A 144179-nucleotide genomic window follows, 5' to 3' on the forward strand; every position below is an offset into this window, starting at 1 on the left:
TACAGCAGGAGTTGCCAAAAATATGGAGAAGTTTTGGTGATATGTAATGCTGTGTAAGAACCATGTAAAGGTAGTTGAAGAAAGGTAAAAGAGTCGAGTCAGGAAATGAACTGATGGAATCAGGTCAATAATGGAACCATGAGAGTGTTTTATATAAGCTATTAAAAACAAGCATAAGTAAATGACGTTTCCCCTTGAGAAGCTAAGGGATTTGACCAAGGTCATCCAGGTAGTAAGCAGCAGAGGTCGTGTTGAATCCAATTTCTCTAGCATCAGAGCAAGAGTTCTTTCACCATATCATGCTAAACCTAATTGCTTCCCAGACACCATTATGGTTTTCTCTCATGCAATAGGTTGGTGGTTCACTTTTTGGCTCCCACCCAGGAAGGAAAATTAGGATGTGAATTAAATTACTCATGCATATTCCACAATGGCTATTACTGTTACACTTGCTAATCTTCTGCCAGTCTTTAATTTTGTATAGAAAGAATAAAGTCTGCAATGATAAGATTATCAGCATGATAACAGAAGAATGATAGAACCCTCATGATTTTCACCAGAGAAAACTTTGTGGTCGTATTTTTAGAGTTGAAGATTCTTGGGACATGTTTGCCAAGTTCAGCTTTCCTGGGAAAACTCTGAGGGTGCCTTTTATCACTCCACCAGCAAATGTGCACTAAGAATCTTCAATGTACCCAGAAACATAATAGACTCTGCAATAGCAATGAATAATGTTATCAATAGTTCTTGTTATTGAGGAGATTAAAATTTAGTTGTGATTGAGTGTAGTATATACCTGAGAAGTGAGGAAACTATACAGACTGGGGTGAAGATAGAGACAGAAAACAGATAACATTGGGTAAGAAGGCTAGGGTCAGACTATGAAGTAGAAATTAAAATCATGAATTTAGAAATGAACCAGGCAAAAGAACAACGGGTAAATTATTCTATGACATCAGAAAAAATTGAAAACCATTTCTTCCAAAGACTTTTACATAAGAAGACTCTTGGCAGCATTATACAGTGAAAGAGCCTTAGTTTGGATGCCAGAGGATCTGAGTTCAATCCTGCCTTTGTGCTTACTCTATTCATGACCTTACCTTTTCAAGGTCTCTGAGTCCTCATCTTTAAAATGAGGGGGCTGGAAGAGATGGCCTTTGACCCAATGAGTCTACTCTGTCCACAGGAGAAATCGCCACAAGAAAAATTCCCAAGACAGGTATCAAGTTCTAGGTTTAAAGATGTGGTTGAGAAATTCAAGATCACCAATTGCTGATCCTGTAATTTTAAAAAAAGAGTCAAAGGAGATTTTCTAGATATCATCTAATCTAATACCTCATTTTACAGCCAATAAGATTGTGGTACTTCTCTCTTAATCTGTGTCATCTTAATTAAATTAGGAAACTAAAGGAATCTGTGATTTCAGGGATTTGATTGTCCCCTCCACTACCACTGATCATAACCAATCCATACCTGCTCATCCTGCAGCATTCTTGTTCATGTCCTCCTATCCCTTTGATAGAGAGGTTCTACCCAATGTGCTATAGGCCTTCTTTATTTTCTCCTGAAAACAAAATTTTGTAAGAAATTTCTCAGATTCATTTTATTTAAAACCTTGATTTCCCAAAACTGAGGACCATCAGTTTTAGTTTTCAGTGCAATGAAAATTAGACCTTTTTATTGCTTCTGATAGCCCACCAGGATAATGCTAGCAACTTTCCTGTCTATGGTGCGAGCTCCAATCCTGGAGTCTAATTTGAGTACTATTACTCTGAACATATTTACTTAGCTTTGCATAACTAGTCAGCTTAGTGTGATAAGAGATAGATCGGTATCATGAAAAGACCTAGAGTTAGAAGACATGTATTTGTTTCCTGACTCTGCCACTTACTAACTGTGTAACCATGAATTAATCACTTAGTCTCACTGAGCACATATTTTATAATCTGTAAAATGGGGATAATGCTTGCCTTTAATGCAGCATTATTATGAAGAAAGCTTTTTGTATGTCATAAAGCTCTATATAAAGGGGAATTATTATGGGACACTTTATGGAGTACTGGAAAGAGCACCGGATCTTTTTTTTTTTATAATTCTAACCTTGACTTAGAAGAAAACTAAAAGAAGAAGGAGACACAAATAAATAGAACTTTTATTATTTTGTTAAATTGTGTATAATATATATAATATATTGATATCTATGACATAATGAATAGAGAATTAAAAGTCCAAAAGATGTGGGTTCAAGTCCTACCTCTGCTATATATTGGCTGTATGATCCTGGGTAAGTCACTGAATTTCTCAGTGCTCTAGGCAATTTTCTAATACTATGAGCTACAGAAAATGTGCCAGCCTGAGTTTGTAGAAGAAATTTCTTTATCTTATCAAAAGATTTCTTAAAACAATACAAAGACAGGTTTAGTACCCATCATATATGTTATATATGTATATATATACATGCACATACATAATGCATATACACAAATGTATATATGTTTATGAATATACACATATACTATATATATATTAATTTCTGACGTTGCATATATACTATATGCCATTTTTGTTAGAAATTCATAGTTTCTTAAAAACTCTTATTTTTCTTTGTATATTGAAGTATTTGTTTGTGTCCTCACCTGTCTGTGCCCCATTTTCTTAAAACCTTCTGTAAATTAGGGGTCACAGTACTTTAACCAATTCACAGGCTAAGATGAGGAAATCACTTTGCAAACCAGGAAATTCTCTAGAAACATGAGTGACCATGGATGTTATTGTTTCATCTATGGAGAGGACAGTTCATCAGAATTTTGCAGACTGAAGAGTCCAAGATGAATTAAGTTTGGGTTTGCTTTCACTAGTTAAATTGTCTTCTCAAAGGCAATATAACCATGGTAGTAGCAATATCCTAACTCCTCTCACCATGTAAGTTACATTAGTTTTTCCATAAAAGGAAACCATGCTCCAACCTTGGTTGGCTCAAGAGGCAAAATGCTCAGCCTATTGATATCACGCCTTCCTCACCTTAGTACAAAGCAAAGCAAATACCTGAAGCCAAGCAAGTAAATGACGGTTGTTTTTCAGAGTGGTTAGTTTAGGTGGCTACTTTTAATCCAAAGAGGGTACCGGGGCACACCACATTTTGGAATTCAGCTAAAATGTCTTCAGAGTCAGATTATGAACCATACAAGGGTGTATGAAGTGTCCAGGAAGACTAGCACCTCTGGTGTGGGCTTGCCAAACCCTTTTCAGGGCTGCTCATTCACCTTTGGTGTCCACCTGTCACTCAACTCTCACCTGTGGCTCCAAGAAGCTGTAGCACATGCAACAGCCACACCTCAGTAAAACTGTCTCAGCAGACAGGATAAACCAGGTTGAGGGTAACTGACAGGCCTCAAACCTATCAGTGAGTGAGGGGGATGTCTACTCCAAGCATGTGAAGACTTCCCCCTACAGAATAGGTGGATGAGAACAATTCGTTCCAATGGCCATGAAGGTGGTTGTGGAGTGCTTAGAGCTTGGTCAGATATTGGAGATGCATCCTGGGCCATCGTCAGTCATCTTGACTTTTGTCTTGCCACTGGACTTTAATGACTCTGGAAGAGAGAGTGAGGCTGACAACTTTGTACAACTCTGCCTCAGTTAAATCCAACTCATGCTTAAGTCAAGACATCACCCTATGATGTCATTGGTCCTCTTCAAAAATGAAGGTCCAACAAGAAAGCAGCCATGAAGAGTTCCAGGCCTGCTCTCTGATCCTTGGTTAGTGAATTAGAATGATCAAGGGAGCTATATTCAACTAAATTTTTTTAAAAAAAGCCTTAATGCCTCTCTTTGTTGAATATCTAACTGCTATGGCTAAGTAAATATCTCTCTCTCTCTCTCTCTCTCTCTCTCTCTCTCTCTCTCTCTCTCTCTCATAACTGTTGGATGACCTAAAAATGTCTCATTTTGTCCCAGTATTGAACCTAACATAACAGGGAACTGGCCTTAGACCCAGCTCAAAAAAGTAATTATCACATTTTTTTTTTGTCTGGAATCCACAACTCATTCCATTGGTTGTTGAATCTCCTCACTGTCCAGACACTTTCAGCTAACTGAAATGTCACGGGCTGGTCTGGGGTACTGTACGTAACTAGTAGATTGGCAGGTTGTAATATGATGATGAATTCTTTGCTCCCTTTCCTGCACATGGAACACATCATCCATCTTCTCCATCCCTCATTCGGAAGGCAAGAGTGCCTGTGCCTCCAGACTGGGGGAAGTCTAATCCTTTAATAACTTTACCAGTACTAAGGAGCAGTGTCAGTTTTTTCTTGTTAACTCTGCCTGTGAATAGCAAAAACAGACAAAATCTCCAGTAAAATATATGTGCATAGTAAAAATTATGACAAGAATCCTCTCCAAGATAAACAATCTGTAGTTCCATTACCTTGGAGAATTCAGCAATTTGGGGTCCTATGTAGGTAGCTCTGACTCACGACTTTGAGTGATTCATGAACTAATAGTTTAAACTGTAACTATTTTAACAAACAAAATGGCAAATTTCCACTAAAATAATTCAGTTTATTCTCTTAAATTATAAATGAAATAACAAGGATAGAGTTAAGAGTATGAAATGTCCCACTTCCCCATAAGATATTTTTTTTCTTTTTACCAAGTGAGTATTCAGACAACTTGATTACTTTTAAGACCTATCATTGTTTATTTGAATTTAGGTAGATGAGCAAGTTTGTGTTGTAAGTTTCAGGCTAATAATAACAGGGAAAGAAGAAATAATGTAGAACAAGACAAACCAGAAAATGTAATGAATAAAACTCATTGCAATTTGTCTTTTTGAGAGATTGAAGGGTAATTGCTAAAAATAGACAAATATTATTTCCAATTTCAGCCTCCTATTTTCCTTTTAACTTCAGGTATCTGCTCAAGTTTCTTGTATATTCCAAAATAAATACACAGAATGTCCTTCATATAACAATAGTGGATGTCTTAAGAAAGACCAAAAAGTTACTTTAGTAAACATAAACTCCATTTGGTCAATCAAGGGAATGCCCTAATACACTTATTAAGTATTATTTCGTATAATAGAATAGTTATTTATATACGGCGATTTTCTCTACCTAGCAGGTAGAGAACAAGTATTGCATCTTATTCATCTCTATTCCAGCACTAACTTTGTACACAGTCAGAACTTGCAGTTTGCACTGTTTCAGTGTGTGTGTGTGTGTGGGGGGGGTCTATCAGAGTCCCTTACACATACCAGGATCTTAACAGATGTGTGTTGAATTGAATTTAATGTCTTTTCTGTGCTCCAGTAAAATATACTTTTTGAGGGGAAGAAAAAGTTTGTGTTTTTTTTCATTTCATCCCTACCATCTGACATAATGTCCTGGACATATAGTCGCCTAAAATGTTTGATAAAAGAATTCAATTGAACCTCTAATCCACCAGAAGAGTTTGTCAGAATGATCTATGTGTAGACTGGTTAAATGAATGTATTAAAACTGATGCAAAGTGAAGTAAGCAGAGTTAATAAAATAATATACACAATGATTGTAGTAATATAAATGGAAAGAACAACCACAAAATAATCAAAATCAAAATCAAATGTTGCAGAAGTATAAAGAACAAGCTTGTCCACAAAGAAGAGATATTGGAAGATATCTTCCTCCATCTTCTTTGCAGAGCTGGGGTTCCATGAATGTGGAACATTGCAAATAAAGTCAGTTATGTATGTATGTGTGTATACACAGACAGCATATGTGTGTGTGTGTGTGTGTGTGTGTGTGTGTGTGTGTGTGTATACACGATGGAGAAAGAGAGAGAGAGAGAGAGAGAGAGAGAGAGAGAGAGAGAGAGAGAGAGAGAGAGAGAGAGAGAGAGAGAAACAGAGACATAAATACTGGGTTTTGTTTATTTTTTCTCTTCTTCCTTTTAAAAAATTCATGATTTTAAGAGATAGCTATCTAGGAGGAAGGAGGGAAAAATTACAAGGGAAAATCTAGGATATGCAAGAATGGAATCAATCTGTGAATTTTTGATATTTAACGAAAGAAAAATACAGGTATAATCTTCCCCTTCAAAAATGTTTTTAGGTGCAGTTGAAAATGATGATTTAAGAAGGAAAATAAGAACAGCATGAGTATTGTTTTTCTCCCTTAAATGGGAAAAAGTCTGTTTCTGAAGGAGTATATGGGAAGACCTGGGTAAGGGAGGGGGCAACACGTTTTCAAACATTCTAATAAAAAAAAAAGAGAGAATATGCTGTTACTGGAATTTATAACAGAGAGGAAAAACGGCCATCTGAAATTTTCATCAGTAGATCTACCCAGGCTATGTGGCTTTGGACTAATATGGGTGTAGTCTGCCCTGGTTACTGTTAAGAGGGCAGGCAGTTCTGGGAAAGTCCTCTGGTGTTTGGTCATGTTTGTACATTATTAGGTCTCAAGGTATGGTTCTGTGAGAGATTCATTTTTACCCATATTGGGAGAACTAAACTGCCAACTAGAATTTGATCCAGCCACCAACAGCAAAGTTTGTGAATGCCCCACAGGTCAATATGACTAAAAGTAATGGCACTAAAAGTGATACACATCTTATTTTCACCGAAAGACCATTCTTTTTTTTTATGACTAAGTGATAATCACCATACTTTTGGGTTGACTCCCGACAGCAGGCAGTACAAAAATCATACTAATGATATAAACAGTTTATCCTGGAAAATATTATGCTAACCTGACCCAAAACACCTAAGTGTTTTTATAATCTTTGTTACGTTATTATAATATTATATTTTAGTTATAAGTCTTACAATCTTAATTATATTATTATATTTTCATTTACAATATTTTTGTTGTTTTATTTATTGTTGCTATGTACTATTACTGCTAATAAAAATATAATTTAGACAACAATTTCTTGCCTCCTGAATTTCTAAAATGACTGCTGTAGTCCTTTCACAATATTCAATCTTAAACCTAGTTTATTACTGTGTTTTTGTCACTTAGTTACTTTTTCAATTAACTATTTCCTACCTGTAATGAAAGAAACGGAGTTAACTTTTGTTAAAGTTGAAGTTTTTGTTAAGTTAAAGTTTTGTTCATCCAGTTCACTTTTCATTCAACATCCTTACAAGGTAGGCACTATAGCTATTACTCTATCAGCCAATCAATTAACTGATAAACAAGTACTTAATGAGTACCAACTATATGCCAGGCAGTTTGCTTGGCACTGAGGATGTGGAGACAAAACCAAAAATAGTTCTTTCTCTCAAGGAGGTGACTTTCTATTTGGGGAAAACAAGATGTACATCTATAAGCACAAAATACATACGTTTACAAATTTAAAACTATGGACTTCAACTTAGGTAATGCTCTATCATTGATCAATTATTGCTATCCTCATTTTACCAATAAGGAAACTGAGATTCAAAGAGCTTAAGTGATTTTTTTCATGTCTAACCAACTAGCATTCAAGTTTGGATATGAACCCAGATCTCTCCTGAATCTCAATCTAATGTTCTTTCTTCCATACCACTTGTATTTCAAATACCTTTTAAGTATTGCTGTTATTACTAATATACCTTACATACACATACTTTAAAACTATATTACAAGGTGTTTTACATATGTTATCTCATTTGATCCTCACAAAATTCTAATGAGAGAGACAAGGCAAATATTTTATCTTTACAGAGGAAAAAAACTGAAGCTCTGAGACATTCCTTACATTCTATATCTCCAAAGCTATCAACAATCTCCTTACTGTCAAATCCAATGGCCTTTTCTCAATCCTCATTCTTCCTCACCTCTCTGTAGACTTTGACACTGTTGAGTCCCTTCTCCTTGATATTCTCTTCTCTCTGGGTTTTCAGGACACTACTTTCTCTTCCTTCTCCTCCTGTCTATCTGTCCACTTTTGTTAGTTTCCTTTGCTGGATTCTCATCTAGATCATGTCCACTAACTATAAGTGTCCCACAGAACTCTGTCTTGGATCCTATTCTCTTTTCTCTTTATATTACTTCACTTGGTGATCCATTAGATCCCATGGATTTAATTCTTTTTCCTGATGTTCTTAAATCTACTTCTCTAGCATGAACCTCTCTGTTGATTTCCAGTCTTGCATCTCCAATTATGTTCAGACATCTCAAACTGAGTGTCCAGTAGACATTTTAAACTCAGCATGTCTAAAACCGAACTTATTAACTTTCTTTCCAAACCACTCCCTTCTCCAAACTTCCCTATTACTGTCAAAGGCGCCACCATCTTCTGAGTTCCCCACGCTCACAACTTAAGCATCGTTCTTGACTTATGTCTCACTCCCCCATATCCAACCTGTTACCAAGGCCTGTCAATTCCACCTTCACAACATCTCCCAAATATGTCCTTTTCTGTCCTCTGATATTGCCACAGCTCTAATACAGGTGCTTATCACTGGACTATTGAATAGTCCCTGGGGGATATGATTGCCATAAATATCTCTCCACTCCAATCATCCTCCATTCAGCTGTTAAAAGTCTTCTTCCTAAAATGCAGGTCTGATCACGTCTCACACACATACACACACATCAATGAACTCTAATGGTTCCCTGGCTCATCTCCAGGATTAAATACAAAGTTCTCTGTCTGATGTTCAGAGTCCTTCATTATCGGGGACCCTTCTACCATTCCAATCCATACCTTACAGGCTCCCCACTCCATGTATTCTTTGATCCAGGCACTGGCCTCCTTACTGTCCCATGAAGAAGACACTCCATGTCTCTGCTCTGGGCATTTTCTCTGGTTGCTCCCCACACCTGAAATGCTCTTTTTCTTCATTTCTACCTACTGACTTTGCTGGCTTCCTTTAAGTCCCAGTTAAAATTCCATCTTTTATCAGAAGGCTGTCCCAACCCCTCTTAATTCTAGTGCCTTCTCACCATACATTACTTCCTCTTTATCCTGTATATAGACTGTACATATTTGCTTGTTTGTTTTCTCCCCCATCAGATTGTGCACTCCTTGAGGATGGGGACTTTTTGCTTCTCTTTGGAAAATGTCTACATGAAACATAAATTCATTTTGGTGCAGTAGATAGAGCATTGGGCCTGGAGTTAGAAAGAGCTGAATTCAAATCCAGCCTCAGCATTTACTAGCCGTGAGACACTGGGCAGATCATTTATCCTCCATTAGTTTCAGTTTCCTCAACTTTAAGATGGATTAATGACAGCACCTACCCCCCTACCTCCCCAGTAGCTCTGAGGCTCAAATAAGCTAACAAGTAAAATGCTTTATAAACATTAAAACACTATATGAATGCTAATTAACAGAAGTGGTAGTAGTTAGTAGTAGTGATAGTAGTAGTAGTAGTAGTAGTAGTAGTAGTAGTAGTAATAAAATGTGAAACGACAAGCTTTAAACAAATTAATAATTTGGGATAGAAGAGGGAAAGGCAACTAGGTATGCAGAGTGTTCCTTTGATAATAAAACTTAAAACTGCAGTGAGATTTTACAAAAGTATCCCTAACTTTAATCTTTGAAAGACAAGCTTTTTTCTTTGTATCCCTAGTGCTTAGCGTGCTGTCTGGCACATAATAAAAGCTTGTGGATTGATAAGTGATGTGTGTTTAATTACGACAGTGCTGCAGTTATCTCCATGATGTCCCTCATGTTGTGATTGTTCAGATGTTTTACTCATGTCTAACTCTTCATGATCCCATTTGGGGTTTTCTTGGCAAAGACACTGGAGTGGCTTGCCATTTCCTTCTCCAGCTCATTTTACAGATGGGGAAACTGAGGCAAACAGTTAAGTGACTTACTGAGGATCACACAGCTAGTAAGTGTCTGAGGCTGGATTTGAACTCAGGTCTGCCTGACTCAAGACCCAGGCTCTCAACACTGTGCCACCTAGCCATCTGATGTTCTTAATGGACTACCACAATAGGATTCTCTTACCTTGGTTTGTTGCTTTGTCACTAAAATACAATGAGCTGGTAGTGTCTGTCTTTATATTCAGTACGAAGTAGAGATGATAAGTACAGATCTGGGAGAAGGCTTGAATATTAAGTCTTCTAGGATTATGGTTCCAGGGTCATTTCCCTGTGAATTAAGCAAGCCAGAAGTGAGTGGCTGCAAATGTGCTCCTTGTTCTAGCCAAGGTGGAAAGCTGCCTCATAGTTCTCATTTTTCAGACCTCTCTTCTTCTTCCTAACCTGGTTCTGGCATTCCCTCTAGCCCACAATGTTCTTTTCCTTCCGTTTCTTACTATGATGTAGATATTATTTTTATCACTCATCGTGCCATGTAACTGTGTGGCAACAACTTTTCTGGAATGTCAGGAACAGAAAAATTATGATCCAGCACCTGAGGGTCTTGCATCCTTCAGAAAACCCAAGGCTCTATTAAAATGCTTCCTTGCTGGTCCTGGAGTCAGGATTTCTCCTACCGCAGCAACTTAAAAATAATTTGGATATCAGTTTTTTTGCTTACTGTTGTGTTGTGATTCTTTTCTCTGTTGTCACAAGTATGAATATCAGGTAATGGGCACCATTCATTTTTGTAGTTAGTCGTTTTCCCGGGGTGCAAGTGACAAGGAGAAATGTATGCATTAAAACAAGCGTGATGAAAAGTAGCTCTCTTTATAATTTCAGCCCAGCTGCTGTATTGATGGATACAATCTCTACCACATGCTCCAGGTGGCTTCTAATGCCCGACTCCCTGCAGAAACCTCTATTTGCACATCTTAAACCACTTATTGGATTTGAATGGGATTTTCCAGCCTGAGTGCAGTAACAGTGTTCACTCGTGTAATATTTGTAAATCCTGGCTTTACATTTCACTCACCCAACTATCTTCAGGAGGTGTGCAACAGGGCCTTTTATGCCTCCAATTCCTGTCTTCTGGGCAGTTCATGTCAACTTTGGGCAGCTACAAAGCACATCGACAAATTTATTTTCCATCCTTGTCGGTGTGTCGATGAAGAAAAACTCAATTTATCAGTCCCTCTTGCGTGGTGCTCTTCTTCTATCCTCCCTGAATTCAAATAAAATTAATTTGCATGCTTTGTAGTCCAAGTTCACAAAGGTAATCCTTTTTTTTTTATAAGGATAGTCATCTCAAAGAACTCTCATCAACATGTCTGCTCTTGTTTAATACTTCACTGACTACTGTACCAGTTGCTTTGAATTATTATGCTGGAGACCTTTGTTCAGTGCCAACAAGACCTCTGTTTGACATACTGGAGGCTGCATAATGCAGGGCTTTTATAATTACGGATGAACATTGGAGAAGACAAAAACAAACACATTTGCTTGTGTTTAAAATGAAATGCAACTCAGCAGCACCCAGTCAGACATTTCCCTCTGCCTTTGGAGAGAAATAATGAAAATTTCAGGAGTTATAAGACACCAAGAGCACTATTCACCACCAATACAGATCTCCCAACACTTAAGGGACTCAGTAACAGGTTGGTGTACTAATTAGTGCACAACAACAAGCTCTCATGATTTATTGCAAAAGCCTCATACATGATTATGCTGCTGGACCACAAGTCAATGGTTTTTGCAGTGAGCCAAGACTAATTAATTGCACATCAAATAAATTGGTAGAGCTGTACTCCACTATTTATTCTCTTTAAGGAAACACCAGTTTGAAAAGGTAGACTTTCCAATGGTTGCAGGTGTCTTTTGCTGAGGGATGCCAATGGTATGTAGGAGAACTGCATAACAGCTGGGATAAACTTCTGTTCCCATGTCTTTCTGTGAAGGATGCAAGCCCATTCTTTCTTGGAGTGCTGCCTACAAGTCAGTATTCCCAAAGCATTGGTTAAATTCATGACCTGAATTCAATAAATGCCTTCAGAAGAAGGATGGATATATTTGATTATTTTGGTGTAGGCTAGAGGAATAGGAATTCCGACCAAAAGATTGAGATTAGGTTCTGAATCAATCTCCTGCTTACACTAGTAATTCCACTGAACTTCCTTAAGAGTTAGAAGCAGAATGACTACACATGTACAACCTGTATCACGTTGCTTGCCTTTTCAATAAGGGTGGGTGGGGAGGGAGGAAAGGAGAAAATTTGGAACCCAAAGTTTTAAAAACACATGTTAAAAAAATTGTTTTCACATGCAACTGGGAAATAAGAAATACAGGAAATGGGATATAGAAATCTACCCTGCCCTACAGGAAAATAGAAGGGGAAGGGGATAGGAGAAGGGGGGGGAGAGATAGTAGGGAGGGAAGATTAGGGGAAGGGGTATACAGAATGTATGCCTTCTTAGGGTGGGTGGAGGGATGAGATGGGGAGAAAATTTGGAACTCAAAGTCTTGTGGAAGTGAATGTTGAAAACTAAAAACAAACAAACAAACAAATAAATAAATAAATCAATTAATTAATTAATTAATAAACTAATGAATTAATAGATAGATAAATAAATAAATTGAATGAATGAATGAATAATAATAATAATAAAGAAACACAAGGAGAAAGCCTAAGTGTGTGTGTGTGATGGTTGAAGTGACATAATAGAGCTGAGGAATCATTCTGGTCTTCTGTATCAATCTTGCTATCAAGTAGGATTTATGTGTCAGACCACAGCTATTCCTTCTGAACTATTATTATGCTAGAGTAAAAAACCTACTTTTTGAAAAGTATCAAAATAAAATCTATTCAATAAACAGTATATGTTCTCACAATTAGCATCTACTGCAAAATTCACATTAAGCTCCTAAAACCCAGATGTTCCAAAACAGCTTTTAGTGTTTGTTCGGGGAGTAATGTATGGACCAGATATAAGTTTACAAACACAACCACAGTACTTTTTCAGAAGCCTTGTTAAAATTCCTCCTAACTTTATCATCAATCAAATAAATGTGTACTTACCTAAGAGGTCAATCTTTAGGAAGTACTACAAAATTCACAGCCTATGATTGCTTATACATTGGCAGCTATTAAAAACTGAAAAGAAAAAAAAAAGAAAAACATAGGGTTCATAATTTTCTATATTATGTTAAATATAGTTTGGCTAAGAGCTCAGGTATTGTAACCACTGTTTCTTTTGAGCCTCTGGGTGACATACTATGTCAGTATGAAGGCATGAGGATTCCATGATAAAGAATGCCCATAACTCAACTAGCCTAGCCTGCGAGAACTACCTCATATACCATCTCAAGGGCCCCCAAATTGAATCAAAGTTACCACAGTAGATACCAAACCATTTTCTTTGGGAAAACTAAAGTGGGGCTCTGAAAATAAAAATTCCCTGATGAATACATTGCATTTCCTTGCGAGGACTCCAAATTTGGATGTTTTCTGAGCTCACTCAGATTAAAGATACATTTTACTCTCAGAAGAAAACCTGCCTCCCTGGTTGCTTCCAAACAACAAAGCCGAGAGATACTGACTTCTTGGCCAGATGTTCCTTGCCATTTAAAAAGATATGAGAATATTTTTGTGCTGAAATAATGTCCATGAGATGAGGCTATAGTTATCTATCAATCAGGCTATAACTATGAGGAGGCTACACTTGGGTCACATTCTCTCCTCCTATGACAGTCACTGCAAGAGTCTGCCAATCCTGCCATGTACATATTTTCAGTTTCACTTCATAGAGATTCTTCTTGTTCCAGTTTCTCCACAGTCTCATGATGGTAATCATTAAAACATATCGAGCTTCTAGCCTGCATAGGTCAGAGTGTCTTTCTAAGAAGAACACACTTATCACCTCATTATCATTCAGTGTCATTCATGAGGAGTTGGGGGCAGGGGTTCTCATTTATAGTAATCCTAGAGACAAATGAATGTTAAGATTTCTCGAAACTACATTGAGAGCAGCGGTACAGGAGAAGCCAGTCATTAGTTTAATGTCATAGATGAAAGATAAACACTAAGAGATAGTTTGGTATCACAGTGAAAGAGACAAACTATATTACTATGTATAGGAGTGTAGGTGGGGGTAGATAACAACATATCTAGCAATATAATAGAATAGATGGTATACAAATGCTATCTGTCCAATGCTTCCCCCTCTCTCTCCCTTTCAAAAGGAGCATCGTGTAATTGATAGGAAATTGGCTTGGACTCAGAAAAACCTGAGTTCAAATCCTACCTGACACTTACTAGCTATAAGACCTTAGACAAATCAGTCAATCTCTGGGCCTCAGTTTCCTCATCTATACAATAAAAAGATAGAACTTGATTATCTCTAAGGACTCTTCCCCTGCTAAATCTATGATAACTTTGATCCTAATATCTGGGCTTGAATCCTGACTCATTGATTAGTTTGACCTTGGTAAGTCCCTTAACCTCTCTTTCTCAGTTTCCTAGTTTCTTTGTCCTTAAAATGGGGAAGGGATTTGGACCCAATGACTTCTGAAGCCCTTTCCAATTCTACATCTATGTTCATATTTTATTTGTTTATTGAAAGATTGGGGGGGGTGAAAGAGAATGAAGGAGGGGGAGAGAGAGAGAGTGGGGGGAGGGAGAGAGAGAGAGAGAGAGAGAGAGAGAGAGAGAGAGAGAGAGAGAGAGAGAGAGAGAAAGAGAGACAGAGTTAATCTGTGAAATTCAGTGTCACTGGTTTAACTCAGTTCAAAATCTGCCAGGAAAACCAGGACAGGACAAACAACTCTAGGTCACCAGAGCCCCAGATTCTAAGTCTCAGCCACCAACAGCATATCTTATCTAGTCCTCCTAAGACAGCATATTGCTTCACTTTGCTATGAACTTTGCTGTGCTCATAAAACAACTAATCAACCACAAAGATCTGTTTCTGCTCATCATGCACAGGCAGGGCCATGCTGATGAAAAGTGTGCTTGGAAGCCAGAATATGGGACCGTAAACAGCAATCTGTTGTGGGAATGGCTCCCCAGGTTGCCATTTTAGCAAGGGCTGTGCTTTCACATCATGGGGCCTGGACCGTTGGTTTTCTAGAGTTATGGGAAACGGTGTAACATGAGCTCTTCCTGGAGGTCCATTACTTGCTTTTATGAAATATTTCTCTCTTATTGTTGCCCTGAAGAAGTTGCCTTCCCAGTACAGCCTGAGCTTTCCACCTGTTTTGTGTGCTTATTCACAAAGGAGAAGAGAGATCCTAATGGGAATGGGTTATGCATGCAGAGTTTGAGGACATACCAGTGGTGCAGCAGTGGGATCATTCAGCAAAGGAAGGACAGGAGAATTTGGAGTCATCCCAAATGATGACAGACACACACACGAGTAATCCCATAAAAACAGACTAACATGAATAATTGTATAAATCCAGAGTAAACAATAATCAAAAGCATTTGAACATACACATATGAAAAAGCCCTTTATCAGGCCGAGACGAACCAGTGCTCAAGTTCACGTTACATAAGCCTGCAGAAAAACAGAGACATTTAAGGTTTCCATGAGAATGAGAGGCAGGACTGTGCATTGGATCAAATATTGGGCTTAGATTTTGTTCAATTCCTGCCTCTCACTTTTACTAGCTGAATGACCAGGGCAAGTCATTTAACTGCTTTGAGCCTCAGGAAACTATCTAAGATGACTAAGTTATAAACAGCTTCTCATATGCCCAGATGGAAGACTATCCTTGTTGATGAATGCATAGATCCTCTACATACCAACTACACAAACTTGGAAAATTCAAAACTTAATTCAAACCAAGAAAGTGAAAAGCTGAGTCAGTTTCATGTAAGATAATATAAGAAGGAGGGTGGTGTCTCAGAAATGTGCTCTCTTGTATTCTCCTCAAACATCTGCATTTAGGATACTCAGATTAACATTCTAATAATTCAATTACGTTTGAGAGACAAATTTCTACTTCGGGGCAGTTTTCACACAACTAGCGTTAACTTGCTTTTCCATGTTCTACCTTCCTTTTTGTTTTCTGCTGTCTCTCTAGGGACCGACAAAGGCAAAGATGTCTTGATGAAATCACACTGTCCCCACATTTGTACAATATTTTCCAATTAGAATATGCTTTCATGTACTCAATCTTATTCGTATTCCTAATTGTTTTGTTATGGAAGTAGAGCAGTGTGCTTAAACACTTTAATGGGTCTGAGAGTTCATTGATTTCCAGTCTAGCCAGTGATGCAGATTATGGCCCATCCATGCATGCATACCCATCCTGTATGGCTCTTGTCTGTGTTCTCCCATAAGTATGCCAGAGAGGGTCCACACAAAATTCTGGAGGCCTTCCTCACCTTCTGCCCATTTTTCCTTATGAAATAATAAAAATGTAATTTCTTGAATATGTTTTAAAAAATTTTATTATGAACTTAACAATCAATAAACACAAACATGTTCCAAGGAAAAAAAGACAGAGACTTACATGTGAAATGGTGAACTTGTTATATACATTTTGTATTTTTAAGCTGACCCATATAGACACCAAATTTAATAAAGTAGTAATGAAATCACTCTTTTGTGTCTCCTTCTGCACTTCTGTTTTTATTTTCTTCTGTGAATTAAATAAAAATGTTTAACTGATGACAGGAAGCCCCAGGGAGCATGTGAGTTGACTAACCATTTGATTCTCAGCCTTACCTTCCATACAGGATTGTTCTAAATATGTTTAGGACTCTATTCACGAAAGCAAGTTGTATCAAGTGAAACACCATGCATATGCAATATGTCTTGTAATTTCAGTCAAGCATCTTGCCTTTGTAGCTCCCTAGTATGCCAAAGACAAGGAAGAGTATGGTGAAGACAGAAATGGAAGACATGGAAGGGCAAATCAATAAAATAAAGAAAATGAATTGCAGCTATTTGATTGTCAGAATATTATAAATACATATCTAACAACCCATCCTTCTTTTTTTGATCCTAAACGTCTTTGGTGACCTTTATTCTGGCTCACTTTTATAGCTCCTTATTAGCAATGTGGTGCAAACTCATTGTTAATCCTTTGGAGACTGTGGTGTTCCATTACTCTCAATCATACAACACCAGAAGTCATCTACCATTATTGTCATATGACTGTGGGACAGAAAATACTACAGTTTCTGAAGAATTTAAAAGGAGCATCACTCATAGGGCAATGGTGAACAGGGTAGGGTAGGCATTACTGTCCTTTTTTTTGGTAGAGATTAGGAAACTGAGGCTCGAGGAGATTAAATGACGAACTCATGGTACCACCTAGAAATTGACCAAAATGATGTTTTGGGTTGATTGTATGGTTGCCACTTGCAGTCTCTTCCCCAAAGAGAAGGTTTGAAAATTAGTCTAATTTAATTTAGTGATAAAATGAATTCTCAGAAGAATGATTGTTCATATATGTCATATAATTTGGAGGCAGGAGAGCATCCACTGTTTTGGAAATATGTCACTAGGCTTGGAATTTGAATGAGATCCACCTGTCACTCTACTCTACAAACCATGTATGGCGGGATCAATAGCTTAACCCCTGCCCCTTTGCAGATCAGGCTAGCTCTTTTTCCTTAAAAGTTGATGACGTCTTTGAGACTTGATTGGCTCAAGGAGCTAAAGGCTTAACTTAGCCTGTTTATAGTACTTCTTGGTTATATGAGTACAAAACAGCCACAAAGAACCCTGGGCACTCTCTGACACTTGGCTGGCAAACAATGATGAGTAACTCAGGCTAGGAAGCTTCACTCAGGTGATTCAATTTAGGGTGTCCTCATTGAAAATTTGTCTCCTCATATGGCTTACTAAACCTCCTTTTGTTAACTGTTGAGTGATCTCACATTTCCTTCCAATATTCAACAAAAACTATAAGGGGACTGGCCTGAGTCAAGCCCAGCCCAGAACACTGTCTTCCAAACAGCTGCCAAAATAATTTTCCTAATGCCTGGGTCTGACCATGTCATCCCCTAATTCAGAAGTCTCTTTTGCTTTGCAAACATTAAAATGCTATATAAATGCTAACTATTATAAGTCTAGGATCAAACACAAATACTCTAGGTTAGTACTTGAAGCTATCCAGAATGGGTAGCCAACCCATCACTCCAGACCTATTTCATATTACTGTTCAGTTAAATTCAATAAACATTATTAAGCACCTTCTACATACAAAATAATGAGCTAGGGACTCCCTTTCACGTACTCTATTTTCAAACTAAACTGGAATGTATGTTTCTTCCTTTCTTTTTTTTTTAATCTTTTTAAAAAAGTAATTTATTTTTAGTTTTCAACAATCACTTCCATAAGCTTTTGAGTTTTAAATTTTCTCCCCCTCCCTACCCACTTCCCTCCCCAAGATGGTGCGCAATCTGATATAGGCTCTACATATACATTCCTATTAAACATATTTTCATATTAGTCATGTTGTAAAGAAGACTTAGAACCAATAGGAGGAACCACAAGAAAGAAGAAACAAGGCAAAGCAAAACAAGAAAACCTTCATTCAAACTCCATAGCTCTTTCTCTGGATGTGAATAGCATTTTCCATCATGAGACTTTAGGAGACATCTTAGATCCTTGTATTGCTGAGAAGAGCTAAGTCCATTGAAGTCAGTCATTGCTCAGCATGGCTGTTACTGTGTACAACCTTCTCTTGGTTCTGCTCACTTTACTCAGCATCAGTCCACATTTTCTAGGTTTTTCTGAAGTCTGCCTGCTCATCATTTCTTATAGCACAATAGTATTCCATTACATTCATATACCACAACTTGTTCCCTAATTGATGGACATCCCCTTAATTTCCAATTCTTTGCTACCACAGAAAGAGCTGCTATAAATATTTTTGTACAGGTGGGTCTTTTTCCCATTTTTATGATCTGTTTGGGATGCAGGCCTAGAAGAGCTACTGCTGGGTCAAAGTGTATGCACATTTTTATAGCTCTTTGGGCATAGTTCCAAATTGCTCTCCAAAATGGTCAGATCATTTGACAACTCCACCAACAATGCATTAGTGTTCCAATTTTCCCACATCTTCTCCAACATACGTCATTTTCCTGTTTTGTCATGTTAGCCAATCTGATAGGTATGATGTGATAGCTCAGAGTTGTTTTGATTTGCATTTCTCTAATCAATAGTGATTTAGAGCATTTTTTTTCATATGAACATAGGTAGCTTTAATTTCTTCACCTGAAAACTGCCCGTTCATATCCTTTGACAATTTATCAATTAGGGAATAACTTGTATTCTTATAAATTTGACTTAGTTCTCTATATATTTTAGAAATGAAGCTATTGTCAGAGACATTGATTGTAAAAATTCTTTCCCAGTTTTCTGCTTCCCTCCTTCTTGGTTGCATTGGCTTTGTTTGTGCAAAATTTTTTCAATTTAATCTAGTCAAAATTTTCCATTTTGCATTTAATAATGTTCTCTATCTCTTGTTTGGTCATAAATTCTTCTGTTCTCCATAAATCTGACAGGTTATACACTACTTTCAAATCTTATTTTATTCTCTTTCAGCTCTTGACATTCATTCTGGTTTATCTCTCTCCCTCTTCCCCTCCCCCCATGTCATAAATGGCCTCTATCTTTGTCTCTGCCTGTTGAAATCCTTGTCTTCTTTCTAGGCCTAGCTGAGTTCTCTACAATCCCATCAGCTATGAAGAATCACAGGCTTAGAGGTTTAGAGCAGGATTGAATCTAAGAGGCCATACATTCCAACTCCCTCACTTTATTGCTGTTGCTTAGTCGTGTTCAAATCTTCATGACCCCTTTTGGGGTTTTCTTGGCAAAGATACTAGAGTGGTTCGTCATTCCTTCTCCAACTCATTTTACAGATGAGTAAACTGAGGCAAACAGGATTCAGTGACTTGCCCAAGGTCACACGGTTAGTAAGTGTCTGAGCCCAGAACTGAACTCAAGATGAGCCTTTCTGAATCCAGGCCTCGTACTTTATCCACTATGCCACCTAGCTGCTCCATTTTACATTTGAGAAAATTGAGGACCTGAGTAGTGAAGTGGTTTGCCCAAAGTCACACATGTAAGCTGGAATTTCTGTCCAGTTCCCCTGATTCTAAAGCTAACTTCCTTTTTTTTCCCACCTTAATTTTTCCTACAGTACTTTTAGTTCTAAGCCCCTCTAAAGCTCCATCAAATTCTACCAGATATTCTACTGATTTGGCTATATGTTCAATTTCCACTCTCAGGTTAGAATGATAATAGCTAGCATTTATATGGTACTTTAAAATTTACAAAGCACTTTAAAAATAGTATCCCATTTTATTTTCACAACAACCCTGGAAGGTAGATGTATTATTATCCTCATTTTACAGATGACGAAACTGAGGCAAATAGAGGCTGACTAGGGTTACATAGCTAGTAAGTGTCTGAGGTCAAATTTGAACTTGGGTCTTCTTGACTGCAGATCTTGTGCTCTATCCTCTGCCTCACCTGGATAATTATAAACTTGAGGACAGATACCATGTTTCACCTTCTCTTCCTAGTACTAAGGAGACTGAAAGAAAGGAAATAAGCATGTATTAAGCGCCTACTATACACTAGGCACTGTTCTAAGTTTACAAATATTGTCTCATTTGAACCTCACAACAGCCCTGGGATGTAGGTGCTGTGATTTTCCTCATTTTACAGTTGAGGATACTGAGACAAACAGGTTAAATGATTTGCCCAGGTTACATAACTAGTAGATGTCAAAGGTAAGATTTGAATTCAGGGCTTCCTGACTCCAGGCCCTAGAGCTCTATCCACTGTGCTGCCAGCTTCTTCTAACTGCTGCCACTAAGTAAATACTTTGTATCCAGTAGGTGATCAATAAATATTTATTGAATCAGATTACTTTCAGTTCAATTAATATTTCATATTGTTTTTATTAATGCAAATCCTAGACTAATATATGTATAAATCAGATGACAATGGATTGTCCATTAAGAGATTACCTCAGATTGCAGCAGGTGAGAATAGAGATAATAAATTAAACTATGCAATACCCTGAAGAACAGTCAAGCTCTCTTGCTCAATGGCAATTACCAATAAGTGTGACATTTCATTTGCAAGGGAATGAGTGATATATGATTTTATATTTGGTATCATCTGACTATTCTTACCCCAACTCCCAAGGTTGTCCTGAAATATGATTATTGTACTAGCTATGCTAATCTGAATTCTTATCCTATTTTATTCTGCTCCTTCCTTTGGCCATGATGACAGAACATAACCCACATCTACTTTGAAGCTATTTATTATTACTCCACTTCTTCAAAAGGGGGAAGGGTTTTATTTTGTTTTGTTTTCTGAGTAGAGTTCCTAGGGGCCAGATCCAGCATGGGAACATTTCAGTTGGCATTTTGTTTGCATAACTGCAAAGTAGAGTCCCATTTTTTACTTAAGTAATATAAGAAAATAATTTCAATATTTTCTGGAAAGTGACATTAAGATACCAAGATAATGAATGCTATAAACACTGTTAATAAATAAAATATTAGAACAATCAATGTTCTAGGTTTTAAAATTATTCATATGTGTTGACAGGCCAATAGTTATGACTATATTTGTCATTTAGTTGGAAAGCCCAAACATAATATCAGTGGTGCCTGAACTCCCTTCTCCTCCTCTCCTCTGAAAACCCCATTGACATACTCCCTCCTGTGCTTCCTTGTTCCCTCCAGTCTGATAATGACATGGCCCTTCTCCTTGCCATAATCCCTGAATGGGTGCCTTCAATTCTATCCCCTTCTGCCTTTGCTAGGATATCACTCTATCACTTTAATTTTTAGTAGCTCCCTATATACTGGCTCCCTCTCAGCTATTTCCAAAGATGACTAAGTCTTCAAATATAAAAAAACCCATAAAAATAAAAAACACCTCACTTCACTATGACCCAATATTTCCTTAAACTTTGATACTGTATATTTGCTCCATTTCTCAGACAAACTCCTAGAAAATGATGCATAAACTCATTTGCTACTTTTCTCTCCCCTTGTTCATTTCTTAACTTTTTGAAATTTGGCTTTTGACCTTATAACCAAACTGAACTGCTCCTTCCAAACTTAACAGTGATATAATCATTGCCAAATCTCATGGTCTTTTCTCAGTTATCATTTATCTTGACCTCTGCTACATCTGACAGGTGAGGACCTTCCCTTTTCAAATCCTCTACTCTCTGATGCAAATGACTCACAGATTTCTATATCTAGTACCAGTCTCTCTCCTGAGCTCACTTCCCACATCACCAATTATATCTGAGACATTTCAAAGTGGATGTCCTGGAGAAGTCTCAAAGGCAACATGTTCAAAACAAAAATCATTATCTTTCCCCACAAACCTAACCAAAATTCTCCATTTCTGGTAATAACATACCACTTTCTTCTAGTCTCCAAATTCAATTCAATTCAATAAATAGCTATTAAATATCCAATATGTGCCAGACATTGGCTAAGTGCTGGGAACAACAACAACAACAAAAAAAGATTCAAAAGATGGTTCTTGCCCTCAAGGAACTTACAGTCTAACTGAGGAGACAACAAGCAAACAAATATTTACAAACAAGCTACATAGAGGATAAATTGGAAAAAAATTAACAGAGGAAGACACTAGAATTAAGAAGGATTGTGAAAGGTTTCTGTAAAAGATGGGATTTTAACTGGGACTTAAAGGAAGAGAGCAAAGTCAGTAGGTAGAAATGAGGAGAAAGAGCATTCCAGGTATGAGAGACAACCAGAGAAAATAGATGTGGTGGAAGAGAGAAAATACTGCAGATGAGCTAAGTGCTAGGGATATGGGGATACAAAAAAGGCAAAAGACAGTCCCTGCCTTCAAGTAGCTTACTGTGTAATTGGAGAGAGAATATGCAAGTAAATATATACAAAGCAAGTTATATAAAGGACAAACAGGAAATAATTAACAGAGAGAAAGCACTGGAATTAGGAGGGGTTTCCTGTAGAAAGTGAGATTTTAGTTGGTGCTTAAAGGAAGAGAGGGAGGTCAATAGTCCAGCGGAGGAGGGGGAGCATTCCAGGCATTGGGAACAAGCAGAGAAAATTCCCAGAGCAAAGAGATGGAGTGTGTTGTTCACTGAACAGCAAACAGGCCAGTGTTGCTGGATTGAAATAAGGTATATGATGAGTGGAAAGGTTGAAGAAGGCTAAGTTATAAAGGGCTTTGAATGCAAAACAGAATATTTGTATTTACTCCTAGAGGCAATAGGAAGCAATTGACACTGATTGAGTAGGGAAGGGACATGATTGGAACTGTGTTTTAGGAAAATCACTTTAGGGGCTAAATGAAGAATGGATTGGAATGGGAAGATGTGGGGCAGGCAGACCCACCATCAGAGTATTATAATAATGTAGGCAGGAAGTGATGAGAGCCTGCACTAGAGTGATGGTCCTCTCAGAGGAGAGAAGGGAGTGTATTTAAGACATGCTGCAAAGGTGGAATCGACAGGTTTTGTCAACAGTTTGGTTATGGAGGGTGAGACATAGTGAGGAATCTAAGGTGACTACTATACCAAGGTGAGCCTGAGGGATTGAGAAGATGGTGCTGCCCTCTAGAGGAAAAGGAAAAGTAGGAGGGGGGAGGGTTTGGGGAAAAGATACTGAGTTCTGTTTGAGACATATTGAGTTTAAGACATCTATTGGATATCCAGTTTGACATATCTAAAAGGCAGTTGGAGATGGGAGATTGCAGACCAGCAGAGAGATTGGGGCAGGACAGGTAGATTTGAGAATCACTGGCATTGAGATGGCAACTAAATCTATGGGAGCTGATCAGATTACCAGGAAGGAAAAGAAGGAGGAGAGAAGAGGAGCCAGGCTAGGACTCTGAGGGACACCTACAATTAGAGGGAGTGGTCTGGAGGAGGACTCAGCAAAGGAGACAAAGGAGGAGTCAGATAGGTAGGAGGAAAATCAGAAGAGAATAGTGTCCTGAAAACCTAGAGAGCAAAGAGTATCAAGGAGAGCCTGGCTAACAGGGAAAGGCTACAGAGAGGTCGAGGGGAACAAGCACTGAGATAAGGGTCATTGGATTTAGCAACGAAGAGATCATTAGTCACCTTGGAGAGAGCGGTGTCAGTGGAATGAGAAGATTGGAAGCCAGACTGTAAGGGGTTATGAAGAGAGTGAGAGGAAAGAAAGTGGAGGTAAAGTGACTTGCCCAGGGTCACACAGCTAGTAAATATCTGAGGCCGGATTTGAACTGAAGTCCTCCTGACTCCAAGATCACTCGATACTGCACAACCTAATTGCCCCCCTCAAATTTTTTTTCTGTGCAAGTGAGGCAAGGTTCTCAGCTGAGAGTGGGAGAAGGGGAAGACATGGGAGGTTTGAGGAAGGATGAAAAGAGTTGGAAGAACTGCTACTGAGAGTGGGATAGTGAGTTGAAAAGGGAGGTGTAGCATAATTGCCTGCAGCAGTGAGTGCCCCATTGATGTTGCGTAAATTACAACCTTGGTGTAATCCTTGACTCCTCATTCTTTCTCACCCCAAATATAGAATATTGTCAAATCTTTCTGTGTTCATTTCCACCACACCTAACATCTCTACTCAACACTTTAGGTAAACTCCTCATCACCTCTAAGCTGAAATCTTACAATAACCTCCAAATTAGTCACCTTGACTCATGTCTCTCTCCACTCCAATCTATCCTGCACATAGCTTCCAAAGTGACTTTTCTTAAAGACCAATCTTACCATGTCATTACCCTACTCAACAAAATAAACTCCAATGGACCTTATGGTCTCTAGGAAAAAAATATAAAAGCTTTGTTTGAATTTTATAGACAGACCTTAAGAACTTTATCCAAGCCTATGTTTCTAGTCTAATTATATATAACTCTTATTCCTATTCTCTATGGTCCAGGCAAACCTATTTTTTCTCCGTCCCTCATATATTTCTCATGTCTCACTACCTTGGCACTGGCCATACACCATGATTCAAATGCATTCATTCCTTACCTTTGCTTATATAATCCCGCATTTTTTTTTAGAAGATACACTCAAACACCATCCTTTCCATGAAGCCTTTCCTGATTCCAACCACTAATGCCCTTCCTCCCTCCTTATCTCTCTTCTATCTCTCAACCTTGTATTTGTTTTGCTTTGGTTTTGGTTTCTTATTGGATCTCAGATTTTCCAGTGAGGATCACTCACTGCCAATGCAAATAGGAACCAGATCAACAACTTATTGAAACAGAGGATTGTCAGAAGTATTGAAAGATTAAGTGACTTGCCCAGGATCACACTGTCAGTACATGGCAGAGATGGGATTTGAATACAGTTCTTCTTGACAATGAGGCCAGCTCTGTGTTCTCTCTGCCATGTTGTCTCTCCATCTTATATTTATTCATATATGAGAGAGAGAGAGAGAGAGAGAGAGAAACAGAGAGACAGACAGATAGGTAGATGTGTATAGATGTATCTGTATGTATACACACAGTGTATATACACATATACATACACATGCACATGCACATACACATACACACATATATGTGACCTCCACTAAAAAATAAATTCTTTGAGAGTAGGGAACGATATCCCCATCACCTAATCCTTGAGCTTGGCACAGTATAGAAGCTTGATAAATATTTGATTATTACTCAGAGAATAATTATTCATATTTAATATGGTAATTTATGCTTTCATGCACGTGGGGAGCTCCAGACGATGAACCCCTTTCAGGAATACAGCTTATGAGTCATCTATAAATTGATAAAGACATCCCAGGAAGTTGCCTAAAACCCAGAGAAGTTAGACAACTTGCCCAGAGACACACTGATGAGAAGTCACCAGGGACAGGATTTAAACAAGATTCATTCTTGTGCCAAGCACAAGGACTGTTTCTATCTTTGGAATAATGTAGGTGTTAAAAATTAAAAGCCCACAAATATGTATCATATCATTTTTTCAAATGCCATATATGATTTTGATGCACTTTGACATGAAGATTCAGATTGAAAATGGACATTCTATTATAATAGGAATCTGGGCAAGGCACAAAGTGGGTTCACATCTGTACAGATAGAGTGATCCATTACTCTATCCACGTATGATTTTCTCAGGCTCTCGAATATGAGGTATATTTTCTTTAGAGAAAAGACGGATTGATAATTTATCTTTCTAGCCTGTCACTTTCACTTTTCTTCCAGAGTCAGAGAGAAATCTACAGCAGAGCTAATGTGAACTCCAGTACTTTCATCCCTCTGTGTGCTCTCTGCAACTGAAGCAGTAAAACTTTCAAAAACAAATGACCTCTTTTTATGTCTCCTTTTATTTGTCTAGTATTCCAATTGAAAAGAAAGTCTATAAAAGAGTTGCACTCTGTAACTGGGGATATTAAATTCAACCCATCAAAGGAGTGACAGAATACCTTTTGTTTAAAAATAGCTATGACCCTCATTAGAGAAGGTAAATGTGCTTCAATATTGGGACAAACTGTGATAATAAATAAAATTTGTTATCTGGAGTTATTTTCTGAGCAATAAAAAATAAAATGTAGCACATGCCATTTTGTACTGAATGGAAATTCAGGATGCTAGCAAATTAAAGTTTTTTTTTCTTTCGTGAACACAGTAAGTGAATCATCTGACAACATTTTTTCCCAAATTCTCCAACATTAAAGTTTAATTTAAAGTTTATTTTAAGTGTATGCATTTTTCTTATATTTCTGTAGCTCTAAGGTATAAATCAAAGGGCTAAAATAAATGTTGTCCATGTTTTCTTTCTGGTTGTTTTGGGTTTTGAGTAGACAATCTGTTGCTGCAAGAGCAGAAGATTATGAAGACTGAGCACACATGAGCAGAGCTGGATATGACAATCAAACACAATTTACCCATGTTAATCTGATACATTTAATAACATGCATGTGCATGTGCGTGTGCACAATTGTTATTGTGCTGCATGGTAATTAGGTATCCTTGGAAAATGGTCCATACGAATAAGGGCAAATTCTCGTGTTTTCTACAGCAAAACCAAGTGTCTATTTTTTTCTCTTTTCACTTTGTTCTTCACTATTTAGAATCAGTATAAATTTCAACAGTTTCCCCTAATACTCTCTCAAATTTAATCCTCAGTCTTTGTCTCTCTTTGTTTCTTTCTTTCCTTTCTTCCTCTTTCTTTCTCTCTCAGTCTCTCTGTCACTGTCTCTCTCATACACACATATACCTGCACACATATGCAAACACACATGCACACAAGCATTAAAAGGCAGAGATTTCCAGAATTCTTTATTATCAGGGATCTTAACCTGCTATAGCGGGTTTGCAGATAGTTTTGAGGGGATCTGTGAATTTGGACAGGAAAAAAATTATAGCATTTCTTTCAATTGTTTAAGAATATTATTCTGGAACTTCCAGCATCAAGATGGCAGAGTGAGGAAGGAACTCTCTGACACCATCCAAAATTCTCCTCCAAACAACTAGAAAACTGCCTCAGAGTTGATCTAGGAGCAGGGAAGCAGTTTATAGTCTGGCAGGAAAGGTGTGTCACTTCAGGAACCCCACTCTCAGAATAACCAGAATAAACCACCAGCCAGGCGTTGACCCCATTGCTACCAGTAGTGGAGCCCCCACCCCTGGCCTACCAGCAGAGAGACCCTGCTTCCAAAGCAACCAAGTAGCAGGGCCCCACCGCTGTAGAAGGCCAGCAGCTAAACCCCAGAGGAGGCCAACAGGGAGGACCCATCCCCAGTACAAGCCAGAAGGGAAGCCTACCCTCCAGAAAAAGCATGCAGCTAAGCCCTGAAGCCCACTGAAAGCTACTGGTAAGACCCAGAGCCCCAGCACAAAAAGCTTGGGACAGTACAGGACAAGAGCCCAACTCTCTCATAAATGACAGCAAGTCACAAAAAAAAAGGCAGAAAAAATGAGCTAAAAAACAAAAAAAGAGCTTGACTATAGAAAATTACTATGGTGATAGGAAGGATGAAGGCATAAACTTAGAAGAGGACAACATTGTCAAAATAGCTATATGTGAAGCCTCAAAGAAAACTGTAATTTGGTCTCAGACCCAAAAAGAGTTCATGGAAGAGCTTAAAAATAATTTTAAAAAGCAAATTAGAGAAGTAGAAAAATCTTGGGAAAAGAATGCAAGAGAATCATGAAAAAAAAGAGTCAATAACATCAGAAGAGATGTACAAAAACTTACCAAGCAAAATAACTCCCTAAAAAATAGAATTGTCCAAATGGAAAATGAAGTACAAAAGCTCACTAAAGAAAATAATTCCTTAAAAATTAGAATTGAACAAGAGGAAACTAATGACTCTTGGAGACATCAAGATATGATAAAACAAAATCAGAAAAGTAAAAAAAAACAGAAGAAAATGTAAAATTTTTCATTGGATAAATAACTGACCTAGAAAATAGATTCAGGGGAGACAATATAAGGATTATTGGACTATGTGAAAGCCATAATAATAATAAAGCCTGGACAATATCTTTCAAGAAATTATCAAAGAAAATGCCCAGAAATATGTGTGTGTGTGTACATACGTATATATACACACACACACACACACACATATGTATACACTCACATATGTGTATGTGTGTGTGCATGTGTATTGAACCAGAAGTCAAAATAGAAATTGAAAGAATCTACTTATCACCACCTGAAAGAGAACCCAAAATGAAAACTCCCAGGAACATCATAGCAAAATTCTAAGGCTCACAGATCAAGAAGAAAGCATTACAAGGAGTCAAAAAAGAAACAATTTGAATATCATGGAGCTACAGTCAGGATTACACAGAATTTTGCAGCTTCCACATTAAAGAAGTGGAGGGCTTATACTGGAAGCCAAAAGACTTAGTATTACAAACAAGAATCACCTATCCAGTAAAATTGAATATAATCTTTTTGAGGAAAAATGGACATTTACAAAATAGTGAACTTTCAAGCATTTCTAATTAAAAGACCAAACTTGAATAAAACAAATTGACCTCAAGAAACAGGAAAGAGAAAACATAAGAAATTCAATAAGGTCTAACTGTTTATATTTCTACATGGCAAGATAATATTTGTACCTCTCAACAACTTTATTACTATAAGAGCAATTAGAGGAGTATATGTAGACAGAGGATGTGGATATAAGGTGACTGTGATGGGATGATACCTTAAAAAAACAAAGTAAAGGAGTGAGAAAGAAAATTGCACAGGAAGAAGGATGGGGGATATGGAATGGGGTAAATTATTGCATGTAAAAAAGGCATGAAAACGCTGTTATAATGGAGGGGAAGATGGGGGTTGGGATGGCAAGCAAAGCTTAAACCTTATTCTCATCAAAATTGGCTCAAAAAGGGAATAACATATACACTCAGCTGGATATAAAAATCTATCATCTATCTATCTATCTGTCTGTCTGTTTGTCTGTCTAACAATACTAGCAAAGAGATTAAGCAATGTATCATAAGGATCACACACTATGATGAGGTGGGATTTATACCAGGAATGTCAGACTGGTTCAATACTAGGAACTACTAGCATAATTGACAATATCAATAACAAAACCGACAGAAATCATATGAATATCTCAACAGATGCAGAAAAAGCCTTTGACAAAATATAGCACTCATTCCTATTAAAAACCCTAGAGAGCATAGGAATGGATGGAACTCACCTTAAAATAATAAGTAATATTTATCTAAAACCATCAGCAAGCATTATCTAAAACAGGGAGAAGTTACAGGTCTTCCCAATACAATCAGGGGTGAAGGAAGGTTGCCCATTATCATCTGTATTATTTAATATTGTCCTAGAAATGGTAACCATAGCAACAAGAGAAGAAAAAGCATTGGAAGTAATTAGAATAGGCAATGAGGAAATAAAACTATCACTCTTTGCAGATGATATGATCTTAAACTTAGAAAATCCTAGAGAATCAACTAAAAAGCTACTTGAAATTAACAATTTTAGCAAAGTTGGAAGATACAAAAGAAACTCACACAAATCATCAGCATTTCTATATATTACCAACAAAGTCCACCAGCAAGAGATAGAATATAAAATACTTGGGGAGTCTACCTAGCAAGACAAACCCTGGAACTATATGAACACAACTATAATACACTTTTCACATAAGTGAAGTCAGGTCTAAACAATTGGAAACATATTCATTGCTTATGGCTGAGCTAATACAATAAAAATGACAATTCTACCTAAATTAATCTATTTTGTCAGTGCCATATCAATCAAACTGTCAAAAATTATTTTATAAAGCCAGAAAAAATAATGATTCATGTAGAAAAAAATAAAAGCTCAAGGATTTCAAGGGAATCAATATAAAAAAATGCAAAAGAAGGTGGTCTGGCCCTAGCAGATCTCAAACTGTATTATAAAGTGGTAATTATCAAAACAATCTGGTACTGGCTAAGAAATAGATTGATGGATCAGTGGTATTAATTAGGTACAAACTACATTATAGTAAATGACCATTGTAATCTGGTATGATAAACCCAAAGATCCAAGATTTTGGAACAAAAACTGCTGGGAAAACTGGAAAACAGTATGGCAGAAACTAGGTATAGACCAACATCTTACACTGTATACCAAGATAAGGTCAAAATGGGGACATGATTCACACGTAAAAAAGGTGATACCATAAACAAATTAAGAGAGCATGGAATGGTTTTATCTGCCAGATTTATGGATGAGGGAAGAATTTAGGACTAAAGGAGATACAGAGAGCATTACAAAATGTAAAACAGATAATTTTGATTATATAAAATTAGAAAGTTTTTGCACAAACAAAATCAATGCAATTAAAATTATAAGGAAAGCAGAAAACTAGGAAATTTTTTTGCAATAAATATCTCTGATAAAGGCCTCATTTCTTAAGTACATAGAGAACTGAGTCAAATTTAGAAGAATACAAGTCATTCCCCAAATGATAAATGGTCAAAGGATATGAAGAAGCAGTTTTCAGACAAAGAAATCAAAGCTATCTATAGTCATATGAAAAATGCTCTAAATCACCACTGATCCAAGAAATGCAAATTACAACTCTGAAGTACCACCTCATACCAATCAGATTGGCTAATATGACAAAAAAAGTAAAATGATAAATGTTGGAGAAGGTGTGGGAAAATTGGAACTCTAATGCTTTGTTGGTGAGGTTGTGAACTGATTCCACCATTCTGGAAAGCAATTTGGAACTATGCCCAAAGGGCCATAAAACTATCCTTACCCTTTGATCCAGCAACACCACTTCTAAGTCTATATCCCAAAGACATCCAAAAAAATGGAAAAAGACCTATTTGTACAAAAATATTTATAGTAGCTCTTTTTTGTGGTGGCTAAGAATTAGAAATCAAAGGGATGCCCATCAATTGGGGAATGGCTAAACAAGCTGTAGTATATGATTATAATGGAATATTATTGTGCTGTAAGAAATGACAAGCAGGATCATTTCAGAAAAACCTAAAAAGACTTGTATGAACTTGTCCAAGTGAAGTGAGCAGAAGTAGGAGAACACTATACACAGTAACAGCAATATTGTAAGGATGTTCAAACTGTGAAAGACTTAGTTACTCTGATTAGACAATGATCCAAGACAATTCCAGGGTCCTCTGATGAAAGATGCTATTCACCTCCTGAGAGAGATCTGATGAACTCTGAGTTCAGAGTGAAGCATACTTTTTTTAAACTTTAAAATTTTTTTTTATTATTTTGTTTGTCTTCCTTCATAATACAACTAATATTGAATACGTTTTGCATGATTTCAAATGTATAATCAATATTAAATTGCTCGTCTTCTTACAAAGAGAGGAGGGGCAGGAGGGGAAAATAGAATTTGGTACTCAAATTTTTAAAAAATTTAAGTGTAATTGGGAAATATTTAATGAATAAAAATAACTAAAAATATCATCAATTTGTGGATAGATATCTCTCAAAGTTTTTCTGCAGGTGGGGGGATTGATATATAATTTATATATTTTCATTTATTAGCTATATTTCTATTTTATATGTACTTTTTTACCCCCCTTTAGAATGTAAGTTCCTTAGGAGTTGTGATTCTTTCATTCTTTGTTTCTCTGACCACAATTCCTAGCACATTGCCTAGAACATAATTGGTGCTTAATAAATACTAGTTGATTGATTTGTTATCGATTTTCTCTTTGTCACAATGTTGTAAAATTAAGAAGTCCATTTTTTTTTTCTCCTACACCTTGGAAATCTTACTTTCCTTTCCCCTCAGGTGCCTCAATGATGTCACAATTGTATCACTTCTAGCACAAGTCTCCTCTAGGTACACTTAGTAGAATAAAGCTGCTTTACTTATTCTTGTTCTTTGAAATAATATTTCTACATTATTTATAAGCATATACAGGATTATAGTGTTAAGGACCAAATGTGATGGTTCCACTATCCTTGTTCTTTATGGGGGAAAATTATGTAGTGATTTTTTACAAATCCTTGCTATTTTCTTCTATTTGTAGTCCTTCTATTTTCATATCTCAACATCATTGAGAAGGCTTTTCTTGGTTGGGTACCTTACCAAGCTTACTTTAAATTGGTTTATAGTCCACTACTTCACATTGATTTATGAGATACTGCTATTCATAATTATGCCTCATCCATCTTCTTTAGATTTAAAAAATGATTTTTATATTCTAATCCAGCATTGCCTTTGGCAACCACCTCTCTCTCTCTCTCTCTCTCTCTCTCTCTCTCTCTCTCTCTCTCTCTCTCTCTCTCTCTCTCTTTTTCTCTCTTTTTCAAATTATATTATTTTCAAGCAGTAAAATTTGTCTTTTCTTACCTCACAATCACTGTACTCTAATTGAGAAAGAAAAATAAAGCTCTAGTTACAAATAATTAAGCAAAAGTAAATTTCCACACTGGAGTTCATATCTTTTCCCAATCTTTTGACTTTCTTGTTTTCACATGGTGTCATTGCTTTCTATTTGGTTCATTCTCATTTTCAGGGAGTTTGTTGCTTGAGCAAGATTTTATATCTCTTCTGTCAAGCTGTTAATTCTTTTTTCAATTCTTTCTTCCTCAGCATTCATTTCATTTTCAAGAATTTTCCTCTCTGCTATTCTCATTTTATTTATTAAAAAAATTTCTAGGGGCAGCTAGGTGGTATAGAGGATAGAGCACGAGCCCTCAGGAGGACCTGAGTTCAAATCCAGCCTCAGACACATATTATTTACTAGCTGTGGGACCCTAGCAAGTCACTTAACTCCAACTGCCTCACCAAAAAAAAAAAGAATTCTAAGTTTTTAAAAACACTAATAAATGGGTTTATCTGCTATTTTTTTTTAAAATGGCTTCTTCCTAAAATCTTCCTCTCCCTTCAGGGACCTAAAGGGTATAGAACTACTTACTTTTTAAAATTAATTTTATTTTTAATTTATGAACTAAAACAACCTTTTCCATGACATAGTACAATAAAAAGATGATTACACATGAAACTGCAGTGGAAGCTGCTAAATGTAGTGTAATCCTGACTGCATCTCCATGATAGCTGAATTGTTCCTTTTTGAATCCTTGCAATACTTTCTCCTTGATCTGTGAGCTCTGGAATTTGGCTGTGATATTCCTGGGAGTTTTCATTTTGGGATCTCTTTAAGGTGGTAATCAGTGAATTCTTTCAATTTCTATTTTGCCCCCAGGGTCAAGTATATTAAGGCAGTTTCCCTTGATAATTTCTTGGAAATGTTGTCCAGGTTTTCAGGTTGTCAAAAAATTCTTAAATTATCCTTCCTGGTTCTATTTTCTAGATAAGTTATTTTTCCAATGAGAAATTTCACATTTCTTCTATTTTTAAATTTTTTAAATTTTGTTTTTATTGTAGCTTGATGTCTCATGGAGTTATCAGCTTCCATTTTCCAATTCTAATTTTTAAGTATTAATTTTCTTCAATGATTTTTTTGTACTTCCTTTTCCATTTGGCCAATTTTATTTTTTTAAGGAGTAATTTTCTTTGGTCAATTTTTGTATATCTTTTCCCATGTTGTGACTCATTTTCATGATTTTCTTGTACTATTCTCATTTCTTTCTCCAATTTTTCTAATACTTCTCAAGTTTGCTGTTAAAAATCATTTTATAGCTCTTCCCAGAGTTGTTTTGGGGCCTGAAACCAAGTTACATTTTTCTTTGTAGCTTTTTGATGTTGTTTTTGATACTGTTGTGCATACTGTTATCAAAAACAATATCAAAAATGATACCATTTTGACACAACAGTATCAAAAACAGAATGATACTATTTTGATATTGTTATCCTCTTCTAAGTTCATGCCTTGATTCTCCTTGTCACTGTAGTAGAACCATTTGTTTTCTCTCTTGAAAGTGGAAGCCAGAAGATCAAGATCTTTCTTCTTTACCAAGCTCTCTCCAACTCATGACAATGTGGAGCACTGTTTAATCAATTTCAACAAATAAAGAGGGTACCATACAAAAAACTTTAAAGCATGTGCTATATCATATCTTTCATTAAATTTCTACATCACTTCATCCTTAGCAACTGACATTTGCACATAAGCTGAAATGATTTTCATGGTAGTCTTTTTGCAAATACTTAGCATTAATATTACAATATTCAATGACCAAATATCCTGTGAAATAATATTTCTTGTTGCCTTTGAGTGTACAACAAAACAAATTCCACCATTGCCTTTGTTTTCTATGAACAATCCTATTTCTCGACAATTTTATTGTCCTGGTTTAATTTATGCCAAGGATATCAAGACTGATGTGATCCAGCTGCTTTTGCAACTATGTCCAATCATTGATCACTGGGCAAGTATTTTACATGTGGAGGACCAATAGTCAAATTAAAGTTTATTGACAGTCTAAAAATTGTTTGATTCTTAACACTCTTTGTCTGCTTTCCCACCATTCTGCCATCATCACTACAGAAGGAAAAGGAAACCACATAAAATTGAGTCTTTCAAAAACTTTTATTTTATGGGTTGTCTTGTCTCAATAAAAGCAACAATCATAACAGTGTCATAACAATAAGTAACCAACCTACTGGTTATGTGCCTCTTTGCAGTTAGCTAGGTTACTAAGGAATAAAATAGACAGTCTAATAGCGGGATTGTACTTAAAGCCTTTCTAGTATAATCTACTAGAATTTCTGATCCACTGGAATACCCTTGAGAACCTAAGATTCTCGCCATGCCATGAAGGGGTTTAGTAGTAAGAATTTGTGAAGTTTTATCATTTCAAAAAAAATCAATGGAAAAAGGACATAATTTTCATAATTATAGCTCAGGGAAAAAATCCTTAGCCAAATAAGAGATAAAAGACTTCATAAAAGATAAATCAGACAATTTCACCAACATAAAATTTAAAAAAAAACTTTGAATGAATAAAATCAACAGAGCTAAAACAAAAACAGGAATTTCAGAGTGGGGGAAAAACTTTATATCAAATATCTCTGATAAAAGACTTATTTTCAAGATATATAGAAAATTGACAAACAAATAAGACCAAAAATCCTTAGCCCACTAGATAAGTGGTCACATGATTTTCAGGGGGAAAAAATTACAAACTCTCAACATCTTCATGAAAAATATGCTCCATATAATAAGAGAAATACAGATTAAATCATTCTAAATTTTTACATCCATCAAATTGACAAAGATGACCCAAAAAAAAAATAGAACTAGCCAGTGCTGAAGATATTGAGGAAGATGAACACACTAATATCCTATCGGTGGAGCTGTGAATTGGTTCAGTTATTCTGGCAAACAATTTAAAATGACATGAAGATCTGATACTAAGTGAATTAAGCAGAATAGATGATGAAAGCATAAATAGATGGTGAAAGATCCTTCTCTCTTCTAGGTAAAGAGGTGTGGGGCTGCAGATGAAGAACATTGCAAATGTTGTCAGACATAGGCTAAATGTCAGCTGGTTTTGTTTAACTACTTTCCCCCCCTGTGTTATAAGGGAAGGTTGGCTGCTATGGAGAAGGGTGGCAAATTGGGAAAGTAATGTAATATAAAAACGGGAGGCATCAATAAGACTTTTTTTAAGCCCTCAGGCAGGTCACAGAAAAATCTCCCCATCTGTTTACTGATGCCTCATGTTGTTGTTATAGGTTACAAGGTCTCCCTTTCTGAAATTAGAAGGACAAACTCAAAATGCAAAGCTTCAGGTTGTGACTCATTAGCATAGATGCATCCAGGGACAATGTAAAGAGTTCTGGGAGCCCCATGACCTCCATTCAAATCCTTGCTCTGCCACTAAATATCCCCTGTGATCTTAAACAAGTCACTTAATCTCTCTTGGCCTCAGTTTTGTCACCTGTAAAACCAGTAGGCTGGACCTCTAAGATCCTTTAGGCTCTAAAGTTATGACCCTATCCCTGAAATTTATTCACACTAAACTGAAATCAGCCCAACAACAAGTAAGGAGAGAAATCTGATTGATAGCAGTTTCTTCCCAGTTTTAATGTGACAGAAGTAGGGAGAGTTAGAGAGTAGGTAAGCACCTTATGAGGGAGAGAGATTGACTTTAAAAAAGGAGAAAAGATTATAGAGGACATCCAAGAAAAAACTCCCATGACTTTACGCAGACCTTCTCTAATGTGACATAGGGAAAATCACACTCAACTTGGAGTCAGAAAACCTGGATTCAAATCCCACGTATGTGATTTACTCACTGTGTCACCATAAAGAAGTCACTTCATCTCTGTAAGCTTCAGTCACCTTTTCTATAAAAGAAGTTGTTGGAATAGATGATCTCTAAGGTAACATCCACCTTTAAAACCTTTTGACACTTTACTATTTACTTTTTACCTTCAAATGCATTTGTAGGTAAAGAAAAGAGAGGTACAGCTTGATAGAATCTTCATCATCACATTTCAATAGAATTTTACTTCCCAGTATTTCACTACTACAATGTTTCCATTTAAGCTAAAAAACAAAAAAAACCACAAACAAACAAAAAAAACCCAGCAAGTTGGAACTATTGGTTTAAGGTCACGTGGCATACACAGTGAAGAATTAGATGTTACAACATCTGGTACTGTTACTCAAGCAAGTGTCAACCTCTATAGACCCCTGTTTCCTTATTGATAAAATGAGAGATTACATAAAATGACCTTTAAGATCTCCTCCAGGTCTGAAATCCTGTATCTTTTTGTCACTAGTTCTATCTGAGCCGGTACAATGTCTTTCCTTGTATATAGTATTCTACTGCGCAATGGTAACTTATTGTAGAAACCAAATAAACATTATTGGATGATGATACTAAGTGCAGAGGAAGAGAAGGATGTTCTTTCATTGGCTGAACTTAATCCACAAGTACATCAATGTCATCCTTGTCAGTCAAAAGTCCATGCAAATTAAGACTTTGGGGATTAAGCCTTGACACTTGAAAAAAGAATTATTGATTTTTCTAGATGTATACTTAAAAGCACCCATAGGAACCTTTGGGCATAAACACACAAAATCAATACAAACTATTAATAACTAAAATGGATTACCATCTCTATCAGAAGAGAAAGCCAAACTGAAAAACAATGGGAATAGTCATTTAAGGTCTTCTCTAATCTATTTTCAGTTATTATTGCAATCTAAGTTTATTTTATTTCATGGCACAAATTCTACATTTCTGCTAAACCAGATTAGTCTCCTTTCTCAATCCTGAATATTCCATATTATCTCTGTATATTTTCAGAAAGCATTCCTCAAGCCTGGCATGTAAATCCTCTTTTATCTCTACTTCACAAAATCATTATATTCCTTCAAGGCTCAATTGAAGGACTACTCTAGGAACAGACTTCTTCCCTTAACTCTCCCAGATCTGAGTTCAAATCATGAACTTCCAGTCAAAGCTTTGCCACTTACTCCCTCTATCACCTTAGGTAAGTCACTTAACCTCTCTGAGTCTCAATTTCCTTATGAGTAAAACAAGAATGTTGAACTATATGTCCCTTCAGGTCCCTCTCAGGTCTCAGTCTATGATCTGATGTTGTAACTCCCCAGTAGAATATACTGTAAGTTTCATAGAGAGCAGAGACTATTTCAATTTTGACTTTGTATCCCCAGAACCTAGCACAGAATAGGTGCTTAAAAATATTGGTTGAATTGGTTTTTTGTTGAAAGCCAGTAAAGTAATAGTGGCCTAACTGTCAGATCTCTTAAGCTTTGGAGCTCTAAGCTGTAGTGGGCTGTGTCGATGGGTGTTCTGACTAAGTTTGCCATGAATATGGTGAGCCCTCAGGAAAGTGGGGAAAAAGGATACACCAGGTTGTATAAAGACAGATGAACCAATACTGGCCCAGGTCTGGAAACAGAGCAGCTTAAATGTCAATCAGAATGGGACTGGCCTTGAGTAGCTCCTGCATTTGCAGCCTGGAAGAAATAGAAAGACTCAGCTGTAGGTGGGGAAAAAAAATAGTGAGTTAAATAAGACCTACTTCTGAAAAAACGTTTACCTGAACAGATTGTCTAGACTAGGAGATTCTCTAGGGGAGGCCCTATATTTACAGAGAAAAGTCCTGACCAGCCTTTCATGGGCTTGAATAACTTTATGGATTTCATAGATCTCACTCTCAAGGAAAATTAGAGCCACATTTGGTCCAGTATCAGTGTCAACATGCTAAAAAGTATACCCTCGTCTTCAAACATAATCACGTAGCTTATAGAGATCTTAGCTGGGATCAACATTTGTGTTCTGTGCTATAGTTCAGTATCCAGCTTTATTCTTTTATAAATAACTGTTAAAAGCACTTTAGAATTGAGGTAGAACAATCAGAGCTCATATAGCAGTTTAGCAGTGGCTAAGTTCTCATAGTTTCATATTCTTGCATTCAGAGACCTTGCCCATCTTTTACCCATATTTCTGCTCAATCTGTCAACATAAATTTATTCATCAATATATTGGAAAGGGAGTGCATCACATTATGTTCTGCATAGTATATAATGTCACGTTGCCACTCAAATAGTAAATCTTGCTACTTTCTCATGTTCCCAAAATCAATTTGAAATTTCTATCTACTTATCTGTTCTTAGCCCAACTGTGGTATAGTAGAAATAGCATGGCTATTTATTCCGAGGACATAAAGCACAATCCTACCTCTCACATTTACTATCTGTGTGTCCTTGGGCAAGTAACTATACCTTTTTAGTCCTCTGCTTCCTCATCGATAACAAGAGGGTGTTGGACTGGATGGATTTTGAGGTCCCTTCCAGCTATGATCTTTGATCTATGAACCTTGTCTTCTACTGCCTTTTCCAAAAAAGTCAGTTTTCAGGTATGTGATTTCCTCACCCAACCAACCCTGTAGAAAAGACAATTTCCTTCTCTGCCTTGGGGCATTTTTGTATATCTAGTTCACCAAGGAAAATGGATTGTTTTGAAACCAAGCTCCACCACCACAATGAAAGCCAAGGTAGCAATTTAATACCAGGTTGAGGACAAGAATTATTTATGAAAAACCTGAATAATATATAACCTTTGACTCTGACAACACTAAGATGTCTTTGGATAATAATAATAAAGGAATAATGTTTTAGAGAACACCTTAGAAGCTATTGAAAGGAATTCTAGGTGAATAGACTTATGAAAGAGTATCAAATATAAATGAGTGAGTTATCTGAAAAGGAGAACACTAAATAATTGTGGTATTAGTGAAGATCATTGGTGTGGATATGATTAGGCATTCCTTTATTTCATTATGAAAATGCATGATGATACACACTACATGGATTTAAATTAGATCAAGGCAATGCAGAGGTTGATTTTTTTTCTTAACAATTAAGATGAATTTAAGGAACTTGATATCAACACATGGGTCTGTACCAGTTTAGCTCTTAGAAGAAATATACATTAAAACGCTATTGTTTTTTCCCCCTTCCCCCCCCTTCCTCTTTCTCTTTCCCTTTTTCTCTCTCTAAGCTTTCTTTGGGGCCTGAGGTAGAGAGTATTAGCATGATTTTTCTTTGGGGGAGAGGGGAAATATGATGGTAATTGATGTGAACATCATGATGAGAGCCCAGTTAATATTTTAGTAATAAGAATAACAATAATTGAAGAGGACTAGAAATAGAGCGCTGACTTCAGAACTAGGAGCACCTGGCCTAATGTCTGACCTCTGACATAGCCATACTGCCCCCAGTCCTTAACCTTAGGCAACTTGAGGACAATAAGCTACAGAGAAAGTGTCAACTTGTATTGGTAAAGAAAGTTACTTACCTGTTGTTCCCTATGGTGCTGAAGACGAAGAAAAGACATTTTTTCTAATATGACAATAAAGGACTTTTAATGCATTGTTGGTCATTACAATATGCAGTAAAAAGCTAAAAGAGAATAGATAGTAGTTATGTTTGTGATAGATTGGACACTGTTTCTTCACTAAATATTGATTGCTCTTACTTTACATGATTAATTCCTGTGCTTTGGCCATGAGGGCCAGAGAGGGTGCTAACTAGGTGATGCTGTTTGTCCTTGAGCTATTCCTAAGTTCAGAAAAGAGTGCATTCTGGATTTCCCAGATTTTATTTATTTCTGGAGCTAGAAACATTCCACTATCCCTTGACTCCTTAAGTCTCTCCATAGAGAGGAAGGAGTGGGGTAGGTTAGGATAGAATCACAGATTTAGAGCTGGGAGAGATCTTAGTGGGCACTTAATCCAATCCCCTCATTTAATAAATGAACAAAGTGAGACCAGTTGACATCCAGGGTCACACAGTTAGTTGATGGGAGTCATAAACCCAAATCATCTGAATATACATTCAGCTCACTTTCCACTGCACTAAACTGCCTCTGCAATACCTCTTCTAAAAGGCCTGAACGGTCTTCTTAAACAACCACATCTCTTCTGGTTGTTCAGCCAGATAGAAAGGAGCCTTTCCTATTCCTACTCCTTCTCTCTCCTACCTGTCTCTATACCTCTTTCAACTAACTCCTATTTACTTTCTTAAACTACCTACTCTTGCCTTACTTTCTTAGACTCTTTCTAAAAAGAGGGAACTCCATATCCTGTCACAATGAGTCTTCTGCTGGGAGTACTTGATAATTATAGTTTCTGAAAATTGAAAGAATAAAATTAAAAGCTTAAGAAAAAAAATCAATTTCACAATTCCAAAATATAAAGGATATTAAGTTTTGTAGCATCTGAGTGCCAGTCTTATATATATTTTAGATATTTGATTAATCTACCTTCACTGATCTCTTGTTAACTAATACATTTACAACTACCTGGTGTGCTTTTTTAATTATAGAAATAAATATATTTAGAGTGAAGTTAAAATCAATATATTGTTGATGACTTCGAGCTAGGCCTTACCAACTTTGAATCAGAGGCATGGCTTAGTTAGGGAGCTAGTCATCTCTGGAGTGTAATTCAGCTAAATGCTTTCATTTCACACCAAGGGAAGAGGGACTCGAATCCCAAATGGAAGACGCATGTAAACAGGTTTCTGTCATCTGCACACACTGCTACCATGGGGCTGGATATGATGTTTATTTGTGTATACTGTTTGGAAATGTGTACAGAGGAAGTGAGGCCCAGATCTGGAGTAAAAAAGTACTATACATGCAATCCTGCAAGGGAAAACCTCACAAGGCCAGATTTGAACTGAGAAAAACTGTTTAGAGAGGGTACCTTGAGTGTGCAGTGAGTGCTGCAACAGTTTTTAATAATTACTGTGTAAAAAGCCATTAGGGTAAATACAAACAAGTTGCTTTTCTTCCTTCAATACTAATGACACCACCCAGGACAGAGCTGATAATAGCTTTCTTTCACTGCGGATATTTACAAATTCTTCACAATCTTTTTCTTTTTCCTTTCTGGTCTTTTCAGAAGTCCACTCCCTCCATTAAGTGTTATTATAATTGGGGATCCTACTCCATGTACTACTCTATAATCCCCGGCCCCTGAAGTTGCAGCAGAATCATTAATCAAAAACATTAACATGGTTGGCCTGGGGTTCTTTTTTGTTGGAATTTTTAAAGCCACTGACTTGTAACCAGCTTTTAAAATGACAGGATTTTTTTCCCCCTTGCTGCATTCAGTTCAGTCCAAAAATAAAAAAAAATAAAAATAAAAAGATGCCAGATGTCATGAGGCCAATAAGCAGGTGGGCCGAAGCTTCTGTACCAATTCAAACTGGCACTGCATCAAACCTGGTGGGTATAACCTTTAATTCACTGCTTCCCTGGCACCAGATCTGGTGCCATCTGCTCCACTTTGCTAAGCTGTGCTTGTTTCTGTGCAGGGACGATGCCAACAATGCAAACTGTCTCCTACATGTGCAGGGAATCATCAGTGCAACTAGTTTTTCCAGACCCATATGGTGGCATCTGCAAATACACACTGTCAGCATCGCTGCTTGTACCTCCCTGCGAGTTTTAAGAATGGAAGGATGGAACACTAGTTCCTAATTCACAATGGAAAGGCTGGTGGAAAAGTTTGTCTTTCCTTTGGGGCTCTTCTTGTTAAAGTCCTTTAGTCAGTGCTCATGGCTTATTAAGATACTTGACTCCAGTTGTGAAGAAAAGCAATTGAAGAATGACTCTGAGATGGGCACCAAGAGGGAATTCACCCCACATGTGTCCTAGCTCAATGGAGATCAAAGTCTTATTCTTATTTTATGGCTGGTGTTCAAGAGGATGGCATTTTCCTTTTCCTACATTTCCACTGGTACTCTAAGTAAAATACTGAAGAGGCATGGTAGCAATAGCATGAAAAACCTCTGTTCTCTCATTATCAAGGAAAGCATTAGAAGTATTGATGATAAAGGAAAAAGACATGTACTGCTCTCCCTCAGGTTGAGCAGGGCCTAAGGAATAGAGCCCAAGCATGTTCGTCATTTCTGAACTCCTAAACTCTTTGAGAAAGAAATCCTCTTATACTTAGATGGATGGGACATCTCTATGGAAACTCTTGCATAATGTGCCATTTGTTTCTCTCTGAAATTCAGAGACTGAATTTTAATGCTTTGCCAATGAACCTGTTCTGGATGTTACGAGTCATATGATTAAATTAAGGAAGCTTGTACCTCCTTCCCTTCTCATTTTCTACATGATAAATTTGCTTAAGAGTTGAATTTCCTGTTGACTTCAAAAGTTGCTTGCTTTGATCCCTATTGTGGAAAAAAAGTAGCACTGACCTCCTTGACTTTATCTGTACAAAAAGCCAAAACCAAAAACAAAACCAAAAACGAAAAAAAAAACACACCTCTCCTCTGCTTTTGTACAGTCAAAAATCTAAAGAAGCTTATCTTGGTACCAATCTGGCTGATATACTTTAGTTTCTCCCCTTACCCCCACACTAGAATCTAAGTTCCTTGAAGGCAGTGGCTGTATTATTTTTGCCTGTGTGACCCCAAAGCTTAGCATGATGTATTATTACACATGGCAATTATTTTAAAAAATATTTGCTGAATTTTCTTATCTACTCTGAACTAGTTAACCATTTCTAAATGGCTGGTCAACTTAGACAAATAATGTCAACAATTCAGGGAGAGAGGGGCCAGTTCAATGTAGACCAAACTATTACTGAAGTGGCTGAGTTTTTAAGTTTTTCAGCCAACTGCTTTGGTGTCATTTAGATGCAACTTTTATGTCAGCCTTTCATCCTTTGAATACAATTAGGGTGTTTGGGCAGATGTGTGGTGGCATTTGTTTAAAGGAAAGATGAATTCTGTGCTATCAGAAGTGTTCTACACTAAACATCCTAAAAATCTCAAGTATAAAAGGTACTATTTGCACTCCGTTAACACCATACTCTGCCTGTGATATTTCTACATACATGGGAGCTCCTGATTGCTGGATTCGTGATCCCCATACCATCTGGCAAGATATAGATCTGGAACTATGAGGCAGAATCATTTGGGGAAGAGATCTGGATAATTGCTGTGCAATATTTATCACACACACATTTCAACATGCTAATTCACCTGAGAAATGTTAACAACTTAAACTAGGAAAAGAATTAATTCTAAAACCTTAAACTTACTAGGAGATAAAAATAGTGAACTGTAAGAATTAGAGGAATAAGGTAGCATGCTATAGCTTCATCACAATTCAAAACACACAGCCCTCCAGAAGAAATCTATCCATGAAATGGAAATCACAATGATTGAACATATATCCAGCCTTTATAGAATAACTACTTAACATTCAAAGGATTTGGATACCATTCAAACGCCTTTGGAACCCTACTTGTAATCTCTTCTTCACTCAGCAACAGAAATTGCTCCAAATCCAGCCCTATTTTTTCCCTGGCAACAAAAAAAGAAAGGAAACTTAATACTGTAACACCTGCTATGGCGAACCTTTCCAGCAAAAACTCCAGCCAAGAGTCCAGGCTCAGATGCCGGACTAACAAGTACATTTTTTTTTCAGTCAAAAATTTTTACCAAAGGTGAGAACTATTAGACCCAAGGAGAGAAAGGGTCAGAGAACAGAGAAAAGAGAAAATCAAAAGGGGAGTAAGAAATAGGACACTTTTAATGCCAGACACACTCACAGTAAAAATGCCAGAATTGAAGGTGTAGAAGATAGATCGAACCTAATGCAACTCAGTGCCAGAAGACAAACATTATGACCATTCACCATGTTCAAGTGTTAAGAAGCTGACTATTTTCTGCCCACATTTATAATGACAATTCATGTGCATATAGCACTTAAAGGTTTATAAATAACTTTCATCACAAAGATATTGTAAAAGATGAGGAGAGCAACTAAGCTTTCCCCCGTTTTAAAGATGAGGAAACTGAGGCTGAGAAGACTTGTCCATAGTCGTATATGGTCAGAACTGAGACTCAAACCCAGGGTTCCGGATTCTAGTTCGGGGTGGGGAACATGTGGGCTCAGGGCCACATGTGGTTCCCCACCCCTGTTTTAGGCGTATTTTTTTTTTCCACAACACCACTTTAATCCTTGTCAGATATCTTTAAAGAAAGTTCATCTCTTACTTTTAGCCATGAAAAGTCTTCTGGCATTTAAAGCCCTTCACAACCTAGCTCTAGTCTATTTTTTCAGAATATTGTACACCCCATTCCCTAAAACACACACACACACATACACATCCCCTCATGTACACCATGGTATACAATGATACCGACAGACCTTTTCAAGATTCTTCATTAACTGTTATCCATGCATGTATAACAGTCCATCCTCTGCCTCCATGCCTATAATTATACTGGCTGTCTCACATACCTAGAATCCACCCTCTCACTACCCATAGATCTCTGAGAATTCCTAGTTTCCTTTAAGACTCAGTTCAAATGCCTCCATTTGTGCCTTTCTCCAAAAATCACCTTGTATCTTTTTTTATGTGCTTATATATGTATGTGCTTCTCACTCCAGCTTGATTATAAGCTACTTAGGAACAAAGACTATTTAGCTTTTGATACTTTATCCCAGCATCCAGCACAGTGTTTGGCACATAGTAATAATAATGATAATGATAATAATAATTATTATTATATGTTTACTGAGTAATTGATTTATTGATTCATAGTCAACCCAACCTCTGACAATACCTCAAAGAAAGAAAATGGAATATAAAACCTCAGCTTTTAGGGGGAAAAAATAAGACCTGACTCGAGGTGAAAGCTGCTTAGAAAAGGCCCATCCTTGCACATTTAAGTTCTACCTGATCTCACACCAGAGCTGCCAGGTTGTCCTGACTTGGGTTTCATGAGGCTAAATCAGCAAATTTTGTTCTCCATGACTATGGCTCTCAAATGCACTCAAGTTAGTCATGCAGTTTGGGGCTTTAGAATATTTAAAGAACTATTATTTTTACAAAATATTTACAAAAGACAAAGCAAAGCGATCTTTTGAGGACCTGAAGAAGGAGCCAAGGATCCCTCCCTCATTTCTTCATCCCAAAGGCAGTTTTCTAAACTGGAAAGTCAATAGATGTTTTTGTCCTTCTTTTTGAAGAGGACCAGTGACATCACAGGGTGATGTCTTAACTTGCCTGTGAATTGGATTTAAGTGAGGCAGAGTTGCACACAAAGTCATAGGCCTCATTCTCTCTTCCACAGTCATCAAAGTCCAGTGGCAAGACAAAAGTCCGGATGATTGGCAATGGTCCAGGATGCAGTGGGTGACCTTGGCATCTTCAATGTCTAACCAAGTTATAAGTTCTCCATGGCACCTGCTTTAGTTGCTTTCACAGCTGTTGAAACAAGTTGTTTTCACTTGCCCATTCCAATGCGGGGGAAGGGGAGGAATTTTCACATGCTTAGGGTAGACATGCTCCTAAATTGCCAATGGGTTTGAGGCCTGCTGGTTACTCTTAACCTGGTTTATCCTGTCTACTGAGAACATTTACCATGTGTGACTACTGAGCATGCTACAGCTAAAAAGTCAATAGCTGGATGCAAAATTGGTAGATACAGGTATTATGAAGGAGAAATATGCAATCTAGACAGAAGCATGCTAAGTCTTCTTCAGGGTCAATGAAAGCTCTATCTCCCTAATTTTAATCTTTCCTTTAGCCGTAGTTTCACTAGTAATGTTAACTAGGCTATGAGTTGATGTAACATATTAAGACTGGGAATTTAGAAAGATTAATCTAGCCACAGAGTATGAAGTGAACTAGAGGGAAGAAATATTGGATCCATAGAGACCATTTTCAGTAGAAGAAGATTGACATAACCCAGGTATTAAGTAACAAGAGTCAAAACAAGAGTGGTGACAGTGAGAATGGAAATAAAGAGAGAAATGTCACCAAACATGAAGTTCAAAACAACTACATATTTTTTTAAAATCCAGAAGACTAGATCTCCCTAAGGATCCTATTGAATGATCACTGGTTTTCTATTTGATTATTTATTATAGTCACAACAAGGATGCAGCAAAGGACTGTATACTCAAAATTCGTACAATGAAACACTGTACCAGGATTAAATTAATTTATATTTTTTTGTGATTATAAGAGCATGCAGGCATGTGTAAGTTTGTAATAAATACACGTGTGTATATATGCATATACACATACCAGATTTCATGAGCCCCACAAGAAGGTGGGCCAAAGATGTGTGTACATATATATATATGTGTGTGTGTGTGTGTGTGTGTGTACACATACAGATAGATACATACATATATACATATCTATACGTAGACCACATACATATATATTCACATATATACATATATATGTACATCTATGTATAGATCAATCAATACACAATATTAAGCACCTGCTATGGCCCAGGTACTGTACTAAGCACTGGATCTATACACGCAAACCTATATGTTACCACTAGAAATCAGTGTCATAGTTTCTTTTAACCAATTAATAACAATTAGCTTTTGCAGAGGGATATTTACTAAGAAAGCAAGCAAGAATAGTTTCTTATCTTTCATCTCAGAACCTAAGAAGAATGAGCTTATAAACACTTGCTACCAAATATCTGCTCCACCAAGTTCACTTCTAAATGCCATCTAGCCAATGGCTAGGTGAATCTACAGATCTGCTACCACTGGGCTAGGCCAAGCCAGTCACTCTTCTGAATCTGAGCTCATTCTTCTTCCCATCCCAGTACTAACTCCTGGTCCTGGACTTCTGGTATTTGCTATACCAACCTTTCAAAGATCAGAAGGTCATAACTATCTCTACTAATCTACCATAAAGGAGATTAGACACAACAGAGAGAGGAGTGCCAGGGCCATATGCTTGTGAGCCACCTGACATGGTCCGAGGGAGAGATGAAGGCTGAGCCTTTCTCCTCACACTGGATTTAACCCTTGCTTCCTCATTTGAACAAGCCAGGAAGGAAAAGGCCCCAGGCAAAAGGCTGGATGACTAGCCACTTTTGAATTCATACCATTTCTGGCTTAGCAGTCCAAAATCAATCCATCCGTTCACCATCCAGGCAGAGGATTTGACTTAGTTAAAGAATGTCTGTGTATGATTAATAAGGGGGAAGATCCATGCTTTTGCATATTAATATGCCTTTCTGAAAGCAGGAACATTGGCCTCTTACATATGGACTGGCAGCAGGCAGAGGATTCTGGGCCCATTCTGGGCATAGGGCTCCTTTGGCTATAGTGTTTCACATTGTCCACACACATCAGCTTCTAGAGGAGGACTTTGACATACTTGAGGATCTCTTTCATTTGGATAGGCACAGAACATCCTCTGAGACACTGGCTGACAATGAACCTTGGCACATTACAAGGCCTCTTCAATGAGATTTGTAGACACTTAAAAGAAATTGGCCAAGCCATCCACGAAGGACACAGTTGATATCAAAAAGATACATGATCAGCATTAGTAGCCCTAGGCACACTATTAGTAATGACTTACGATCTTGTTAATTGTATCAAAGCCTCCTACCTAGTTAAAGGATCATAAATTTAGAACTAGAAGTGACTTTGAAGGTCATTAATTTCCACCTTCTCATTTTATTGATGAGAAAACTGAGGTCCAGCAAAGCTGAATACTTGCCCAGGGTCACCAACTAGAAAGTATCTGAGGTAGAAAATAAATAAGGTAAATAATAAAATAAGTAAATAAAGATATGCAGAACATTTTCTCCCATGATATCTAAAATTCTGTCCAGAAATATATAATTCTGGAGGAATATCTGGAGGTTACGATACCTTCTCATTTTACCTGAGTCAGATGACTGAGAATGAGCAATCTGATAGGAGGTGAATAAGGGTTAGTATCAAGGACATGGACCCACAAGAGAGTGGAGAGTATCCAAAAAGTGAGGGTGGTTAATAGTTCAGCGAGGTCAAGAAGAATGAAGAAGCTGGAAGAAAAGGAGGAGAGAGTGGGAGAGGACGCTGAAGTGTTTTGAGATGAAGAGAAGGAGAAAAAAGAGAGCTCATGTCACATGGCCTCAATTTTTTCAGTAAAGTAAGAGGAGAGAGAGGGTGTGGGGAGTAATGTGGAGGGAATGAGGAGGAAAGGGAAGGTTTGGAATAGAATAAGATAGGCGGTCAAGTGGGGAGGACTGCCTAAGAGCCTTAAGGGTGTTACTTGATCACCCCTTTGTCCAAAATATTATTTTAATTAATGTATAAAGCATTAGTACAAAACCTCTGTGGTTAAAAGCCACACACAATCTGGTGTCACTCTACTGGCAGAGCCTTATCTCATATTAGTTGTTTTCATGTAGTCTTCTAGACAACAGGTCTAAGCTGTTTTCTCTTCCCACGATACAGCCCTATCTTTGTCCTCCAGCCTCTGCATCCTTTATTACACAGCTTCCAGTGCCTATGTGACTCTTTGCTTCTTGAATTCTTGTTCATCTTTAAAGTGAAACTCAAATTCATCCTCCTCAATACAATCTGGTATGCCCTGCCAGTTAGAATCAACCTTCCAAGACCCCCTCATAACACTGCATTCTACATATTTTTATGGAAATCCCCATGTAGTATTTGGTGTTATACTTATCGATGTTTATGTATTATTATCCTGACTGGCTATAACCTCTGTGAAGGTAGAGATTATATTTTATCTAAATTTGTTGTCTCCACAAGTACTCTACACACAGTAGGCACTTAACCAATGTTTGTTGAATCTAGTTCAACAATATCAAAAAACATTTATTAAACACCTATTATGTATGATCAAAGTACTGTGTTAGATATTGGGGATATAAGGACAAAAAGGAAAACATTCCCTGCCCTCAAAGTGGTTACATTCTACTGAATCAATGCATGAATAAAAGACATGAGGCCCCATATCCTAGATATAGTATCAATTATGAACTAAAGGTTTTACAATAAGCAGTTTTCAAGAGTCATTCTGGTTTTTGGGGGGGGAGTGGGAAGTCAGTATTCAAAAACTTCTACAGCTTCTTTATATACATCCTGCTTCTTGAAAATTGAATCAATTTTCAATCATTATAAACCAAAATATGCTTATACGTGGTATGAAAGTTTAGTAACATGAAGACTAATGGAATGAAAACTGAGGTTGAAATTAGCAAAAAATGAAATAAAATAAACAAAAACACCAAGGTCCTATACATCTACTTTAACTTGCTTTGTGACGTTGCGCAAGTTAGACCTTCACCTGGGCCACGGAGACTCCATCTGCCCTATCTATCCCTTACATAATTTATGTGATTATAAAATAACAGATATAAAAATATTTTAGAAATGAAGACATTACATACATGAAGACATTTCTTCTTGATTATCTCATTTATAAAGGGTTTGAGGAAAGGAAATAAAATAAACTTCAAAAATATTTAAGGGTTTTTTTAAGCAAATCAAATTCATACAATCCTTTTAATTCATGTAAAATCACAAAATGCAATTAAATGAGTTCCTTGGTATTTTCCATATGTGCTTATAATGTATTTGGGCATTGGAAGGAGTAAAACTATGATTTTACCAGTCTAGGGAACTCCTAGAGAGGAATTCCCTCCACCAACTACCCAGTGCAGTGCTTTCTCTGCACTGTATAGTCCTGCAGAGTTCCATGGGGTATGGAGAAGTTAAGTAGCTTGCCTAGGGTCACACAACCAGTCTGTGTCAGAAGCAGGCCATAAAGCCAGGTCTTAACTTAGAGGCCATCTCTCTATCCTCTACAATACACTGCTGTTACAATTACTTGTATGGTTTTCATTTCTCAGCTAATTAAATGCAAGACGGTTGGACAAACTTTTATCAAGAAGCAAATATAACTGACATGCCCATATTACTCCAAAGGTTGCACAGTACTTTTTGCACATAATCTTATTTACGTCTCACAATATTACCGCAAGTTCATTTCAGGGTGGAGCCAAGATGGTGAAGTGAAAGCAGCAACTTGCTTGAGCTCTCCCCCAAAACCTTCCAAATACCTATAATAATGGCTCTAAACAAATTCTAAGGCAGCTTAACCCACAAAAAGACAGAGTTAAACAAATTTCCAGCCCAAGACAACCTGGATGGTTGATCAGAAATGTATATCCTGCCAGGCTGGGAGCGGAACGCAGCGAGGCGTAGGCGTGCAGGCCGCAGCAAACCTGGAGCAGGCCTCAGAGGACTGAAACGTGGGCAGCTGTGGCAGTTTCCAGACTCCTCAATCTACCATTGCCAAAGACAACTTAGAAGGTCAGTGGGAAGAGTCTGTTTCTGTGGTGCTGAGAGAGGAAGGCGGGGTCTCAGCTCCATTCCCCAAGAGCGTGGCCCTGGGGTGGGTAACTGCTTCCCGAGCTTCTGGCCCACAGACTGAGGGGGAATCGAGTGGCTGATCAGAGGGGGATTGCAAGAATCTCTCTGCCGGTGGTGAGGCAGGAATCTCTTGCTTTGCCCGTGGTTAGATCTGGGTCACAGTTCTGGACAGGGGTCCTGAGGTGAGGAGGAGTGCTAGCAACGTGGAGCTTGTAGTGGCTGTGGACAGGAAACCTTCATCATGGTTCCAAGGCAGAAAGGATTGCTTGTGGTCACTAATAGACCACAACACAGGCCAGGAAAGGAATAAACACCTCACCCCTTATCACACCACCTTGCAAGAACTGAAAATTTACGGGTCACTACAAGTATCTCTGAAAACAGTTATATAAACCCCCGAACCTTGGGACAGTACATTCTCCACATTGGAAGCAGACTCTCACCTTAACAAAGAGTTTAAAACTCAAGTAATTGGCTGGGATCATGAGTAAGCAGCACAAAAAGAGTCAGACTATGTTGTCTTACTTTGGTGAAAAAGAAGATCAAAATATACAACCAGAAGAAGACAACAAAGTCAAAGCTCCTACATCCAAAGCCTCCAAGAAAAATATGAATCAGTCCCAGGCCTTGGAAGAGCTCAAAAGGGATTTTGAGAAGCAAGTAAGAGAAGTAGAGGAAAAACTGGGAAGAGAAATGAGAGTGATGCAAGAAAATCATGAAAAACAAGTCAACAGCTTGCTAAAGGAGACCCAAAAAAAACTGAAGAAAATAACACCTTAAAAAATAGCCTAACCCAAATGGCAAAAGAGGTCCAAAAAGCCAATGAGGAGAAGAATGCCCTAAAAAGAAAAATTGGCCAAATGGAAAAGGAAGTCCAAAAGATTACTGAAGAAAATACTTCCTTAAAAATTAGAATAGAGCAATTGGAAGGCTAGTGACTTTATGAGAAATCAAGACACTGTAAAACAAATCCAAAAGAATGAAAAATTAGAAAACAATGTGAAATATCTCATTGGAAAAACAACTGACCTGGAAAATAGATCCAGGAGAGAGAATTTAAAAATTATTGGACTATCTGAAAGCCATGATCAAAAAAGAGCCTAGACATCATCTTTCAAGAAATTATCAAGGAAAACTGCCCTGATATAGTAGAACCAGAGGGCAAAATAGAAATTGAAAGAATCCACAGATCTCCTCCTGAAAGAGATCCCCAAAGGAAAACTCCTAGGAATATTGTAGCCAAATTCCAGAGTTCCCAGGTCAAGGAGAAAATATTACAAGCTGCCAGAAGGAAACAATTCAAGTACTACAGAAACACAATCAGGATAACACATTAAAGGACCACAGGGCATGGAATATAATATTCTGGAGGGCAAAGGAGATAGGATTACAACCAAGAATCACCTACCCAGCAAAACTGAGTATAATCCTTCTGGGGAAAAAAATGGTCATTCAGTGAAATAGAGGACTTTGAAGCATTCTTGATGAAAAGACCAGAGCTGAATAGAAAATTTGACTTTCAAATACAGACTCAAGTGGAACATGAAGAGGTAAACAGGAAAGAGAAATCATAAGAGACTTATTAAGATTGAACTGTTTACATTCCTGCATGGAAAGATGATATTTGTAACTCATGAGACCTTTGTCAGTATTAGGGTAGTTGGAGGAAAAAAATTATGTGTATGTATAGGTAGATAGATAGATAGATAGAGGCACAGGGTGAGTTGAAGATTAAGGGGTCATATCTGGAGAATAAAATTAAGGGATGAGAGAGGATTATACTGGAGAAGAAGAAAGGGAGAGGTAGAATGGGGTAAATTATCTCACAAAAAAAACAGAAAAGAAAATCTCTTACAGTGGAGGGGAAATGGGGAAGGTGAGAGGGAATGAGTGAATCTTATTCTCATAGGATTTGGCTTAAGGAGGGAATAACATACACATTCAATTGGGTATGGAAATCTGTCTTACCCTACAGGAAAATAGGGGGAGAAGGGGACAAGAGAGCAGGGGGATGATAGAGAGGAGGGCAGATTGGGAAAGGGGTAATCAGAAGCAAATACTTCTGAGGAGGGACAGGGTCAAAAGAAAGAATAGAATAAATGGGAGGGCAGGATAGGATTAAGGGAAATAGAGTTAGTTTTTCACAACATGTCTACTATGGAAGTGTTTTGCATAACTGCACATGTATACCTATATTGAGTTGCTTGCCTTTTCAATGAGGGTGGGTGGGGAGGGAGGAAGGGAGAAATTTGAAACCTAAAGTTTTAAAAACATTGTTTAAAAAAATGTTTTCACATGCTATTGGGAAATAAGAAATACAGGAAATGGGGTACAGAAGTCTGTCTTGCCCTATAGGAAAACAGAAGGGGAAGGGGATAAGAGAAGGGGGGGAGAGATAGAAGAGAGGGCAGACTAGGAAGGGATATTCAGAATGCATGCCATCTTGGGGTGGGGGTAGGGGTGAGAAGGGGTGAAAATTTGGAACTCAAAATCTTGTGGAAGGAAATATTGAAAACTGAAAATAAATAAATTTATAAAAAAAATTTAAAAAATAAAAATTGCATCATTTCTCTCTCTCTCTCTCTCTCTCTCTCTCTCTCTCTCTCTCTCTCTCTCTATATATATATATATATATATATATATATATATATATATATAACAACACTGCAAAATGGTACTATATTATTACCACCTCTATTTTTCAGATGAGAAAATTGAGGTTCACAGAGATTACATGATTTTTAAGTGATACTGGCTTTCTTGCTGTTCTTCAGACGAGGCGTACTAGGTACTAACTCTGGAATAACTGCCCAATATACTTGAAACAGTAGCTCCTCATCTCTGCCTCTTGACTTCCCTGAATTCCTTTAATTCTCAGCTAAAGTTTTTATGCCTTCCCTATGAGAGTATTTCTAATTTTTACTGCCTGTACCTTGTTTATACATAGTTATTTACTTGTTTTCTCTCCTATTAGACTGTGAGCTCCTTGAATTCAGGGATTGATTTTTGCCTTTCTTTGCATTCCCAGTGATTAGCACACTGCCTGGCACATAGTAGACACTCAATAAATGGTTATTGACTTAACATCTTGACTTTTTTCCTATGGTACTACATGTAAAACATTGTCATAAGGACTATGTTCTAGGAATAAAAAGATGAAACAATACAGTCTGTCCTCAACAATCCCATAATCAAAAAAGCAGTGGAGGGAGCAGACAAGCAAGCATACAAGTCATTATATAATACAAAAGAGCACTGGATTGGTAGTCAGAAGATCTACGGTCAAATCCCAGTCCTATGATTTGCTTAACTTTGGTCAAATCACTTAATCTTTCTAGATATTAGTTTTCCAATCTTGAAAATGAGAAACTTGGACAAGGTGACCTCTGAGGCCCCTAATAACACTAAGTTATGATTCTATAGAGACATAATATAAGAAATCAAAAGAGAGGTCCAAAGAAAGTGTTATGACAGGGAAGAATAGGGGATGATTTGTGGATGGAGGAGAGGGATTTCAAGATGGCATAGGATAGCAGAGACAGCACTGGATCTGGGGTCAGAGGTGTTGTGTTCAAACACTGGCTCTGCTACTTAGTACCTATGTGACCTTGAACAAATCACTTCATTTCTATTAGGTTCAGTTTCTCTATCTGTAAAATAAAGTTTGGGTTAGATGGCCTCTTATTTTCCTTCCAGCTCTAAATCTATGATCTTAAGTTTTTGTGGAAGAGGTGGCACGTGAATTGGGGTTTGAATGCTTGAATCCCTAGAGATGAGGGAATGAAGAATGATGGAATCCATGTGAAGCATTCAATGAAGCCAGAGCACAGGCATGAAGATTGGAAAGGAAGATCAAGGAGAGAGGTTTCTTAATCCAGTTTGGTTGGAATCCAAAGGATGCAAGGGGGAAAAGTGTGAGATAGGGCACAGAAGGTGAGGTGGACACTGACTTTGAATGGCTACCAAGCTCTAAGCTACTTAAGTGTAGTGGCCCTTGTCTTATTTAGCTTTGTATTTCAGGGCCTTCTATTTAGAAGATGATGCATTAATGTTTGCAGAATTTAATTTAGTTTGTGTAAAATTAGCAGAGGTGTTTTGATTAGTAAGAGTATTATTTCTACTTTTTTCTTGTCAAGATCTTAAAAGTTTTGTAAATAACTGGCACCAATGTGGATTTTTTTTTCTGATCCTATTGGCAGTGAGCATTTTAACAGCTCAAATATCACTTAACTCTCCCTCTCCCTGTCTTTGACAAGTAAAGTCAACATAACCATGCCCATAAGAAGATTATGACACAACTGGTTGCCCTGTGAATCCTCCATCTCATCTTATTTCAGAAGCAAGTTGCTGCTGCTGACTTAACAAGAGGATGTAGGGAAACTCAAGGAAATCAGTTTCCACTGAATTTCAGAAAGAAGGAAAACTTAAAGATCAAATAAAACCTTGCATTATTCTTCAGAAAGGATGCTGCCAAAATGACTGAATCAGGGAACTGGCCAAGTCCATAGTCAGTACTGTTGAATAGCAATTTTGTTTTTTAAAAGATACATCACTTACAAATACTCCCTCTTGTGATCAAAGGTAGAAAACTAGAGGATTCAGTTCCTATTAGTACATATCTTTCTGACTGGAATTGTTCATACACTACAAATAGTCTGACTAAATGTAGTTGTCAGAGAAGATATTCTTTGTTCAGATTATCTCAAAGGCTATTGCCTTGGGGAGTAATTTCAGTGATTTATATGTTTCTTATTATGGAATCATACACTATGTTTTATTTTATTGCACATGTAATTAGCTAATCAATAAGGATTTATTGAGTACCTACTATGTACCAGACTTGGGTGATACAAATTAAGGTATGAAACAGTCACCACATTTAAGAAGTTTACATTTTATTAGGGTGATACAACAACAGATAAGTAAATACAGGATACATAAAAAAAAATACTGAGAGGTTAATGGATAACAAAACTAACCACTGGGGAAATCAGTAAAGGTACCTTGAAGGAAGTGGAGCCTTAAAAGGATCTAGAGGATTTCCAAAGATAGAGCTGAGGAAGAGGAAGAGTATTCCAGGAATGAGGAAAGCCCAAGTTGAGGGGTTTGGGGGCAGAGGATGATTATCCAACAAAGGAAATTGAGAAAGAGCATTCAAACAGGTAAGAGACTTGCACTGAGGGGTGGCACTCCAGTGTAAGGAGTGGTCATATACTACTTGACTGTGTACCAAGCAAGTAGTAGTAGAAGTGGTAGTGGTAGTAGTAGTAGTAGTAGTAGTACTGGTGGTGGTGGTGGTGGTGGTGGTAGAGTAGTAGTAATAACAGCAGCAGCAATAATTAGCATTTATCTAGTACTCTTAGGCTTACAAAGTACTTTTCACATTTTTTTCATTTTGTCCTCACAACAACCCTGGAAGTTAGGTGCTACTATTATTCCAATTTTACAGATGAAGAAATTGAAGCAGACAATAATTGTGTGACTTGCTCAGAGTCATACAGTTATTAAGAATGTAAGGAAACATTTTAATTCAGGACTTCCTGACTGCAGGTTCACTGCTCTATTCTTTAGGCCATTTAGCTCCCCTCAGAAGATCTAGTTCAGAAGGAAATAGCAGTAATGAGGCTCAAAACTCAGTAGCAGAAAAGTCGCAGTTTCAGCTTCTAGCCTAGTCTGAAGCCTGGAGTGGAAGAACTGGCCAGGGATCCCAGACTAAAGGCAATCTTTCAGTTCTCATTGTCTGAATCTGCAGCCATTCCAGCTGGCTAGTACTGGCCAAGTCCAGGAGCATTATACCATAATTACTACCAAGGCTAGCACATAAGCCAGTTGCTCAGATACAAACCCAGGTCAGGAATTTAAAGAATTCAGACAAGTAGAGAAGAAATCAGATTTTCCCAGAATAAGACCATATTGGAAGTAATTTACAAGTCTCCATCCTGAACTGTCCCTCAATAGACTCAATAACCCAAGAAAGTAACAGAAGGGCCAACCCAGACATACCCTCCAGAAGTGTGGAGAGCTTGGCCCTAACAAAGTCTAAAGTAAGAACGAACAAACATTCCCTCCATAAAAACTATGGTGATAGGGACATTCAAGATGTAAACTCAGAAAAGAATGACTTCAAAACATCTACATGCAAAGCCTCAGAGCAAAACATAGATTAGACATAATCTGAACTAAATTTCCTGGAAGAAATGAAGCAAGGGGTTTTTTTTAAAGTTTAAAATGCATTTATAAATTGAATGAGTGTATTAGAGGAAAAATTAGAAAAGAGATGAGAGTTGTGCAAGAAAGAACAGAAAAGGGAATTGACAACTTAGTATAAGAGGCAAAAAAAAACCTTGTCCAAGCAACAAACTCCCTGAAAATTACAATGTATCAAATAGAAATAATGATGTTATGAAATATTAAAAGACATAGCAAAACAAAGTCCAAAAGGCTGAAAATATGGAAGAAAATGATAGCCGTCTTACAGAAAAAGCAACTGACCTGGAAAACAGACCATAGTAATTGTTGGACCACCTGAAAGATTCAAGGAATCATATTTCAAGTAATCATAAAAGAAAACTGCCAAAGTCTCTTAGTACCAAAAGGCAAAGTGGGAAAAGAAAGAATCTACAAGTCATTTCATGGGAAAAAAAAAAAAAAAGAAAATTCCCAGGCACATTATAGACAAAATCCAGAGTTTTCAGGTTAAAGAAAAAAATTCTGCAAACAGCCAGAAAAACAATTCAAGTACCAAGGATTCACAGTCAGGATCATACACAACTTGGCAATTACCATTATAAAGGATCTAAGAGCTTGGCATATGATATTCCAAAAGGAATACATACATGTATATGTATGCTATTATATATGTATACACATATATATGAATAAAAAGGATATGGATTTATAACCAAGAAAAAACCAACAAAAGTGAATATAATCTTGTGAGAGGTAAATGGACTTGTTGATGAACTAGAAGATTTGCAAGCATTCTTGATGAATAGACCAGAGCTGCAAAGAAACTTTGGAGTGCAAACACAGAAGTAAAGAGAAATATGAAAGGTAAAATTGAACTAATAACCATGTGGGACTAAAAGAGGAGGTGATACATGCATTCCCTCAGAACACTGTCATTATCAAGGGTCATAGAGGTAGCCTAATTAGACAGAGGGCATGGGAGTGGTTCTGTTATGTCTTGATGATCTTATAAGCACATTGAGTGAGGAAAGAGAAAGAAAGAAAATGGAGAAATTGGGGGAAATTTTCTCAGGTAATTAGGGTATGGAAGAGGAAGTATAAACAAAGGGGGAAAGAAGAATAAGAGCAGATGACACTTGAACGTCATTGTAATTGGAACTGGTTTAAAAAAAAAGAAAGAAAAGAAAAAAACCATGGTTAGGTCCAGATATATGTTTCACTATTTCACAGGAAAAAAAGAGAAGGGAGTAGGGAAAATAAGAGGGAGGGTAGATTAAGGAATAGATTCGTCCTAAGCAATACAGATTCTAAGAATGTACAAAAATATTTATAGCAGCCTTTTTTGTGTGTGTAAGGACAAGTGTCCATAAATTGGGGATTAGTCAAACATGTTTTGTCATATAAATGTGATGGAATGATGGAAACTATTGTGCTGTAAGAAATGATGGAAATGCTTTCAGAGAAACCTTGGGAAAACTTTTATGAACTGATGCAGAGTAAAGTGAACAGAATGAAGAGAGCAATTCATGCAATTATAACAACATTATAAAAACAAACTACTTTAAAAGACTTAAGAACCCTGATTGATTAGCACAATGAGCAATCACACCCCAGAACACTCATGATGAAACAGACTAGTCACTTCATGATTTACAAAGGTGAAGGAACTCAGAATTCAGATTGCCACATTTTGGAGGCATGACCAATGTGGGTATTTACTTTCTTTGACTACACAAGTCTATAACAAGTGTTTTGTTTTCTCTCTGTCTCATTGGTGGCAAGGGGGTAGGTGGTGAGGGAGGTTGGAGAGCAGAAGGAAAAGAAGGCAGATTTTTGCTGATTAAAAAAAATTAAAATAAATTACATAATCTCTGACCTCAAAGGGGAATATAACATGTATATAGATAAGCATGATACAAGGTTTAACATGACAGAGATCAAGTATGAAACATCAAAACAGGGTACTAAAAAAAAACTCAAGGAGAGAGACAGGACACACATACTTGTCTCTTTTGCAATTATTAAGGCAAATTCTTTTTTTTGTTTGTAGGGTTTTTTTTTTTTTGGCTAGGCAATGGGGTTAAGTGAATTGCCCAGAGTCACACAGAGTGTAAGTGCTATGTCTGAGGTCAGATTTGAACTCAGGTCCTCCTGACTCCATGGCTGGTGCTCTATCCACTGTGCCACCTAGCAGCCCCTAGGCAAATTCTTAAATCATTTGCCCCAGGATCCTTCAATGAACGCATTTGAGCCTAGAAAAAAATGTTCTTGGATTGTTTGGTCATTACTCATCTCCTGTTCTTTGATAACTTGTAGTCCGCATTGTGTGTGTGTGTGTGTGTGTGTGTGTGTGTGTGTGTACACACATTTAATCATTGAATATATTGTTCACTGAAAAATCTGTCATTTTCACACAAAGCACTAATCTCACAGGTGCCACACATCTGTAAGCTCCCACACACTTTTTTTATGACTTGAAGTCCTATTTGATCAAAATAAGAACAGTGAAAAAAATATACTTCTGATGAGAATGGCAACCAGATTGCAGAGCATTTAAAAGAAAATTATTAGAGGGCATACAAAGTCAATGAAACAGCTTTTTCAAAGAGTTTAGCTGAGAAAGGACAATGACTTGTGAGGATGGTAGGGTCTATTGAGGGTGATTTTAAGGATAGAAAGACACACATGTCAGTAGGTGGCAGGTCAATAGATTGAAAGAGACTGAAGAATTGAGAGAGGGAGAGAGAGAGAGAGAGAGAGAGAGAGAGAGAGAGAGAGAGAGAGAGAGAGAGAGAGAGAGAGAGAGAGAGAGAGAGAGGAGAGAGAGAGAGAGAGAGAGAGAGAGAGGAGAGAGAGAGAGAGAGAGAGAGAGAGAGAGAGAGAGAGAGAGAGAGAGAGAGAGAGAGAGAGAGAGAGAGAGAGAATGGGAGAGTAACATATGCAATAATGGAGTAAGCCAGGTGACACAATGGATAGAGAGCAAGGGTGGGCTTGGAGTCAGGAAGACTTGAACTCAAATCTGGCCTCAGATACTTACTAGCTGTATGGCCCTGGACAAGTCACTTAATCTCTGTTTGCCTCAGTTTCTTTTGCTTTGCTTTTTGTTTATTTGATTGATTTTAGTTTTCAACATTCACTTGTATCAGATTTTGAGCTCTAAATTTTGCCTTCCCTTCCCCAAGATGGCATGCAATCTGATATAGGCTTTACATGCACAAGCATATTAAACATATTTCCAAATTAGTCATGTTTTGAAAGAAGAATCAGAACAACAGGAGAAAACCATAAGAAAAACAAAACAAAACAATAAAAAAAAAAGAAAATAGTATACTTTGATCTACATTCAGACTCCATAGTTCTTTCTCTAGATGTGGATAACATTTTCCATCATGAGTCTTTTGGAATTGTCTGAGATCACTGTATTGTTGAGAAGAGATAAGTCTACCAAAGTTGTTCATTACACAAAGTTGCTGTTACTGTGTATAATGTTCTCCTAGTTCTGCTCACTTCACTCAGCATCAATTCACATAAGTCTTTCCAGGTTTTTCAGGAATCTGCCTTCTTATCATTTCTTATGGAACAATAGTATTCCATTATACTCATACACAACTTGTTCAGCCATTCCACAATTGATGGGCATCCCCTCAATTTCCAATTTTGGCCACCACAAAAAAAGCTGCTATAAATACTTTTGTACATGTAGGTCCTTTTCCCTTTTTTGTTGTCTGTCTGGGATACAGGCCTCAGTTTCTTTTATTACAAAAAGGGAATAATAACATTTGTGGATGTTATGAGGATCAAATGTGGTAATATTTTTAAAGCACTTAGCATAGTGCCTGGCACATAGTAGGTGCTATATAAATGCTTTTTCACTTCTCCTACTCATCCATAGCACTTCAATTATCAGAAGTCACTTACAATTTCATACACCTTGAATATGGCAAAGGATGAAGAATTGAACAAAAGAGGTTCTCAAGCAATCATGACAAATTTCATGCACTCAAATCCGTGCGCTTTAGTTATAGTAGGATTCCTAAGACCTTTAATCAGAGCCTTTGCTCTTCCTATAGGTGGGATTCCAACAAGCTCACTTAACAGTATTTCTGGTTCAAAATGAACTAGAAGTAATAATAATAATATAGTCATATGTGCATAAATATGTACGTCTACATACCTATCTATGTATAATGGGGCAAAGCTATACTAATAAAGATAAACACTCAGAGAAGAAAGAAATTACAAGTAATAGAGGAAACAAGAAAACTGATATATAGATATATATAGAGAGAGACAGACAGATGGACAGAGACAGAAACAGACAGATAGACACATGCACACATATTTTAAATTGTTGCTTGATGAGGTAAACTTCAATTAGCTGGAAACTGTCCTTATGGGAGGAGAAAGACCCCTTTTCCATATAACAGCAGCTGGATTAAGTACTCAAAAATTATTTATCATGCCCTACCTTCTGAAAGGTGTTCTGGTGCTAGTAATACATATAGAAAGAGATTTTTGTGGAATTTTAACTGTATATTTCTGTCGGAGAAAATCTTTCTATTTTTTTCAAGGCCTAGCTTAGGTCCTTCATCTGCGAAACTTCCTTTTATTCTTCCATCTGGAAATGATTGACATTCCTCCCACTCTTAATTAATTTCAATTCAACAACCATTTTAGTACCAGTTGTAGCAGATTTTAAGAGGGGAAGATACTCACACGTAGCCTAAGTGGGGTAATCACCCTTCTTTTTAATTACTACTGGCTCATTTCATTATTAATTTTCATCATGGATTCCAAGAAGCATATTCTCATTCTACCTCATAATTAATAGATATTTGTGATCTTTCTTAATATTTAATTGATCAATTCTGATTCCTTAACTTAGTTTATACAATAAACTGAAAAAAACCCTTTTCCCCATACATTTTGCTCATCTCTTTCTATCCCAAATCCCCTAGTCTCATAGACTAAAATAGACAATATTACCAGCTATATTATTTATTAAGTGTAACAAACACTACAAAGGCATATTTAAATATTTCAATAATGTAACATAGTAAGAAAAACCACAGGTCGAGTCACCTCTAACCATGAACTGCAACTTCTCCTCAGCTCCGCAGTTACAGTCCTGCTATTCAGCTCTCCCAAGATGACAAAGTCTCTCAAAAATTCTCTTGAGGACACCTTCACCACAGCTTTTCTAAAAGACGATCGTTAACTTCCTTAGGCCCCCAGGAAAGAAGTTCCCTTAATCCTTTCTCTCTGTACCTCACACAGTGTCTCCTCAGCCATGGCAATTAACAGGCTCCAGCTGACAGTCAAACTGCCACTCACCCTGAGATTCGATTCCCTCTTTAAGATGCAGTCATAGCACACATCCTATCTGTGGGAAAGACGTTACACTTACTTTATAGAAGGCACTGAATCTCTCTCATGAGAATCTGTTTGACCTCTTGTGAACACAAAAATATTCCAATTCGTTTTACTGTTATTTGTGAACAATTCTTTCACCTCTATTAGATTGTAAACTCCTTCAGGACAGTGACTGTTATGAACATTGTGAAGACAGACTGGGTCAGATGCTGTTCTGAAAGCTGTTTATACACATGGATTCATCCTCCCCACCCCACCTGCACCCCTAGGAAAGTATCTACGTTAGTCAAAATGTATTGCAGAGCCAAGACTCCTAGTTTGACAAATGTAACTTTTTGTCTTCCCCAGCTCTAACCCCAGGGACAAACCCAGCAATATAGAATGTAATTAATTTGCATAACACTCCTCTCGAAATACCCATGTACCATGTTTTGAATCTTTGAATGTCATATGCTGAGAACTTACAGGATGAGGTACAGTACAGTATATGTGTGTATGTATTTGTGTCAGAGACAGACATACACACAGCAAACACACAGATCATGGCGGAGGGAGGGAGGGAGGAGAGAGAGAGAGAGAGAGAGAGAGAGAGAGAGAGAGAGAGAGAGAGAGAGAGAGAGAGAGGAGAGAGGGAGATCCCTTCACATTGCTTGAGTCCTCCTGTCCATCTTTCTGCCTTTGATTATAAATGTAGTAAAGTTGAAATAACTTATTCACTTTTTTTGCCTCTAAAAGGGAAGGGGCAGGGCTAGCAGTGGGTCCAGTCTTCTAACTTGCCTTTATTTAATACTTTTCAGATAACAGTATTTCAAAGGCAAATAGAGGCATAGATGGCTCCAAATAAATGTTATTTGGTCACAAATCAGCCTTGTCCATGACATATCCTCCAGTTAATGTAATCTTGATATAATAGTGACTATGCCTTTTTCTACCATCTTTGTATCTCTAGGAACTAGCATGGGTCCTTCTGTGTAGAAATATTTTATAGTGGGAAAAACACTAGATTTTCAGTTGAGGACTTAGATTTGTATTCTGACTTTGTTGCTTGCTAGCCACATTACCTTGGGCAAGTCAGTTAACCAAGTGGTATTTAGTTTCCTTGTCTGTAAAATAGAGAAGGTTGGACTATATGATCTTTGAGGTCTTTTTCTGCTTTAAATCATATAATCCTAGTATGGGCTTATTATATCTTTCTTTTTTTTTAAAGTTTATTTTATAATTTATTTTTTGCTAAGCATTGGGGTTAAATGACTTGCCCAGGGTCATACAGCTAGTAAGTGTTATGTGTCTGAGGCCAGATTTAAACTCAGGTCCTTCTGACTCCAGGGCTAGTGCTCTATCCACTGCACCACCTAGTTGTCCCTTTAGTATATCTTTCTTAAATATTATCTTCAGAGTCTTACGCCTAATTCCCATAGTTACGTACTTCATTGAATTAATATTGTTAACAGCATGCTTTCTACTGATAAACTCAGAAGATATAAAAACATTTCATAACTTACCAAAGCCACAATTAGTAAGAATATATAGGTACCATGCTGAAAAAAATATATATTTGCATGTTTCGTGTGTACATGTATGCACCCAAACACTAGACATACTTAGGAAAGCACAAAAAAAAATCCACATAGAAATGACTGAACTAAAATTATGCGGAACATTAGATTTAAAGACAGAGATTCTGGGCTGGAATTCTGGCTTTGCCACTTACTACTAGTGTGAACATGGGCCAATCAACCTCTCTGTGATGCTGTTTTCTTATGTATGGAGGTTGGATTCAATCTCCACTGTCTGTTCTTGCCCATAAGCAGGTAATATTTTCTTGCAAGATCATAACTTGCAAGAAATAACTGGTAACTTAAGAATTAGTTATTTTCAGTGCCCTATTTTCACATCCAGGACTAAAATCTAAGTTCTAGTCTAATTCTATGAAAACATATATGGAGCCATGATTTCAATAGTATGACTATTTCTTCCACCACTGAAGTTTATACACCCTCCATGTCTTTGTGCAGTTCTTCTCTCTGAGTTAGCAAGTTATTCACATGAAGCAGCTAGGCAGTCTAGTGGATAGAACCTTGCACCCGGAGTTAGGAAGATCTGAGTTCAAATCATGACTCACATGCTTACTAGCTGTGTATCCCTGAGCAAATCCTTTAAACTCAGTTTCCTCATCTGTTATTGTAGGGACAATAATAATACCTGTATCCTAGAACTGTTGCAAGAATAAAATGAGATATAGTGCTTTGTTTAAAGCACCACACAAATGTTAGTTATTATGATTATTATAAGCTAGTTTCTTCTGATTTCTTTTTAATATCTTAGGAGTATGAATGTGGTACTTGGGCCATTTATTGTATCTCATCTCTATGCAATCAATCCGATTCCTCTTGTCCTACATGTCTCTTACGGTCTATATTATACTACTTCTGTGAGCCAATTTATTTTAACCAAAATGTTCTTGCCTACTGAAGTATCACATGTATTTCAGTTGCCTGTTGCATTATTGAAATCCTGAGCCTACTGAGAATGTTGTGTTTCAAGTCTTGTAATAAAACTGAGATAATATCAAAATTAAATGAAAGATTGGTTGGTTTGCGGTTATTGTTATTGTCGTTTGTAGCAGTGAGTAGCTTGGGAATATTAGAAGACTAATTCCTCAAATGCAGTCCAATCTAATCTCCTTCTAATACTAAATTCTGGGTTCAGTTCATTGTATAGTTGTGGCAACTATCTAAGATATAGCTGTAGTTATGGCAATACTGGTAGCAATACCGGATTAATTTAACAGGTTGCACATTTGGCTGTATATCATCTGGATGAATGTATCTGAACAATGCATACCTTTTCATCCACTTTGTTTTTTCAGTGGGAATCGCTAACCCGTTCCTAAACTTACACCTGTGGATTTCTCTGAGCTATTACAATTCTTTTCAGTGCCTTGTTTTTGTATCCAGGATTAAAAAAACTAAATTCTAGTTTAATTCCATGAAAAAATAGTCTTAAGATTCCATATGATCCAATGGACAACTGAAAGACACATGGCATACTTTAGTAAGCAAGAATATTTTACTAATAATGATTTGCCTCACAGAAGTATAGGACAAGACGAGTTGAACTGAACATGTAATGATAAGACACGATTTAGTAATATTCTGGTGTTTGAATATTCAGAAAGCTCTACACCTATCAGGAATCCTATATGTGTCTTCTTGTTTTACATCTTGTTTGATATCAATATCTAGTAGGATAATACACAAAGTTGTCTCTCTAGTCATAATCATCACAGAACTTTTATGATTTTAGCATATATGTGGGAGATAACTTATTAGAAGAGAGCTTTTAGAATTGGATTTTATTCTATGTGTTTTAAATATCTATACATCATATTATACTTTGCTGTTATACTAATCATATATAAAGAGAAGATATAGCAAAATTGCACATCCTAAACATGTCTTGCTGAGAATGCTTTGTGGTAATAAAAATATGATTGGCTGGAGTAGTAAGAAATTTGTTTTTGCCTAGAGGAATGTAAAGCAGAAAACAAACAAAACTAACCCCTGTCCCTCAAAAAAGACTCTTTGGCTGATATATTTAATTGATATTAATGTGTGTAAAATTTGCAAAGATATGTCTTGTTCTCCACATTATCAAAACAGATTTGCTTATTTTTTATTTTCACAAATTTTGATAATTATTAACAAGAAATAAATGGGATAAGACTATATCACCTTTTAAATCTTCTCATCTGGACAGACTTCCTAAAATCACAGCCTTTTTTTTTTTCAATGAGAGATTCTTAATGAGAGGACTTCACAAGATAGAAAATGGCAGGTTGTTCTGGTAATAAAGAAGTCTCAGGGAGAAGAAAAATAGCTTCTTCTTTCATATAATTGTCCCAATCCATAAAACATACAGCTACAAACTTATCATATTTGAGAAATTGGAGACATACATTTTGGCATTATTTCAAATAAAAATATCACTTGGCCCTACTTTGACTTATTTTCAGTATGTGCCACAGATAAAATTACATTCGAGAATTTAGGGAAAATATGAAAATTATGGTATACTGAAACAATATGAAACTGAAAACCTGGTAGCACAGTTTGGAGAAAAGCCAAATATTATGCAAAAAAAAAATCCATCAAGAATACCTATAAACTATCAGGTGTCACCATTATCAAGAGAATATTCTAAATAAGAAAAATGGCAAATACTTTAAAATCAATCATACATTAATTTTATAGAAATGCTACCTGTTGTCTTCATGGAGACTTTTTCTCCTGTCAGCAACTTTTCCCTGAAGAAAATGTAACCACTTGTCACCTCTCTTGAAGCAGAAAATCACTACACGATTCCACCAAACTTTTAGTTGTCTCTGTCCCGCACACAGACATGGAGCATTGAGTAATCATTCTCTACCTATGAGAACAGTCTTGTGTTAATGGACTTGAGCCCTGGATGAGGTTCTTTAAGTAAAATAAATAACTTAAAATGACACTAGTAAATTTTAGTAAACTTTTTCAGGTATCATTTATTAGCACAACCTGTGCTAAGGCCAGAGCATGGTGAGTCCTATTATCTCAGTATATATACCAAATCTGACAGGCAGGTGGGGAAAACCCTGATAGATATTAGTTTTATGATACTGTATAATAAGGAATGCATACAATACTTATGTGTAAGTATTTAGAAGTGTTTACATAAAAATAGAGATGGAAGAAATAATAATAAAAGAAAGGAAGTAAAAGGACAAAATAGTGGAATGAAGAGATGGGAAGACATAGAGGCATGATCTTCTGAAGCAAGAAGGAAAAATAAAACATTTTAACATTTCAAATTATTTTATATTATCAAAATGACAGGAAATAGTTCATTTCATATAATCACAGGTTGAAGAAAGGCATATATGATTTATATCACATATATTCTTCCTAAAGAAGGGAAGGAAGACTTATGAAAATGTGATAGCTATCTTCAAATATCTAAGAGTTTTTTCATATAGGAAAAGGTTAGATTTTTTTTTCTGCTTGATGTCAGATGGCCAACATAGGAGCAATGGTTGGAAGTTGTCAAGAGGCAAATTTAGATTTTATAAAAATAAAAGCTTCCTAACAATTGGAGTTGTTCCAAAGTAGAAAGGGCTACCTTGGGAGGAAGCGGATTCTCCTCATTGAAGGCAGAGACTGGATGACTACCTGCTGGTGATATTGTAGAAGGGATTGTTGTTTTTGTTGTTGTTGCTGCTAGATAGAGCCGAACTGACAGAGATTCTATATTTGTTAAGAATTACATATGGATTGCATACATTGACAGAATGGGAAGAGGTGCTGATCTGTACTGGTGAAGATAGTTTTTACATCAGTAAAACGATGATGTCATTTAAGCTTTGATCGAATAGGAGCACGAAGATAAGCTGATTAGTTTCGCTTGGGGCTTCTTTGTTTTGCTCTAGGCTATATTCTTGCTACTCATAACAGAAATTGTCATTTTGAAACAGAATTATAAAATTATTCCTAAGCAAACACAAACATCTATTTCCATACATATCTACATGTGTATGCTTCTGTATCTATCTACAGCTATGTGGAGTGTCTCAAAAATTTTAGTGGAGTTTTAAGCTTCAGTAGATTATACATATACATTTACATATAATTTATATACAACTTATATATTTATATGCATATGTATCATTCTCCATGCAACTTTTCACTTTGAGGATAAAAAGTTACATAGAGCAAGTTGCATGATAAAAAATCAAATATTTTCCTATTTTTATTTATGTCAAATTATACATCTGTGGCAAGACCTGGAGTCAAGAAGTCCTGAGTTTAAATCTGGTCTCAGACACTTACTAGCTGTGTGATGCTGCGTAAGTCACTTAACCTTTGTTTACCTCACTTTTGTCATCTCTAAAATGGGGGTAATAGTAATACCTACCTCCCAGGGTTGCTGTGAGGCTCAAAGAAAAGCTAAATGAAATAAAGTGCTTAAGACCATGCCTGGAACATAGTAGGTGCTATATAAATGCTAATTATCATTAAATGTTAGCTGTTGTACAATGACCAACACAGCAGAAAGTTAGTTCCTTGAAGGCAAGGGTAATTTTTATTTTGGCCTTTAAGCTATCACAATGCCTTAGTGTTTAATTAATGGCCTTTGAATTGAATTTTCAGCATACATACGTACCTACATAACTGAGAATTGCCCCTGTTTATCTCCCACTGGTGCACTGAAATCCTCTGTCTGAGAGAGTCCATGGCAGCATTATTCATTTAATTGTTCTCAGCTAATGTTCACTTTATGGGAGCAGTATGTTAGGTTTGCCTAGATTGTTCTTTCTCTGTTACTCTTAAAAACAACTGAGATACCTCAGCAGTTCATAGAAAGCTCTCATATACCTTGATTACCTCAATCCATACCACTGGAAGACACATTGATTGTCAGATGCAACAAGTAACATGATAGAGCAGTTTGTCTGCTGTCAGGATCTACTTGGGTCAGCCTTAGCACTCCCAAACATCCAGGAGTGAGAGGTGATTGATAGCACATGTCCCCATTCCTTTTTGCTCAAATCACATGATCATGTCATAGCCACATAACATTCATATCACATTACTTATGTCTACTCTGTCAAGCAACAACAGCTTAACCCTGAACTGACTTCTTAGCTTACTCAGCTACCCAGAGCTATTCTATTGTATGATGGAGAAAAGCTAAAACAGAATGAAATGGGACAGAAAGGTGAGGTCATCTAGTTCAGGAAGAAACAGAGAACCAAAATGCCATTTCTTAGTTCATTTTGTTCAAGGCAAAGCCTTTCACAACGAGCCAGTCACACTTCCATTCTCAAGGGTTACAGATGCAATATTAAAAATGTAGATATCTCAGTTAAAGAGCATTGATTGCTTAAGAAAAATTTTAAAAAAGATTAAGAACCCCTGAAGTCACTGAAGACCTTTTGGCAGGGGAGGGATATGTTGTAGAAGGAGTTATTGGTTCATTATGGATTAGAATAGCTACTCTCTGGTAGTCTTTCCAACTCTAAGGTTCTATGAGAAGTGAGTCAATGAGCAGTCAGGGAACAAGCATTTATTAACCACTTACTATGTGCCAAGCATGTAGTAATTGTTGGGAATACAAATACAAGAAAGAAAGCATTTTCCAGGAGCCAGTCTGGAGTCCAGAGCCAGCTCAAACCCACTTGAATGAATGTTAGATTTTCAGTGTAAGTATTTACACTTTAGTAAACTCTAAATGCTACAAATCTCAAGGTCTAATTTACTGTTTTGCTGATTTCTAGACTTAAAAGTAATACAGGAAGTGTTAATAATTTGGATTAAATTTAAAAGTGTGTCACAGGTACTTTATTTTTTCCAGAGCTATTTATTACCAAAACACTGCTTAGTGGCCTCTGATTTCAAAGACCTTATTTACGTTCTAATAAAGTAAGACAACACGCAAAAGGAAGCTAAAAATGGAGAGGGAACAAAATCAGCCAGCACAGTGGTGGTGGGGAAAACATGGTAGAGAAAATCCAAAGTATACCCTGGAGAAAAAACTTGGCTGGTTTGGGCACCCTCCTTAAATGGAAGTTGTTGGAGAAGTCATTTGATCTGAGGGAAAGGTCATAAGGGCAGAGGGTACTTCCAATGTATGAATTCTAGGACTGGGGTGAGCTTCTAGGATGAAAAGGTTTCTGGGGCATGGTAGAGAAAATATAGAGTGCAACCTGGAGATGAAAATAAGTGGATAGTAAGTTGATCGTATATTGCTCTTTCTATTAGCTTAGTAGTGAAAAGGAGAGGAATAATGATGATGGCTTGAGATGATGCAGGGTCAAGTGGAGATAAATGAATGAAGGACACTTAAGAAGTTTATAAGCCAAAGAAAAGGAGTCATTAGAGAAGAAGAGGAGGAGAGAGAAGAGACAGAGAGAGAGAGACAGAGAGAGAGAGAGAGAGAGAGAGAGAGAGAGAGAGAGAAATGGGTGGGAGGGGGCGTGATTGGATAATCATTGAAACAACACCAAGGGAAGATGAGAGAAAATGGAATCTCAAGCATGGGTCAAGGATTATCCTTGGCCAGGAGAAGGGCTATATCTTCCTTTGAAGCTGAAGGGAAAGAAACAAGTGAGGATATAAAAAAGAGTTTAATGGCATGGAAGAAAGTTTTAAAAAGTTCATGTCAGTTGGCATCTGTTTCATCAGTAAAGTAGTAAGGGAGGCAATCTAATGAAAGAAAGTTGGGGAGGAAGAGGTTTGTTTTGAGTTAGAGGCTTAAAGACAAAGGAAATTGTTTATAATATCCACTTTGAAGGGTGTCCTAAGGAAGTAATCAGAGCTAAATACAAAGATTTGGATCCATAAAGGTCTAGTTGAGATTAGAGGACATGAATTTGCAGTGAGGCTTTATGACTTTCTCCAACACTATTCATCATGTCATGATAAATTATTGCCTGGATATACCTGGAATGGGTATTAGCAGAACAGAAATAGCTAAAAGACAAAGGGGTGTTATTTAAGGGTAGAGAAGAACTTATTGTTTAATACAAGCTCCATAAGGGTAAGAATAGTTCTATTTTGTACTTAGCACAATACCTGGCACTTCACATATGCTTTATAAATTCTTGTAGACTGACTAGTTGATTAAATAAATAGCCAAAATGTAAAGATTACTTAGAGAGGAAACAAAACCAGAGTGAAAGAATTGGATATCTAGATAGAAAGGCACAGGGAAAGATTGTGAAACTACATCTCATGATGAGGATAAACAGGATCTTACAGCATTTTTAAGTAATGAGGAAACAAGGAATTAGCAATGCTGTGAATGGCTAAGGTAGACTAAAGATGGAGGTCAACTGATATGAGAAGATTGAGGAACTGAAGCCAGTGTGTCAGATGCATTAGTTTGTGTTAATACTGAAGTATCGAAGATGATGACATGGCCAGAAAGAAGAAAAACTCAAAGTCAGGCACAAAAATCATTGAGGGAGATTGGACAATGTCCTGGAGATCTTTTTTTCATTAACAAAGTTTCTTTCATTCTTAATGTCTTGCTCTTAAACTCTTCCAACCTCTTGGCCCTCATGAAAACCTGGTTTTCCCTGTAAAGATGCCATATCCTTTGCTATTCTCTCTCTGATGTTTGCTATGCCTTATCTCATGCCCAGGGATACAGAGGTTCAAGAAAAAGAAATTAGCACACTCCTTGCTCCCACTGTCACTTCCAGATCTTTTCTCCAGCTTTCAATCTTAGCTCTACTCTGCTTTTTTTTCCCCCTGCCTCTCTTTTGAAATTTATACTACCTGATTATATCACCCTCTCCCAATCGTTTCTGTAATCATATGAAGGGGACCAAAGAGGTAAACTGAAAGAATTTGCTAGCAGTATGGCAAGATAATGCCGAATAGGCAAAAACATAAAATTTAGCCAGGCTCCATGGGCAGCATGTCACAGAGGAAAGAACACTACAAGCGGAATGAGAAGACTTTGGGTCCAGGACCAGTTCTACCACTTGCTAGTGTGTTAGCTTGGACAATAACTTTACCTCTCTGTGCCTCTGAAAGGCTAGACTAGACATTCTTTAAAGTAGCGTAACAGAATCTTTGCTTCTTTCTAATAGTAACTTCCCAGAAGCCTAATTGTATCTAGGAAAGGTCATTGGCTTTGGCAAGTTAAGGAGTTGGAGATAAAGTCCATCTTTTGAGCATCCCTTTCTTTAAGTAACTCCCATTTGGACAAACAATTTTGACTGGGAGGTTTGAGAAGGCATTTAGGATAGGTTTTAAAGATGAAGAGAACTTTAACAGCAGAGATGGAGGGAAGACATTTCAGATGCAAGTAATATGAGGTAAGGCATGGAGCTGGGAGAATTTGGGGTGTGTTTGTAAATGGAGAATAGTTCAATCTGGCTGGAGTACGGAATATATATATATATGGAAGTGGTGCCAAATAATGTAAGTTAAAAACAAGTTTTACAAGGGCCTTAAATGTTAGGTTAAAGAATATAGATTTTATTTTAGGGGGAAATAGACACTTTCTGAACATTTATAAGCATAATAGTGACATAGAGATGAAAAATATCCATTAGGAAAATAAATCTGACAATAGTGCAAGAGGGAGGGGGGGATGGGGAGATGGGGAGATGGGGAGAATGTAGACACACTGACAGGAAGAAGAGCTAGGTCTGAACTACCATCATGACAGAAGTAATGTGAAATGAATGGAAAATAAGTCTTAGACCTAAAATATTGCTCCAGGCAGAGTTGATAAAATTTGGAAATGTGTGTGTAGAAAGTGAGGTATAAGGAGTAAAAAATAATATTGAAATTTCATATCTAGGTAACTAAGAGAATGGTATGTATAAATATATATATATATATATTATATATACTTAATATAAATAATATAGTTATATAATGTATATAATAGTATAATTTATATTAAAATATATATGCATAAATAATATGTGTAAAGGCTCAGAAGAGAGGTTAAGGCTGAAGAAACAGATTTGAAAATTACCTACATAGATTTCTAAGATATGGGCATAACAAGACATAAGGTTAAAGTTGCATATTGACCAAGTTACCACAGGGAATAACTGCAATTTCGGAAGGACAATGGCAATTAAGATACATTCAGAATTTTGCAAGAGATAAAATCTTAGAAAAGAGCCAGTAATACAGCTCATAGACAGCAAGAAAGATGAATCAGAGATTCTCATGCAAGGGGACAAATTTGACCTGATAGGTATCACTGAGAGTATGTGGGATGAGACCTATGATCAAAATATGGTTCTGGATGGGCACAGCATATTCAAAGGAAACAGTATAGATAAAAGGCAGGGTAACATTGTATATGTGAGGAAATCTATGAACTAGAAGAGTGTAACACAGTACATATCTTAGTGAAGACCAGCGAATGAAGAAATAGAAGGAATTTTGTCATTGGATTAACCTACATACCACCTGGACAGAAAAAGGAAATAAATGAGGACTCCAGTGAACAGATCACCAACCTGAGACAGAGGCATGATCTATTAATGATAGGGAGTTTAATTATCCAAGCATCTGATAGAGTGCTTAAGGCCAAAAATCAATCATTTAAGAATTTCTTAACTTGCCTTGATGATAATTTCATCCACTCCCTATAAGTCTGAATTTTTCTCTTTGCATTAGGACCTCAAGCTCATCTTGTTATCGCCTAGACTTTGAATATAGATTCAAGGGGAAAAAAGAGGTGATAGGACTATCATTATCACTAAAAAAAAAGAAATCATAGGCCTTTGTCAGACCTCATTCAAAACTTCAGTTCTCAACACCACATTTTAGGAAGGACATTGATAAGTTGGAAAGTATACAGTTGAGGCCAAACAGAATGCTGAAAGCCCTTGAGTTCATGACATTTAAAGATCATTTGAAGGGAGTGGGAATGTTAAGCCTCAAGAAGGGAAGACTAGAGGGAAGGGGCAAAAGAGGGGGGAGAAGTGGCATGATAACTGTCTTTAAATTTTTGAGGGGCTATCATGTGAAAAGACAATCAGACTTGTTTATCTCCATACAGAAGAACAAGTTCCCAAAGAGATGAATTTATGCCAGAAGTCAAGAAAAAAGCTTCCAAATAATTAGCACATTCCTAATGTGCTGCCTTGATAGGTAGTTGATACCCTCCTCCCTTCTATGACATCTTTAAGCAAAGGCTGGATAACCACTTATTCAACACTCTGTAATGGGGATTGGTTTCAGGTGTGGGTTGGGCTGCATAGCTCCTTAGATTCCTTCCAGTTCTTGGTTTCAATGTGTAGTATAGACTAAGTGCAGACACAGAACAGAAAAGGAACAAAGACAAAACACTGGGGACTCTCTTTACACTGGGATGGAAAGGAGAAGAGGAAAACTGAGAAGAAAGAGCCAGAGAACTAGGAGAAGACTAAGAGAAGAAGTCTGAGAATGAGTCATCAAGATAGGTAGGAAAAAATAAGGAAAAAACAGTGACATGGAAACTAAAGAAAAAGAAGGTATCAAAAGGGAGAATGGGGGGGAGGAATTAATAGGGTCAACTGATGCTGAAGAGTCAAGACTGAAAAAAGGCCATTGAATATGGCAGTTAAGAAGCTATTATTGACTTGAATAGTGGTTTCAGTGGAGTGGTAGAGAAAAAATTAAATTGAAAGGCAATGAAAAAAAAAAAGACTTGGTGATTATGAAGTAGAGGTGATTAACAGTAAGTACTCTTACCATGAGATTGACCAGAAAGAGAAGCAGGGCATAGAATGATAGCTGAGGAAGAAAGCAAGATCAAATCTTGTTATTCATCTGCCTACCTACCTACCTATCTGTCTGTCTGTCTGTCTTTTCTTAAGTATGTTTGTAGGCTACTAGTAGCTAGTAGAAAGGACACTGAAGAGAAAAGAATGAAGATAATTGCTGGATCAAGGTTCTGGAGAACACAGGAAAGAACCAGACCATGGTTATAGGTGAAGGAGGTTAGCCTTAGAAAAAGAAGCCCCTTAACTGAACTCCCTTCTTACAGTCTCTCTTCTATTCTTCCCCAAGATGAAAGGGAAGACTGATGACATAAGTAAAAAGTTGTGAGGTATGGATTTGGGGAATTGAGGGAACTCCCAGCTAGGTTTCCAACTGCAATAAAATAAAAGGCAAGATTTTCTGATGAAAGTGACAGAAGTAGTGGTGAGATCGGAGTTTTGAAAAGAGTAGGAAAAGTTTGAAACAATTACTGTAAGGAAAAGGATGATGATCAGATGAGAAATGAATAAAGGATTGCTGAGCAGTAATAAAAAATTAAATAAGATAATATTTATAAAGCACTTAGCATGATTCCTGGCACATAGTAGGTGCTCAATAAATGCTCATGTCCTTCACCTTCCCCCTAAGGTTAAAGAACATAACTGTGCTATGTATCGAGCCTACATAATTACAGCCTCATTTTCATTCAGAAATTAATCCTGGCAAGAAGTTATTGATACAGAATAATAAAGGCACCATGGCATAGTCTACTGGAATAGTACTGAATGTAAAATAATATGACTTGCATTCAAAACGTCAGCTCTGTTGCTTACTTGTTAAATGACCTTTGGCAAGCTGCTTAAGCCCTTGATTGCTTATCCCCCTGTGTATAAAGATTTTATTCAAAGTTATAATGAACTTGTTTATCAGATGATATAGAATAAGATATTTCTGAAGACGGCCAATGTGGGAATTTGTTTTCCTTGACTATAAATATTTGTTACAAAGTATTTTTACAGTGTGTGGGGGAGGAGGGGAAGGTAGGAGGTAGACAAACTAAATGCCTGAGAAAAAATGTATACGTGAACATACATATATACATATATGTATATATATATATATGTATGTGTATGTATGCGTTTGTGTATAAATATGTTTCAATTGGCATAGCAGTGTGGGTCCATTTAGTGAGATAGTGAGATATAGCCCAACAGATATCAATAAGTGACTCACTCCCATTAAGAAGACCTAAAAGAACTCAGGAGGAAAGTTATAAACAAAGAGGGAATTTCTGAACTCTAAGCCAAAATAATGGCATAGCCACAAGACACTTAGTTAATATTTGATGAGAAGCCCGATATGCAGTATGGAGCAAAACTTTTGGTAAGAGGTGAAACGCATACTCTAGGGACCAGTAAAAAAGAGGCAAAAGTAATTAAGAAAATATTGTTGTGGATGAATATTTTAGTGGTCATGGATTAAGACAGCTGTATAAATAAAGATAATGTTTGTTTAACATGTGTATGTTTATACGCACACATACCTCATACAGAAAGAGGAAGAAAGAATTAGCTTTCACTTGAATAAAGTCACATGACAATTCTAAACTTTTAAAATGAGTCAGAGAAAGTTGCAAAGAAACTGACCTTTTGCAATGGATGCAACTTCTAGCAAATTACCAGACAGCAAGTACCTACACAGCCAAAGGAGATCCATGCCAAAGAGCCAGGTGCTTTACTGAAATGTCTTCCATGGCTTTTAGCATCTGGGTTTTTGAAGTTGTTACCTGAAAGGGGCATGCAGGGTGGGGGCTTGGCGTGACGGGGCAGTGAAACCCGCTGCAGTATCTAGTGCTGGGGTTACTGGCCTCTGCAGAACAATTCTATGAAAATATTTTCTTTTCAACAATGAAAACTCTGAAATGAGATGAGGAATCCAAAAGTAAGTAAATACTGTAGTCTGCTCTAAAATCCCTTTTCTGCGTTATTTTAAATTTATGTTAAGCATGTATTAGCTTCAGAATGCTTATCTATGTCCCCAAGAGAGGATTAGCTGGGAACATTCTTTGAGATGAATGAGGAGAACTATTTGGTGCTGGCACTGTTAAATTGTTGGGATGTGCAGGTGTTTTTAGTGTTTGTACAGTTGCCTGATTGTTTTCATCCAGGTAAATCCCCAGAGCATAAGGTTTATCCTCACAATGTGGTGACATGCCGTGGCTATTAAAGGTTATAGTCAAACCTTCCTCTACCCAGACTACTTTCATGCAGTTTTCTATAAAGTTTCCCATTCTAATGTAGAGAATATAAATAACCCTTCAGTTAATTCATAAAAAGTTTCTGTCTGAGCCTCCTGGGACCTAATCCATCTTACTTTCCACAATATCTTCTTTAATAAAAAAAAAAAAGTAGGGGGGGGAAGAGGGAAGGGCAGGCAGGACCTGCCAGCCAGATGATCACTTGTAGGATAGGCTGAAGTTTTTTAGGGGGCTACAGAGTCATCAGCAGTCATAGGGAGAGAAAATATTTAGAGACTCTAGACTGAATCATTGTTATATCATTAATCTACTGTAAAACTATTTTCATACTATTGGCATCAGAAGAGCTCTCAGACTGGCTTCCTTCCATTCGTACTATTGGGTGGCAATACAATAGAGCATACCCAAACATGGGTAGATTTGCATGAAATAATGAGCGAAATGAGCAGAACCAAGAGAATGTTGCATACAGTAACTTCTTCTGAGAATAACATTGAACAACTATGTTATTTTGATTATTAATAAACCCAAATTAACTACAAAGGGCATTTGAAGGAAGACATTATCTGCATCCAGATAATTAAAGTATGTCTAGAATGCTTTTACATACACACACACACACACACACACACACACACACACACACACACACACACATATTTGTGTCTAATAAAAGGGGGAGGGAAGAAAAAAGGGAAAAAAGAAATTTACATGATAACATATATTTAAAAGGAATAACAAGTTATACATAATAGATTTGAAGTTTCACACGCAATCTTTTCCTATTCTGTTATGGAAATGTTTGTTTTATTTCATAAACTAAAAATAAAGTAAATAATCTAAAAAACGAAATATGTAGGTGGGGATTCTTTAACTTTTTTATTTTATGGACTTCTCACTTTGGCAGTAAGGTGAAACCTATGGGTGCTTCTTCTGAATACTATTTTTAAATACAGAAAATTATAAAAGGAAATTGGCTATATTGAAATATAGTTATCAAAAATATATTTTGAAAAAACCCAAGTTCACAAACCCCAGTTGAAGAACCTCTTATATAGAATATTTACTCAGTTTTAGTTCCCTTCTTTTGGGATTATAGGAATGGCAAGTTGGAACTGGAAGGGTCCTTCCAGAATTCACACTTTAAGGAAAGTGCCCAGGCCAGCAATGTCTTCGTTCATCTTTGGGCTCCACACCTGAGTCTACTACATCAGGCTACTTACCCTAGAACTCCACTCTAACACTAGCCTCCCCTTCCTGGGAGTTCTTTCCACTATCCAAACTGCTTTTTCTTATTGGTCAGTTCTCAGAACCACCATTTTAAGGAATAAGGAAAGTGTCCAGGCCAGCCAAGCCTTCAGTCCTCTCCAGGACCTACTCCAGACTTTCTTCAGCATGGGGTACCTTCTTCCCCTTATTCCATTTATCTTTTCAGCTTTCTTTTATATGTTATCTTCACCCATTAGAATGTAAGCTCCCTGAGGGTAAAGATCATCTTTCTTTTTGCTTCTCTTTGTCTCTGCAATGCTTGTAGTACCTGGCAAATAGTCAACTTGACGCCAGGCAACACTCTAAGGTTATGAGTTGAAGAGACACTGTCAATCTGCTTTGGTTGAGGGAGTTTCTTCACCAGATAGTTCATGAAATCAATGAAATCACAGCTCCAGTCCTTATGTAGATACACACACACACATACACACACACACACACACACACACACATATACACACATACACAGGTGTGAATCTCTACTGTATGCATACATATACACATAATACATGCATATATTCACACATACACATAATAAATACACATGTTTGTACAAAATAAATACATATATATGTATACATGCATGTATTCTCACACAAGTATCTGTCCTTTTGAAAATACAATGCATCAGTTATGGTGATGCCTTTCTTTCTTTATGATACATTTATTGGTAACACAGGTAAGAACAATATAAACCCAGCAACTGTTTCCTTATTCCCTATACCAGTGAAATCCTAGAAATAGGTCCCGTCTGTCTCCTGGCTCAGTGAATACAGTGGTCATCAAAGGTGTGAGATTTTTTTCATTGTCAAATAGCATTTGTCAGTGTGCCTGTGCAGGGCATTGTGGTGGGGTCAATGTGTTAAAGAAACTCAGCTCAGGCTTACATTGTACTTCAGTGTTTGCAGGTTCAATCTCTGCAACAACCCTATAAGGAAGATGATATAAATATTTTTCTCCTTATTTTTCAGATGAGGAGATTATGGCTTAGAGAGGTTAAATGACTTCCCTGTGTTTAGTGGTATTTCTATGACATCATTTTGCCTCCTACTGCTCTCCTTGAGATGATAGAGTTACATGGGTAACCAGGGAAAAGGTGGGGATTTGATTTGTCCTATTTCACCTTAGCCTAGAAAAACAAAAGCAAAAACAAACCACATTAAACACTCTCTTGTTTATTATTTCCTTTTGTAAAATTGAACCTCTCACAATAATTGCCTCTGGGCACCCGTACAAAACCAAAACATTCAATCAAAGATGCACAAAAATACTTGAGCAACCTGCAAAAAATCTAAATCATATTTGAAACATCAAAATGAAAGCTTTAAAAAAATTCCCAATGAGTGTGGCTTTCTAAGGGAAAAAACAATTCAAAATCACTGGTCTTGTACCCAGCTTCAAAGGACAATCAACTTAAGTTTTCATTTATTCATTAATGCAAAAAACAGAGCATGTGGGTGATCAGGGAAGACTACTACTTCTGGTGTGGGGACTGGTGAGCCCTTTTCAGGTCTGCTTTTCACTTTTGGTGTCTAACCAGTCACCCAGCTCTCACCTGCGGCTCCAAGAAGCTACAGAATGTGCAGCAGCCACATACCAATAAATGGTTTCTGTAGATGAGCTAAACCATATTGAGGGTGGTCAACCAGTCTTAAACCCATTCGTGAATTAAGGGGATGTCTGCCCCAAGCATGTAAAGACTTCCCCTAGTAGAATGGATGGATGAGAACAATTTGAAGACCATGAAGGTGGCTGAAGCAGGCACTGCGGAGCTCAAAGAGCTTAATTAGACATTGAAGTTGTCGAGGCCATCTACTACATCCCAAACATTGCCAGTCATCTTGACTTTTGTATTGCCACTGGACTTGATGACCCTGGAAGAGAGAGAGAAGCCAGTAACTTCATGCAAATCTGCCTCACTTATATCCAATTCATGCAGAAGTAAAAAATATCACCCATACCATTTTATGCTTTTCACCTACCTCAAAGTCCTGTGGCAACAGACAAATGAAGAAGCATCAGGCAAGGATACACTGGGAGCTGTAGTCACAACCTTGCACAGAGGCAGCTCAGGCTATATGGTTGTCTTCTCACTGGACTGAAGCGACAGTAGGATTTGGCAGCCCGTTGCATGTATGAGCAGCCTTTTTTAAGGACTGAAGGCATGAAGGGGCTAGAAAGAAAAAGTGACCTAAAATTGTCTGTTTCACCCAATCTAGCCCTGCCTTGCTTACTGTGGCAGACAGTGATTCTACCAGATGTCAAAATACAAAAACCTTTGCAAATACGATTCCACTTACCATTGTACATGGAATTTATGCATGCTTATGGACAACATAAAATCCAGCAGATCTGAATAATGAACAGCCCTTATTTCAAAAGAACTCATCAGGAAGCACATCCAAACAGCATCCCTGAGTGAAACAAGGCTGGCAAATGACGGCTAGTCAGAACTGGATCCACATTTCTCTCAAGTGGCTGCAATGATAGGGAGTGCAGTGAAACTGGTGGAAGTTTCATAATCTAAACTAATCTAGTCACCAAGCTTGTATGCCTGGCAAAAGGAGTGAATGATAGGCTCTTGACAACGTGATTGCCACTTGCAGAAAAGTGCCATGCCAACATCATCAGTGATTATGCTTCCATCATGATGAACCCTGATGAGGTTATAGAAAAATTTTAAGAGCTGGAGACCCTCATCATCACCGTGCCAAAGAGGAAACCTTGTAACTCTGGGTGACTTTAATGTGAGAGTAGGCATAGAATATCAGACGTGGCAGGGAGTCCTTGGGAGGAATGGAGTCAGAAGTAGCAACAGCAATAGTCACTACTGCATCTCATGACTTTCTTATGACCAACACTGTCCTCCATTTACATAAACACAATAAAACTTCATGGTTGCACCCTCACAGCAAACATTGGCATTTAATAGATTATGCCGTTGTGAGGAGAAGAGACAGACAGGATGTGAGAGTCATAAAGGCAATCTGTGGCTCCGAATGCTGGATTGATCATACACTTATCATCTCTAAGCTACACATTCACACTCAACAAAATTGGTGGCCCCAAGGCAAGATGACTACCAGAAAACTTAATGTCAACAGATTAGAGTGCTTCTCCAAAGGTGAAGTTTGTTGCTAACTTGGAAGAAAAGCTGAGCCAATACACAGTTGGCAACAGTGGAGCAGAAAAAGGAATGGGTAGCTTTCAGAGATTTGGTGTAGAGCACTGAATTTACTCATCGGGGCCTTACAAACATCAATATTGGCTTGATGGAAATGATGAGGAAATTCAGTAGCTGTTAAGCAAAAAACAAGAACTCCATAGGGTTCACCTGCAGGATAGTTTATCTGTCTCTAAGAAAGCAGCATTTAACTACATCAAAAGTAAAGTGCAGGGGCAGCTAGGTGGCACAGTGGATAGAGCACTGGCCCTGGAGTCAGGAGGATTTGAGTTCAAATCCAGCCTCAGATACCTAACAATCACTAGTCACACAGACTAGTGCCTCACATCAAAAAAAAAAAAAGTGCAAGTGAAACTTAGAGAGACATGCAGGATTCTTGACTTAGTAAGAAGGCAGATGAAGATGAAATTCAGTTCTACATTGATAGTATTTCTATGATGCCTCAAAGGCTATTGATGAGCCACAGACCTATGGTGCATCTCAACTACTCAGCGCTAATGGAGCCACATTAATTAGTGATAAGAACATGATCCTGGAGAGATGGGCTGAACACTTCCACAGCATTCTCTACAGACCATCAGGAAACAATGCTGAAGCCATTGACCCTATTCATCAGGTTGAAATCTATCCTTCTCTAGCCAAGCTTTCACCTGAAGAAGTTTTGAATATCACTAGGCTCCTCTTGTGTGGCAAACAACCTGGAGCTGATTCTATTCTAGCCGAGATTTACAAAGCAAGGGGTCCATTGCTCATACAAAAGCTGACTAAAATATTCCAGTTATATGGCAAGAGGAGGGTATCCCCACAGGAGTTCAAGGATACCTCCAATGTCCATCTCTATAAAAGAAAAGGAAACAGATTGTCCTGTGACAAAGATTCCTTCTTAATAGACTGATCCTTCACCTGGAAGATGGTCACCTACCCAAGAGCCAGTGTGGTTTCAGAAAGCACTAAGGAATAGTCAATATTCCAGGAGAAATGCCTAGAGCAGACCAGAGGTCTGTACACAATATTCATTAATCTGACCAAGGCCTTGATACTGTTAGTCATGAGGGCTTGTGTAGGATCATGGCAAAATTTGGTTGCCTGGAGAAGTTCATCAGTATTGTATACCAGTTCCATGATAGCATGCTTCCACAGGTTCTGGATAATAGACGGTGCTCTCACACTTTTCCAGTGTCCAGTGGAGTGAAGCAGCGCTGTATGCTTGCTTTTCAGCATGATGTTTTCTGCGATGTTGTCAGATATCTTCAACAAACAAGGATGAAAATGGCATCAAGGTCAACTACCACATTGACAGTAAATTATTTAACTTGAGAAGGCTTCAAGCCAAGACTAAAGTAGAAGGACAGTTGGTGTGTAACTTTTTGTTTGCAAATGATTGTGTCTTCACTGCAGCCTTTGAGGCTGAAATGCAACAGAGTACGGATTGATTCTCTGCCTATTGTATTAATTTTGGCCAAACAACTAGCATCAAGAAAACAGGTTCTCCACCAGCCAGCACTGCACCATCCATATGTGGAATCTTCAGTTACAGCAAATGGAGAGATTTTAAATGTTATGGATAAGGTAATTTACCTTAGCAGTATACTTTTCAGGGATGTACACATAGATGATGAGGTTGATGCACACATTGCCAGAGCTAGCTCAGGGTTTTGGGAGCTCTGAAGGAAAGTGTGGGAGAAAAGAAGTATTAGGCTGCCATCAGACTGAAGGTATACAAAGCTATTGTGCTGACCTCATTGTTATATGCCTGTGAAAACTGAGCAGTATAGTCGTTCCACGTCAGGAAACCAAATCACTTCCATTTGAATTTTCTTAGGAAGATCACCTGGCAATGAACCAGACCCTGAGGTCCTTTCTTGAACTAAACTGCCAAGCATTCAAACTCTACTGCAGAAAGCAAAACTATGATGGGCTGGTCACATTGTTCAAATGCCAAGCATACATCTACCTAAAAAACTATTTTACAGGGAACTCACACAAGGCAAATGCTCACTTGCCTTGGAGGTCAGAAGACACAATCTCAAGGTCTTTCTGAAGAATTTTGGAATTGACTGTAAGACATGGGTGACACTGGCACAGGACTGTCCAGCATGGCATGCACTCGTCAAAGAAGGCACTGTGCTCTAAGAACAAAGCAGAATTGCATTAGCTTGAAAGAAACATGAGATGAGCAAATTTAGAGACATCACCTCTCCAAATGTCTATGTGGACTATTTGTGCTCACCCTGCCACACAGCCTTCTGAGCTTGCATTGTTGTAATCAGTCAGTCAGACTCACTGTACCTTGACTGCAACATAGTGATGTCATTTGGTCCTCTCTGAGCATTAAGGACAAGAACCACCTCAGAAAGCATTATTAAGCACCTACTGTTTTGAGGATGGTCTTATGTGGCTGTGATCTCAGCTATGCGGGAAGGGGAGGCTTGCATAACTTTGAGATTCAGAGTTTTGAGCTGCAATGGTCTAAGCAAATTATGTGCCTGCACCAAGTCCAGGATCAATTAATATTATGAGTGAGTAGCAGCAGGGGAGAGCTGCCAGTTCACCTAAGGAATGGCAAACACACCCTGATCTAAAATGGAGCAGAACAAAGCTTCTACATCAAGCAGGAGTGGGACCAGGGCTGTGCATAGCTTCTGCTCTTTCAGGATAAGCAAGATAGGGATACCCAGTCTTAAATAAACAAACAAAAAACAAATGAATGAATGACTGGATAGAAAAAAAATGAATGAATCCATGAATGAATAAATAAGTAGATAGATAAATTAATGAATAAATGAATGAATGCAAAGACAAAAATGAAATCATCTTTGCTCTCAAGGATCTTGGGTGTGAGGTACAGAGTTAAATAAACAAAAATTTATTAAGCACATATTATATAATAGCCAAGCAAAACCCAATGGAGGGGCAGCTAGGTGGCACAGTGGATAGAGCATTGGCCCTGTATTCAGGCGGACCTGAGTTCAAATCCGGCCTCAGACACATAACACTTACTAGTTTTGTGACCCTGGGCAAGTCACTTAACCCCATTGCCTAGACAAAAAAGAAAGAACATTTTTAAAAAACCCAATGGAAGATTTTATATTTTATCTTGAAAGCAATTTTATATTTTCTCTTGGAGTCACTGGAGTTCATTGATTAGCAGGAGGTGATGTAGACAGACCTGTGCTTTAAGACTATCACTTTAATGGCTGAGTGAGATGGACTGGAGTAACTAGAGATTTGAGGCAAAGAATCCTACAAGCAGGCTGTGGCAATAGTCCAGGGGTGAAGTAAAAAGGGCCTGAACCAGAGTAATAGGAGTGTCATTGGAGAGAGGGAGGCCCATCTGAGACATGTATTCTACCTATACGTAAGGTAAAATTAAAGACTCGGCAATATATTAAATGTGAAGATTTAGAACAGAGACTTGGGGAAAACCCACAAATAAGCAACAAGATATGCATGAAGGTCCACCAAGGGAGTCTGCAGAAGAGTTTCCAGATAGGGGACGAAAACTAAAAAAGAGCAGTTTTATGAAAAGCCAGGACAGATATTACTCATGAGGAGAGGGTGGTCAACAGTGCTAAATCTAGCAGAGATGACAATAAGGATGAAAAATGGGCACAGGTCAATGTATCTGTCAATTAAGAAATCATTGATAATCCCGAATTAGGAGAAGTTGTACTAATTTAATAGCCATCGTATAAGGATCTTTTGATTAGGTCTCTTCTAAGAGTCCTGTGAAGAGCAGTCTTTAGTCCTTTCTGAAATACTGGGGAATAAGAGTGATTACATCTATTATCAGTAGCCCTCCTTATATATGAGTTCCTGACCCTATAAAGTCTGATATAGTAGTCTTTGATAACAGTTCTAGAGATCAACATCTGGTATGCGAGGCTTTGGTCTTAGTGCTTGAGACTGAGGCCTTGGGCTAGGTCAGTCCAACAAGTGAAATTTTGCCACATATCACCCCAGTTGTGATAGAGAATTGTAGTGCTGTTGCAGTGAGTAGAAAAAGAGGAATGGTAGGTTCTGGGACAATAGGCTGGAGAGGATGGGGAGCAACTAGAGAAAAGGCTTATGGTTCTTGAAGATACCATCCTAGACACCCCAAATGATGGCTGATATGAAGAAACATGATCTCTCCAGCACAGCAATGCCTGTTCTTCCCCAGATCTTAAGGGTGGATATCTCTAGGACACAAAGAGCTTTCCTAACTAAACAATGGAGAACCCCATCACATTAATTCTATTATCTGGAACCAAGAACCCTCAAACAGCCTCACCAAAATTTTCTTGAAAAGTAACATTTTCTTATCCACATTAAAGAACTTTCTAAAATTAGTCCAGTCAAATGCACAATAACATTACTCATTACCAGTTGTTTTATTGGACGGTGCATATTCAGATAAACAAAATGGCTAGACATCTTAGCACAAGAATTTTACCTTTACCTCAACTTTACCAAAAAGAGAGCTCAAATCCCAACTTATCTTCTGTGCTGTGTACTCATATAGCAGATATGATGCTTCCAGAGCCAGTAATATTTCTAGAATTTTCTTGCAAATCCCTGAGCCTTCCTGAAACTCCCAAATACTTAGAATCTTTTAGAAAAATAGAACCAAAGGCACATTTTATTAATACTACCACAGAATACTGACTGAACCTGTTTGGAGTCTGGAGCAAGTGATATCCCCAATACCTTTATACTGTATAAAAAGGAATAATGGAAAACATACTGTACTGGGAATTAGAAGACCTAAATTCAAATACTGATTATGCTGTGAGACCATGGCCTCAGTTTACCTCATTTGTAAAGCGGGGATGATTACAATAACACTCCCTGTCTCACAGGGCTGTTATGAGGAAGGTGTTTTTCATATATACACACGTGTGTGTGTGTGTGTGTGTGTGTGTGTGTGTGTGTGTGTGGAGAAAGACAGAGAGACTGAGAGATAGAGACAATGTGGAAATATTGAGTCAATTAGAGGCTTAGCAGACCAAGTCTCCTATTGTGTCAAACTGGTATCTCAGCCTTTCTAAGAGAGATTAGTTATGATGTGGAATGTGCCTGAAAAACTCATTCATTTTCCAGAAAGGGAGATAGATAGATAGATAGATAGATAGATAGATAGATAGATAGATAGATAGATAGATAGAGTTACATGGGTAGATGGATGGATAGACAGATGAGATGGATCAGTGTGGTCTGTTAATATTATTTCAACCATAACTAAACTAGAATTTTGACCCATTCTTCATGGAAATCAGGGGGAAACAAAACAAAATAAAACTTTTTTTTTGTAAAGTCAAACGACCAATAAGTTGGTCCCCAAATGTCTAATTCTCAAATTCTCTTTTCCTAAAAACTAGACAAAATGTCAGAGACCACTCTATCTCTGCCAAAAGATGTGATAAATGAAAATCGTTTAGAAGGATGCCTCTAAAAATGAAGCAACTAGGATGCTGGTTGATACAGATACCATTAGGGCAAAAATTTCCACATTTAACTTGCATTCACATGTCCTGGGAATAAAATCAGAACACCTTTACAGAGCCAGGCTAATTGAAAGACTCTAAGGCAAAATCTCTGACAGCCCAAATGCAATTAGCTCTGGGATGCTTCAAATGGCAGGCATAACATGAGCCCTGCATAACAGGACACAGAGAATGGAGTCATTGGAGACCTGCACCCCCATTCCATTTACTTACCAACTGTTAATAATGAGGGCTGGATGGCTGGCAAGAATATCCCATTATCTGTGAGGATAGGATTTTTTACAGTTTGAGACCTTTCAATAGGGCCATGTGAAAATATGATCCATTAGCAGGAGCAGAAAATAGTCTGCTTTCAGGATCACACTCTGATGAACCCTTTTGGGGAGAGGAATGAGTCTTTCAGGTATATTCCACATCATAACTAGCCTCCCTTAGAAAGTCTGAGATACTGAGGGTTGTCTGAATAGGAGACCTGCTCTGCTAGGCCTCTAATTGACTCAGTCTCTCCCCACTCAAAAGCCAGTATGCTTCTACCATAGCAGTTTTATCAGCACTTTTTTTTGCCTCTGAGGATACACTTTTTCATGTATTTTTAGTATGTATCCTTATATAGTTGTGAAGTTTTTATTGGCGGTGGTGGTGGGGGAGATTAAACTGGAAAATGGTGGTCTGGACACATGATTCCATATCATGCATGAGTATTTTTACCTTCATCTAGATTGCAAGACACAGGATTCAGTACAGTGCAAAGTAATGGATCTGGAGTCAGAACACCCCAATTTAAATCTCAGCTTGACTCCCTGTGTGACTGCACCTTTCTTGCTGTCAGTTTGCTCCCCCATAAAATGAAAGGATTGGAAGAAATGACCCTTAAGATCTCTCCCAGCTCAAAATCTATGAACCCATGAGATTTTCCTTTTATTATATAAATCTAGGCTTACCTACGGAGCTAGCATTTATATTATAGAGCGTTAAGGTTTATAAAGCACTTTTCAAATATTATTTCATATGATCCTCACAAAAACCCTGGAAAATAGGTATTATTATCATCACCATTATTATCATTATCATTATCATCCTCACTTTACAGATGAGAAAAGTGAGGCAAGCCAAGGTTGTGTTTTGCTTGTGTTAACACACCTGATAAGTGGATGAGGCAGGATTTGAACTCTCTGCTTATGACAATGGCTCAACACTGAATCTCCAATAGAAAACTAGAACCAGAGGGTGTCACTTGGGACTTAAAAAGGCCAAATATAGGGAAAAGGGGACTGGAAGAGAATAAGCCTTCACTAAGCATCTGTGATGAGTCAGGCACAGTGCTAAGCACTTTGCAAACGTTACCTCATTTGATCTCTCAACAACCATGAGAGGTTGATTGATATTATTATCCTCATTTTATAGTCTAGGAAACTGAGTAAAACAAATGAAGTGACTTGTCCAGGGTAATACAAGAGGATCATGACATCAGAAAGGTGATGCCATGACATAAAAACAAATTGGATTTAGGTGAGGGAAAGCTATACAAAATCACCAGTCTCACTCTCTCTTCTGGAGCCATCTGGGTCCAGGGGCAAGATATGGATCAGGATGACTGGAGGTGACCTCAGCTAAAATCCTACCTCCTACAGGAAACCTTCCCCAACCTCTTAATTTCAGCGCTTTCCCTCTTTAATTACATCCTACTGATCTTGCATACAGCTTTCTTTGTGTATACTACTACTTGTTTACCTGTTGTCTCTCCTTTAGACTACAAGCTCCATGAAGGCAAGCACTGTCTTTTTTGCTTCTTTTTGTATCCCCCAACACTTAGGACAGTGCCTGGCATGTAGTAGGAATTTAATAAATATTTAATGACAATATGTCCTGGTCATAGAGGAGGCAATCACCAATGGACGTAAAGAGTTTTTCAAATTTTAAAGAGCTTTATAAATAATGAATCTTCAAACTCCCTGGTGAGGAAAATGTGTCTACCAATGAGTATATTAGGAGCTGCTCTGAAATGAAAGAATTATTAGAGTTGCCTGGGGGCACTAAGAGTTAAACAAATTACTCAGGGTCACACAGATCATCTCAGCATCAGAGGCTGGACTCAAACCCAGGTCCTTTTGACTCCAAGCCAACACCACTAGCAGCTTACATCATCATATTTATATTGAATTACCAAGAAACAAAAACAAAACAAAAACAAAAAAACCCCAGTCATTTTATCTACCTGCACAGTAGTCCTCAGAACAGTAAATGAAAATACTAGCAGGATAGTTACATGTCCTGGGACTATTTACATCTGAATTCTAACCAATTAAAAAAATCATATTATTTTATTGTTATTTCTTGATGGATTAATTGCACTAAAGGTCATAAAATTACATAGTACTTTTTTACTCTGAAAAGCAATGCAAGTTAAAATATAGAAGAAGTTTAAAAATTCAGATATTAATTTACAATAATTCTAAAAGCAAGTTGGAATCATAGGATCATAACCTAGAGATAGAGAACATCTAGTCAAACTCCTAGGCCCAGAGAATTAAGTGACTTTTCCAATGCCACATGGCATGTGGTAGGGCCGTGATTTAAATCTAGGTTCCCCGATTCTAAATCCAGCATTCTCCATTGCACCACACCAGGACTATGAAGTTATACTTAACATAGTTATTACACTTTTAAATTATGACTCTATAACATGTGAAAGGCAATTGGGACTTTGGAGGTTATATTCCTAGGCTCTGAGGCCAAAATAAAGGGAGACAACTAGGCCATCCTATAAATGACCCACAGGTGTTACTATGAGTAAGAATGTGGGACTACATAACTCTCTCTGCGACATACTTTCTTCATATATAAAATGGGAGTGGCAGATGATATCTAAGATGGTGGCACAGACATTCTTCCAGTTTTCCCTGAAGCCCCAGACCTTTTTTTTTTCTATACTGACTCGAGGGAACTCATTCCTTGCTTTGTACCAGCCTTGCTCTTGTCTCCCAAAGACCTGGAAACCCTGAATTGTCTCCTCTCTGTGAGAAGAATAGGATCAATAAAAAATTAAACACCTCCTTGTATAAAGTAGGCCCAAGAAGGGAGCCCTTCTTCATGAGTAGAAAACTGTCTGGGTAGTACATATAGTCCAGAGGAACAGAAGCTCTTTAATCTATTTCCCCTGTTTCCTACCTTTCATGTCTGGAAGATTACCAAGAGCAAACCCTTCCCCTACAATACAATCTCCATCCTAGATCAAAGCCACTGTGGCCCTGCACTAATTATAACTTTAATCATCCCCGCCCCCCTCCGTCCTCACTCCTTCCAAAAACAGGATAGTACACTGAAAAAAAGTCTCCTCTCATCATTTCCCCTTTTTATCAACCCCTCTGTGACAAGTGTTCAGAAAGCAATAAAAGTCAGCTTATCTTTATTTGGAAACAAAATTAATTATAAAACTAGCGCCAGCAAGTAAATAAGGCTTACAAGAGTAGGAAGCTCCAAAATAATCAGGGATGCCTGTTACACAGGCAGCAGTGAACTGGGGTGACGGTGGGAGAGTAGAGATCAGAGATAAATTCACCAGTTCACAGTAGCACCATGAAGAATATTCAGGAAAACAGTACGTTGTGTCCAGGCTGATCACTCCTTCAGCAGATCAGTGAACCAGGTAAGAATCCAACGCTACACAATTAGAGTCAGTACTTGGTAGTAACTTTCTTCACTTGCAGTTGGCTCTCTTCTTTAGTGTGAGTCTACACCGTGCACCTCCTCTTTGAAGAGCTCTCAGATTCCCAAGTTCCTCTATCCTAGCAGTTTCCAGCTCCTATGATACTTCTCCTTTGGTCTGAGAAAACTATACTTCCAGCAACCAAGATGACTGATGAGATTATGTGGCACACATAGAGGATTGGTGGCCAAGGAAAGGCAGTAAGGAAAATTACAGAAGTCTTTGAACAGGATGAGTTAGAATAATCAATTTAAAATGAGAAGGGACCTTGGAAATCAACAGATTTCTCTTTACAGATAAAGATCCCTCGCTTTACAGATAAAGAAATTGAGGACCCATAGAAGTTATGATTTACTTGAGGTCAAATTGCTATAAGTGATATAGCCAGTATTTGAATCTAGATTATTCAATTCACTACATATTAATTATCAAAACCAATAACACTTAATAGGTTTAATTTATTGTTATATTAATTTCATTTATTAATTATTATGGTTATATCATTTATTAATTTCAATGAATGATTTTATAAGTATACCCATGCATATATATATATATGTATATATATATATATATATATATACACACACCCATTTCCTCCTTATATATGACCTAGCCCAGTTTTTAAGGCATAGTTATTATACTTGTTTAAAATTTGAGATGAGTTGGGGAGAATTTATTTCCTTACCCCTGGGTAGATGGTTTGGACTCTATTTACATCATTTTTGTATCCTAGAAAGGCAGTGTCAACCAGAACACGAGAGGCATGGAACAAAGTACTATTCGTAATACTGATGTGGCTGTTTCAACATCTTGGAACTATGACACTGGATGAGGCAAACTACCTTTTTCTCAAGGCAGTGGCTGTGACTAATTTTCCAATTGAGTATTTTATCTTAAAGTTTGCCAGTAAAGATTCTAGAATGGATTTCATATATGCTATCTCTACTGTGGCATGAAACCCATGGAGTGGATAATACAGTTGAAATTTCCCCCATTAAAGGAAGAGAAGTTAAACACATTGCCAGATAGGTTTTTTTGTTTTGTTTTGTTTTTAGGAAACAAAAAAAAGACATTTTCAGCTGTAGAACTGCGGGATGGTTTGTATACCTTTGTGTGCCCTCATGGATCATGGAGGTACCTGGTAGCAGGTTTCTGAATGAACACTATGTATTAGCATTTTCCATTATTAATTCAAAAAGTTTGTTGGGATTCTTGGTTTCTTTATCTATAAAGACAGTTTTAGTTGTTGTACCTCTGACACTTTTTTTAAAAGTTTTCTTAAAGTTAATAAGGCCTGAAGAAAATGTCTAGTTCTCCATTTTGTTGATCATATGGGCAAAGAAGATATAAAAATAGCTTAGGACATTAGTGGGGAGCTCCATAAGCCCCACAGAATTTTCTGGTCAACTCTTGCCTTTTACTTTCCTGTAGATTGACTTTAACTACATTGGGGGCTGCTTTTATCTGGCAGTTTTTGGATATGCTTATATTAAAGAAATTATTTATCTGACCCCCTCAGGCTCTGAGTGATCCATCCGTTGCATCAGATTTGGAACTACACATGGGCGAAAGGGCAAAGCTTTTCCATTTGCAGTCATCTAATAGGGTTCTGGTATAACACTGAAAGCAGACACATCTTTATTGCAATAAATGTAAAGATATGCATTTGGCTTAAAAAAAAAAACTTAGCTTCACAAAGGTAAGATAGCAGAAGTATGGTTAGACAGAAGTTTGACAAATATCTGGTCCTTTCAGCCTCAGATTAGAAACTCAGTAGGAGTCAACATAGTGCTATGGTATCCAAAAGAAGCTCATACAATCTAAGACGGCCAAAACTTTAAAAAATGTCAACATATGAATTACTGGTTTCAATTTTGGGATGCCATAGTTTAGAAAGGACATTGATAACTTGCAAAATATCCAAAGGGGAAGAAAGAGGACATTGAAGATCCTTGAGTCCTTGTTATATGGGGATCTCTTTGAAGGAATTAGGTATACTTAACCTGGAGAAGAGAAGAATTAAAGGAGATAGTGATATCTGTCTTCAAATATTTGAAGGTCTTTATGTGGAAGAGGGGTTGGTTTGAACCTCTGCAAGATAGCATGGTATATTAAAGACTTGGCTTCAGAAAGATTTGACTTCAAGTCTCATCTCTAACATGTTGACCATATGAGCCTAGACAAGACCTCTCTGTGATCACAGACAACTCTCTAAGGCCATATTACAGACCGTTTGATCGGCTAATTTTCATTAGTAAAGGGACTTTCCTCATTAGAAATTCCTTACACCTGTGAAATCACAGCTCTTGAAGATATATTTGGTCTTGGAGGAAGTACTATAAGTAGGTTCAGAGGAAAATTTAGAATTGCTATCAGAAAAAAGCTTGCTAATAATGAAAGTTATCCAAAAATAGGATGGGCTGCTACAGGAATTGGTAAGCTCTCTCCCATTAAAGTTTTCCAACTCTAGATGGCATTGCATTGGATATAATGTAATGGAAAAAAAATTTTTTTGAGTGTGGTTGGACTAGATGGTTGCTACAATTTCTTCCAGTGCTAAAATTCTGTGTTTCTGTGAACTTCTGTGGGTTCAGGACATTTCTGCAATGGGGAAACACTTGAGCAAAAAACACAGTTGGAACAGCACAAGATAAATTTGGAACCAAGCTAACAGATGTATGCTAGGCTTGGCTTATCAAAGGTGAACTAAATACAATCAACTCACTGCATTCCTAAAGGCCATTTAAATCTAAATCTCTCTCACCCTTTCTCCCAATTTTACAGGTAAGAAAGCAGACTTAGGGAGGGAAAGAGACTTTCCTAAGGTCACTTGCCTAATAAATAGCAAAGCCAGGATTTAATCCAGGTCCCCTGAATTCCAGTTCAGCATTCTTTCGACCACGTGACACACACTTAGAGCTAACAACTGTCTTGTTGGCAGTGGATAATGCCATCTTTATAAAGGAAGGACACAACGAAATAATCCCCTAGTGTCTTGTACAAGTATGGCTTTCCCCAAACCTAATTTAGTCTCTGTATGGTTTCAGCTCTGGAGAGAATAGAGCTCAATTTCTCTTAAGGATAAGATAATAATTTATTGTTGAACATTTTCATACTCATGAGTGATGGGTTCTTGAAGAGGAGCTGTTATGAATGAAATTCATCTTTAAGGTTGACCAATTTGAAATTAAACTTTAAAAAAAATGCAGAAAATTTCAACTCTTTTAAATGAGAAATGACCTAATGTTTAAGTTGAGTTTTACAACCCTTTTTTTTAAAGTAGGCTACAGAAAAGCCAGTATGTTCAATAAAATAAAATATCCCAGTCACCTACTATAATTAAAACAAGTGAACCAAATGATTTACTGTTTAGCAGTAAAAATCCCCCTGTATGGGAGAGAGAGGGTGAGAGAGAGGATGCCTGATCTCCAGCCAGCAGTGCTCCAGCTTTGGAGCCTCTCTCTGGGGCCTGAAATCAATCCGCCTGCAGTGTTTGGTGGATAAAAAGGGGGTACAATGAGTACTTCCTTGAGGTCAGAGGGTCACCGCCCTGTAGTATAAGACTTTAGAAGGTGCTCTGCAAGCTATTTAAAACAGCAGGAACCTCAAGTATCCTCCCATATCTCTCATAAGAAAGAACTATCTACTACAAAATCAGTTTACATGCATGGGCTGGAAACAATCAAATCTGGGATTGGAGATAACAGAGTAGCTGCCATGGAGTCCGTAAGAAATTGCTTCCACATTTGCTTCCCATTCACACAGATAACCCTGGCCTAACCCATAAATCACCTTTTCCTTGTTAGCGGTGTCTACAAGAGCTGGCCTGTGGCTTTCCACATGCTTTCCTGGTAAACGACTCTAGATTGCAAAAGTCTCCTTTCCCTGTCAGTTAAAATGTCACCTTTCACTTAGGTACCACTGGGGTGTCTTAACTCTAGGGAGGGGAGCAGTCAATGGAGAAGAATGTATTGAATATGTATAAATAAGAATTTTTTTAAAAGTATATATACATACATATACACATACACACACACACACACACACACACACACACACATATTCATTAAGGGAGATTTTCTTTTCCAAAGCTAGAGGGAGTGAGTGATAAGAGGTACAGGGCAGCAGTTGCCCATGAAGGTATTTATAATTTACATGTTAATTTACACAGGGCTAGTTTGCTTTTCTGCCACAAATGCACAGTTACCATGGCAACTACAACATTATAGAAACATAATGCTATTTTTAATATAAAGAATAACTTCTGAAGAAAAATGACTGCAAAATCCCAAGCCCCACCCCAGTGCCCAGTGAAACCTCAGAAAGTTTAATTTCTAAAGGGTAGATGTGAACAAATCTAGCTTGTTATGTATATGTTCCCACACACATTTTTCTATCCTAGAATTTATTTTAAATGGTATTTGTTTGTGAAAACAAAACTTTATCATCATCATCGTCATTGTTTGGCTGGGCAGGATGGTATGATAGATAAAGGGATGTCCTTGGAGCGAGGAAGACTTGGTTTCAAGGCCCGCTTCTGATATGTACTAGATTATGTGACCCCTAGCAAGTCACTGGACCTCTCAAGGCCTATACTCAACTCTATAAGACTATGTTACAAGAGCTGTAGGTCTGTATCAGTGCTGTGAAGTTTCACAAGAGGCAGTTTCCTACAGTGATGAAATTACAGATCCATCACCCCACCTCTTCCCAAAAAGTTTTGTCTCTAATTGTGTAGTACGATTAATAGAGAGTCAGCTATGGCACAGTGGATAGAAAACTTGCTCTGGAAACAGAAAAACCTGGGTGAAAGTTCTTCAGCCTCTCAGTGCACTAGGTCAGTAAGACTTTAAGTTATAGAGGAGGTGATGGCCTACATTAGTTAAAGGCAGTTTTCCCATCAGAGAGTTTCCTATATCAATGAAATCATATATACCTATCCCTATCTCTATCCCTATCCATATGCTATTGTAATTAATAGTATCAACTCCTCCTCTATCCAATCCCTCACCCCACCCCAGAATATGAGAAAGTAAATCTGTGTCAAGAGGGATCATTCACATGAAATGGTTAAAGTTGTATGTAATGCATAGATATTACCTTTGCCATGATGTGTTCATTAAACCACAATGTAACAAAACTGTATTGATTTATGTAAGGAAATGAATAATACAAGATTCTGAATTGTCCTACAGGTTGGGGCAACGTAAATGGACCCATAGAGTTAATCCATGGAAGTGTGCTCCCTATGATCCTCAGAGTAATCTAGAACTTGCAAAACTCTGAGATTTAAGCTGATTCATTAGGCTTAGACTGTGTAGAATTCCCTTGGGGTTTTACTTGTTGCAAGGTAGGATGGGGTGGACTCCTTATCACTGGAGACTTTTAAGTGGGCGGTGAATTAACAACTTGTGGAGGATGTTGTAGAGTGGCTTCCTGTGCAGGTAGAGGTTGGACTAGATGGTCTCTGAGCATCCTTCCTTCTCTGAGATTTTGTGATGCTAAGTACCTAGCAATGGTGCTGAGTTTCTTCTCTCCATGAATGTTCTTCCCCATGGCCATTGGGCATATTGTCACTGTTGCTAAAAGTATGAAGGGACTCACATGTAGACTACTTTAGACCAGCTATATCTAGCAAGTAAAGGAAGTGCCTCGATTTCTTCAATTAGAGGATTATGAAAATATTCTTTCTGACTTATGACTAACAATGAATTCATTTCTGTGAATTTTTGAATAATAATTCACCCTACACACAGCTGCTACATATAAGAGCTAGTAGGGACTTCTGCATTATCAAGAGCCTAGATTCTGGATCAATCACCTCATTTGACAGATGAGGGAACTGAGAACAGTTAAGAGCCACAATTGAAGCCCAGATCCTGACTCTAAAACCAGCCCTCTTTATGCCTGAGAGATAAGCTAGCTTCTTTATTTGATAGATAAGGAGACTGGACAAAAAGTTAAGCTACTTTCCAACAATGACCCACTAAGTTCAATAATAAAAATTCTATTGTAAGAATGATGATTCTTGAAACCAGTAGGGCAGTTTTACTGAAAAAAAAAAGTTCAATCAGTCAGCTGATACTGGCATCAACTTTTGTTTTGCCAAAAAAATAAACATGTTACACACCACTACCTTCTAAACCAACTATACAAATCAGCACTGGCTTACATGCATAGCAGTTAAGCTATAATAAATCAGGACAATCCTAATGAGAATTAGGTTGTGTGTCTCATGGAAATTAGGCAGCTTTCCCATTTTCCCATTGAAAAGTCCCAGACTAGACTTTCCTGGTTAAAGACTGAATGTTATCTGATTTCAGGTTCATTTATTTGAGTGGACAGTTAGCTTTACCTCAATCAATGGGTTCTTGAGCACTGACAAAAATCAATGTAAAACCTTAGTTAAGTGGCTAGTGTATCAAAGACATTTGTGCAGATTCAAGCTCAACACATAGAGACCGTTTGCATTTTACACTCAGAATGCTGAACTAACAATGACTGCCAAGTAAAGAGGAATTGAATTAGGTCACATCAGCCAGAAAAGTACCTAAGCTTGTAGGGCTTCCAAGTAAATTGTATTTGATTTAAAAATTAATTAAGGTAGAGATCCCTAATCTAAAGGATGGATGGTCACTGTTGTAGTTGTTGTTTGATTTTTATATGACACCCATTTACGGCACAAGAAGTGGGGAGAAGATAGCTAGGAACAGTAAGCAATGAGGTTTGACAGATTGTGGTTTTTTTTGAGGGGGGGGAAGGGGTTGTAGGTGTTTCTGTCCTTTTAATCATCATTAGGGAAATAACACCTTTATAAAGGAAATGGCAAACCACTCCAATATCTTTGCCAAGAAAATCCCAAAAGGGGTCATGAAGATTCGGGCATGACGAAAAATGACTAAACAACACTAAAACAACTTGATGCCATAATGACTAGTGCTCATAAAGTACTCCAAAGTTTACACAATGCTTTTTCCACCCTGTGAACCTCACTGAAAGCCTGTAAGGTAGGTCTCATACGTATCATTTTCTCCGTTTAACGATATGAGAAAACTGAGGCTCAAAGAGATTCAGTGATAGTAATGGTTGCATTATTAGTGTCATAGGTGGGATTTGAGCCCAAGTCTTCCTGGCTTCTTGTATAGCATACTATTAATACTATACTGCCTATATTCACTTGGCTAATGAAAATACTGTCAAGTATTACTGTCAATACATATCAAGACCACGTTAATATATTTACTGAATCAAAGCTGGAAGGGACCTCAGAGGTCATGCAGTTCAACCTCCTCATTTTATAGAAGAAAACACTAAGTCCAGAAACATTATTTGATTTGCCCAAGGTCTCTCAGGCAAAGTACAGGAACCAGGATTTGAATTCAAGTTCTGTGACCCCAAATCCAATGGAAATCCCTTTCTATCATGCTTTCTCTTTCACAGGCTTTTGGGGGGGTACTCTTTGCTTAAGCCTTCATGCAAGTGGTGACATGGCCTGATGTACAAGATTTTCCCAAAGTAAATGCAAAAGGAGAAGGTAAGAAAACTCCAAGCTATGCCAGTCTTCTACAATAGGTCTTATCTCCCTCTCCTGATCCGCATCCTGTTAATGCAATGATCTCAACAACCATAATATAAAGGCTAGTCTTGATACATCAGCCCAAGAGTTTTGAGCATCCTTGCTTTGATCTATTTCCTTCAGGCAAACATAGAATGGGAGAGGTGGCTAACTTCCTGTTCCCTCAGGGGAATTACCATGCCTCCTTGATTATGATACCACCACCCCCCCTTTCCAGTACATCTACAAATTGTCTGTTTGACAAAATCAGAGAAGCTAATAACATCTCAATCTGCTTTAATGATAATATCATCTTTCAGGATGTGGAAGAAACAACAAAGGGAATCTCTGATTCTCACTAAGAGGGAGGAAGTGGCTTATGTGGTGGAGAGTATAGGAACCTCGAATGGAATGAGCCCTCCATCTTATAGTCAGTGATAAAGAGAAGAAAAGCCAGATATAGTCTCTAATACATGCACTCTAGATTTGAGAAGGAGAGATTTCAAAGGAAAGGCAGGTAGCATTTCACAAGGTGAAAATAGCAAAGAAGGAATAGCAAACACTGAAGAACGAAATTCTGAAGACACACAGGAGAAGAAATCTGGTGGTAAAAAAGGGAATTTGCCTAGAGACTAATGTAGATACATCAAGGATTCATCAGGCAACTTAGATTTTTTAAAAGATACCTACAGAGTATGTAAGTAAAGACAGGTAAAAGAGTATGAATTAAAAAAAAAAAGAATGACATTATAAGGTTTATTAATCTGAAGTATACAAATAAAAGAATAATCCTAACACCATGAAAGTAAATGACTGATCAGACAACAGCCTTATGAATTGGAAAATTAAGTTTTCACTATGTACTCCTAAGGGCCTAAAATTTCTTTGCCAGAGTTTCAACCCTGTAGCCTAAGGCTTTGATATCAGTCCAAATGCAAATACCCCAAGAAAAAGATCACGATTTAGCCTATCATCAGTTCTTTATGTAAAAGTACTGTTAAAATCACCACACCCCATTTTAGCCTTGATACCTTAATTAGTCTTAATTAAGTAAGAATGCTGTCTCCATCAATTAATCTTAGGCTTAAAGTAAAAACTCCTTGAATGCCTTTTGATGGAGTAAAATGACACCGAGCAAGACGTCTGTTTCAGGTGGACGTGGGATTTCATTACACCTTCTAGTGTCTGTAAAAAAAAAAAAAACATCCTGTTATCTGGAATATGGTACTTTTCCAGACCCCAGATCATGGAATTCTAGTTGAACCCCTAAGGAAGAATTGCCTGTAAGTAGGAAGGAGATGCTTCCGCTTAGACCTTACCTGAGTTCTCTTTCTCTTATGTGACCAGAGGGAGATGGTACAGTTTTGAAGGGTCCAGAAGTTGTAGGACTTCCCATCTTTTCATCAGTATCCCAAACATCATCTCTGGATCATCTAGCAGCAGTGTAGGCATTGACAGGCAAGGACAAAATGGACTCACAAGTCTAGAAGGAACTCCTCATGTGTCTAAGAGGAACTTCTTAATCATCCCACAAATGGGAGAAAAGGACTTTTAACAACCTGTGAGTTAATTCTTCGTCACATGTGCTTTCTAAACTTGATCCTACTTTCTCTTAGACTCTGGATATATTTGTGGGATAATGTTTTATATCAGTTGTTTTTACTGTTAAAATCTTAGTAAACACCCTCTTTCTACAAGATACTTAGAGATGGCTGATTAAATTATTCTCAACTGATAATCTTGGGGGGAGAGCACACTGGTGGCAGTTAAGTTAATGTCATTGAAAGATGATGAAAATCTTCACTAACCCCTCAGGGAGTACCCCTAGAATCCTAAGGGGTGAGTTGCACCTGCCTACCTCTGGGAATCCAACTCATCTTTGAGAGTAGGAGTTGTGATTGTAGAGTTTGCAGGAGCTATATTTCTACCTTACCATCCCTGATGAATCGGTGACCAGGTTTTGTTAAGAGTGAGGGCAAAGCAGAGAAAAAACAAACAAACATGATGAGTACCCTGGGGGAATTAAAGGGTACCAAAGAGAAGGGTACCTCAGAATATCTAAAGAATGGGGGCCTGAAAACGAATTTCACCTAATTCACAATTTTGCCAAGGGCCAATCCTGGGACAGATGAACCAATTCAGCACAATTTTCTATGTAATTGGGTTATATATACTAACTGAATGAAATTGCAAAAGATATGCATTTTTTTTTCCTGAGTGTTGGTCCTATCTAGGAAATAAGAGCAGGAAAGTTCAGAATAAATACTTGAGAAACAGCTTTGAAATTTACCTATGAGTCTCATGAACATAAACATGAACATGAAAAGATTTAGTTCACTAAAATTCTTCAAAGGATTAAATACTAGTCTTTTTCTCATCTTTTAGTATTTTCATTTATTCTCAGTTACATGTAAAGACAATTTTTAATATTCTCTTTAAAAACTCTGAGTTCCAAATTTTTTTCTCTTCCTCCCTCCCCATCCCCCCCATTGAGAAGGCAAGCAATTTGTTATAGACTACATGTGTGTAGTCATGCAAAAAATTTCCAGAATAGTCATGTTGTAAAAGAAAACATAGACCTTCCCAAAAAAATCAAAAAAGTTTTTTTTTAAATTATGCTTCAATCTGTACTCAGACACCATCAGTTCTTTCTTTGGGGGTGGACAGCATTTTTCATCATAAGTCCTTCAGAGTTATCTTGGATCACTGTATTGCTGAGAAGAGCTAAGTCATTCATAGCTGATCCTCTTACTAATATTGCTGTTACTTTGTACATGGTACGTTTCACTTTGCATCAGCTCATCTAAGTCTTTCCAGGTTTTTCTGAGAGCATCCTACTCATCATTTTTTTTTTTTGCCCAGGCAATAGGGTTAAGTGATTTGCCCAGGGTCACACAGCTAGTAAATGTAAAATATACGAGGCAGGATTTGAACTCAGGTCCTCCTGACTCCAGGGCTGGTGCTCTATCCACTGCACCACCTAGAGCTCCTTACTCATCATTTCTTATAGCACAATAATATTCCATCATAATCATATACCACAATTTATTCAGCTATTCCCCAACCAATGGGCATCCCCTCAGTTTCTAATTCTTTGTCACCATAAAAGAGCTTCTATAAATATTTTTGTACATAAAGGTCCTTTTCCTTTTTTAAAATCTCTTTGGGGAAACAGACCTAATAGTGGTATTGCTAGATCAAAGAGTATTCATGGTTTTATAGCCCTTTGGGCATGGTTTCAAATTGCTCTACAGAATGGTTGGATCAGTTCACACCTCCACCAACAATATATTAACATCTCATTTTTCCCACATCCCCTTCAACACTTACCATTTTCCTTTTCTGTCCTATTAGCTGATCTAATAGATATGAGGTAGTACCTCAAAATTGTTTTAATTTCCATTAAATATCTAGTCTTACCTTTCAGAAAGCAGCTCCAAATTTATTAACACATCTTCGCATTTTTCCAGTGAGTAAGCTACTATTTGGAGGGACTTGGAGAAGGCAGAACTTAAAATCAGCAGTGGTTCCCAAACCTAGTTCTGATACTTTTTAGCCGTGTGGTCCTGAGCTATGGGTCAATTGCTCAGGATCACACGGCTAAAAAGTATCAGGACTAGGTTCTGATGTTTCAGTTTCTTTCTCTGTAAAATGGGAATGATTACATACTCACTACCTACTTCACAGGGTTGTTGTGAGGAAAGTACTTTGTAAACCTTAAAATGCTATGAATATGTAAGCTATCGTGATTAACTCTTTCACCATGATGTAGAGGAGAAGTAGCTGGTCTCTGAACCAAAGCTCCTAGGTCTAAGTCTCACCTCTGACACATACTGACTAAGACCAAATCTTAGAACAAATCACTTAAACTATCAGTGCCATAGGCAATTCTCTAAGACTATAAATTGCAAAAAGATAATAATCTGCATTGGTAGAGGGAGTCAACTCACTGAGCACTTCCCTATATTAATGAAATCTCAGTTCCAACCCTTAGCACTAGCCCCTATAGTGCAGAATACTACCAAAATACCTCAAAGGCTTAACATCTTTCCATGGCATAACTTTAGCTAAATCAGCGGAGGGAATTTCCAATACTAGGCACTCTCACACAGATAAAATTGCATATCTGGGCAAAAAAAGTTCTTACACATAGGCAGAATCTTTTGCACACATCATAAATCACTTCATGAGGATCTATCATGCACTACTTATGTCTTCTCAATCTCATTGTACACATCTGTGTCATTTTTCATATATATGTATATATATGTGTATATGTGTGTAAATATATATGTGTATGTAAATATATATACATATATACACACACACATATACATATACATACATACATATATATACATATATATACATATATGTATACATATATATGTATATATATACATATATGTATACATATATATGTATATATATACATATATGTATACATATATATGTATATATATATATATATTACTTAGTTTAGGGGGTTGCTATGGCCAAAAGTATTTCATTACCAAGAGGTGACCCCCAACCTCTTGGTGATGTGCCCCTAAGAAGTCAGTTTGGTTGGATTTAGAAATCATACTTGTTCCTTTTGGGGACCTATACTCAAAGCCTTTCTATTCTGGTAGAGGGGTGTATGGAGTGTTCAGGAAAGTCTAGCACCTCTGGCGTGAGGGCTACTAAGGTCTTTTCAGGGCTTCTTATACACCTTTGGTGTCTATCTTTCATCCAATTCTCACCCATGGCCCAAGAAACTGTAGCACACACAGTGGCCACATTCCAGTAAAACCGTTTCAGTAGATGAGCTAAGACAGGTTGAGGGTAACCAACAGGCTTCCAATCCATTGGTGAGTTAAGGGGATGTCTATCCCAATCGCGTGGATACTCTCCTCCCACCCCCACCCCCACCCCCAACAGAACAGGAAGATGAAAACAATTTGTTCCAGTGAATACGAAGGCAGATGAAGCAGGTGCTGTGGAGTGCTTATAGCTTGGTCAGACATCAAAGATGCCAAGGTCATCTACTGCATCCCAGGCCATCGCCAGTCATCTTGACTTTTGTCCTGCCACTGGACTTCAAAGACTCTGGAAGACAGAAGGAGGCTGACAACTTTGTGCAACTCTACCTCACTTAAATCCAATTTATATCCAGGTCATCACCTGTGATGTCACTGGGCCTCTTTGAAACAAAGGACAAAAAAAAAAGCCTGGTAGAAACTGTCAGAGGTTGTGTTCTATCAGCATAGCCTTTGAGAACATGTGATCTCCTCCAGTGGTCAAAGGAGTAAACTGCTAAGCTCTTTTAGTGAACCCAACATTGTCATGAAAGCAAAGGCTGATCTGTTTAATATCAACTGATACCAGTATTGCTGTGTGGCAGGACAATGTAGAATGCCACTGCCTTCAAAGAACCAAAGGTGCATGTCACATGGAGGGTGATGGAAAGGTGCATGGTGGATGAAATGTACCATATAACCAATGAGAACGTCTGAGGAAGAACAGGAGGAAAGATGCCATCAAGAAAATATATCATAGGAAGAGAAAATGAGTTGGTCATGTGACAATTAGACAGCAACAGTGCTTCACTGGTTCCCATAAAGTGTCAGAAGAAATTGAAGACGGTCTCCAGTAGATTGGGAGCAACCTCTTGTAGTGACCTTTTGGGAAAACATAATCAAGCATTGCACAGGATGAAGGGGCAGCTAGGTGGCACAGTGGATAAAACACCAGCCCTAAAGTCAGGAGGACCTGAGTTCAAATCCAGCCTCAGTTGACACTTACTAGCTGTGTGACCATAGGCAAGTCACTTAACCCCAATTGCCTAAAAAAATAAACACACACACACAACAACAACAAAAGAATTGCACAGAATGGCAGGTTTGGATGGGGTGCAATCTGCAACATTGGAGGGAAATCTCAAATCGATATGACCATATATACATTTAAGTATTTGAGTGTGATTGCTTCATGTCCTTAAAAGTGAAGGAAAAAAAAGAGGAGTAGAAAAGGAAAGACCTATACACAGAAAGTGACTAGCCCTAGAACTTGTGAAGAAATCATGTTAATACTCATTAGCTGTGGCTGAGTTACACATAGTGAATGAAGCTTGGTCTTTGTACACAAACTTCCTTTGGGACCCAGGCAGAACACATTTACCTCCCCTCCAGTTTTAACAATATTGTTAAGAAATCACTTATAAGAAATTGCCGGGAACACTTTGGGGAATTGCTAAATAATTCTGCAGTAGTGCAGTTCAGGCATCTTAAGTGCTGGACTATATGGGGTCCCAGTTTAATTTTTTTCCATGAAACATGAATAATGTCACTGCTGTCCTCCTAAATAAGCTGTAAAATGAAAATGGATGCTCAAAGCTTTCATGTTGTTAAATTAAATTTTAATAAGTTTTTGTATAAAGGATATATTACTTAACACAAGGAATATATTTCTCAAAACACTCTAGTAGAGGGGGAAACTACAATAGTAATTATTCTTTTCCTTTGTTTTTCAAGACATGAAATCCTTTCCAGAATAATTCTCTTTAGAGGGTTTGCAGTTGCTTTGGTTTTGGATTTTTTTTTGGTTGTTTTTGTTTTTTTGCTATAATACCGTATTTTGTTTTTCAAGGGTTATGTTACGAGAGGCATGCTGTAAAAATCCAGAGATGCTGCCAGTAATTAGGCAGCTGGGTGGCCTAGAAATCTTCTCCATTACACTTTTGTTTCTTTGCCAGTTCTGCCTGTTCTCTCTTGAAAGAAGGGTTTGTTTTTGTTTACATAGCCCTTACAGGCAGAATGAATAAAGCTCTTTTCACTTGCCAGACTCTTCTGATAAAGCTCTGTCAGCCACATTTATAGACTTGGGGCTCTGCCTTCTCAAGAACCAAGGGCCTTGCTTGGGACCCCCATCAATATTTAAATCACTATAAAACCAGATGAATGAATGCTGATGGACAGCGTTTGGTTTGTGGAGTGGGCAAAGTCTATTCACAGATGGATGTGTGCTTGCATTCATTCGTATGTATTCAGGCTATTAAGAGATGCATATTGCAGCTTTTTTAGCAAAGCAATTCCGAAGCATGCATGAGAATAGTTAAGGTAGTATGACTTCAGGACCTAGGATAAATCAAAAAGGGGCCTCAAAGACACATAAGTGCTTCATTTTCTCTTCTCTTGCCCCCTAATGGTGGTTTTCATCAAAATTTGTTTGTTGAGTGAAAAATCTAATAGCAATAGGTAGAGTTCAGATTCTCTTATTCTACTGTTTAAGTGAAAGTATAAGTTATGGGAGGTACCACAGAATAATAAAGTACCATAGATGCCATCAGGAGTACCCAGTTATAGCCCACCTTGGATCCTTAAGAATATGCTACCTTTGCTAAGTCACATAACCTCTTTGGGGATGTTTCTCATCTGAAAAAAATGGGGATTATACTAGGCTTGTACCCTCATCATAGGTTAAATGAGATAAAGAATGCTGCAGACTTCAGCGTGTTATATAAATTTCACTTACTATTAGTGTAGATATGGCAGGAGATAGAAGTACTATATACACTAATAAATGTTTGTGACACCAGTGATGGTTTTGTGGGTTGCTAGGATTTAAAAATATATATCTTTAAAGTATATCCATCAGAATAATACCCAGTAAGCTGGGATTCAATCCCCATATCTGGTGATTTCAATGATCTTTAATAAAATGTTACTGAAAATGATATGCAGTATTATCTCATGGAATGATCACAATCAGGAAGCAATCTAGCTTATAACTAACTATATAACTCTTTAAAAATAGCTCCTTCCAGGATTACTAAATGCCAGCTTCTTTCTGCTTTCTTCCTCCTTGAACACTCTGAAACACTGCTGATCACCACTTCCTTATTGATAGTAAGATTAATAATATAATTCTAAAGTGCTTTGTGTTTCACAAAGCATTTCCCACACAACTTTGCGAAGTAGGTAGTTCAAGATCATCGGTCCCATTTTGTAGAAGAGGAACTTGAAACCCAGAGAGATTAAATGACTAATCCAGGATCAATTAGCCAATCAAAAAGCCTTTATTAATTGTCTACTACATGTCAGGTATTGTTCTAGGTGCTGGGGATACAAGTGACACAATCTCTAACTCCAAAGAGCTAACAATTTCACCAGGATAGACAACATGTACATATATATTTATATATTAAATAGATGGGAAATACTTGTAAGATATTTGAGGATAGCATAAACTAGCAGCTAGTGGGATCAAGAAAAGGCTCAAGTAAAAGCTTGAGCCCAGTTTGAGCTGGGTCCTAAAGGAAAGCATGACTCCTATGAAGTGAAGGTGAGGAGGAATTTCCAGGAACGGAGGCATTGTTAAGGTTAAGACATGGGTCTGGGCAATAGTGGACTGGGTATAAGGAATGGTAAGAAGACCAATTTGGCCAAACTGTAGTGGTTATTTATTAAGGATAGAAAAGTAGGTTGGGGTCAGGCTGTGAAGTGTCTCATATGTGACAAATAGGAGCTTATAATTGACCCTAGAAATATTAGGGAGCTATTAGAGTTTAGTGAGTAGGGGGAATAAAATGACGTATACATCAGAAAAATCATCTTGAAGGTTGTGGGGAAGAGGGGACAGCTAGGTGGCGCAGTGGATAGAGCACTGGCCCCAAAGTCAGGAGTACCTGAGTTCAAATCCGGCCTCAGACCAAACACTTGACACTTACTAGCTGTGTGACCCTGGGTAAGTCACTTAACCCCAATTGCCTTAAAAAAAAAGTTGTGGGGAAGAAAGACTGGAGTAAAGAGACACTCAAGAAGGGAAACCAAATTAGAAGGCCATTTCAGTAGTCCAAGACAGAGGTGATGAGAGTCCTAATTAGAGTGGTGATGGGGAAGGGAACACATGAGAGGTGTTATAAAGTAGGAAAAACATTTGGCAACAGATTGGATCTATGATTTGAAAAAATGAAAAGTTGAGGATTCACCAATGTTGCACACCTGGGTGACTGAAAGGACAGTGGTGCCCTTGATAGAAATGGGGTAAAACTTCTTCTGGAAGTTTGGAAGAGGAGTGAGATTTGGGGGTAAGATAAGTTCTATTATGCACATATTGATTTGGAGGTATCTAAGAGACATCCGGTTTGAAATATCCAATAGGCAATTGGTGGCATCTGACTAGAGTACAGAAGAGTTGAGATGACCGAATACAGAGATCTGAAAGATAGCTATATATTTTTGTTGCTGTTGTTCAGTTATTTCAGTTGTGTCTGACTCTTTGTGACCCCATTTGGGGTTTCCTTAGCAAAGATACTAGATTGGTTTGTGATTTCCTTCTCTAGCCTATTTTACATATGAAGAAATTGAGGCAAACAGGGTTAGATGATTTGCCCAGCATCACACAGCTAGTGAGTGTCTGAGACTGGATTTGAACCCTGGCCTTCCTAACTCCAGATCTAGTGTTCTATCTATTGTACTACCTATAGAGTTGTTAATTAAACCCATGGGATCCAGTGAGAGAAAAGAGACATAGAGAGAGAGAAAAAAAATCATGCAAGACAAACAGAAAAAGAAAAAGCAAGAGAGAGACAAGAAGACCAAAAGGGACAGAAAGAGAAAAATGAAGGTCCAAGACAGAAAACCTTGAGGGTACACTTACAATTAGTGAGCATGAGTTGGATAAAGTCCAAGAAAGCCAGTTGGCCACTCAATCAAAAAGTTAGGAGGAGGGAAACATTAAAGAACTGTATTATGAAACCTCAGAAAAACAGAGAGTATCTAGGAGGAGAAGGTGGTCAACAGTCACAAATGTTATGGAAAGGTGGAGAAAGAGAAGTATAATTAAGTCAAGTCAACATTTACTATGCCAGGCATTGAGCCAAGCACTAGATGGGTATACAAAAAAAAAGTGCAAAAAAAAAGTCGCTGGCCTCAAAGAGATCATAATCTAATGGTGCAAAGAACACCATGAAAGAAACTATGTGCAAACAAGAACTGCACAGGATAAATTACAGAGTGGCAGACAGAAGATGCTAGCATTAAGATGGATCTTACAGAAGGGAGAATTTTAGCTGAGACTTAAAGGAAGCCAGGGAAGCCTGGGTAGCTATCTTTTTGTATCTCTCTGTTGGTCCTTTGGATATTTCTGTGTGTGTGTGTGTGTGTGTGTGTGTGTGTTCCCATCTAGATGTGTTGTGCCCCACTGGCCCAGTTACACCAATAATCTGGTCAATGGGTAGAAGGGGCATAACAATAACTTGAGGCTTACTCCCCTACCCCTCTCTTTGAGGTCCTCTGGTATAGGCCCAAGGATCTGCCATTTCAGGGTATCACTTAGCTGAGAGACTTCTACCTGCAACTAAACTGAACCACTTTTAGCAGGCTTGCTATTTTAAAAATTAAAATATATAACCCAAGAGGTCGAGTAGGTCAACGAGTAGTTATTCAAGGCTTGCCAGGTGCCGAGCGTTGCACTAAGCACCAAAGATACCAAAAAAGGACAAAAATAGTCTTTGCCCAGAAGGAGCTCCCGTTTCAATGGGTGAGGTGACATGCAAACAACCAGGTACATACGACATACACAGAGCAGACTGGAAATAATCTCAGAGGGAAAGCAGTAAGATCATGGCGGTTTGGGAAAGGCTTCTTGCAGGAGATAGGGTTTTAGTTGAAACTTGAAAGAAGCCAGGGAAGCTGCGAAAGAGAGACAGAGAAGAAGAGAGAAAACATTTCAGGAATTAGTGGACAAACAGTGAAAATGCATGGAGTTGGGAGACAGAATGTCTTGTGCAAAGAATAGCAAAGAGGTCAGTGTCACTGGATCACAGAGTCCATGGAGGGGAGTAAAGTGGGAGGAGACACAGTTAGGGAAGGCTTTTGAAGTCAAACAGAGGACTTAATATTTGATCCTAGAGGTAATAAGGAGCCACTGGAGTTTATTGGACAGAGGAATGACAAGGTTAGACATGAACCTTAGGAAGGTCAATTTGACAGCTAAGTGGAGGATTGACCAGAGTGGAGAGAGATTTGTGGCAGGGAAATCAACCATAAAGCGATTCTAATAGTCCAGGTATGAGTTAATGAGGGCATGCCTCAGAGTGCTGGGGATGTCAAAGGAAATAATGGATTACATAAGAGATATTCTGAAGGTCACATCAATAAGACTTGACAGCATTGGACATGAGAGGTAAAAGAGAGAAGCTGACGCTCAGATTGTGAGCCTGAGTGATCGTAGCCTGAAGATGGTCTTACCTTTTAACATACTAGGGAAGTTTGGAAAGCAAGAGGCTTTGAGGGGTAGAGAATAACAAGCTCAGTTTTGGACATGGTGTGTTTAAGATGTCTATGAGACATGAAGTTCGGACATCCAGCAAGCAGTTGAGATATGAGACGAGGTCAGGAGAATAATTAGGGCTAGATAAATAGATTTGAAAATCATCAGTATAGAGATGATAAATGGAATCTATGGGAACTGATGAAATCATCAAGTGAAATAGTATAGAGGGAAAAGAGAAGATGGTCCAGAATTCTGTGCTGGGGGACATCCAGGCATGACTTGAACGAAGATCCAGAAAATGAGACTAATAACAAGTGGTCAGATAGCAAGGAGGAGAATTAGGATGGAGTTATGTCACACACAACACACACACACACACACACACACACTCTCTCTCTCTCTCTCTCTCTCTCTCTCTCTCTCTCTCTCTCTCTCTCTCAGAAGGACACTGCAATCTTGGCTCTTAGCCAAGTCATGAGGAGTTGATCAGTAATCCCATTCATGGAACTGAAATTGCCAATAGCTTCAATTTATTTGTAGAAGATGAAAAACTAGAGTGCAGATACAATATTGTATGAAGGAGGGGTGGGGAGAGAAGTTCACTTAACCTCTAAGTGTCCTAGTGGACTCTCTAAACATTAAAAGACTTAGATTCATATCCTGCCTCTGATTCCTATACCTTTGTTGTTTTTTTTTTAGTAAAAATACTTTTAATATCATAATCAGTCACCAAACATTTATTAAAGGCCTACTGTGTATCAGGTACTCTAGGTGCTAGAGACACAAATGCAAAAATGAAATAGTCCCTTCATTCTGCCCTTTATGCCAGACACTTCTCTGACCAAGAATATTTCTCATGTACAGATAAAATATAATAAGTTGCTAAATATTCTGACTTCCTTATTGAAATGGGTAGTGCTTAGGAATCAGGAATTCTGGTCAATGATTCCTATACCTTTGTGACATTGGACAAATAACTTGAGTTCCCTAGACTTCAATCTCTTGATCTTTAAAATGAAGGCAGAAAGAGTGGGCTAAGTAACTTCTATGGTCTTTCAACTCTAAATCTATGATCCTATAATCCTATGACTATAAGTTGGAGAGTAGGTACTAATTTACATTAGTAAGCGTTTCTTCACTGAGGAGTTTCCTATACTCATAAAATCACAGGTGCGATGTAAAACAAAAAAATAGAAGATGAGAAGGAGAAGGGGAAGAAGAAGAAGACGATGACGATGAAAGGGCTAGTGTGCTATTTTGATCTATCTTTAATTATTCTGAATTATTATGGTTTCTACATCATAACTCAAAATCAGGGGTTCTTAACCTGGGGTCCATGAACTTGTTTTTTAAACAATATTTTGATAACTCTATCTGCATATAAATGATTTACTTCACAATACTATGTAGTTTATACTTTAAAGCGGGCCAGCATACAAAAAGTTTAGGAACCTCTGTTCTAAATGATTGAGCCAAAATTTGTCCATCTAGAGAGTTTTGTAAATAACAAACAATAATCAAAGATGACAAAAGAAGGAAATAATCAATTTTGAAGGAGTTACTAGCATCTTAATAACTGTTGGTGGATCTGTGAACTGATCCAAACTTTCTGAAAAGCAATTGGTATGCAATTGGAAATTTTTCTGGAAAGCAATTGGGAATTTTTTAGAAAATGACCAAAATGTTCATACCTCATGACCTAGAGATTTCAGTGTTAGGCATATACTTCAAAGAGCATCCAAGAAGGACAATGACAAAAATAAAGGCCTCATAAGTTCCAAACATCTTTTATAGGAGCACTTGTTGTAGTAGTAAGGAATTAGAAACAAAATAAATTCCATTAATTTGAGAGTTGCTAAACAAGTTATAACATAACATAAATATTACTATGCTATAAGAAACAACAAATATGATGAATACTCAGACACATAGGAGGACTTAGGAATTGATGCAAAATGAAATGATGCAAAGTGAGAAATCAATGCATATATGATTACACCAATTTAAGTGGATAGAACACTAGCACAAAATAACTGAAGCTAAATCCTATTATAATGACCAAGATTAGCCCCAGAGAAGAGATATGAGAAGGGACCATGTTCTCCACTTTTTGCAGAGAGACTATTAATTTGGGGTAGTCCATGTGATGCCAAATATTTTTCATCTGTGGGTTAGTTTTGCTGAGCTTTTTTCCCCTCTCTTTTTATTCTTTGTTATAATTGGTATCTTTCTGAGAGGGGAAAGAAATTAGAAAATATAATCGATATAAAAATGTAGGTAAAAAATAAGATATCAATGCAAATTTATGTTTGAAAATTAATAAACAACGACAACAACAACAACAGGTACTAAATCAATCCTAGTTCTGGAAAGGACATGGAAGGGCCAGAAATGCAGACATTAAAAAAGGGACCATTGACTTTCTCCCAAAAACCTGAGATGCTTACATATAAAAAGGGCACTTAAAACTTCCTGTCTTGTCTATACCCAGAGGAAAAAAAATATAAAATGAAAAGTAACAGTAATTGCCAGCTTGGACAAAGCTTCCACGCTGTGCCACCGCCCTCCTGCCCCCAAGATGTTCTAATTACTTCACCTGTGGAATTCCCTGGTAGACTCTCTTTCCAATTAAGAAAGCTGACCAGAAAATATATGTTTAAACTTCTCAACAAGATAGAAATTACAGTATAGTCACTATAAACATTTGGAGATGGCACTTTGATTTCACTCATGTGGGAGAGGAGGGAAGAACCAACTTGGCAGATGCTTACCAGGTAGATCACTACCTTTCCTCTTTTGGAAAATGATGACGCTAAATGTTCTAGTTACTAGCAGAGACGGAAATCTCAATTAATATTAGATAAGAGCAAATTACAGAATCACAGAGTCAAGGAATTTAAATAAGAATCTACCCCTAAAAGTACATAAAAGGGAAGCCCCTATATAGTGTACCTATAGTGATTGTGGGATTACATCATCCTATACCATTTTTTTTTCAAGTGGCTCTATGAGAGGAAGCTAGGTGGAGCAGTAGATAGAGGTCTAGACTGAGACAAGAGACCTAAATTCAAAACCAGCCTCAGATATTTACTAACTGTGTGAGCCTGGACAAGTCACTTTAACTCTGTTTGCCTCACTTTCTTTACCTGTAAAATGGAGAGACTAGTAGCACCTATTTCCCAAGGTTGTCATAAGGGTAAAATGAGATACTATTTGTAAAGCACTTAGTACAATCCTTGGCACATGGTAAGTATGCTTCTAAGTTATGGTCATTATTGCCAATGACACATGTTTATACTAAAAGAATTATGTACCTTCAAACTAGTTATAACTCAGTTGTTGTTGTTCAGTTTCAGTTTTGTTTGACTCTTTGTGACCCCACTTGGGGTTTTCTTGGCAAAGATACTGGAGTGGTTTGCCATTCCATCTATAGCTCATTTTACAGATAAGGAAACTGAGGCAAACAAGGTTAAGTGACTCATGCACAGCTAGTAAGTGTCTGAAGCTAGATTTGAAGTCATTTAAACTCAGATGAGTCTTCTTGAGTCCAGGCCTGGCAATCTATCCACTGAATCACCTAGCTTCTCCTGTAACTCAGTACTACAACTCAAAATCATGGAAAAAATTAGATGAAAGAAAGTCGTGAAAACCTAAAATAGATAAGGAGGAAAAAGCTGCCTTTTTATTTTTCTTAGTATCTCCAGTTCTTAGCAAAGGACCCAGTATTTAAAAAGTACTTTATAAAGGCTTAATGAAAGGAAAAGAAAAAAATCTCTACATGCACACGTTTTATAGCAGTTCTCTTTACAGTGGCAAAGAACTGTAAACTAAGGGAATACTAATCAGTTGGGGAATAGCTGGAAAAATAATGGCATTTGGAAGTAATAGAATAATATTGTGCTGTATGATGAAAGTGATGGCATCAGAGAAACCTGGGAAGACTTCTATGAACTGATACAGAGTGAAATAGGGGAACAACTTATATAGTAATAACACCATTGTAAAGAAAAACAACTTTTAAAGATTTAAGAACCCTAATTGATACCAATCATGATTTCACTGGAATAATGAGGAAGAATGATAACCACCTGTTGATAGATGGGTGACCAAATAAACATGCAGAACAAGACACACATTATTGGACATGGCTGGCCATACTTATTTGCTACAAAGATTGTGTATTTTTAAGTTGGTGATGAGAACTTGAGGAGAAAAGGGGAGATGCCAAAAGTGTTGCCAAAAAAAAAAGAAAAAAATACAGGAGGGTCAATGGAGCATGCTAATAATAAGATACGATACACATTTTTTTTTGAAAGATAATAAAAATAGCAATAATAATGGCTTAAATTAAGTCAGTCCCAGTTCTGGAAATAATGTACCAGGACCAGTACAGAAACATTGAAAAGGAGCCCAATGACTTTTTCCTGAAAACATGAAAACACAAAAACACATTGAAGAGAACTAGAAACTCACAATGAAACACAGACAAGCAGGACAGCTTTGAAAGTAGCATTTGACTTCCCTATATAGTCTTTAAAAAGCAAGCTGTATGTAACAGATAATCTCAATTTCACATATAATCCCCCTTTTTCTATTGTTTTCTACATGGAGGCTTTTTTCAGTGTTTGTTAAATTCAGAATAGCAAATAAAATATATTTTAAAATGATTATTTACTATTTACTCTGTAATGCCTTACTCTTCTCAGAATCTCTGGAGGTGATGTGTACATCGTAAGCCTTAGGGACTCCATAAACCTTTTCAGAGGAGGGTCTTGGTCAGCATCAGAGAAGGTGGTAAAAAAAAAAACTCACAAAAATAGAAAGGAGGATGAACAATGGTGAAAGAGTTAAAGCCAGAATTTTAACCAATAGTTTCCTCTGTGCTGGAGAATATTCATAATATGATTCCCCTTGCTCTATATGTCTTAAGAAACGGAGCTAGTCAATAGGGAACAGGAAAGTACAAATCCCCTAATATTTATAAAATTGAAGAAATGCTGACCACTTTTCAGATTCTTTTTACCTCACCATCACTGATCAGCTGTCTTGCCAACAATTCCCAGGCTTATGAAAGGGCGTGGGGGTGATCCCCAATGCCAGGACGCCCAAAATGTTTCTTTAAACCCATAGGCCTTCAAACTCATCAATACTGAACAGCAAGTATATGTTCTCCTCCCCTCCCACTCCTGTCCTCTTCTCTCATCTTCTCTCTCCTCCCTGCCCTTCTCATCCTCTCTTTCTCCACCCTCCCTCTCCCCTTCCCTGCCTATCTCTCTTTCCCTCCTCTAGCTCCTCCTCCCTTTCTTCCTCCTCCTGCTGTCTCCCTCTCTTTCCTCCTCCACCTTTCCCTCTCCTCTGCCCCCCTTTCTCTCTCTCATGTTTCTTCTGTGTTGTCATCTCCCCCATATGGCAGATAGACAATTTCAGTGATACCTGATTCAAATCCCATGGAGCTCCGCCAGACAAATTTTATCAGATGAACTTATGCGTGTGAAAGTACTTTGTAAATTGCAAAGAGATATATGTGTAAGTATATATGTGTGTATATTTGTATGCATATAGATATATACGTATATATGCATTCATACATACATGTAGAGGCAGTAAGTAAATTCTCTACCTCTGCTACCAATGCTTATCATCATCTTTTCTGCAACTTAGGATCTTAGAGTTGCCTGAGACTATGAGACAGTTTTGCACAACCTGCAGCCTGGCTATAGCTGGCAGGCATGCCAAAGGATTTTGAGCAGTTCCCCCAAAATGGTGTTTTTCTGATGGTTTTCCTTTCCACTTTTCCCGGACAGCTCAAAATCCTTTGGCAAGCCCCAGAAGCCCGTAAGCAGCCTGGGGGTAGCAGGCTGTGTAGGCCTGGCCTGAGAGGTTAAGAGACGTGAGTGGGATCACACTGCCAGACTGTGGGAGAGGTAGAATGTAAACCTAGATTGTTCTGACTCCAGGGCTAGCTCCCTACCCATTACACCATGCTTCAACAACAACTCACGTGTTTATTGCATTTTGAAAAGCACTGATGCAGAGCAGCAGGAACACTGTCTTTGGAGTCAAGAACCTTGTTCAAGTCTGGTCTCTCCCATATGTTAGTTTGTGCTTCAGGCAAGACTAAGAAGACTGCCAGGTACCAGTAAGTTGCAGTAATTTTAACATCAGGGAGGTTTCCAGATGGAAACACAAGTCCATCTAAGAGTCAGAGAAGGGGATGGGGAGCTAGAGAGAAACAGAAAAATGCAGAGCATAAGGGGAAGAGAGTTCCTGTGATTAAGGCAGGGTTGGCCTGGGAGAGGCAAAGAGAGAGCATGTTAGAACTGGCAAAGAATTTTCCTTGAAACAACTTTATGAAATAGGTAGAATATCATTAACATTATTTTATGGATGGAGAAATTGAGGCTAAGTATTGGCCTGTGATCAACATCAAGAGGCTGTTTCACTGTTTTCAAAGGTTTCCATATTCCCAAACTGCACAGTCAGATCTTGCTCAAAAGGTTTTACTACTGCTATTAGATCTCCACATTCAGGAGAAACTATTTCCCAAGTTTATAGGGCATTTCTTTGTTTATAGGACATTTTAAAAGAATATCACATGTCTTTTCTCTTTTTCTAACCCCTAAAGAGGAAACAATAGTATACTATTGAGATTAACAAGTTAAACACCTACAATTCAGGTGTGTAAAGTAATGGTTTTAAAAGCACATTATTTTTTAACTTGTGCACATTTTATTCAGGATCAAGCACAGTATTCTTTTTGTTGATATGGTTCCTTTTAATTAAAAAATCAAGTAAGAAGTATGTTATTATTCTCTCCTACTAGCCCCCTCACTGAGTATTAAAAACAAAACAAAACAAAAAATTCCCTCAATGCATATCTACATAGTCCAGCAAAACAAATCCCCACATTACTCATGCCAGAAGATGTATGTGTCTTTCTGCTTTGTTGTTGTTGTTGCTTTTTAGTTCACTACCTCTCTGCAGGAAAGGTGAGTGGCACGTGTCATCTTCCTTTTTTTTTTTGGACTCATGGTTTGTCACGGTATTGATTAGAGTTCTAAAGTCTTTCAAGGTTGTTTTTCTGGATAATGTTATCATGGCATAAACTGCTCTTCTGGTTCGATTCACTTCCCTCTGGATCAGTTCACAAAGACCTTCCAAGTTTCCTCAGAAGCTGTCCATTTCACTGTTTCTTATAGCACAATAATATTCTACTACATCAATAAGCCACAGTTTGTTTAGAATTCCCTAATAGGAGGACAGTCTCTTAGTTTCCATTCTGGCTACCATGAAAAAGAGCTGCTATACACATTTTTGTACATACAGATCCTTTTCCTCTTTGATTTCTTTGGCATATAGTCAAAGAGCATGAACAGTTTGGTAACTTTGGGGGCATAATTCCAAATTGTTTTCCATAATGATTGGACCAATTCATAGATGCAATAACAGTACACCAGTATACCTACTTTCTCCATAGCTCCTCCAACATTTGTCATTTTCCTCTTTTGTCATCTTTGTGAATCTGATAGGTATGAGGTAGAAACTCAAAGTTGTTATCATTTACATTTCTCTAATTATTATTTTTTTATTTATAATTGTTAATAGCTTGGATTTCTTTCTTTCAAAACTGATTATTCATCCTTTGACCATTTATCTTTTAGAGAATGGCTCTTAGCCTTATAGTCTTATATAAATTTGGATTAGTTCTTATACATCTTGCAAATGAGACTTTTATCAAAGAAACTTGTTGGAAAGATTTTTTCTCATTACCTGTTTCCCTTTTTTTATTTACTATGTTTAATTTGTAAAAAAAAAAATTGAAATTTTGTAAAATGAAAATTCTCCATTTTATCTTATATGATCTTCCCTATGACTCATTTAATCAGGAACTCTTTCCCTATCGATAGTTCTAAAAGGTAATTTCTTGTTCCTCTAAGTTTTCTTTGATGTCACTATTTATGTCTAAGCTATATATTCATTTGGAGTTTATCTTGGTATATGTTGTGAGGTGTTGGTGTAAGCCTAATTTCTATGACACTGCTGTTCATTTTCCCAGTAGTTTTGGTAAAATAATGAGTCTTCTCCCCAGTAACTGAGTCTTTGAGTTTATCAAACACTATGCTAATGTGTCTGTTGTATATGCTTTTGTCTGTTGTATATGCTAATCTGTTCCACTGATCAATCTCTTTCCCTTTTAATCAACACCAAAGAGTTTTAACAGTTATTGAGATCTCATCCTGAAGACTCCTTTTCTTCCCACTTATTTTTTTACTCTGCTCTTGAAATTATTGACTTTTTGTTCTTTCATATGAAAATTTTGTTTTGACTTTTTCTGGCTCTAGAAAGTATTCTTTTGGGAGTTTGGTACAGCATTGCATAAGCAAATTAATTTAGGAAGTATTGTCTTTTTTATTATATTTGGCTTGACCTATCCATGAGTAATTAATGTTTCTCCAATGATTTAGGTATGTCGTCATTGTTGCAAAAAAAAAAGTATTTTATAGTTAGATTCATATAGTCTCTGGAGGAATCTTAGAAATTCTACTCCCAAGTGTTTTATAGCTTATATAGTTCTTTTCAGTAGAACTTCTCTTTCTTTTGCGTTTTTGCTATTATTGTAATGAAAAAGGCTAGGCACGCCCTCACACCAGAGGTAATAGTCCTCCTGAATACCTCATACACCCCAGCTCTTATTACAAAATGATTGAATATCAAGAAAGAAAATGCTGTGTCTCTATCAAAATATATTCTTACTAAAAGAAACTATGTAACCAGCATTTATATAGTGCTTTAAGGTTTGCAACAAACTTTACTTGTTAACTCATCTGATCATCAAAATAATCCTGTGAGGCAGGTGGTTTTATCAGTCCCCATTTTAGAGATAGGGAAACTGATTTGTCCAGGGAAGATGTGACAAAATTTTTCACTTATGCCTGAAATCAATGTACAACAGCCAATTGAAACAACAGTGAACACAGGGGAGAAAAAAGTCATGATTTCTAACAGATCATATGATTTAGAGCTTGAAGGAACCTTGGGGATTATCTTATACAATGCTTTTATCTCGCAGATGGAAGAAACCAGGCTCAGAGAGGTTAATGATCTGCCCAAAGTGGCCCAGGTGGATGGTAGCAGAGCAGGGATGCAATCACAGGTCCTTTGACTCTAAATCTAGTGGTATTTACAATCCAGCCCCCTGCCACGTGGGGTAGAGCCTTCTCAGAGCTTCCCAGCATTATATTAAGGGATATAACGTGTCAAAGAAATACATCTTTACTAGCTATTTTTCTAGTATATGAAAACAGATATACTCTTTCTGCTGAAAGACATAGTGTAGTGAGCTCCCTATATGCTCAACTCAATATGCTTAGACTTTTATAGTTCTTAGTGCCATCATTCTTGTTTGTTTCTTGATATACACAAAAACCCACAAAAGCAGAGTGTTGTAATGGCTAGAACACTGGATTTGGAATCAAGACAGACCTGGGGCTAATTGGGTGATACGAGATGAGTCATTTCACCATTTTAAGCCTTAGATTCCTCCTCAATAAAACAGGGCGAAAAATATCAGTAGTGCCTGCCTACTTCACAGGATTATTGTGAGGATTCAATGAGATCAATTAATCAATCAACAAACATTTATTAAACATTTACATGCTAGAGATACAAAGACAAAAATGAAATAGTCTTTGTATCTGTGGGGTTTACGTTCTAAGGAAGGAATAAATATGTATATAAATAAATATGCAATGCATAGAAAGTGATTTGTAAATTTTCAAGTAACATAAATGTGGGCTATTCTTATTAGTGGGAGCAGCTGGATGGTTCAGTGGTTAAAGTGCTGGGCCTGGAGTCAGGAAAATCTGAGTTCAAATCCAGCCTCAGACACTGACTAGCTATGTGAGCCTAGGCAAGTCACTTAAGCTCTGTTTGCCTAAATCCACTGGAAAAAGAAACGTCAAACCACTCTAGTATCTTTGCCAAGAAAAGCCTATGGAGTCGGATGACTGAACAACAACAATAACGATTCCTATTAGTAAGATACAACTAAAATAACAACACAACCCATGTTTATATTGTGCTTTAAAATGTGCAAAGTGCTTTATATCCATTATCTCACATAATACTTTGTTTGTTATAACCATAAGTTCTAACTTACTCTAAGCCCTTTTCTGGGCTACTCATCCACCTTTGTTGTCCACTTGTCACCCAACTTTCACCTGTGACTCCAAGTAGCTATAACATGTGCAGCAGACACAACTCAGTAAACCTTCTCAGCTCATGGACCAAACCAGGTGGAGGTGACTGACAGGCCTCACCCCACAAGCATGTGCAGACTTCCCCTGGTGTAATGGGTGAATGAGAACAACTTGTTAACAACAGTCATGAAGGCGGCTAAAGCAGGCTCGGTGGAGCTCTTAGAGCTTGGTCAGACATCGAAGACTCCAAGGCATCCCTAACCATGGCCTTGACTTTTGGCCTATCACTGGTCTTTGATGACTCTGGAAGAGAAAGTGAGGCTCATGACATTGTGCAAGTCTGCCTCACTGAAATCCAATTCACCCCATGTAAGTTAAGAGATCACTCCATGATGTTATTGGTCCTCTTCAAAAACAAAAGACAAACAACAATATTCTAACAGTGGAGACAGTATGTAGAAATATAGGTATATACAAGGCACTTACAAAAAAGAAGCTCAAATAAAAGAATGCATTTACACTTTCATTTTTTTTTCTTTTAGTCAATTGGTGTTAAGTGACTTGCCCAAGGTCACACAGCTAGTACTTGTCTGAGGCCGCATTTGAACTCAGGTCTTCCTGACACCAGGCCTGGTGCTCTATCCACTGTGCCATTTAGCTGTCCCACTTTATTTCATTTTTATTTAGCTTTTGTAGAGAGAGATTTGCTTTGAAGATTTAGTAAGAGCCAAAGTACAAACCTCTTCCCTCTCCCCTCCCCCTATCCCACATTGAGGGTGTTATCTTCTATATCCCACCTCAGTCTCTGGGGAGAGTGGGCCCAAAAGTAGCTCAGTTCCATTAGGTTCACACCAATCTCACCAAGTTCATATTTAAATATTACCTGACTGACAAATGAATCCTTGTCTCAGCTACTGCTGTGCTAGACTCCAAAAGCCATTCCTGAACTTTTCTCTGTGTTCCTCAGAGCACTGATGCTGGGTTGGTTGCAAAACCTGGGTATTGGGATACTTAGATACTTCCTCTTCTGACCTTTGGAAAATCATCAAGTCTGAGTTTCTAATTTCTTCACTTAAAATGCAAAAGAGCACATACAAAGGCTATGCATGCCATGAGGTCTGTTACATGAGGCTACATGTAGGACTGAGTGGGGAGAAAGCCCAAGCCTTCTTCCCCTTATAACTTTGACGGTGAAGAAGTTATATCATAATCAAGCAGCTGAAGAAATAAAGAGGAAAATGTTAAAATAATGTATTTAAAGCACTTCGAAAACCTGAAAGTGCTATCATAGATATAGATATACACATATGTGCATTATATATCTATGTACCTAGTTGCATTTTTCTTGTTGTTCAGTGGTGTATGACTCTTTCTGACCCGACTTGGGGTTTTCTTGGCAAAGACACTGGAGTTGTTTGCCATTTCCTTCTCCAGTGGAGCCAGTGGCTCCATCCTGTCAGGCAATCAGAGGTTAAGTGACTTGCCCAGGGTCACATGGCATGGCTAGGAAGTATTGGAGCTGGATTTGAACTCAGGTCTTCCTGAATCCAGGCCCAGTACTTTATTCACTGAGCATGCACCGTACATGCGTGTGTGCTTATATATGTGTATTTGGATCAGACCTTTGATATTATTTATATAAGTAACTCACAATGAGGAATTCCCCTTTATCAAATCAGATTATTGCCACCTCTGCAATTAACTGTCTTTGAGATTTTCTAGGGGGCAATGAGAGTTGCCTGGGGTCACACAGTCAGTATACGTCAGTAGTAACATTTGAACCCAGTTCTGCTTGATTTTAAAGACAGCACTCCATCTATTAGGTGTCATATAGCGTTTTATCTACACCCCTTCCTCACTCTTTTCTGCTCCCTTTTATGTATTGTCTTCCTCATTAGAATGTGAGCTTCTTGAGGGCATGTACTGTCTTCTGTTTTTATTTGTACCCTCTGTGCTTAATTCAGTGCCTGGCACCTCCTCTTTTCAGCTCCCTTTTACTTGTCTTTCCAATTAGAATGGGAGCCCCTTGAGGACAGGAACTCTGTTTTTACTTGCATTTGTACTCCTACTGCTTAGCACAGTGCCTGGCACACAGAGAACTCTTAGTAAATGCTTGTAGTTTGCCTCCCTGCCTTCCTGTTACAGATACACCAGTTATTATTGGTGAAAATACAGAAGTATCTTGCCTTAGCTGTCAAGCTTGTGCTGTGCCTACATTCACTGAGAAATCACAACAGACTAACACGGATCTGGGAACACGGTTGTTTGTTTGATTGTGGCGGAGATGGGTACTTGGGGAGGGGGGTGGGTAAAAATGGGGCGGGAAATCTACATATCACTGTCACAGTGCAGCGCTGAAGATGTCAGCAAGCAGGTCATTTCACTCCCGCCAAAGTGCTTTTTTCCTTTTATTACCAGCCCTATAACAAGATTATTGAAATGATTCAACAATAGTCGTGCCACAGCTATAGATACTTGTTGAAAGAAATAATAAAAGCATTTTATCTGAATTGCTGTCATTTTCCTGTTGAGGGATACATCTGTTACATAAGTGCGTTTGGAGGGGCGCCTGCCTCCTGTGAACCTCCTCTAATTTCGTTACACTGATAGGTGCCGCAGCCGTCGGAGCCTTCACTCTAACAATATTAACGGAGATGAAGAGATCAGTCATTTTCTAGCAGCAATTTTTTGTAGGCGCTCCCGTCAACTGGATTGCTCCAAGATTGAAACGTAGGAAGAAATGGATTTTTAAGGAGATGGCTATGGATGTTTGCCCGCTGTGAAGTCACGGGAGATGGGGGGGGGGAGGCATCACCTTAAGCAAAACCAATTTGAGGAAGGAAACAAATTGGCTGCATTCAGATTAAAGAACGTGAAAACATAGCCCTCAGTTCCACTTGAAGGATTAGTCATCTCTAAAATTGAAAGATAAACACTCTCCCCCAAACTGTTGGCTTGCTCTAGTAAGATAAACAACGCAGTGGCTATATTTTATAGCTTTATTTATAATTTTCTTAAGCATCATTAAACAATGACTCATGGGCTGTCAATTAATTACCCCTTCATATTTTTTTTAAAATTTACTCTAAACTCAAACAATTAATTTCAAAGAGACTTAAAACATCCCAATTTGTATAAAGTAATAATGATATTTAAAAAGTCAATGGCTTTGTTTAAAGTAACATATATGGAACAAGTGGGTTTTAGTCCATGATCATAGACTTAGATCTGGAAAGAGACCTTAAAGGTTATGAACCTCCTCATTTTTATAGATGAGGAACTGAGGCCCAGAGAGGTTATTTCTATGGACCACATATCCAGGACTGGGACTGGATCATCTAATATAATAACCCCATTTTAGAGATAAGGAAACTGAGGACCAGGCAGGTTAAACGTCTTGCCTGAGATCATCACATAGTAAGTATGAGAAGCAGGATCTAAAAACAGTCTCCCTGACTCTACGTCTGTTCCTCTTTGCCCTGCGACATGTTGCCACCCTTTTCCCACGAACAGGATCTGGCAGACCTGGTGTCTGTGCTGAGGTCCTCTGATGTGAAATCTAGCACTCTTCCCACTGTACTGGTAAATAGGACTCTGGAGTTTGCAAAGAGCTTTGCGTACGTTATGTCATTTGATCTTCACACAGCTCCTGTGGGGGCTATGAGCCCCATCTTACAGGTGAGGAGGTTGAGTCTGAGAGAAGAGTTAAATGACTTTTTCCTGAGACACACAGCTAGTAAATGACCAAGGGAAGATTCAGACTCAGGTCTTCCTAACTTTAAATCCAGCATTTTATCTACTATATACATCACCTAGCTGCCTCACTGTACAATGCTGTCTCCTCCATACCAAGTCAAATCTAGAATGTAATGTGTGAATCTATTATAGTGAATACAAAATGAATGAGAGGAATGGAACAAAAAGAACCCAGCACTACTTCAGCGGGTGCAGCATTCACAGATGTATTCATAATTTTATAGGTTGATGTAAAGAAAGGCATAATGTTTTATAGGGACACTATGATGTTATTATCAGAGATATAAAGGAAGCAGTTTCATCTCTTCAGCCTTTTCTGAATTTCTAGTCTGCACCAGGTTTGTCATAAACAAACAAAGGGCCACCCTCCCTTGGTTGATGTCAAAATTAAATAATATAATTCCATAAAATTAAAACTAGTCAATGGATTTTTTAATCTCAATTCAGCAAATATTTATTGATCACCTACTATGTGCCAGGTCCTGAGTATATAGACCAAAAAAAAAAATAAAAAGATGACCAACTGCCCTCAAAGGGTGTATACGGGGCATGGAGTGGAGGAGGAAGCAGTGGCAGAGGAGGGAACCAGGTTGAATTAAGTTTCATTAAGGCAGAGAAGCAACAACATAGCACAGCATAAAGGCAAGCACTAGATTTTAGAGTTAGAAGGTATGGGTTTGAGATCTGGCTCACCCTTTTATTAATTCTATAACCTTATGCAATTGATCAAACTTCTCCTCTCATGCTCCTTAAAATACAGATAATCTTATTCTACCAGTTTCTCTGAGGTTGTTGCGGTTGCTTCACAACAACTTTGTTGTGAGGAAAGTGCTTTGTAAACCTTGAGTCATCATATAAATGTGAGCTGTTGCTATTATAAAATATAAAGAATAGAGATTATCATTATTATTTTTCCTTCACTAGTAGAGGAATTAAAATACTGGGGTATATGAGGTGTTCAAGGAGGACTAGTACTTCTGGTGTGAGGTCTTGCTCATCCCTTTTCAGGCTGCTTATCTATCTTTGGTGTCCACCTTTCACCCAACCCCTTACCTGTGGCTCCAAGAAGCTGCAAAATATACAGTGGCCACTCCCGGTAAACCATCTCAATAGACAGGCTAAACCAGATTGGGGGTAGCTGATAGTCTTCAAAGCTATCAGTGAGTTAGGGTGATATCTATTCCAAGCATGTGAAGACTTTCCCCTGCAGAATGGGTTGGAATGAGAACAATTTGTTCCAAATACCATGAAGGCAGCAGAAGTAGTACTTAAAGCTTGGTCAGACATCAAAGACACCAAGGTCATCCACTGCATCTCAGGATGTCCCCAGTTGTCTTGCCACTGGACTTTGATGACTCTGGAAGAGACAGGGAGGCTGATGACTGTATGCAAGTCTGCCTCACTTTAATCCAATTCACACACAAGTCAAGAAGTCACCCATGATGTCATTGGTTTTCTTCAAAAAGAAGAACAAACTGGAATACTATATTCTGTAAGGCAAGGAAGCTTGGACTACAACCAAGGATCCACTATCCAGAGAAAATGAGCATAATCTTTCAGGGGAGGAGATGGACATTCAGTGAAATAGGGGACTTCCAAACCTTCCTGATAAAAAGACCAGAGCTCAACAGAAAATTTGATCTTCAAATACAAGACTCAAGAGTGATAAATGGGACAGAAAAAAACAAAAACAAAAACAAACAACATGTTATTAATAAGGGCAAACTGTTTACATCCCTACAAGGGCAAATGACACTTGTAACTCTTGAGAACTGCATCGTTATTACACCACTTTAAAGGAGTATACATGGACAAGAAGTGAAAAAATAACAAAAACAAAATAAAACAATAAGGGAGTAAGTATGTTGAGAGAAGAGCAGAGAACCAAGCATGAACATCTATGGAGGGAGAGAAGAAAATGAAGAGGAGAGTAAATTAATTGGAGAGGCATGAAAACCAGAAATGTTTAATGTATAAAAAACCAAACAAACAAACAGAGAGGTGAGATACTAAACAAGGGCAGAAGGTAGAGTTCAATTATGACAGTTTTTCTAGAAGATTCATACTGGAAATTGGAAAGAAGAGGGGAAGAAGGAAGGAAAGAAGGAGGAAAAGAAGGAGGGAAACAAGGAAGGAAGGAAGAAGGGAAGGAGGGAGAGAAGGAAGCAAACAAGCATTTATTAAACTCCTATTATGAACTGTGCTAAGCACTTTATAAACATATTATTGGATCTTCACAACACCCCTGGGAGTTAGTTGCTATTATTATCTCCATTTTACAGTTGAGGAAACTGAGGCAGACAAACTAAGTGACTTGCCCGGGGTCATACAGTTGACAAGTATTTGAGGCTAGATTTGAAATCAGATCTCTTTGACTTCAGATTCAGAGTTTTATCCACCTTGCCACCTAGTTGCACATAGAGTCCAGAAGAACACTATAAAATATTCTTAAAGGTTTTTATATTCTTAAGTCTTTTCTTTTCACCTTAGGTAGATGAAAGATTCATTAAAGAAAAGACCTACATCTAATACTTGTCTGAAACATTGTTGGAAACCAGCACAGTGCTTTGAAAATGGCAGTGGTAGTCTCTCAATAAATGTTTGCTCATTTGATTTGTATTTAGTGGTTCATGATTCTTTTTTTTTTTTATAGTTTTATTGATGCCTTTTGTTTTTCATCACATTCATTTCCAAATCTGTCCTTACATTGTCCCCTACCTAGCTAACTTTGCCTTGTTCCAATTTTTTTTTTTTTCAGCAAACCAACTGACACAGCAACTATGTTTGACAGAATATGCAACATTCCAAACTCCTAGTCCTCTATCTCCACATGAAAAGAGTGAGGTTTTTCTCATTTCTTCTCCAGGACCACCATTGCTTTATTTTCTGGGGGTATGATGTATAACCAAGAGTCCTTGGCTCTCAGCATATGGCAAGATTCTCTCTTCACAAACTGAAGAAAATCAGGTGATTAAATTTTAAGTCCTTTTCCAAATTCTTAAGCCAATTTGCTAAAATTTTATTATTGTGCAGTGGAATCACTGAGCACTCATATACTACTTATGAGTCTAATACTGGATCACTCATGGTGCGTAAAAATCAGTGTGTGTGTGTGTGTGTGTGTGTGTGTGTGTGTGTGTGCGCGCGTGCATACCTATGTACATACACACATGCACACCTATATATTGGGGTGGATAGGAACAATTATTATGCCAAGTACCATATTAAGCAAATTACTACTGTTATCTCATTTCAACCTCACAACAATCCTATGAAATTGGTGCTATCATTATCCTCATTTTACTACTGAGGAATCTGAGGCAGTCAGAGTTTAAGTGACTTGCCCAGGGTCACACATCTAGGAAAGTATCTGAGGCCAGATTTGAACTTGAGCCTTTCTGATTCCAGGCCCACTGCTTTATTTGCTATGCCCTATCTTCAAAAATTCCATTCTTGATGATATTTCCATGGATATATATCATAGATAACCATGTTTTGACAATATATAACAATGTAGTTTGTTTTAATTTCAAATCCATAACTGTCTGGATTTACTTGTAGATCATGTTTAAGAATTTTTCTTCTTTAAGGTGATAACTAAATTTCTGAGTTCAGAAAATCTCCTTGTATTCCAGTTGCAATTTGAAGTTCTTAGGCCTAGTAGCCAAGTTTTGCCCTTGATTATATGCATTTAAGTCAATAGGAGCTCCAGGCCCATTTCCATTATTACCAATGGAAAATTTATTTTCAAGGGAGTGCCTTTAACTTATTTCCTTTCATCTTTCACTGTGAGTAATGTCCTACTCATTGCCTGGAAAACTTTTTAACATTGCATTTGTATCAACTCTAGCTAAAGAGCTGTCCCAGTTAAGTTAGTTCCCTGCCATATGTTTGAAATGCAATGCTTTTTAAAGTCACAGTTTACTATAATTCGTGCAGCCTTGGAAATCATCATTTTCAAATCTGGCAAAGTTGAGTAAACTAGTGTTAATATCAGCGTTCTATACTGATGTTTATATTTAAAAGAAAATCAAAAGGTTGCATTGTTCCTATATGTTATGCATACTAATCTAAATCTCAGGTTACACATATTTGACGATTAAGAAATTCAATATTTACAGCTCATTTTTAAAATCACAAATTTTTCTGTAAATATTAACTACTTGATCTTTGCTTTTAATACAATAATTTAGAAATAGAAAGCTTTAGAATTATTTCTTTAGCTTGCATTCTGCTAAATGGCAACATCCATCTGTTACCCATTTTTAATGAAGAAATGTGCTGACATGACTGTTCTTAATGGAAAACATGGAGGGTGTATCTTTTTATTTTATTAATACATTTATTTATTTATTTTTTAGTTTTCAACATTCATTACTATAAGATTTTGAGTTCCAAATTTTTTCTCCATCGCTTCCCTCCCCCCTACCCCAAGATGGCATGTAAACTGATATAAGCTCAACATATACATTCATATTAAACCTATTTTCACATTAGTCATGTTGTAAAGAAGAATAAGAACCAATGGGAGAAACTACAAGAAAGAAGAAACAAAAAAAAATATGAGGAAGCAAATAACATGCTTTGATCTGCATTCAGACTCCATAGTTTATTTGTTTGTTTTTTCTAGATATGGGCAGCATTTTTCATTATGAGTCTTTTGGAGTTGTCTTAGATCAAGGGTGCATCTTAATGGAAAGAAAACTTCATCTGACCAAGAGTCTTTTATCCATTTCATCCCAGTGGGGCAGTTGTTACTTTTAACATTGACATCATAACTGAAAAAAAATTTCTATAAAAATAACTAGTTGGATTTGTTAAGGAAAACATGTCTTTTCCCTTGAGGTCCAATGAAGCTGTGTTAGGAAGGAAGGAAATAAACATTCACTAAACTCCTACCATGTGCCAGGAGCTTTGCAAATATCACATTTGATTCTCACAACAGTCCTGGGAGATAGGTACTATTATCATCCCCATTTTACGGTTGAGCAAACTGAGGATGACAGGAGTGAAATTAGTTGCCAAGGATCACATAGCTAGTCAGGGTCCTGGACCATATTTGAAGTCACATCTTCTGATTCTAGGTCTAGCACTCTATCTGCTGTGCCACCAAGCTCTCTCTATGAAAAGTACAATGATGGAGAGATTTTTTTAAAAAAAAAATAGATAAAGCTGAGTAAATTAGAGTTAATATTAACTTTATATTAATATCTAAATTAAAAAGAAAATTGAAAGATTAGACTATATGTTTAATGTATATAATTTGCTGATTAACAAATTCAACGTTAATGAATGATTTATAAATCACAAATTTACTTATAAACTACACGAATCCAACAATTTTAAAAACAAAAGATGTAGAATTATTTCTTTACCTTGCATTCTGCTAAATGGAAACATTCATATCACCTCAATGAAGCCTTACATAAACACCTATATGCCTGTATAAACTTTAAAATATTTCTATTTTCATACAACTGGAAAGTTACTCATATCTTTTACAACTTCTATAAACCATGATATTTAGTGGCTCAATGTAATGGTGCATTCTATTTATTTCTGTTTGAATTGGACAGGCTTCTTTAAAGCTACATACAATAATAATAAAGAGGTAGAGATTGCCTCTGAGCCAAATCCTCAGACCAGAGGCAGACCAGCCTGACCTTCAGCCAACTCTTGTTATTGATACTGTTCCCTCCTAAGATGGCCCACTGAGTCTGCCTTTCCAGTTTTCTTCCCCTACACACAGACACACACACACAGATAAATAGAGCAGTGACTTTTCAGGAAACAATGAAACGAAATACTGTTCCCAGGCCTAAAGTACACACCAGAGCAGAAGTTGATGAACTCTCATTGCCTTGGGTGTTGACCTCCCTGATTCCCATGGTTCTGGAAACATTTATCTCAATACTAACTTGCCTTGTACAAGTAGATACAAGAGGCTAGGACAGGGACCATTCTCAACAGAGGTTGCCTACTATGGGGCTTGACTGATGATGTCACAAAGAGGAGATTTATTCAAAGAGGAATTCTCCATCTGAGCTGCCTGACAACAGCTGTTTCCTCTTTCTCTATCCCTCTAACTCAGTCTCATGACTTCCATTGTATATGAGGGATGGCACTTCCCTGTGCCCACACAACTTTTTTTTTTTTAAGTAGTGAGTTTATTCTGGGTGTCAAGGTTTGAGAGGCATGACTCTCTGCCCAGGGGTCACAATTTTGCTGTCACCAAGTCTCCATTACTCAGATGACCGCGGTATTGGAGAAGACAACAGAACTCATCACTGACAACATATGCCTTGCGCATACATGGTGTTTAATAAATATTAAGCTGAAATGAATAGATTATAATGAAAAAAAAAAAACAATGGCTGTATGGTTGAGACCTTGACTTTGTTCCTAACTTATGAATAACTTGCTCTGGGATTCTGGGTAAATCATTTTATCTTTCTGGGGTCTCAGTTTCCTCCTGTATATAGTAAAATGATTGAGTTAGAATCTAAATACTCTGTAAGTTTTAAAAATCAGTGTTTCTAATGAAGAATATATTAAGCAGAACCAAGAGAAATTTATAATTGCTATAATAGTACAAATTTTAAAAAAAACAAAAATAATTTAAAGAATGCAATTATAACCACCAAAAAGAGATGAGAAAATGCACATTTCATTTGGGACAGGGTGGAGGGGAAGGGGACATATAGTTGTGCAACATTGCATAAAATTTTAGGTAGCTAATATGTTGGTCAGTTTTGATGAGGTATTTTCCTTTCCCTTTTTAATTATTTTTTTTTAATTTTAAGTAATGACTCACTGGGTAAGGAAGGGGGATCTGTTCAGAAATTAAGTTCATATAAAAAAAGTTATCAAAAATTAAAAATAAAATTGCCCTGTAACTTCTTAAGTCCTAGAGAATATAAGAGAATAATATAATTATAGAGTTATAAGGCCTTTAGAGGTCATCTGAACAACACCCAACCAAGTAGAATTCCACCTAGCCAGTCTACATCTTTTTACCTTGTCCACAATTGAATCATAGAAACTTTATCTGATGTTTTAATGAAACCTGGATATAGTAAGTTTAGAGTTTCCCCCTAATAGGCTATTTTTTTTAAATGAAAAGGAAATGAATTAAGTCTGGTATGCCTTTTTCTTATTAAACCCATGGAGACTCCTAGTGATCACTCTGTTTTTTCCCATTTGTTCATAAACCAGAAGAGTCTCTTAACCCTTCTAAACCTCAGTTTTCTCATCTGTGAAATAGATTGGATTAAGTGATCTCTAAGGTCTCAGATCTATATTTATGATCCTATCATACATTTATGATCATTTTTTGGAATACTGACGATAATACATTAAGTTCACTGGTCTATAATTTCCAGAATCAGCTTCCTTCCCCTTTCTGAAAACAAGAACACCATTTTCCATTTCCACTCTTACAACCATTCTCCTGTGTTTCACAACTCCTCCAAGATCCCCCATAGCCATCAACTATCATTCCTTTCAGGAGTCTATATTGTAATTTGCTATCTCACTAAAGGCAGCAAAGTGGACTGCTACTATCTTCTCAACTCTGGTGGGGCTTCATTTATTTCCAAATCACATCTTTCTAGTTTGAATCATTTACCTTAACTGAGAAGGCAGAAGTTGCTTTCACTCCATTGTTTCTTGATATATTGCCATCTTGCCTAATTCTTCTTCTTATTCTTACAATGACAGTGTTTTTAAAAGTCCATTTTACTGCCTTTTTTTCTATAACATCCTACTCCAGTCCCTCATTATATTGTGGATGTGACCCTTGATTCTTAAAGCATATGCCCTGAAGGCCCAAGGTCTGGCAGATCTGGCCAAGAAGGAAAGGCTTCATGACTAGGCCTACCAATGGACTGCTCAGTAGTTATTCAGAGACTGCTGTTCAGTCATTTCAGTTGTGTCTGACTCTTCTTGACTAAATTTGGAGGTGTTTTTTTTTTTTGGCAAAGTTACTAGAGTCGTTTGCCATTTCTTTTTCTAGCTCATTTTACAGATGAGAAAACTAAGGCAAACAGGGTTAAGTGACTTGCTCAGGATCACGTTTGAGGCCAGATTTGAACTCATATTTGAACTCAGGAAGTCCTTCCTGAGTCCAACTCCAGGTCTGGCACTGTATCCACTTTAGCCTAGATAAAGTTGGAAAGGCTCACCAACAAGTTGCTGAGATTATAAAGTAAGACTAAGCCAATAAGGTGGCTAATATTTTTGGTTACAGCAACTCATGAACACCATCTAATAAGGTGGAGCAGGGTAGGCCTACTTTGATGAGGGCACAGACAATTAATGTACTGACATGCATATCGTTGCTCTTGGAGTAGGAGCCCCAGTATCTTGGATGCAGTTAACCTCAGAACTAGGAAGTCCTGGGTTCAAATCCAAGACCAGTTGTGTGATCCTGAGCAAGATATAATTTCTCAGGGCCAGAAGAAACTTAAGACTATAAATTGCAGAAAATGTGCCAACTTGCTTTGGGAAGGGAAGTTTCTTCATCTGAGAGTTCCTTACACCAATAAAATCACAGGTCCAATTCCTATTCCTATTGCTTTCCTTAACATTTTTTTTTATCAGTCTCAGCTTGTTCTTGGCTATAGTCCCTATGATATAATTCTTTTTTTTTTTTGGGGGGGAGGGCTAGGCAATGGAGTTAAGTGACTTGCCCAGAGTCACACAGCTAGTAAGTGTTATGTGTCTGAGGCCAGATTTGAATTCAGGTCCTCCTGAATCCAGGGCTGGGGCTCTGTCCACTGCGCCACCTAGCTGCCCCTCCTATGATATAATTCTTACAGTCCACATAAGCAGTACTACTATTTTTTAAACTTATTAATAATCGATTCATTTGTTATTTTGTTCATCATCATATTTAGTTCCAAATGCTAATAAGTTAGTTGGAATAAAAATGTCAAAACTACAGCATCATGATAAGGTTCTGTATCAGAGCTGAAGAATAAATGAATATACTAGGGAGATGGCCTAGTTATCAAAAATACTCTGCATTATACATTTTAAATCATTTAGTAACTGCCTAAAATATGTTGAGATATGCTATTTTTCTGTGAACATTGAGATATGTAAATATTCTGAAGCTTCAATATTTTTCTTCTTCATAATAAAGCATTCTAGCCAAAGTTGGAGAAAAGTGTTCTCATCATTTTAGCTGTTTGATGCTGAAAGTTTCACAGAAATAACTCCACTCAGCCTTTTCATTTGATAGCATCTCAGAATTCCCCTTCACAGTCAATCCAATTCACCTGGGCCACTGCCAGTTGTACTGATCTATATCTTGCCAGTGGACCCAGATGGTTCCAAAGGAGAAAGTGAGGCCAGGGACTTTGCACAGCCCTCCCTCACTGAAATACAATTCATGTGCAAGTCAAGGAATCTCCTTCTTGATGTCGAGGTCCTCTTTGAGAACAAAGGATAAACAACAATCCAATTCAACAGGCATTAATTAAGAGGTTACCACATTCCAGATCTGTTCTAGGCACAAAATGAAAAGAAAAAAAAACAGCTCCTGCCTTCAATAAGCTTACATTTCACTGGTTCTAATAATGTTTACCATAAGAGATTTCAATGATTCCTGGCATGTCTGGAGATTATTGCATCCGTTCTTATATGAATGGATGCTGCTTCATTTAAATGTAATTGTGAATTTTGCAAAATGAGTCTGGAGGATCATTTTACTTAAACTTATGGCATCTTCTGCTCACATTGTTTTGGGAATAGTTCTTTCTTAATTAAAATGTCAAAAAATAAATCCCTAAAACATTTGTAAGAACAATGAAATGCATTCAGAATGATCTACCAGAGTATTACAACTTAAACTTTCTAGACTGGAAGATCATTTTATATATTCCAATCACTTCATTCTTTTGCTTTTTATTTTTTTTTGTATTGCTTATGTGTATATTTTACACACACACACACACACACACACACACCACACACACACACACATACACATACAAATACGGTGACAACAAGGCTGAAGGGATGGAGTGTTGGACTTTTAATTAGAATACCTGGGATGGAATTCCTTAGTATATTCAAACCTGGTAACATCACTGAATCTTATTCTCAATTTCCTTGTTTGTTTGAAAAAATAAAGGGTAATACTATCTGTAGCAAGCACTTACTTTACTGGATTATTATGAGGATCAACTCAGATTTTGCATATACATACATGTGCATATACATACAAATATACACATATGTAGGTGTGTATGTATATACACATATACATGTATGCATGTGCATGCTCACACATACACACAGCACACACACAGATAAAACTCTGAAAGCTGTAAATTATCTCTAATCTCTCGTCTAAGCTTCTCCTGACAGCTAGGTGGAACAGTAGACAGAATGGATAGAGACTCATCTTCCTGAGTTCAAACCTGGCCTCAGACACTTATTCAGTGACCTGGGCAAGTCACTTAACCCCGTTTGTCTCAATTCCTTGTTTATAAAATAAGCTGCAAAAGGAAATGGCAAACCACTCTAGTATCTCTGCCAAGAAAACTCCAAATGGGGTCTTAGAGACTCAGACATGACTGAAAAATGACTTAACAACAAAGTCTTTCCTCTCTTCTTGCTCTCCTCTCCCTCTCTCCCTGTCAGTTTTATAAACAATGGTTAACATGAATAAAAATAGTTGCTTGCAGTTTTTCCTCTCCTGGAAAGTGGAGGAAAATGCAAGGGTTATTATTAACATTCTGATTTGTCTTCTAATTTTATTTTATGAAAAGAGTTCAAGATCAGTTAAAATGCCTTACAGTGCAAATGTGTGGCAAATTTTTTCATACTCTAGAACTATACTCCCCTAGACCTTGTCTTTAAAAAAATCCATATTAAACAAAAGAGCTAGTCATATGTGAGTTAATAAAGTGAACACAAGGGAGATGTACCTCCAAATTAGAGCCAGACGGTGACTAACATAGCAGGAATGTACTTAAACCTCCGTACCAGCTTGGGACAAGGTCTGCACTCTGTCTTAGCTCTCAATTTTTGGAAAAGCTTCAGGAGCTATGAGAAAAACTTCCAACCTGACAAACACTACAGGGCTGGGAAAAGCTCCTGTTTTAACTCAGCCCAGATGTGATCTTTAATGAAAGCATTATGCTTCGGCAGCTGCAATGGATGGTACAAACATTTTAAAGGGAATAAATTATTTAAAAAGGTTTTCTTTCTTCCCCATACAATTATGCTTGACCTTTGCTGGGGTAAAATCTTAAGATAGACTATAAAGCAATTTATGGCTACTTATCTTCCAAAGGGAGCATGCTGTAATAAATGCAAACGAAAGTGATGAGAAAACTAAAGACACATGTGCTAAATAAATGTGCTTATCATGCTGATATAAAGTACCTTACATGATGTTTCCTGAAAATCAAAGTTTTTAGCACTTATAAGATGAAATTTTTATTCTAACTCCAACATTAATTATAGTAATTCACTGTATACCCCCCCTCTTTGCCCAGATTTTCCTTTGATTTTCATATTTACATTTTCATGTGTTCTCCTCAGGTGGGATAATACAATGATTTTGCAGTTAAATTTTATGACATGTAAATGTGAAAATGCCAAGACTAGCAAAAGGTCTACAGTTGAAAGAAATATCTTAAAAAAACCAGACAAAATCCAATTCAGGTTCATCTTCAATGGGAACCAAGCAATTTCTCAGAGATAACTAAACAGGGTCAATATTCAGGGTTTTAAATATGGAGCCATCCTACAGCAGGACCAGAGCCTTGTATAAAACTCTGAAAATGACTCTAAAGAAGATAGGGGATTCCTCATTCAATGAAGTGTCTGGTTTTATAAATAAATGGTGAAATAGATCACATGCCATTTTAGTCAATCAACAAGCCTTTCTTAAGTGCCTACTATGTGCCAGTCACTGTGCTGAGTGGTGGGGATACAAAGAAGCGGTGAGATAGTATGCCATCCTGGAGAGATAGGGGAGAGATAACAAACAATTATGCGCAAACAGGGTCTATAAATTAAATTATGGGTAGTATCCGAGTGAAAGTGCTAAGAGTAAAGAAGTCTGGGAAAGGCATCTCGAGGAAGAGAAGACTAGCTGCGACTTGAAGGAAGCCTAACAGAGAATAGAGAAAGAAGAGCTGATTTTTTAAATGGATGATTAAGTGTAGCAAATTTGGAGGCATTCCATGAGGAGTTAGGAATGAACACTTTAAATATTTATTAAAACTTTCGAAAAGGCCAACTTAAAAAAAAAACTCCCATTAAGCCCATAAAATATCAAAGTAAATGCAAAGAAAGTGCCATTTTAAGAGAAGTCATCCCCACAAGCAATATGAAAAAAAGTAAAAAGCAAAAGAATGAAGTGATTGGAAAATATGAAATGATCTTCTTTGAATCTAGAAAAAGTTGTTAATACTCTGGCAGATCATTCTGAATGCGTTTCATTGTTCTTACAAATGTTTTAGGGATTTTTTTTGACATTTTAATTAAGAAAGAACTATTCCCAAAATACAATATGAGCAGAAGATGCCATAAGTTTAAGTAAAATGATCCTGTAGCCTCATTTTGCAAAATTCACAATTACATTTAAAAGAAGCAACATATTTTTCCCCAGAGTGAAATGCCTCTCTGTGTAAAAGGGGAATTCACATAGGTCTAAAAACACTTTCATCATTTGATTTTAAACAGTTATTATGAAGAATAAAAATGAGATGCTGAAGGCTTTGTTATTTTAATGAGTATGTTTACATGCATGTGTGTGAATACATGTATGTTTACTACCACACCTCATATAAAAACCTCCAACAGTATAAATGAGAAATAGACAGTGGAACAACACAATGAAAAGCTGGTGGGTTGTTAACTGATTCCTGTTACCTGAGCGCATCCTGCACCCCAGGAAAGCAAGGGGGCTCTCAGTCTGTGAAGTCAGTTGACAACACTGCTCCCTGCATCGTAGTACCCCTAATTTATTAATGAATTTCTAGGCTCACAACTTATTTGGGAACCTTTGCATGAGAATACACAACCCATGAACTCAATAACCAGCTTAAAAAAAATTAACAAATCATTTTTACAAGCTATGTGACTGATTAGTTGTCAGATTGTATACTTTTATGAATTTTACAGAAAACATAATGGCATCCTTGGTGGCAGGAAGAGGGTGTCCAGGATGAATACATGTATTTCTGAATAATACAAGTGAATTCACTACACTCTACTGTGCCCAAAATGATGGATCTGGGCTTACACAAAAATATAGAACCGCCCAAGTATACGGTTGGGTTAATTTATTAAGTTCCTACTATGTACCAGGTTCCCACTAAATGCTAATAGTAAGATTAGTCATTGTGCAAATAGGTGAATGGGATAATTTGGGTACTGAAAGGACACTCTTCTTTTTATCTCGGTTTTCTACACCACTGATTGCCTTAACCTCACATTAAACATTTAGACACAGCTTAGGTGATTGATAAGACCCCTGGTGACATTTAAAATATTGGTATTTTCTTTTTTTTAAATAATATTTTATTTTTTCCCAATAACATGTAAAAACATTTTTTGACATTCAATTTTTAAAATTTTAAGTTCCAAATTATCTCCTTTCCTCCCCTCCCCACAACTTGAGATGGTAAGCAATTTGATATTAGGTATACATGTGTAATCATGCAAAACATATTCCCACATGCAATATAATGAATCTGAACTCAGTGCATTTTTTCCTTTGCATGAGCATAGGAAACCTTAGGCACACCACTGAACTTCTCTGGGCCTCATTTTCTTCATCTGTAAAATAAGTCCCTGAATCTGGACTCCATGATCTCTGAGTAGTTTAGATCTATGATTCTACTGTCCTGGCTCTGCTAATTAACTGCCTCTATGGCTTGGGACAAGTCAGTGTACCTCAGTTTCCTAATCAGTAAAGTAAATGAGTTAGAGTAGGAGATCTCTAAGCTCTGTTGTGCTTCTAAACACAGGTGCATTTTTTGTAAGATAGTCTAAAGTTTCACATGTATAAATGGTCAACAATTCTCTAACGTAGGATGGGAACAGAGATAAAAGGAGAAAAGTGATATCTGAAAGTACAGCCTATTCCTGGGGTGGGGAACCTGTGGCCTTCTAGGTCCTTGGGTTCGGCCTTTTGACTGAGGCCAAGTTTTACAGAACATCCTTTTATTAAGGGAATTTATTCTGTGAAGTTTGGATTCAGTCGAAGGGCTGCACTTGAGGACCAAGAGGGCCACATGTGGCCTTGAGGCTGCAAATTCCCCACCCCTGGCCTATTCCATTTAAATTTCTTTACTTTAGTGGATGAATTTGGAAAACAAGACATTTGTAATGTTTATTTTAATTAGACACATGCTCAATATTACTCTCATTCCCCCCAACGAGGTAACATTTTAAAATGCCATGCCCCACTGAAGCAGCTGGGTTTTGAGGTAATCGACTGCTTACCCTCTTTCTCAGCAGCACTACAACTAATAATAATATAGTATAACCCTTATATAGCAATAATTATGCATTTACCTTAGCCTGCACTGATAGGGCTACACATGCCTGTACAGCATATATTCACATGATTTATAGTGCCAATCTTCCATAAGTGCTTAACACCTCAGGTCCCCTGCCTCAATCTCATTTTACTCAGGTGACTCAGACCCTGGCTCCCAGTTTTCACCTCTGCCTCACAAGTCAAATTTGCTAATATTTAGCAAATGCATGATCACAAAGGCAAAATTAATGTCACAGGTATGTAGAGTGAAATATAAAATAAGTTATTTCAAATAATCATTCTTTTTAAAAAATATTAATTTAAGTGTACCCAAACTAAGGTATTATTATTATTTTTAAAATCCAAAGTGCATGGTTTTGTTAAGGAAGGCATAATTTCAAATCATTTTACTTTTGTATAGCTAGAAACCAGTAGTGCCCAAAGCTCTGAAATTCAGATCTCATAGCAAAAAATTTCCTATATTTTAACTGCTTTTAATTCATAGTTAATGTACTGAAAAATTAGAATGAATGGAATATTTTCCCAAAACATATATCATGCATTGTATGGTGATAAAAAATTTAGCCTTCTTGGATAGTTCATATATTTCAGAAGCAATAACAAACAGTTTTTAAGTGGTAAGATAGCACAAGTCTTTGTGCATCAGAGATAAAGGTGGCAACCACACCTTTCCTGGGCTACTTTACAATAGAATATGCCCTCATTTATTAGCTACACCTTTCCCATGCAAGTTGCAGGGGGAAGTAATTAAATTTAATAGAAGCTGCCCCTGTTTTGAAGACACTCTTGATTTAAAGCTACTCACAATTTAAAGCTGCAGGGAAATGTAATTAAATTTTATAGAAGCTGTGGCTTTTAAATGAAGACACATGATGTATGTGTGTGTACACATATACACACATATACACATAACTGATTAAAATCAAATTTAGAGACCTAGTTCTTTTTCTGTAATTATTATAATTATAGTTCTAAAGTAAAATAACTGTTATTTAAAATAATAAATATTTGAATTTATGTAATAATGTTATAGTATATGACTATAAATAACATGATTATTATTAATACATTTTTGAGATTGTATGTTTAACAGCTAAAATGATAAATGGGGAATCAATAGAAAATAACTATGTCTTAGTTACAGGTACTGTTGATACTACTGTATGTACACATAAGTGTTCTTTACTACTAATATCACTACTACTATTATTATTTAAAAAGATGGTATGATACAACATATCCAATGACCTCTTCACTGACAAACTCAGTAGCCTTTTCTCAGTAATTATTAATCCTTCTTGACCTTTCTGTAGCTTGTGATACTGCTGAGTATTTCTTCTTCCCGTGTAGTCTCTCCTCGGTCGGCTTTTATGACACTGCATTCACAGATTCTTTTTCTACCTGACTCCTCCATCTCAATCTCACTCTTGGTCCATCCACTTCCTGGGCCTGTGTGCATACTTCTTCCAAGGAGTTCTCCTTTACCCAGCTATCTTTTTTCTTGCCTATCTCTCGTTTGAAGCTTTCATCCACTCAATTAATACCCCAGGGAGGTTGACTCACATTTATCCCAGAATCCCAGAATATTAGCATTGGAAGGGATCCACCACAGTATCCCTCTAGTCCAATCGATAACCATACCCAGTCTCTCTACTGAGTTCCAGTTTCATATTTTCAAATACCTGCTGGAAAACTCGACTTCAAATTAATGTCTTTTATGTACCTCAAACTCAAACTATCCCAAACAGAATTCATCATTTTTTTTCTCTAAACCTGGCTCTCCTCCCATTTCTGTGAACGGCTCCACTGTACTTTCAATCATTGAGGCTCAAAATCTTGGCACTATCTTTGCTTCTTCTTCCTTGTCCCTCAATTCTTGTCGGTTGAAAAGTCCTGTCAAATTTATCTCCAAAATGCTGCTTTTGTCTCTTTCCCCATCTCACTCACTGAGTTACCACCATGTTTCATTAAATTTTGACTCAAGTATTGTAAGAGTCTTCTCCAATTTTCCTGGAGTATTTTGTCCTTATTTGTCCTTTTTCCACCACTTCCTGCCTTGTCATACCTCACTATTTACTGTTAGCTTCTTGAAGGAAGGAAATGTACAATTTTTCATTTTTTTTTAAAGCCAAGCACTGAGTATATTGCCTTGAGCATAGCAGACATTTAATAAAGGTTGTTACATCAAATTAAATTAAATAATGCCCATTAATACAGGGTTTTAAAAAACAATTTTCTTACAACATAACTATTAGGTTGTTAATAAGAATAATGTCATCTTCATTTTTATAGAGAGAGAAACTAACAGTCAAGGAAGGAAGTTAAATAACTTGTTCATGCTCTACTCCCCCATGGTTCTCCTTTCTGTCTAGTCCCTCTTTCTCCTCTTTCTTCTTTGGTAGGTCATCTGCTTCCTGTCCCCTAGTGTCACGGTCCCTTACGAAGCTCTCTGCCATCCATTTCTCTTCTTTCTTTCTGCTGCTTTCCCTATTGTTTTAATCCACTCATATGTTCTTAATTATCCCCTCTATGAAGATGATTCACAAATATATCCCAAAATGCCAGACTCTTAGAGTCAGTGTCCGAGTCAGAGTCAGAACTCACATCCAAGTTTTCTGTTTTAATAGTCACAGCTAACAAAATACCAGCACACTGCCATTTCTGTTATTGCACACTGCCTGTAATGTAATAAGTATCTCCTGGCAAGGAAAATACCTATTTTTTTTTACTGATATGCACCAGAAGGATTTTCCAAAATGGTAAAGATTAACTTCATTTTTACCAATCTAAGAATGTAATTCCTACATTTATGTGATATAGTTAATAAATAACAGTACAGGAGTAAAAAGATAATATGTGGGTATTTAATACATGTAAGATTTAATACATGTAATACATTTAATACATGTAAGATTTTTGTACATAAACATAGCGTTTGCACTAATGTTAATTCTAACTGACTTTTATATTTGCTAAATAATAGCAATTCTGTATGGGAATTAAGAACTTATTACACAGTCTTCTTCTATTACTACTTGCAAATTCCCCCCACAGTCCCAGGGATCATCTACATTGTTAACATTGATTTATAAGGTCAAACTTGTTCTGTTTTCAACTCTTACTGAAAGGCACAATGATATAAATTAAGAATTCTACAGCCATTAAGAAAGTGTCTTGTGTAAAGAGAAAAAAACAACAACTCTCCTTTGTAGATTAAATCTTTGAAGAAGACCTCTGTGAAAACTCTTCAGGCCTGCTTTGTTCCTTTAATGTCCATTTAATGCCTTGGAGAGGGTATCTTCTGTTGTGACCCCCTTGAACCTCAGTGCCCAACTCAATAAACCTCTGAAAGTCCTCAAATACCAGAACGTAGAATTTTTAAACCAAAGGGCCTTCCTCGGGGCTATAAGCTGTGTCATCCGGGTGAGAAGGAGCCCAGCTAGGAAGGGTAGATCTGGTGTCTTTACCACCATCAATTATCCATCCACTTAGTGATCTACTCCTGCAATAAATGCAGTACTTTTCTAATAAGCTCTTCTTTCCCATGCCTCCAGCCATAGGCATTGTTCTCCAGCTGACAAAAAATCCTTTCTTTGTTGTTCAGGAATAGTAACCTAGGTAAACTGTGTAACCAAGTTTTAAAAAGGACAATTAGATCTTTGTGGAGTCCTTACGGATCTATAGAAAGGTTTTCCTGTAGTTAGTTTGGTGGGAATTTCAGGCATGGCATCAATATGCAGAACTTTAAAGTAATTTCTTTTTTTTTAAATTTGGCATTATGTGTAGTAGTTTTAAAATGAAATCTGCAAGAAACAATGACTGGATGTGCTGCTTTTTTTTTTCTTTTTCCTTACCCTGATACCTTTTGCTGCTTCTGGGGATGAGTTTTCATAAGGTATTTTGTATCCTTTCATCATTTTTTTTCAGTTTGCAGACAATAAACAAAAAATAAAGTGAAAAAACCCACATAATTCTTGCAACAATAAATACAAATATTTTGTGAACCAAAAAATTCAGTAAGCACCTCAGATCATTTTTCCAAATACTTAAAAATATGTCTTCCTATCAGCCAGCACACAGCATGGTGCTATACGCAAGGTGGTGCTAAGTAAATTGGTTTTATTTGCATAAAAATAAAGATTTTTGGTAATAACCTAATTTGCATACAGGCTTATTAATATTATTTTTAAAAATTATATTGATTTATTTGGGGGGGGTTTGTAGCACATTCATTTGCCAATATATTTTTCACTCCTCTCTCACCAACCCTCCCCATTAATTCATTCCTTATAACAAATAGTAAAGGGGGGTGGAAGGGGAAAGCCGTTCAGCAAAACTAACCTACACATCAGTCAAGTTCTAGAGTCCAGGCAGTGTGCCACATTCATGATATCCCATCTCTACAATGAAGGGAAAGGCTGAATTCTCATATTTCTTCTTTGGGACCAAGTATGGCACGTACTTCCAAATCGCCATTGTTCTTTCCATTTACTCCTTTATAGTCATTGTTGTAGTTTCATTTGATCAGCTTTTCAAAAATATTATTCAGTAGCCTTTTAAAATTCCAGTATGGTACTTAATGGAAGCCATCTCTGGTGGGGGTGGGGAGGGTGAGGAGGGAAGAAAAAAAAAGAAATTTACATCATAACTTTATTATATATTTAAATGGAATAGCAAATTGTACATAACAGATTTACAGTTTCATGTGCAATCATTTTTTTAAAAATACACTACGTAATGGAAATACTTGTTTTGTCCTATAAATTAAAATTTAAATGAAGAAAAACTTTTAAAAATCCAGTATAGCTTGAGTTGAGTTGGCCTTTAAACCTCCCCCACCCCTTAAGGGAGAGAGGTTTGGGGACTCTCAAGGAAGCTTCTAGTTACTCCAAGGGTATAATGACTCAGTGCTTTGGCCTATGGTGGCTGCTGAATTCGGCTGTTTTCAACCATGTGGTGACCCAGATCTTAAAGGATTTTTTATTTTGGTATGAGTAGAAAACTTGATTCCCCTTGATTCTAGCAGTGACGGGGGCAGGCTACTACAGCAATTAAAAGGGAAAATAGCTTCCAGATGGCTTTCTCTTCCTTCACCCCTCCAGGTGGCTCCTCAAAAACAATACTTCCACTGAGAGACAGTGGATGGGCTGCACCCTTCCCCACCATGGCATGCATCAAGGCTATGGTTCTAATAGCCCCTGGCTGCCTTCTGAACTTTGTGTTTCTTTTTCTGAGAAGATAACTGAGCATATAGTTTTATGGATTTGTACAGGCTTGGAGGTGACCTTGTGAGCTAGAGAAGCCCAGAGGGAGGGATATGCTGGTAAATGTTTAATAAGTGCAGAAGAAGAGGGGGGAGGTGACGGGAGTGGCATGTAAGAACATACTTTTAAGTTTGATCTTCATTACTAATACTTTCTTAAGGCTAGGCCGTCAACAAGATGGTAATCAAGCTTTGATATGTAGCTATTGATGATTTCTGCAAAAGTTTATTTCAGCTCATGCCAAAGCTTTAACAATCCACCCTCGAAAGCTAGTTAAAGTTGGCCCTAGCATACAACTGCCTGGAGGTCCTGAGTGCACTGAGTGAAACTGACTTGTGACAAGGTGAGCTTCCTCATCAGAGATGACCAGGCAGGAGACCAAGATATTGTCAGCAGATGCAGTGTGAATGTTTAGACATTTGTTGCTTGATTTTTTTGTTCTCAAAGAGGACCATGACATCAGGAAGGTGATGTCATGACATGTATCAATTCATGTAAATGAATTGGATTTAAGTGAGGGAGGGCTGTGCAAAGTCACTGGCCTCATTTTCTCCTCCAGAGCCATCTGGATCCAATGGTCAGAGGTACAGATCAGTCTGACCAAAGATGGCCCCAAGGTACAGTGCAATGCCAGGGCAAAGAAGAAATGGAGATGCCTAAATGACAATCCCCCAAACCACTTTTTGTGCAGGTTTAAATGTCAGCCTCCTCAGAGATTGTAATAGTAGTTATAAGTTGTGTTGATGTAAGTTTGTGAGAAGGTTTTGTATTTTAGTATTTCTTCTGAGTGACTGTACATTTAATACTGTTTTATTTCCCTGTTTGGGGAGATCTATACATGAAGCAATAACTAACCTTTAAGCAATCTCTCCCTAGAGTACCAGGATGGGAAACTTAAGGAGTCAAAGAATTTGAGGGAAAAATGAGCCTAGCCCCTAGTCTGACTGCATGCATGAAGAGAAAGAAGAGGAGTACCTTAGGAAGAGGGAGGGGATTCAGTATGCCTGCCACCTGTGTCTAGA

This window comes from Phascolarctos cinereus, unplaced genomic scaffold, assembly GCF_003287225.1.
Source record: "Phascolarctos cinereus isolate Bilbo 61053 unplaced genomic scaffold, phaCin_HiC Scaffold_4;HRSCAF=312, whole genome shotgun sequence".
Lineage (NCBI taxonomy): Eukaryota > Metazoa > Chordata > Mammalia > Diprotodontia > Phascolarctidae > Phascolarctos > Phascolarctos cinereus.